This window comes from Carcharodon carcharias, chromosome 28 (genome assembly GCF_017639515.1).
Source record: "Carcharodon carcharias isolate sCarCar2 chromosome 28, sCarCar2.pri, whole genome shotgun sequence".
NCBI classification, from domain to species: domain Eukaryota; kingdom Metazoa; phylum Chordata; class Chondrichthyes; order Lamniformes; family Lamnidae; genus Carcharodon; species Carcharodon carcharias.
In genome coordinates, this window is record NC_054494.1 from 12,390,389 (window position 1) to 12,534,567 (window position 144,179).

At 46.5% G+C, this 144,179-nt stretch overlaps 1 protein-coding gene across 1 annotated transcript; it reads right to left on the minus strand.

Moving 5' to 3' along the window:
* Positions 1 to 43,489: 43,489 nt before the first annotated feature.
* march8 (membrane-associated ring finger (C3HC4) 8) lies at positions 43,490 to 105,034 on the minus strand. Its single transcript, XM_041176411.1, has 7 exons — positions 104,781 to 105,034; positions 72,298 to 72,348; positions 59,605 to 59,684; positions 58,043 to 58,876; positions 52,598 to 52,778; positions 49,936 to 50,083; positions 43,490 to 45,694 (listed from the first exon to the last, which is right to left on the minus strand). The coding sequence occupies exons 1-7, from the start codon at positions 104,808 to 104,810 to the stop codon at positions 45,390 to 45,392; spliced, it is 1,629 nt and encodes a 542-aa protein (XP_041032345.1). The 5' UTR covers positions 104,811 to 105,034; the 3' UTR covers positions 43,490 to 45,389.
* Positions 105,035 to 144,179: the final 39,145 nt, after the last annotated feature.

The window sequence follows — 144,179 nt, forward strand, 5'->3', positions numbered from 1 at the left end:
CTGTTTACATACAAAATTAATACAGTTATCGCAAAATATCCAATCTAGACCCAGATGAAAATGCAGTCATGTAGAACTATGCCCCGAAGTGTAAATTTAATCATCAGTGAAGGTTACAGGCTGCATTTAGGGTTGTTAGCCTTCCCGGATTGTTCAGGAACCTCCTGAAACTAAGAGTTGCTGCTGTCCCAGGATTATCGGCAGGAAAATTCCATTGATATCTGGGCTGGTGGGAAATGCCCAGGAGGGGCAGGGCATATGAATTTAAAGCTGCAAAATTAACCTTGGGCCCTGTCCCTTACCTCCCTCAAGTCAAGTTGCCCTCATAGAGCCCTGACAAGGGGATTGGAGCAGATTGGTCACATGGGGGCAACTGATTGACAGGAAGGCAAATGGTGGTGGTGGGGAGCCTGGTAAACAGCCAAAGGCAAAGAACTGCAGCAGTGATGGATGGAATGTGTGGGGGGGAAAGGGTTTGGAATAGCGGAAGACGTTCTCTCAATAGAGGAAAAACTGGTCAGCGGATTTAAGGAACAGATGGAAGGTGAACTCCAATAGGGAAGAAATCCCATTATAACCACAGGAGTGGGAGAGAGAGAGACAGGATAGAGAGCTCCGCAAATGACAGGTATTGATTTAAAAATTATGTCATAATTCATCTCACTGAAACATTAATGCAAGGCAAACGACACTGTTGTTTTTGTTCCTTGGTGCAACTGACACACTCAAAACTAAAACAGTGGACAACTGTCATGTGATGAAATGTCATATGATCAAACATCACATGAATGATTGTCATGTGATCTAGCCTTGACGAACTCAGTCGGAGTGCTGCACTATCCCGTGTTGTTGAGGTGTAGGGAGTTGCTCTGCGCCCTTTTCCCCATTAGATAGCCACAAGGCTAAAGCTTGTGGGCTTATTCAGGTTGCAGCAGGGTCAATGGGAGCAAGTTCAGTTCACACACATAGGCCAAACCCAGCACTATGAGGTCTGCCAATTTAAACACCAATCCTACATTACAGACAGGACTCCGAGTGCCAACGCTGCAGGAAGGGGATCTCAGGTCTTTTCAGAGAGCAGTTAAGAGTCAGTCAGGTAAGGACCTATTAGGGCACAGCCCCTTTGACATTCTCACACTCAGACTTTATCTTATTTTCAATGCAAAAGGAATGTCCATTTACTCCTAATGCACATCCCCAGTTTTAATCGCCATTGGTTAACTATTGGTGGCTGTGACTTCAGTTACCAAGGCCCTAATGTTCTGGAGTTTCCTTCCTACACCTCTCTGCCTCTCTCATTCCTCCTTTAAGACACTCCTTAAAACGTACCTCTTTGGCCAAACGTGTTGGTCACCCTGCCCTAATAGCTCCTTACCTGGTTGACTCTTAACTGCCCTCTGAAAAGGCTTAGCAATTCAAGGGCAATTAGGGATGAGCAACAAATGCTGGTCTTGCCAGTGATGCCCCCATCCCAGGAAAGAACAAATAAAGAAAAGTTTTGATGTTACCCCCTTGCCTTCATGGCTTCTCCTGCAGGGATGCTCCCTTGTGCAAGCCTTCCCCTGTTTTCAAGAGGTGAGAACGGAACAACCATGAGGTATTCTCCCTTTTCATTCATTCTTCAGGTGTGGGCATCGTTGCATTGGCCAAACTTTGTTGCCCATCCCCAATTGCCCTGGAGAAGGCAGTGGTGAGTCACCTACTTAACAACAAAGTGGCAGTTCAGAGTCAACCACATTGTGAGAGCCTGGAGTCATATACAGGCCACACTGGGTAAGGATGGCAGGTTTCCTTCCCTAAATTAGCACTGTTCCATTTGTGTCCCTTTGGGAAAGAAGAAGAGGAATGGATGGAATATGTGCCATCAGCACACCGCTCGAGAATGTTCGCACCAATGTACACTTGCCACCAGTTTGCCCTTGGCCTGCCAGAACCCTGCCTTCAATATATGTTAAACCAAAGCCCTGCCTGCCCTCTCAGGTGGACATAAATGATCCCACAGCAATATTACAAAGTCAAGCTCCTCATTCAACCAACACATAAATACAGGTTATCTGGTCACTATCTCCTTGTCTGTGGGGCTTTGCTGAGTGCAAATTGGTTGCTGCATTTCCCACATTACAATAGTGATTGCTTGTCAAAAGCACTTCATTGGCTGTAAAGCACTTTGGGGCATCAATGAAATGTGCTATATAAGTGCAAATGTTCCTTCCAGGCAACTTGGCATGGCTCCCTCTGTGCAAACCCTCTGTTCATGGAAATAGGGGCGAGTTCAAGTCCTTGGGCATCGGTTGGGAACCCCCTCAGTGAGAATATGCCCTGCCCTAAGTGTGATAGAGGTAAATCTAGAGCTTTAAACTCCCCATGATGGTTGTGGGTGAAAAGGGTGGAAGGAAACAAGTGATGAAAAACGCAAGAGGAAAGAAATCGGAAACCAATGGAATGCAGATGCGAATACAATGCGAAATGCCAAAAGTAAATCAAATCTTTCGACCACTCCCAACGCAAGTCAACACAGTCTTATAAAAAAAATGACCCTCGACAAGTCTGGAGATACTTCCAAATGTGCCAGGTGCTTAGTTGCCCCAAGCAGTGATGTCACCTCCCTGTCCAGGAGCATCATGGGTCGCAGTCCCATGCCATGGTCATTGTCATTTTGGAAACTTGGGTGATTTGGTATCGAGCTGCTGCCAGGAGGAGGTAAGACAGACTGTCCTGAACCAAATTGAGAGCTCAGCTGAAGGAGAGTGACTTCAGTGGCTGGAGAGTTCTTATTGGAAACATCGTGCAGCTTAGCTCAGCCCCACTCTAACCAACTCCTGCGCTCAGACTCAAGCAGAATTTTCATGGAACAATAGAATTTAAGCCCCGGAGGAGGCCATTCAGCCCTCTAACGTTGGTGCTTTCTTTCATGTAACCTCATTCACCCCAGATCTCTTTATATTACTCCTTTTCAAATACTTATCCTTGTTCTTTTTAAAATAGCAATAGCCATGTGGGGAAGCCTCTCCTGGACTCGTAGCCCTCACTTCAATCATCTTCTTTCTTCCTGTCTATTTGGATTCTTTCCTGTGAGAATCCTTGGTCTCCATTCCCCAGGAATGTTTATCCACAGGAAGGTGACCCAGGTTTCACACATCCCCTTACTGGCTGCTCCTTCCTTGACACAGCCTCCCTCTGACCACCTTGCTGCTGCTATTGCCACCTGCTCTGTTAGCAATGCTGGACCCACACCTTACCCCATTCCCCCTCTTTGACCTACCCTCCCAAACCCTAGTCTGCTGTCTCCCTCTCTCCCCTGGTCCCCTCCTCCGACCCACTGCCCTTTATTCCCCTCTGACCTCTCCACCCCCTGACCCCCATTCTCTAGTCCCCCTCTCTCCCTCCCACGGCCCTCTTTTCCCACTTCCCTCTCTCAGAGCCCCAGCCTCCTGCCTCTTACTCCCTGTTCACTCCGGCCCCACGCATCTCCCACTTCCTCCTGCAGAATCGCAGCAGCCATCCAGTCCTATGATGATGGGAGCCAGCTCCCATACGGCAGCAGCCAGTGATGTCAGGGAGTGGGGAGGTGACCTGGGGGGAAAGGGGATTGGGGAGAGGGGCAATGCCGCTGCAGAAGTTTGGGGAATTTTTAAAATCCAGTGTTCCCCTGAGCTGTGCCCAGGAGACCCCTGACCCGCTCTGAAAGACACCCAGGCACTGGGCAGACTGGCACCTCTCTTGGGCAGCAAAGTAAGGGTCATGAGGCCAAAGCGAAAAGGGGGTAGATGAGGGGCATAAGAAAGCCTCAATTCACTAGAGTGTTTTTGGGAATAGTTGAACCAATGTGGGGGCTGTAGGGCAAAATGGTTTAGTCCCTTTCACCAAACACAGTTTCCCACTGCTTCCCAAACCCTGAGCAAGATTATTAACCGTAGGCACGATGCCAGTGCGGACATGATGGGCTGAATGGTCGCCTTCTGCACCATAACAATTCGGTGATTCTGAGATAAAACCTACCAGCTAAAAACCTGCATCACTTCTCCCCAAATTCTGAGGTAATTGGGTTTTAACACTGGGGTATTTGGCACTAACATGTGAATCTTAAATGCTCTCAGTGGGAAGCAGCATTTCCATTGGGCTCAGTGAAGTGCTGAGACTTCCTGCTCCTGGCATGTGGAGCTAGCGAAATGGGAGATGGTGGTGTAGTGCTAATGTTGCTGGACTAGTAATGCAGGGACCCAGGCTAATGGACATGGGTTCAAATCCCACCATAGCATCTGGTGGGATTTAAACTCAATTAATAACAATCTGGAATTGAAAGCTAATCCAAGAGGAAAGGGAATCTGCTCATATTTACCTGGTCTGGCCTTTCTGTAACCCCAGATCCACAGCAATGAGGGTGACTCTTAACTGCCCTCTGAAATGGCTGATCTGGGCAATGACTGCTGGTTTTGCCAGTGATGCCCACATCCCAGGAGAGAAATACAGGGTAATCTAGGGTAAACTTCAAATCTGCCAGGGAGCTCAGCTCAAAGAGTTGGAATCTGGACAATTGATTCAGTCCAGCAGGATATGAAACTAAAGTAATTGGCAAAAGAGCCAGTTGGGAAATAGGGAGAATGTTTTAAGAGGGCGAGTTGTTGTGATCTGGAACGTGCTGCCTGAGAGGGAAGTAACTTTCAAAGGGGAATTGGATAAGTACTTGGAAAGGAAACTTTTCAGAGCTACAGAGGAAAGAGCAGGGGAGTAGGGTTAATTGGAAAGCTCTTTCAATGAGCCAGTACTGGTGTAACAGGCCAAATGACCTCTTTCTGTGCCACAGGAATCCTTGTTTTCCATGGCTTCACCTCTCCCTAACTGTAATCTCTTCCAGTCCCACAACCCTCTGAGGTATCTGTGCTCCTCTACTTCCGGCCTCTTCAGAATCTCCGATTTTAATCTCTTCACTATTGGAGGTTGTGCCTTCAGCTGTCAAGGCCCTCCCTAAACCTTTCCACCTCTCCATCTCTCTTCTCCCTTTAAACTCCTTAAAACCTAACTCTTTAACCAAGCTTTTGATCATCTGCCTTAATAACTCCTTATGTGGTAAAGCGTCAAATTCTGTTTGATAACAGAATCCTGTGAGGCACCTTGAGCCACTTTATTACATTAAAGACACTATATAAATTCAAGCTGTTGTTGCAGCTTTCACCCACTGAGAGAAATCAACTGTTATATGCTGTTAAGGGACAGCAGCATGACATCACTGGAAGAGAAGTGAGTCATGCAATCCAGTTTATGATTCATTTTTGTCTGTGGGAAGAAGACAGCACAGCTCCAATGTCTTCAACTTTCTATCCATGTATACCAGCTCCCATGTGCCTAAACTAATAATGAACCCACAACATGTTCACCCAGTCCCTTATGAGTGAGTGCTGTCTTTAAAGTTAAGGATGCTGTGTGACTGGATAGGATTACATAGGATACACGGCACAGAAACAGGCCATTCGGCCCTACCAGTCTATGCCAGTGTTCATGTTCCACTCAAGCTTCCTCCCATCTTTCCTCACCTAAATCTACCATCCTAATCATCTCTATCCTCATATGCTTGCTTGGCTTCCCCTTAAGTATATCTATACCATTCACTTCCACCACTCCCTGTGGTTCCACATTCTCACCGCTCTCTGGGTAAAGAAGTTCCTTCTGAATGCCCCATTAGATTTCTTGGTGAATATCTTATATTGACGGCCTCTAGTTATGCTTTTCCCCACAAGAGGAAACCTTCTCTCTGTAATGGCTCTATCTAAACTCCCACTGGCAGGATCTTCTGCTCCCACCGAAGTCAACGGACATCTGAGTGGCCGCATTGGCTGCAGGGGAACTCGCAACCATAGAGTATTGGATGCAGTTCTGGTCACCATTTTGTAAAAAGGATGTAGAGACACGGGAGAGGGTTGCAGAGAGAATTTAAAGGGATGATATCAGACGTGTGGATATACATATCAGGAAAGGATTGACAGGGTTGTGTCTCTTTTCTTCAAAAGGAAAAGGCTGAGGGTCACCTATCAAAGGTCTTTAATAGGATGAAAGGTTTTGATAGAGTGGATACGGAAAGAATGCTTCCTCTTATGGAGAAGAGCAGAACTAGAGGCCGTCAATATAAGATAGTCACCAAGAAATCCAATCGGGAACTCAGGAGGAAATTCTTCACCCAGAGAGCGGTGAGAATGTGGATCTCGCTCCCACAGGGAGTGGTTGAAGCAAATAGTGTAGATGTATTTAAGGGAAAAGCTAGGCACGCACATGAGGATAGAGATGATTATGATGGTAGACTTAGATGATGAACGATGGGAGAAGGCCCGAGTGGAGCATGAACACTGGTGTGTGGAATGTGGCGAATGGCGTGTTTCTGTGCTGTATATCCCATGTAACCCTTCGGAATGCAGTCACACAGCATCTTCCAGTCATTTATCATCGCAGGGTTAAAATCCTCGATCTCCCTCTCTAACAGCACTGTAGGAGTATCTTTCCCACAGAGAGCAAAGTTCCAATGCCACCTTCTCAAGAACAACAAGGGATCGGTAATAAATGCCAGTCTTAAGCAATGCCAACATCCTACAAATAATATTAAAAATATGTGAACTGGGAGCTTGCTTAAGCCTAACACAGTGAGAGGATTTTCAGCAAAGATACTATTCCGTGCCGATGCCAGAAGGATATTCCTCTCCAGTAATCCAGCATTAAGGCACCTTTGAAACAAAGAAGAAAGAACTTGTATTCAGGGTGTGTCTCTAAGGAAGTACCAAAGCTCTTTACAGTCAATGGAGTGCTTTAGAAGCAGAGGGTGGAATCTTCAGCTCTCACTGAAGGCCAGCTTGGAGAAGGAAGGGACATTTAATTAGGTGGAATGGTGCCAACCAGAACCCCGCTGCGTTCCCACCTCAAGCAGAATGAAGTTTTGGGCAGATGGTCCATGGTGAACCTTCCTGCCCCACCATTAATTGAGGCCCTTAAGTGTCCAATTAGTGGCCGTTTAAAGGCTTCACCCTGGCGCGATTGGTATTGATTGTTGTAAAAATTCATCTGCTTCACTAATGCCCTTTAGGGAAGGGAATCTGCCATCCTTACCTGGTCTGGCCTACATGTGACTCCGGACCCACACCAATGTGGTTGACCCTTAACTGCCCCCTAAAATCTCCTAGCAAGCCACTCAGTAGTATCAAAACCGCTAGAAATTCTATGAGGAATGAAATCAGACGGACCACCCAGCATCGGCTTAAGCACTGGAAATGACAATTGTAAACTCAGCCCTGTTGACTCTGCAAAGTCCTCCTTATTAACATGTAGGGGCTTGTGCCAAAATCAGGAGAGCTGCCTCACAGACTAGTCAAGAAACAGCCTGACATAGTCATCCTCATGGAATGATACATTATAGATAATGCCCCAGACTCCACGATCACCATCCCTGGGTGTGCCCTGTCCCACCAGCAGGACAGGGCCAGTATGTTTGGCGGCACAGGGGTATACAGTCAGGAGGGAGTTGCCTTGAGAGTCCTCAACATTAACTCTGGACCCCATGAAGTCTCATGGCATCAGGTCAACCATGGGCAAGGAAACCTCCTGCTGATTACCACGTACCACCCTCCCTCAGCTGATGAATCAGTGCTCCTCCATGTTGAACATCACTTGGAAAAAGCACTGAGGATGGCAAGGGCACAGAATGTATCTGGGCGGGGGACTTCAATGTCCATGACCAAGAGTGGCTCGGTAGCCACTGACCAGTACTGACCGAGCTGGCCGAGTACTAAATGGCATAGCTGCTAGACTGGGTCTGCGGCAGGTGGTGAGGGAACCAACAAGAGGAAAAAACATACTTGACCTCGTCCTCACTAACCTATCTGGGGGCACGGGGGGGTGGGGGTGCCCTTCTGGCAGTAGGCACAGCCTCCTCAATGGCAGTGCTGAGCACAAGAGCCGCCCTCCTTTGATTGGCCGGCAGCTCTAGCTAGGTGGGACTTCCACCCCTGGGGTCTTCATTCCAGCGGAATCATGGGATGGCCCGCCGGTGGCTTTGCCACTGCCTGATTGGTTCGATGGGCCTCTCCGAAAAGAGGCACCATGAGACTATCGCTGACTCTCCAGCCGACAGGCGAGACCCCTGACACCACAACAAGATTCCATGCCAGGACCTGGTGGCATTTGTAACGCAACAAAAACAGATCGAGTATCAGCTTGTAAATCATTCAAACACATGCCAATGACAAGCGGTAAGACCGGGTGAGATTCCCAGTCAGCCATGTGATTGAACAAAACTGGAGGCTTTATCATCACCATCCATAGCTCCAGGCTACAACATGCATGTAAAAGTGCATGTTGCCCCAGCAACCCATCGAGCAGCTGGTTGACTGGATGGCTGGCGTAGATCCAATATGGTGCCTGCTGCACAAGGCTCGATCCCTGTTCTGGCTGGGGTGGATTTGGGACCTGCCTCCTTGCTCTACCCGCGTTGGAGGTCGTGGCGTTGTGGGTGGGACCTGCCTTCGGGTAGAGAACTCAAGAAGAAAACACTCAGGAGACCAAGCAGCACCTGTGGATACAGAGTTCGATGGCTTTTCATCGGAAAGGATGAAGTTTGAGGTGTAACAGGTGGATGCAGGGCGGGCGAGAAGTACAAAAGGGAAGGTCCATGATAGGATGGAAGGCAGGAGAGGTTCAATGATGAAAGGGATGATGGTGCAAGGCAGAAAGAAGATGGTAATGGGATAGGTCAGGAAACATAAGGTGGACTTAAGTGAGATGAAACTCAATGGAAGCTGGAGGAATCATGTCTCTCCTTTCGTTCAGGCACTTTACAATCTTCCCCGTTGAGTTCAATAATTTCAAATCATAACCTCTGCTCCCATATTTTTGGGCAGCAATTGCTGATGATGATTCTACTGCTTCCATTTACACCTCCTCCTCACCTAACTTCTCTTTCTTTACTTGGCCCGTCACCATTTCCATTAGCTTTCATTTGATGTGAAGCACCTTGGGCTGCTTCTCCGATAGGAAAACAGCTACATAAATGCCAGATATTGTTCTTGTTTTTGCAAGTAAAGCTCTTTGCATTCTGATCACTGTCTGTGCCAAAAGATCTCCTGCAGCTTCACCTTTCGTTCTATTGCAGTCTAATCATCAGGCTATGGGGAGTGCAGGGTCAGCTCCGGGCCAGCTGCTATCTCTTCATTTCAGAGCCCCAAAGCTGTAAAAACTTTACAACAGAAGGTTCTGCTCTGAATCAACCACTGGCATGTGAGCCTTTTAACCTGGCTCAGTGGAACTGAATATCTGGATTTCTCTCCCCCCAAAAGGCTGTAAACGCTGTGGCACAATTGGCAAGGCCAGAATCGATAGATGTTTTGTTGGTAAGGGGATCAAAGGTTACGGGGAGAAGGCAGGAGAATGGGGTTGAGAAACTTATCAGCCATGATTGAATGGCGGAGCAGACTCGATGGGCCGAAGGGCCTAATTTCTGCTCCTATGTCTTATGGTCTTATGGATAAGGGGACCAAGGAAATGGGGGAGACAAGCAGGGTCAATGGAGTTGAGCTATAGACGAGGCTTGATCCAATTGAATGGTAGGAGGGGTTCAAGGGGCTGAATGGCCTCCTCCTGCCCCAGTGGTGTAAAATCAGTGATACTAAATTGCAAGATTTCCTGGGGCAGGGTCACAGAAACCTAAATAGGCAGTTGACTAGTCACAAGTAACTTTAAGATGGTTTATTAAGTTTATTAAGGTGCAACAGGTGATTGCACTGGAGGGGGTGCAGAGGAGATTCACCAGGATGTTGCCTGGGATGAAACATTTAAGTTACAAAGAAAGATTGGATAGACTTGCGTTGTTTTTGTTGGAGCAGGGAAGACTGAGGGGTGACCTGATCGAGGTGTACAAGATTATGAGGGACATGGACAGGGTGGATAGGGAGCAGCTGTTCCCCTTAGTTGAAGGGCCAGTCACAAGGGGGCATAAGTTCAAGGTGAGGGGCAGGAGGTTTAGGGGAATGTGAGGAAAAGCTTTTATACCCAGAGGGTGGTGACGGTCTGGAATGCGTTGCCTGGGAGGGTGGAGGAAGCGGGTTGCCTCACATCCTTTAAAAAAAAGTACCTGGATGAGCACTTGGCACCTCATAACATTCAAGGCTATGGGCCAAGTGCTGGTAAATGGGATTAGGTAGGTAGGTCGGATGTTTCTCACGTGTCAGTGCAGACTCGATGGGCCGAAGGGCCTCTTCTGCACTGTGTGTTTCTGTGATTCTGTGAATAGTTTAGATATGATACATCAGCTAATTAGGCAGAAAAAGTATTCGGCCTGTGACAGATGAAAGTAGTTTACTGATCCCAGATGGTGGACAAATGGTTGGCACAGAGTGTATTGATCTCGCCTTCCTCCTCCTCCTCCTCCTCCTCCTCGTCCTCCTCCATTCTAAGGAAGGCAGCTGCCAACGGGCACTGCAACCTCACCACGACCCTTCACCAGAATCTCGCCAGTATATGACCCCACCAGGACCTGGCCCCTGTGCCTGAGCACTTGTTAATATACTCTTTGTCTAGGGGCTGATTGCTTCCCCAGGGTCAATCACCTATCCAAACCCTTCTGTCCAATAAACGCAGGACATGTACCCAAAATGTCAGGGTGGTTACCCCCTGTTCATCACCCTGCTCGAGGTCAGCTTTTTAGTTTACATCTTGCTGAGGGTCAAATCCTGGCTCTTTCTAAATACCTGCATAGAAAAGGGGACACATAAGACGCCATTCTATCTAATTGGGAATGTCAACATGGCAGCCTGAACTAAGTCTGTTTAGAGGTCAGAGTGTTTAGAAATCCTCTTTCCAGAGACAGAATCAATGCTACTTCACTAATCCCATAAAATGCAGAAAATACCTGTTTTAAAGACCCCAATTTCTTACACCATGATGCAGAATTGATGAAAAGGGGGAAGGGCTGTCTCCAGGAACATTCAGCAATCCCCAAACATTCAAACTATTGTTCTCTGGAATTGATCATGAACAAAAAAGTGAAATCAGTTATTGTCTTTCCAGTTCTGATGGAAGGTCACTGACCTGAATCATTAACCCTGTTTATCGCTCTGCAGATGCTGCTGGGCGTGCTGAATAATTCCAGCACTTTCTGCTCTTATTTCAATCCTTTGTCCCTCCACAAATTGAATTGCAAATGACTGGAAAAAAAATTCCGGCATTTTCTGTTTTTATTTCCATCCTTTCTCTCTGTGCAAATTCAAACAGGTAAATAACTGGAAAAATTCACTCAGGCAGAAAATTGCCCATTTCCCTGTTCGGTTTGAGAGGAATTCCGCCCCCTGTTGGTGACTAATGCAGCTGCCCTTTAGCTTGGATCCTTTATATAAAGGTGCTCTCGCCTTGATTGCTGCCTCATTTCTCCATCAGGATTCACACTGTCAAGATGAAGACTCTCCCTCTCCTGTGCTGCGTGGTACTGATTGTTGTCTGCATTTCCATTCTGGGTGAGAGTTCGATTATAAAAAAGAAAGGTGAGCAATATTGCACTTGTATGTCTGGAGTTGTCTTTGAGGGGAGTGACGGGATTAAATTACTGACACTTATACAAGTACAGCACTGAAAGTTACTCAAGTTCAATCTTAGACTGCGCACTTGGGTGTTGGAGAATGTATTTAGATTTCCATACAATAGGTGTTTCCAACTTTTTTAAGACTCCACTTGTATTTAGTGTGCGGCTCTGCCAGGCAGCTCATGTACCTCCTATGGTGGGATTCTTTACCAAATTGATGCCTGCCCTTCACCACATATGTTCGTGACACCGCTGCTAAAGTCCTAAAGGCACTGGCTGAGGCCGGAGAGTTGCCTTTCAGTGAAGAGGGAATGAGTGAGAAATAGTGGGAATCTCCACAGGCAATACTCTCATTTATGGAGTGAGGTTCTGGCTCTTAATGATCCGACTTCCGAGCTATAGCGCCTTTAACACGTGTCTCAAGGTGCTTCACAGGGCGGGGGAGAGAATTCCCTGAGCCAAGAGTGTGCTCTTTAGCTGGGCATAGAGTCACAATGGCACCAGAGGCCATTCAGCCCATCAAGTCCACGCTTGGCTGCCTATAGAGCAATCCAGTCTGTACCATTCCCCCACTCTCTATCCCCTTAGCCCTGCAAGTGTTTCCCTCAAGTCCTCCTGAAATCATTGATCGTCCCCATGTCCTCCACCCTCGTGGGCAGCGAGCTCCAGATCATTTTCATCGCTGCTTAAAAACGTTCTCCCTCACATTCCCCCCTGCATCTCCCCCCAACCCCCAAAAAACTTTAAATCTGCGTCCCCTAGTTCTTGAACCATGAGACAGAGGTAGAGAGGCAGTGAGGGTTAGGGATGGAATTCAAGACCGTCGGGCCTAAGGCAACTGAAGGCACGGCCGCCAATGTTGGAGCTTTTAAAATCGAAAGGCACCAGAGTAAGAGAAACCTTGGTGAGTTATGGGGTGGAGGAGATTACAGATATAAGGAGGGGTGAGGTCAGACGGAGTTGAAACCAAGGATGGGGATTTGAACCCCTCTCCACACAGTTCCGGTGAGTGGAGATCAGAGCACCAGCTTGGAATTTTTGGCTGACTCTCATGGCTTGTGAGAGCCCACTAAACCCTCCCTCTATATCCATCATCAGCTGATTACAATCATGGAAGGTGCCTGTCAGCCTGTTAAACAGTCCCTGAATCCTTCCACTCACTCCAGGGCAGCATTAAGGGAGTGCTGCACTGTGGCAGATGCTGTTTTTAAAGGAAACATTAAACCAGAGCTCTGGCTGGCCTCTCCGATGGATGTAAAAGATCCCTAGGCACTATTTTGAAAAAGAGCAGGGGTTTTCCCTGGAGCCTTGGCCAAAATTTACCCCACAAACAACATCACTAAAAAATAGATTATCTGTTCATTGCTGTTTGTGGGAGCTTGCTGTGTGCAAGTTGGCTGCCAGGTTTCCCACATTACAGCAGAGACTACGCTTCAAAAGTGCGTTCATTGGCTGCCAAATGCTTTGAGATGTCCTGGAGGTTGGGAATGGCGCTATCGAAATGCAAGTTCACTCCAGCAAACCAACACCTTCCCTTTCAAACTTTCTGTTCAAGTACAGAAAAGGTCACAACGTAGCCAGATTTACAAGAATGCAGCCAAAGAAAACATCAACTGCTTTCAGGATTGGACCTTATCTCTTCCCTCTGGTCATGTGCAGGACTCCTGCCCTTGGAGCTCAGTATTGAAGAGGGCGGGGCTGTCAATATCCAGCCACCATTGGAAGCCTAGGCCCCACCACAGTTTGCTCATTAAATCTGGCTGCACCTCAAGGAAACCTGCCCTTGTAGAAACCACAAATAGGAAAGGATGTTTTTGGGTGCAGTTTTCTCTACAAATAATGCATCAACCACAAGGTGCTGTAACTTGTTTCCTTTGTACTAAAATAATATTTATAAATCAATTTGATTTTTAGTGCTTATGGCCATGAGCGAGTTAGTCAGTTAACTATTGTAAGTGGTTACCATAGTGATCAGAAATCAGATCTCTAGGCCAAGCAGATTTGAGGCCTGTCACCATGTCATAGGCCTGTGACCAGTCATAGAATCATAGATTGAGGCAGCACAGAATGAGGCCATTCAGCCCATTTAGAAGTGTAATCCAATTAGCCCCACTCTCCTGCTCAATCGCCATGCTTGTTTTTTTAACTTTTGCTTTACTTAGCCGATTCCCTTTTGAAAGTTACCACTGGATCTGCTTCCACCATCCTTTCAGGCAGCGCATTCCCGATCGTAACAAGCCGCTGGCTTTAAGAAAAATGAAGATTCTCGGGTCTCGTTTGTATTCCCCGAAACTAGCTCCGGCCGGTCGTCATCAGGAGCGAAGTCAATCCCTGTGGAGAATGGCAGGAGGCTATGCTGCTTCTGGCGAGAGGGGTGGGGGGGGTGCAGATTTGAGAGGCCAGGATGGGAGGGTAAAAGGTGTGGTGTAACCTGCCCACCACCTTCCACCTCATGACCTGTCTCCCATTTCATGCAGGGGGGTGGGGGGGGGGGGGGGGGGGCGGGTTAATGCATTGGCCAGCCCACCTGCCCTTGGGTAATTTGAGGCCTTTAAGTAGCCAATTACTAGCCACTTAAGTGCCTCATCCTGTCCCGTTGCTATTTTACCAGGGGAGGTCCACACTAAACGGGCAGCCTGGCTGCTTTTACTGGGCTAGCTGGTGTCAGCCAAGGGGGGAGTGGACACCTCTGTTGGGGGTCCCTCTGCCCATGGAAAGCACCCTACCCCAAGATCATACCCCCCCTACAATACACTGGCCTCTCAAAACCTGCCCAACCACCACCCTCCTCACCCCCCCCCCCCCCCCGGCCCCGCTCTCTGGGGTTTGCCAGCCAGATCCTGTCTATACCCCAGACTTACCTTCACGCCAGCCTCCATAACCTCCTCTCCCTAAGGGATCAGCTGCAGTCCCAGCAGTGACCACCGGCCAGCAGTTCTTTGAGATGGAGCTTCATCCCTGAGCCAAGGAGCACCCTGCTGAGCGTGAAATAGCTGCAGCGTAGCCAGCTTTGTCGTGGGCCTGCTCCCAGCTGACCTTTTAGTCAGCGTGGGAGAAGGGGCCTCTGAAAATCCAGCCCATGGATTCAACGCCCACCACAGTAGCTGGAGGAATTTAACTTCTATCAAATAACCCTGGAATTAAAACACTAGCCTCAGTAATGGTGACCATGAAACTACTGGATTTTATTGTATCACAGAATCTTAAAGGCACAGAACGAAGCCATTCGGCCCATCATGTCTGCACCAGCTCTCCAAATGAGCATTATGACCTAGTGCCATTGCCCTGCCTTTTCCCCGTATCCCTGCACATTGCCTCTATTCAAATAATCATCCAATGCTCTCTTGAATGCCTCGATTGAACCTGCCTCCACCACACTTCCAGGCAGTGCATCCCAGACCCAAACCACTCGTGTGGAAAAGTTTTTTCTCACGTCACACTTGTTTCTTTTGCAAATGGCTTCAAATCTGTGCCCTCTCGTTCTTGATCCTTTTACAGGTGGGAACAGCTTTTCCCTATCTACTCTGTCCAGCACCCTCATGATTTTGAACATCTCTATCAAATCTCCTCTTAGCCTTCTCCTCTCCAAGGAGAACAGTCCCAACCTCTCCAATCTATCCACAGCTGAAGTTTCTCATCCCTGGAAACATTCTTGTAAACCTCTTCTGCACTCTCTCCAATGTGTTCACATTCTTCCTATGATGTGGCACCCAGAACTGTACACAATATTCCAGTTGAGGTCTAACAAGTGTCTTATATAAATTCAGTATAACCTCCCTGCTCTTGTACTCTATGCCCCTGTTAATAAAGCCCAGGGTACAAACACTGCGCTCTCCACCTCTCCTGCCACTTTCAATGATCAATGCACATATACACCCAAATCTTTATGCTCCTGCACACCCTTCAAAATTTCACTCCTTATTTTGTACTGTCTCTCCATATCCTTTCTATCAAAATGCATCACCTCACACTTCTCCACATTGAACTTCATCTGCCACCTATCTGCCCACTCACTCCACCAACTTGTCTCTGTCCTCTTGAAGTTCCACACCATCCTCCTCACAGTCCACAACACTCCCAAGCTTCATATTATCTGCAAACTTTGAAATTGTCCATTACACTCTGTTTCCTATTTTTCAGCCAATTTTGTATCCACGTTGCTATTGTCCCTTTTATTCCATGAACAATAACTTTTCTCACAAGTCTGTTGTATGCCTTTTGAAAGCCAATGTACACCACATCAGCAACATTACTCTCTTCAACCTTTTCTGTTAACTCTTCAAAAAGTTCCAGCAAGTTAGTTAAACACGATTTCCCCTTTAGAAATCTGTGCTGGCTCTTCCTAATCAATCCATAATTTTTCACGTGACTACTAATTCTGTCCCAAATAATTGTTGGAATCTTGCCCATCACTGAAGTTAAACTGACTAATCTGTAATTATCAAGCTTATCTTTATAATCTTGTTTGGCCAAGGGCGTAATGTTTGCAATTATCCAGTCCTCTGGCACCACCCCCAAGTCTAGGGAAGATTATAGCCAGCACCCCTGCAATTTCTATTCTCACTTCCTTCGCTATCCTTGGATGCACCTCGTACGGTCCCGGTGTCAACTTTAAGTAACGACAGTCTATTCAACACTTCCTCCTTATCAATTTTGAACAATTTTGATGGAGTTACTCATCTGTCACCATAGCCTGGGCAGCATCTACCTCCTTGGTAAAGACGGATGCAAAGTATTCACTTAATACCTCAGCCATGGCCCCCTTGCCCATTTGTAAATCCCTTTTAGGCCCCTAATCGGCCCTACTCCCCCTTTTCCCACCTTTTTATGTGTCTATAGAAGACTTTGAGATTCCCTTTTATGTTGGCTGCCTGTCTTTTCTCATAATCCCTCTTCACTTCTCTAATATGCTTTTTCACCTCCCCTCTGAACCTTCTGTATATCTCTTGGTTCTCAATTGTACCTTACACCTATTGTAAGCACACTTTTTCTTCTTTATCTTAACTTCAATCTCCTTTTTCATCCAGGGAGTTCTGGATTTGTTTGCCCTACCTTTCCCTTTCAATGGAATGTACCTTGAGTGTGCACGAACCAATTCTTTTTTGAAGGTAGCCCATTGTTCAGCTACAGTCATTCCTGCCAATCTTGCATTCCAGTCTATCTGGCCCAGCTCCGTTCTTGCCCGATCAAAGTCAGCGCTTGCCCGGTTAATTATTCTTACTCTGGATTGCCTTTCGTCCTTTTCTATCATCATCTTAAAACATACAATACAATGATCACTGTCTCCTAAATATTCCCCCACTGACACTTGACCTACTTGGCCCACCAAGAACCAGGGAGAATGGGGTTGAGAAACTTATCAGCCATGATTGAACGGCGGAGCAGACTCGATGGGCCAAATGGCCTAACTTCTGCTCCTGTGCCTTACGGTCTTATGGTCCAACAGTGCGTCTTTTCTTGTTAGGTTGGATTTGGATTGGATTCATAAAAATCCACCTGCTTCACTAATGCTCCTAAGGGAAGGAAACCTGCTGTCCTGACCTGGTCAGGCCTACATGTGACTCCAGACCCACAACAATGTGGTTGGCTGCTCCTAACAAGGTTGGCTCCCCCATCATCTTCTCAAGGGCAATTAAGGACGGATAAAAAAAATGCTGATCCTGCCCGGTGATGCCCAAATCCCAGTAAACTTTGTGTTACCTGGCACTCTACCAACCAGACTTCTCCACTAGATGGAATTTCTGAGGCTCCCCTAATTCTTCACAAACTGGAAGCAATTCCAAAGTTATCAGGAACCTGTACTTGTGTAATTTAATTTATGTTTCAATGTGCGGTTGAAGATTGGAAGTAAAAATAATGCTGTTCTTTACTCCCTGAGTAATTGCATGTTCGTTCACGCTACAAGTATTGAGCTGCATTCCACTGGTAAACGGAACTCACCGGGAAGAACTTTCAGGTTGGTGAGCGGGGGCGGGGCCTGCCCTCCGAGTGTGTAAAATGACGCGGGGTGATGTCGGGTGGGCATCCCGGTGTCAGCGCCCGTCATGTGGATTTGCAGCTCGGCGGGCACTTAGCCAACTTGCCTGCGCGCCCGCCAAACTGTCAAAGGCCTATTAAAGCCTGTTAAAAACTAATTGAATTAATAAAACGAGCTGCCCATCCAACCTGTAGGTTTGCGGGGTGGGGGGGGGTGAAGGGGGGAGTCCAGGCGGCCTTCGCATTTTTCATGGATCCTCATCTACGGGCGGGATGAGGTTTCACGAAGCGTTGAAAAATTCAATAAAATTTTTTTTTTTTTAATTCATCCGCATGTCCCAACTCACGTGACGCTGTCAGATGAGGGGACATGTTTTAAAAGTTTTTAATTTCTTTATTTCGATGTGGTGGGGGGTTAAAATTCTGCCCACCATTTTTAAAAATTCTATCACAGGATGCGGACATCACTGGCTAGGTAATGATTGCCCTAATTGCCCTTGAGAAGGTGATGGTGGTGAGCCGCATTCTTGAACCGCTGCAGTCCCTGTGGTGTAGGTACGCCCACAGTGCTGGGAGTTCCAGGATTTTGACCCAGCGACAGTGAAGGAACGGTGATATATTTCCAAGTCAGGATGGTCAGCGTCTTGGAGGGGAACTTCCAGGTGGTGGTGTTCCCATGTGTCTGCTGACCTTATCCTTCTAGATGCTAGAGATCATGGGTTTGGAAGGTGCTGTCGAAGGAGCCTTGCTAAGTTGCTGCAGTGCATCTTGTAGATGGTACACACTGCGGCTACTGTGTGTCGGTGGTGGAGGGAGTGGATGTTGAAGGTGTTGGATGGGGTGCCACTCAAGCAGGCTGCTTGGTCTTCATTGACGTCAATCTTCCTGAGTATTGTGGGAGCTGCACTCATCCAGGCAAGAGGGGAATATTCCATCACACTCCTGACTTATGCCTTGTAGATGGTGGACAGGCTTTGGGGAGTCAAGACAGGAGTTACTCATTTCAGAATTCCCAGCCTCTGACCTACTCTTGTAGTCACTGCCTTTATATGGTTGGGCCAGTTCAGTGATTGGTCAATGGTAACCCCCAGGATGTTGACAGTGGGGGATTCAGAGATGGTAATGCCATTGAACGTCAATGTTAACCGGTATTTTTGATTAACCGGCACCACTCATTCCCCGCACATACCGGGTAATAAATATTTTACTGTATTCTTTTTAAATCTGTTTTTGGGAGTTAAGACTCAGCTCATTGTCTGGTAGTTATTAGTTTTGCTCTGTCCTTACAGTCAGATGAAATGGGAGAACTTAATCCCAGCGTTGTGAATTAGATTCGAACTCTCTGGTTGGAAAACCAGCATCATTCACAATCTTGTTTAATTTGAGGGTCATAGGGCTCAGAGTAGAGTACACAGTAAACAGAATTACAACACCAAAGTTAATTCAAGCCTTTAACCTCCTAAACATCCACCTTATCGTCATCAATAAAGCTGTACGTTGATTAAAATCTAGCACGTTCATCGTTAGCAGTGCAGAGGTACAAAGTAACACAGTGCACACGGGATATGCATTTTGAACATTGTTTAATCACCCAGAATAATGAAAGGCTCCGCTTCTACAGCAACAGAACAGTAAACTCACCAATTCAGTTTTAGCTTCTGCTTTTTTTTAATAAAATAGGCTTACTGTGCAAGAAAGGGTGATGAACGCAGATTTAATAGTGACATCAAAACGGGCTTTGACAGAAGAATAGGGACGTTCAATCGTGCCTGAGTTGGCAGCACTCTGACCTCTGAGTCAGAAGGTTCCAGGTTCAAGCCCCACCCTTCTCACTTGAAATCATAACCAGCCTTGGTTGACCATCCAGTGCAGTACTGAGGGAGTGCTGCACTGTGAAAGGTGTTGTCTCTCAGATGAGATTTTTAACAAAGACCCATCACATCCTATTTGGTTGGATGTAAAAAATCCCATGGCATTCCACTGAACAAGAGCAGGGGAGTTAACCCTGGTCCCCTGGCTAACGCTTACCCCTCAATCAACATCGCAACAACAGGTTATCTGGTCATTGCTGTTTGTTGGAGCTTGCTGTGCACAAATTGGCTACTGCATTTCCTACAATACAACATTGATTACACCTTAAAAGTACATCATTGGCTGAACCTGGTTACTGTAGCTGCAGTCCAGTTTACCATAAATTCAGGGTTCTTTAATGCAGCCAAGGCATACAGAATGCAGCTGGCTAACTGAGTGAAGACTTTGAGTTTGGCGAGAGGGGGAGCTCAGTGAAGGTGGGGGGGGGGAAGGAGGTGCCAGTTTCCTTTTCCTATCTTTCTCACCCTATAGGAATTGCTTCTTGCTCTACTACAGGGAAAGTATGTACAGGTGAGTTTCTGGTAAGTGGGTAAGTTCTATTCTATCCCTAAGGTTTAAAATAGTACATAAATTGGTGGTCAAGTTAATAAAATATATAAGAAAGCAACGTAAATAAGTGATTAATATAAGTGAGCAATTATTTCAAACACATTAAGGATGGCAGGACAGGTGATGTGTCGAGGCTGCAGCATGTGGGAGCTCCTGGATAACATTGTGATCCCAGGCAAACCCGTCTGCAGTAAGTGTTTACAGCTTGAGGAACTTCAGCTCAGAGTCATTGAACTGGAGGCTGAGCTGCAGACACTGTGACACATCAGGGAGGGGGAAAGCTATCTGGACACTTTTATCCAGGAGGCAGTCACACCACTTAGGATGGGGTTTTCTGATTTGGTCAGTGGTTAGGGACAGGTGGGTGTGACTGCGAGTGAGGCAGGTAAGGGGACCCAGAGGGCAGGAGTGTGAGCCTCTGCAATTGTCCAATAGCTTTGAAGGTCTCTCAGGTTATTTGGGTGAGAGTGGGGGCTGCAGGGTGGATGAGCAAGCTAACCATGGCGCCGTGGTACAGGAAGCCATCCAAGTGGGGGGAGAAAAAGGAATGTGGTGATTGTAGGGGACAGTATAGTGAGGGGGATTGACACCGTTCTCTTTAGCAAAGAGCAAGAGTCCAGGTGGCTGCGTTGCCTGCCCGGTGCCAGGGACATTGGCTCAGGGCTGGAGAGGAACTTGCAGTGGGAGAGGGAGGACCCAGTGGTCGTGGTCCATGTAGGTACCAACAACATAGGCAGGCTGAGGAAGGAGGCTATGCACAGTCAATATGAGGAGCTAAGCACCAAATTACAAAGCAGAACCTCAAAGGTAATAATCTTTGGATTACTACCCGAGCCACATGCAAAATGACATGACAAATAAGATCGGAGAAATGAATGCATGGCTCAAAGACTGGTGTGGGAGAAGTGGGTTCTGGTTTGTGGGGCACCAGCACCAGTATTGGGCAAAGTGGGATCTGTACTGTTGGGATGGTCTACACCTGAACTGTGCTGGGGCTAGTGTCCTCATGAGCTGCCTAACCAGGGAAGTAAAGAGGGTTTTAAACTGAATAGTGGGGGGAAAGGGATCAAATCTGGGAAAAGGTGATAAACAAAAGAGTAGAGACAAAACAAGAGAGAAAGATATTAATATGGGAAATGATAAACAGACCATGACAGGAAGGGACAGAGAGAACAAATCTAAGAGTAAATCAGCAGGTAAGGCTAGGAACTACAAAAATAATAAAAGGACAAAACTAAAGGCTAATGACAAAACTAATGACTCTGAGCTGAAGTTCCTCAAGCTGTAAACGCTTACTGCAGACGTGTTTGCCCTGGATCACAATGTTATCTAGGAGCTCCCACATGCTGCAGCCTCAACACATCACCTGTCCTGCCATCCTTAATGTGTTTGAAATAATTGCTCACTTATATTAATCACTTACTTATGTTGCTTTCCTATATATTTTATTAACTTGACCACCAATTTATGTACTATTTTAAACCTTAGGGATAGAATAGAACTTACCCACTTACCAGAAACTCACCTTGTATCTAAACGCACGTAGCATTCGAAACAAGGCAGAAATTTATGTACTATTTTAAACCTTAGGGATAGAATAGAACTTACCCACTTACCAGAAACTCACCTGTATCTAAACTCACGTAGCATTCGAAACAAGGCAGAAATAAATAAGTACGATCTGATAGCCATTAGAGAGATATGGCGACAGGATGACATAGATTGGGGCCTGAATATTGAAGGGTATGTGACATTTAGAAAGGACAGGAAGTTAGAAAAAGGTGGAGGGGTGGCCCTGATAACTAATGGTGGTATTAGCACATTAGAGAGGGATGAGCTAAGTTCAGGAAACCAGGATAGAAGCGGTTTGGATTGAGATGAGGAATGATAAAGGCAGGAAGTCATTTGTGGGAGAGGTGTACAGCCCTCCTAACTGTAACTACACAGTCGGACAGAGTATAAAAGAAGAGATAAAGGGAGCTTGTCAGAAAGGTACAGGAATAATCATGGACGATTTTAACCTACATATAGACTGGAAAAATCAGATGGGCAAAGGTAGTACAGATGAGGAGTTCATAGAATGTTTTCAGGATAGTTTCTTAAAACAGCACATTCTGGAGCCAACCAGAGAGCTGGACCTGGTATTGAGCAACAAGATAAGATTAACTGATAACCTCATAGTGAAGGTTGCCCTAGGTAGCAGCAATCATAATATGATTGAACTTTTCATTCATTTTGAGGGAGAAACGAGTGTGTCTAAGACTAATATTTTAAACTTAAATAAGGGCAGTTGTGAGGGCGTGAAAGCAAAGCTAGCTGAAGTGAACTGGCAAATGAGGTTAAGGGATATGTTAACTGAAGTTCAGTGGTGGACATTTAAAGGGATATTTCGGAATACACAGAATATACACATTCCAATGAGAAAGAAAAGTTCCTAATGGAGGGCTGACCATCTGTGGCTAACTAAAAAAGTTAAAGACAGTATCAAACTTAAAGAAAAAGCAAAGACGGGTGGCAGGTCAGAAGATTGGAAAGAATATAAACAACAGCAAAGAATGACAAAAAGATTAATAAGGATGGAAAAATTAGAGTATGAGAGAAAGCTATCCAGTAATATAAAGACAGTTAGTAAGAGTTTCTATGGATATTTAATTAAGAAAAGAGTTAACAAAGTGAGCATTGGTCCTATAGAAAGTGTGTCTGGGGAATTGATAATTTAGCGTAGGGAGATGGCAGATGAATTAAACAGATATTTAGCTTCGGTCTTCACTATAGAGGACACAAGTAACATCCTGGAAATAGCTGTAAATCAGGGAATGGACTGGAGGGAGGGACTCGGGAAAATTACAATCACCAGGAAGTGGTCCTGAACAAATTGTTAGGGCTGTGGGCTGACAAATCCCCAGGTCCGGATGGACTTCACCCTAAAGTTTTGAAAGAAGTGGCTAGTGAGGTAGTTGATGCATTGGTTTTAATTTTCCAAACTTGTCTACATTCAGGGAAAGTTCCATTAGATTTAACAAAATCAATATCAAAATCAAAGTCTTTATTCAAAAAGGGAGGGAGACAGAAAGTAAGAAATTAAAGGCCAACTAGCCTAATATTTGTCATAGGGAAAATGTTAGAAGCTATTATTAAAGATGTTATGGCAGGGCACTTCGAAAAATCCAAGGCAATCAGGCAGAGTCAACATGGTTTTGTGAAAGGGAAATCATATTTAACCAATTTATTGGAGTTCTTTGAAGGATTTACATGTCCTGTGGATAAAGGGGAACCGGTGGATGTACTATACTTAGATTTCCAGAAGGCATTTGATGAAGTGCCACATCAAAGGTTATTGCGGTAAATAAAAGCTCATGGTGTAGGGTGTATTATCTTGGCATGGATAGAAGATTGGCTAGCTAATAGGAAACAGAGAGTAGGCATAAATGGGTCTTTTTCTGGTTGGCAGGATGTGCCCCAGGGATCAGTGCTGGGGTGTCAACTTTTTACAACTCATTCCTTCAGCCCCTTGGATGAAGGTATCAAAGGAATGGTTGCTAAATTTGCTGATGACACAAAGATATATAGGAAAGTAAATTGTGAAGAGGCTATATGGGGGCTACAAAGTGATATAGATAGGTTAAGATCTGGGGAATGGAGTATAAGGGGGCCAATGTGAAATTGATCATTTTGGCCAGAAAAATAAAAAAGAAGCTTATTATCTAAATGGTGAGAGATTGCAGAGCTCTGAGATGCAGAGGGATCTGGGTGTCCTAGTGCATGAATCACAAAAGGCTAGTATGCAGGTACAGCAAGTAATTAGGAGAGCTATTAGATTATAATTTATTGTGAGGGGAATTGATTACAAAAGTCGGGAGGTTACGTTTAAGTTATACAGGGCATTGGTGAGACCACATCTGGAGTACTGTGTACAGTACTGGTCTCCTTATTTAAGGAAAGATGTAAATCTGTTAGAAGCAGCTCAGAGAATGTTTACTAGACTATTAGTAGGAATGGGCGGGTTGTCTTATGATGAAATGTTAGATAGTTTGGGCTTGTATCTGCTGGAGTTTAGAAGAGTAAGAGGCGACTTGATTGAAACCTTTAAGATCCTGAGGGATCTTCACAGGGTGGATGTGGAGAGGATGTTTCCTCTTGTGGGAGAATCTAGAACTAGGGGGTCACTGTTTAAAAATAAGGGGTCGCTCATTTAAGACAGAGATGAGGAGAAAGTTTTTCTCACAGAGGGTGGTGAGTCTTTGGAACTCTCTTCCTCAAAAGGCAGTGGAAGCAGAGCTTGAATATTTTTAAGGCAGAGCTAGATAGTTTTTTGTTTAACAAGGTTATTGGGGGTAGGCAGGAATGTGGGGTCGAGTTTACAATCAGATCTTATTGAATGGTGGAGCAGGCTTGAGGGGCCGAGTGGTCTACTCCTGCTCCTAATTCATATGTTCCTATATATTGGCTGTAAAGTACTTCGAGATGTCTAGCGATTAAGAAAAGGGCTATATAAATGCAAGTTTTTCTTTACTAATTGGACAGTTCTTTCATGATGGGCTGAATGGCCTCATTCCATGCTGTAAATTCCTAAAATTTCATGTGAAAATCAGGGCCTGCTAAATCCAGGATATAATAGGGCGGTGTGTGTTGTACTGGGTGAACAATCCAGAGATTGAGAATTCAAATCATACCAGGATAACTATTGAAGTTGAATTCAATAAATCTGGTCACTTGTGAGCCAATGAAAGGTGCCATATTGTGGTAGTGGACATCACTACCCTCCTTCAGAGGTACCCCCTACCTGGGCTGGTCATATACATGACTGCAGTCTGTGCTCAGTGTTTGGTTGCTAGTTGCGCTCTGCTGAATCGCTCAGTTGTGGGATCAGTCACTGAGGGTGAAGGCTTGCCCGCTTAATGGTCTCCTCATGTTCCTGCATCAACTCTGCACTTGGATCGTTTTATCTATCTTGAAGCTGTGTGAGGATGTGCCTAGCTCACCAGCGCCGGGTCAAGGGAAGGGAAGGGGAGGGGGAGTGGGGTCAGGAAATTCACAGCATAAATTGCAAAGATAGAAATTACACTTTGCAACAGCTGCACAGGAGTAAATCTACTTGAAGATAATAGGGACAAGGGAGACACCAGAAGGTAGAGATAGCCCCATTATAAAATTTATAAACATTGTGGCAGCTCTGCAGACTGTAATGCTTCTTCAGTTACACATCTCATTAAATTCTTCAAATGGAGATCAATATTTAACCACACCTTGAAACTGATGATCCACTCAATGACTCCTTAACCCAATTATAAATTAAACAGCAATTTTTACATTAACAGTAACCATGTAACTCCCATAACAATCAAATTGCCCTTGTATCGAATGAAAGCGCACTGTGATTGGAACACAGGGACGTGAGAACGAATCAGAAATATATTGGGCTGAATTTAGTGTGGGGTTCCCAGCCCCTGGTGTAAAAGTCGGGGTTGAACCCTCCCCCCCACCCCACACCCCCACCCCCGCCCCATTCCCCACTTGGCCAGCTCACCCCCTCAGCCACTTAACAGCCATCTGGTCTTTAATTGACTTGAGGTGAGCCTTCCGAGCCCATCATACATTCTGCCAGCTAATCAAATGGCCGGCAGCTCCCTGGTCCCAGCAGCACCACCAGGAGCTGTGGCCACTGCCAGGACTGCAGCAAGTCCCAGAGGGAAGCAAGCTGCAATGGAGCCAGGTTTGAAGGTAATCCCCGGGTCTCACCAGAGCCGAGCTGACCCGCCCTGGTGAGGGGGCTATGGGGCCGTGGTGAATAGGGGGAAGGGGAAATTCATGGCTGTTGGGGATACCTTGCAGGGGAGGGTGCCCCTGATTGGCGCGGAGGGCCTGAAAAGGAGACACCCGCCCCTTGCCTGACCACTTGGCACCGGCTGCCCCCACTACAGGTAAAACCCCAGGTGTGGTGGAAGAAGACCCTTAAGTGGGCATTAATTAAGGCTCTCAATTGTCCCAACATCTCCCCCGATGCTGGTAAAATTACAGTGGGGGGAACGGCAGGGGCAGTAGGACTGGCAATGGCACCACTGGCCTGGTGCCCAGTTTTACAGAATATCCCCATCTGCCCTCTCACCCATGGGTGTTGGGGTGGGGGGGGGCGGGGGGGGGTGGTGGCCGCAAAATTCCAGCCATAGTAAGGCTTACATTGTCAAGGAGGCCAAATGGCACACATCATGTCCATGCTGGTCAATAAGGAGCATTATTAGCCCATTTTCCAGCTCTTAATTCGTAGCCCTGTAGGTTACAGCACCTCAAGCGCATATCCAAGTATTTTTTAAATGCAACGAGGGTTTCTGCCTCTACTTCAGGCAGGGAGTTCCAGATCCCCACCACCCTCCGGGTGAAAAGATTTCTCCTCAACTCCCCTCTAATCCTTCCAGTGATTACTTTAAATCTCTGTCACCCGGGTATTGACCTCTCCTCTAAGGGAAATAGGTCCTCATCCACACTATCTAGGCGCCTCACAATTTTATATGCCACAATTAAATCTCCCCCCACCACCCCAGCCTCCGCTGTTCCAAATAAACCCACCCCAGCCTCTCCAACCTTTCCTCATCACTAAAAGTCACCAATCCTGCCAACATCCTGTGTAAATCTCTTCTGTACCCTCTCTAGCGTGATCACATCCTTCTTGTAATGCTTTGACCACACCTGTACGCAGTACTCCAGCTGTGCCTGACTCGTATTTTATACAGTTCCAGCATAACCTCCCTGCTCTTATATTCAGTGCCCCAGCATGTAAAGGAAATTATCCACCTTATCAACCTGTCCTGTTACAATCAGGGGTCTGTGGGCATTTACTCCAAGGTCTGTCTGTTCCTCTACACTTCGCAGTATACTTGTTTGGTAGTACAGAACTTGAGTATTGCTGAAAAAAGAGACATGTTGAAGCTTTCCATCTTGCACTCATCAGGTATATTGGTAATTGTTGCGAAGTGTCCTGATGAGTGCCAAGTGAAAAGCTTCAACATGACTCTCCTTTCAGCAATACTTCCCAGTATCCTACCACAGAATGATTCCAGCAAAGTAGGAGGCCATTCAGCCCATTGAGTCTGTGCTGGCTCTCCAAAGGAGCAATTCACCTAGTGCCATTCCCCCTGCCTTGTCCCCATAACCCTGCCCATTCTTCCTTTTCAGAAAATAATCCAACTCCCTCTTAAATGCCAGGATTGAATCTGCCTCCACCACACTCTCAGGCAGCATATTCCCGACCCAAACCACTCACAATTTCTCCTCATGTCGCCGATGCTTCTTTTACCGATTGCTGTAAATCTGTGCCCTCTTGTTCATGATCGTTCCGCCAGTGGGAACAGTTTCTCCCTATACTCTGCCCCGACCCCTGATGGTTTGAAACCTCTCCATCAAACCTGCTCCCAGCCTTCTCTTCTCCAAGGAGAAGTCACTCTGTTCCCTCTGAAGAAGGGTCATACGGACTAGAAACGTTAACTCGGTTTCTCTCCTCACACATGCTGCCAGACCTGCAGAGTTTTTACAGCATTTTCTGTTTCTGTTTGAGAACAGTCACTTATTTTGTGTGCCCTTGCTATGTTTGCCCCTTCCAAATGCATTATCTGAGACTTGTCCAGATGATATCCCATTGGCTACTTTTCTGCTGGGCTGATCAGTCCAATTATACCTTTCTTCAGTCTCCAGCTTCCTTCCCCATTATCAACCACACGGCCAATTTTTGTATCATCTGCAAACTTAAAAATCAGGCCCCTCACGTTTTAGTCTAAATCATTGAGACAAAACATGAAAGCAAAAGACCCGGTACGGAACCTTGTAGAACCCCCCCTGTGAAATGAAGGCAGGCCAACTGACCGATCCCCATGCTGAACAACATTGAGCAGGTGGAATGGGGTGTGTGTGAGGCAGGGATTGTGGGCAAGGGGCAGGAGGGGGCAGCAGGAGGGCATGGAGTGTGGGCCAGGGGCAGGAGGGGGCAGCAGGAGGGCATGGAGTGTGGGCCAGGGGCAGGCTGTGGAGAGGGTGGAAGGTCTGTCCGTCTGTTAATGAATTTACCTCCTTTGGTGTCTGTTGTTTGTTTCAGATGGAAAAATCTTGTGCTGCAGAAAGAAGCATGGTCATTGCCTCCAATGCCCAAGCTCACCGAAGAATGGAGGTAATGGTGAAAACCAATAGGAACCACCTCAGGATAGTGTCCTCGGCCCAACCATCTTCAGCTGCTTCATCAATGACCTTCCTTTCATCGTAAGATCAGAATTGGGGATGTTCATTAATGATTGCACAATGTTCAGCACCATTCGCAACTCTTCAGATACTGAAGGAATCCATGTCCAACTGTAGCAATAGCCAGGCTTGGGCTGACAAGTGGTAAGTATCATTCATGCCGCACAATTGTCAGGCAATGACCGTCTCCAATAAAAAAGAATCCAATCATCACCCCTTGGCATTCAATGGCATTACCATCACTGAATCCCCCACTATCAACACCCTGAGGGTTACCATTGACCAGAAACTGAACGGGACTAGCCATATAAATACTGTGACTACAAGAGCAGGTCAGAGGCTAGGAATCTTGTAGTGAGTAACTCACTTCATGAGTCCCCAAAGCCTGTCACCATCTACAAGGCACAAGTCAGGAGTGTGATGGAATACTCTCCACTTGCCTGGATGAGTGCAGCTCCATCAACACTTGAGAAGCTTGACACCATCCAGGACAAAGCAGCCCACTTGATTGGCACTACATCCACAAACATTCACTCCCCCCACCACCAATGCATAATGCAGCAGTGTGTACCATTTACAAGATGCACTGCAGGAACTCACCAAGGCTCCTAAGACAGCAACTTCCAAACCCACAACCATTACCATCTAGAAGGACAAGGGCAGCAGATACATGGGAACACCACCACCTGGAATTTCCCCTCCAAGCCACTCACCATCCTGACTTGGAAATATATCGCCATTCCTTCACTGTCGCTGGGTCAAAATCCTGGAACTCCCACCCTAGTAACTCTGTGGGTGTACCTACACCACATGGACGGCAGCGGTTCAAGAAGGCAGCTCACCAGCACCTTCTCAAAAGCAATTAGGGATGGGCAATAAATGATGGCCCGGCCAGCAGCACCCTAAGGAGCCTTGATGATTCCTGCAGTGCATCTTGTGGATGGTACATACTGCTGTCACCATGTGTCGGTGGTGGAGGGAGTGAATGTTTGTGGGTATGGTGCCAATCAAGTGGGCTGCTTTGACCTGGACGGTGTCAAGCTTCTTGAGTGTTGTGGGAGCTGTACTCATCCAGGTAAGTGGGGAGTATTCCATCACAGACCTGACTTATGCCTCGTAGATGGTGGACAGGCTTTGGGGAGTCAAGAGATGAGTTACTCACCACAGAATTTCCAGCTTCTGACCTGCTCTTGTAGCCACAGCATTTATATGGCTAGTCCAGTTCAGTTTCTGGTCAATGGTCACCCCATGATGTTGATAATGGGGCATTCAGTGATGGTAATGCCATTGAACATCAAGTGGCAATGGTTAGATTCTCTCTTCTTGGATGTGGTCATTGACTGGCACTTGTATGACGTGTATGTTACTTGCCACTTGTCAGCCCAAGCCTGGATATTGTCCAGGTCTTGCTGCATTTGGACATGGATGGCTTCAGTATCTGAGGAGTCTCAAATGGTGCTGAACATTGTGCAATCATCAGCGAACATCCCCACTTCTGACCTTATGATGGAGGGAAGGTCATTGATGAAGCAGCTGAAGATGGTTGGGCCTAGGACACTACCCTGAGGAACTCCTGCAGTGATGTCTGGATTTACAACCAGCCAACCAAATAGTAAGAGAGAGAGAGAGAGGGAGAGGCTTCACTCCAATGCAGGATGTTAATGAGCCAGTTGAGTAACCTGACTTTTTCAAATTCAAGCCTATCTCTTGCAGAGTTGGGATTCCAACTCCTAATTGTTGAATTACTAACCTGGTGGAGCAGCCACTCCAGAACCTTCAGCACTCACCCCCCCTCTCCACCCCTTCCCCACACCCCACACCCCCCACAACCAACGCCCCCCCCCACAACCCCCCCCCCACCCACCCCCCCCGCCCCCCCCCCCCCCCCTCCCAATCCCTTTAATTGACATCAACTTTCGGACAGGATCTGAGATGCTCTCCAGCCAGCTAACTGACACCACCGCTTTACCCCCTCCCTCCCCCACTCCCTGCCTAGACTCTCATAGGAACAATGGCTGCCTGGGTGAGGGAGTCGAGGGTAGCTGGCACTGAGGGATGTTCCTCAGCTACAGTCAATACCTTCTACAGAGGAGAGAGGAGGAATTAAAGCACCCAGTGTTTCCCTCTTCTGTCTCTGTGAGGCCATCAAATTCCAAAGGTTCAAGTGCATATAGACTCTCCATTCTCTACTCAACATCAGTCCTGTCTGGTTGAAATTCAGACCACCTGGTCTCAAAAGTCATAGAATGATACAGCACAGAAGGAGGCCTTTCAGCCCATCAAGCCAGTGCTGTCTCTTTGAAGAACTATCCAATTAGCCCCACTCCCCTGCTCTTTCCCCATCATCTTCAGTTCCTCTGCTTGAGGGCAGGTCCAACCCACAGCACCACAGACTAGGGCAAGGAGGCAGGTCCTGAGTCCACACCAGCCTTAATAGAGATCAAACCCCACACAGATCTGATCCACAGCAACCATCCAGCCAACAGGCCCCCAAAATGCTGTGGCAACATTCTTTTACATGCATGTTGTAGCCTGTAGCTATGAATAGCTCTAATTTTCTTTCCTCCACATGTCTGAGCAGGAGTCTTTCACACTCTTCCCACCTGCCACTGGCATGTGTTGGAAGGATTTATAAGTCGATACTTAACCTGTTTGGCCACATTATGAACGTACCTTCCATGGCCATCAATACCTGGAGTGGGACTCGAACCCAGCGCTTCTGGCCCAGAGGCAGGGACACTACCCACTGCCCCACAAGACCGTCCTGTCCTTTCCTCCTGACCCTACAGATTTTTCCTTTTGCAGTATTTATCCAATTCCCTTTACAAATTTACCACTGAGCCTGTGGCCTTCCAAGCAGATTATAATAACTGACTGTATAAAAAATTCTCCTCCCAGGGGAAATGTTCATGTTTATTCGATCGAAACCCTACATGATTTCAAAAGCCTCAATTAAATCTCCAGTTAAGGTTGCTGTGTCCTGAGGAGAACAACCCCGGTTTCTCCAGCCTCTCCACATTACTGAAGCCCCTCATCCCTGGTACCACTCGAGTCAATCTCCCCTGTACCCTCCCCAAGGCATTGACGTACATCTTCCCTGAAATGATGTCCAAACTCAACTGGCTGATTCCTGCAGTTTATACCCAAGCCAGTAGATGGACCACTTTGCAAACTCTTCACCCACGAATGCAATCCCCCGATTGAGTCTGATTTTATATGCAGTCATTCATTTAAGTACATGAAGGAGATTAAGCTTTTAAGGATAACAAAGCACTCAGGACATTAGGAGATAAGATGCCACCCACCCTCCCCCCCCCACCCCGCCTCCGTGAATCCTATGTGCTTGTCACTTTGGCTCATTTCCTGGCTCCTAAATAGAATCAAGAATGTTTGCGATGCCACTTGGATCCAGCCTAGTGCCACTGACAAAGACCATTGGCTCCAACTCAACAGCACCACCACCAGCCACTCCTCAGTATTGCGGCCACGTCACCAACATATTAAAAAAAGCAGCCAAGAATGATTTGAAAAGCCTACAATTAAAAAAATCACCAAAGCCTCGGTGTTTTAATAACCGGTGTCTGTTTCCCTCACTTTTAAAATTCGCACTCTCATGATTAAATCCCTCCATAGCTTCGCCACTCCCTTTCTCTGCATATCCCTTTTTCCAGCTTCCAATCCTCTGAGAGCTCTGTGTTTACATATTATATAGGGTTACGTAGGATATATAGCACAGAAACAGACCATTCAGCGCAACCCGTTCATGTCAGTGTTTATGTTCCACTCAAGCCTCCTCCCATCTTTCCTCATCCAGACCTGTCATTGTAACCCTCTATTCCCTCCTCCCTCACTTGCTTGTCTAGCTTTCCCTTAAATGCATCCATACTATTCACTTCAACGACACCCTGCAGTAACAAGTTTTTTATTACGCCTCGGAGATATGCAGAGATGATACACTGGTTTCTCTTTGTGCAGGGATTTTATTCAATGCCTTTCAAAGTCTGCTTGTCATGTTTACAGCTGCTTGCCTCATCTTATTTTCTTTTCCTAAGTGGCCACAACCAGTCTTAAATAATCATGCACAGCGCAAATAAGAGTCAACAGACACACAGAATCAAACACCAAACACTTGAACACTATATTGAGTTATACATTCTCACCACTCTTTGGCTAAAGCAGTTTCTTCTGAATTCCTTGTTGGATTTCTTGAGCATCTTATACTGATGGCCTCTATAGCATCTCTCCAATTTTGGCCATTGTCCATCCCCCAATTTCCTTCACCCCTGATCCCATGCCTTCAGCAGTCTGGACCCTAAGTGCTGGAAATCCATCCCTAAATCTCTCAACCTCATCAATCTCCTTCTTTCATCCCTGTTCCTTGAAAACTAGCTGTATCATAATACCTCCATCTTTAGTTCGGTGTCCACTCATATCTGATAATGCTCCTCTGAAGTGTCCAGGGATGCTTGAATATGTTAAAGGTGATATATAAATGCAAGTTTTTATTCAACAGTCTGTGTTCGAAACATGGACAAAAATACTTCATTGAAACACTGTAAGGAAAATCAATTTGAGTACACTAACACCTGAGTCCTTAAATGAAATGTCGGAAGGCATTTTACACAGATTGAATTGTGTTTGAAGTGCTGTTAAAATGAACAAATACAACAGCTGATATATGTTTGTATATTAGTTAACAGCAGGATGCATAGAGCCACAGAGCTATAGCGAGGCTGTGTCAAATCCAAGTGCTGGCAAGTACAGAATGCACTACAAAACTGTACTAGGCTACAAGCAGGAGATCATAGGTGTCACAATGTTCGAGTCCAGTTAGTTCGGCCACTGACGGGTGGAAGTGGATTTCTACGTCACTGGCATTTTTTTTAACTCTCCACCTTGGAGGTTAGGATGGAGACAAGGTCCATTTGGTGTAGGTACACCCACAGTGCTGTTAGGTTGGAAGCTCCAGGATTTTGATCCAGTGACAGTGAAGGAACGGCGATATATTTCCAAGTCAGGATGGTGAGTGGCTTGGAGAGGAACTTGCAGGTGGTGGTTTTCCCATGTGTCTGCTGCCCTTGTCCTTCTAGGTGGTAGAGCTCACGGGGTTGGAAGGTGCAGTCTAAGGAGGCTTGGTGAGTTTCTGCAGTGCATCTTGCAGATGGTATACGTTGCTGTCGCACTGCACCGGCAGTGGGAGGGAGTGAATGTTTAAGGTGGTGGATGTGGTGTCAATCAAATGGGGCTGCTTTTTTCTGGATTGTGTTGAGCTCCTTGACTTCTTGTCTGAGCTGCACTGGGTGAGGGGGAGCAGGGGTGTGAAATTTTGTTTAAAATGTTACTAGCAGCCCCCAAACAGGGATTGCGACCCTAAGGCAGCCTCATACCCTTTTGAGCGGGGACAGAGTGAGTGGGAGGATGAAGGCAGGTGAATCCACTGCCAGTCAATTTGCAACAAACTTTACAACCATTCTCAAAAAGGGTGTCCTTCCCCCTCCTCCCAATCCTTGCCACTTTCACGCACACCCCAGCAATTTTGGGGCCTATTTTTCAGAGTTAACAATGCAACCAGTGGCAAGAAGTCAAAGACAGCAGACGTGATCATTGCTGCATCACCCATTGGTTTCAATGGTGCGATGGGTGTGTAAGAGTAGCTTTGATTCCAAGCTAAGCCACCCAGTACAGGGAAGGCTCAAGCTTAGGTCCCAGGCCCATTCTACAGCCGATCCAACTTTATGTTTCAGTTGTGTGTAAAATTGGACAGGGTGTAAGAAAGGAGTCCAGGGTAGGTGAAAATCAGGGCTGCTGTGCCAACTGGAGGAAGATCATTGCTGAACCCATATGGCAAGGCTCATATTATGTGGGTCCAAGGTTGAAAAGAGCAGGAGGGAAGCCAAAACAAAGACATGGAGTAAGGACTGGAATTTAAACTCTGGACTGCAGGGGTAGAGCAGACTGAAAGAAATAATAACAGTTCTGAAGCCCTGTTAAATAAGAATTCAAAGGCAACGAATTATTTTATTCTTTATTGTGTTAGATTCTTCAGTCGCCGTCTTGAGTAGAGGAGGACTGCAACATCCCAGGGGGCAAAGTTTCTTTCTTGACCTCTCTCTTGCTTCTCTTGCAGTAAAGTCTCCAAGGTTCAAGAAGTTGTTGCAAAAGTGCAAGCAGTGCTTGAGCAAGCAAGTGCCCTCAAAGCTATGGCCCCCAATGATCCCGCTGCCTGGAATTTAAGGTGGAGAGCACTTGGAAATCAGCAAGAGGAAAGCTCACATATCATTCCAAATAAACCGTGTGTGTGTCACAACCGCTGTCAGCAATATATCTCTATTTTTTTATAACACTGCAAACTTAATCCCTAACTCAACACTATGCTTTGCAAGCAATAACAAGTCTCACTTTAACAGTTTGTGTTTGTTATTCTCAACCCATAGCGTAATTGCCATTGGCTTGGGTGACCTGTCCATTCTGCTTTCCATGTTACATCTGATCATTGGACTGTTTGAACAAATAGGTCACCCTCTTCGCAGCCCGGAAACTGGGCTAAACTCGTTCTAAAGGCTCTGTGTGGACATCTATGCTCCACATGATTCTCCTCCCACCCCTATTTCATCTCACCCCATCCACATACCCTTCCATTCGTTTTTTTTTCCCTCATGAACTTCCTACTTCCCCTGTTTTTTGATTCATCTTCCGACATTACAAGGGACTGCGGGGGGAGGGAACATGAATTCAGAATTGTCCATCGTAACCAATTCAATATTTCACCAGGTTTACTCAAGGGTTAGCTGCTGGGGACATCTGTCCAGCAATGGAGTAAAGGCCTGGAAACTTCAAAAGTGTAAAGAGGGTGGCAAACTTGAGATCGAATTTCCCCACTCACTTTGGACCTCCTGAAATGGAAATGTTAAATTTTTTTAATGAATCTACATTGCCGGCAAAGCAAGAACCAAAACTTAAACCATATTCTTCTACTAGTCTATCTGGATTCTGCTTCACCCTCCCTTGCCAGTTCCCCATTTACATTGGCGGTTGTGGTAGTGAAATGATCGCCTCTCCCAGTCCAGTGGAAGAGCAAGTCTGATCCTGGTAGGAATCTTCCATCGTTCCTTTCATGATCTGCTGGTCAAGCGGCTGCATTCTGCTGACCTTCATTACAGACCAGAGAGGGACCTGTGATGGTCCCAAATGATCTTGGGTTGAAAGCTCTTTGATGGGCTCCCCGTGGCCCTTGGTGTCGGATTCCAGGCCAGGGAGTGTCTCCACAGCCTCGGCATCAATTCCCCATATCAAGCAGAACTGAGGAGCCTCGTGACTGGGCCTGAAATGCTCATCATCCTGAGGGCTTATCACCATAATGCAAGGGCTTAAATATTCAGAACATTAGCTTCATAACTTGTTCATGAACGTAACAAGACACTCTCATTTTCACATCCTCTGGAACACATTCCTATCTGGAGAACAAACTGCACTGGTGATTCCACAAAGCAAGCAGGGGGCATGGGCACAACAACGTAACAATGCCATAGCAACAATATATTTCCATTCTGAATGGCTCTGTTTCTGTAGCTACAGCGTGCATCTGTGATTAATGGCTGTGTATGTGCTTTCAAACTGAGTGTTTGATTCTTTAATTAAATACATTTACCCTTCACATGTTGCCCTTTCTGACAAGTTGCGTCTTTTAAAGGGAAATTGCTCACAACAAAGTGCCTCAGGATTTGAGCGATTCCCTCAGCCTCTTCCAACAGCTTACTCCAGCTCCAATAACCAGGAGGAAACCCACTGTATCAGCCTGCAGTCAAGTTAAATGTCAGGAGTGAAGAAGGGTGGGGGGACACATCATCTAAAGGGCAGCTGAGTTGTGGAGTGGGTTACTAAGGACGATCGTTGAAATAGGAGAATTCAGGTTCAATGGACCTAGCTACTTATGCAAGAAAAGCAAATATTTTTTTTTCTTCATTCATGTCTCTGGCTGGGCCAGCATTCATTGCCCTTGAGAAGGTGATGATGGTGAATTGCCTTCTTGAACTACTACAGTCCATTTGGTATAGGTACACCCAGTGTCTTTTATTCCTTTAATGGTTTGATACAATTGAATGTCTTGCTAGAGTCAACCATATAGATCTGAAGATCATGTGTAGGCCAGACCAGTTAAGGATAGCAGACTCCCTCCCCTAAAGGTCATTATAACAATCAAGAGCAGTATGTATTCCAGATTTATTAATTGAATTTAAACTCCCACAGTGCTGTGGTGAGATTTGAACTCATGGCTTCAGGACATTAGTTCAGGCCTTGTGGGCTATTAACCCAGTAGCATTACCACCATGCCACCATCCCCTACAAGAGATTATAGAATTGACTAGTTTCTTACAAGGGTTAGCTTTTCCTAGACAGTTATATTGACATGAAGGTGGGTGGGAGGTAGGGCCTCAGGAGAAGGGAGTTGCAATGTCCCAGCTAACAGTGTGAGGAATCTTTGATAGAACAGCTGTTTTATATGTTCGCTTATGTATGAGAAGATGTAAAGATCGAGTTGAAACACAACAAACGATGACTTGTTGGGGCTAATAAACTTTCTCTATCAATCCTTCCATGGGGGTCTTGTGGTGCAGTGGGCAGTACTCTCAGCTTCTCAGCTAGAAGCTCCAGCGTCAAGACAACCAAGGCTTGATGAGCACAGAAGGCTTGCTCAAATGTGGCCAAACAGGTTGAGTATCAACCTGAAAATCAAGCCAATGGCAGGCAATAAGATCAGGAGAGATTCAGCTGGTCAGCCATGTGATGGAAAGAAATTTGGAGCATCTACCACCTTCAGGGCTCTGAGTGCAGCCTATGAGACATGTTATTGATTGTGGCCCATATGTGCAGGTTTGCCAGATTCTGCTGGTTTCCATTTGCATAGTTTTTGCCCTACCAGTATTATTAAAGCGTTACGCACACAAAGCAAGGGTACGTGAAGTGAGACGCGTGCTGATTGCACACAACATTGACTGTGAGAGCCGTGCGCTGCCTCTGTGTCCAATCAAAGCACTGCTACGGTTCAATTGACACACCCCACAAGAAAGCTTGTGGAGGACAGATCCAACCAGAAGTCACACTGAGTATGATGTAAGGGAACCGTAAATATTTCTTTGTTTTTACCTATTAATATATGAATGATTAAGCATTTTCTATAACTCCTTATGAAAAATTCAGCATGTATTAAATGTACTTAATCTTATTCATGGGGTCATGGTTAGTGCACATGCCCGATTTCAATCTTGCGGCCCACTGAGGTGAAGGGCTTGGGCCACTCAAGCAGCCGACTCATTAGCCTAAGTTGTCCATCACTGCTTTACCATCACAACCCATAACAGCAGGCTACAAAACGAATGTAAAAGTGCATCATGCACAGCAACGAGGACTTCCTGTGTGGTCTGTAAACACACCATCACCACCACCAATCTCTCTATCATTTTCTTACCCCAACCATGAGGTTTATGCACACAAATAGCCCTTCAACTAAGAGGAAATCCAGGTGAGAAGCTTGGGTTTTATTTGTAAATATGGGAAGACATTGCAGAAAGGACATCTCATTGGCAAATAAATTTCAATGCAAGTGTATGTGAGGTGGCACATTTTGGTAGGCAGGACATACTGCTTAGAGAATGTGTCAAAATAAGGAAAGCGAGATAAAAAAACAGGGATATAGATACACAGATCACTAAAAATAGAAACAGGTTAAGTAGGTCATTTACAAAAGGAAACAAGCCAAGCACTGACGTTAATCCCTAAAATGGATAGCACAGAAAAGCAGAAAAGTTATCAAACTTCTACATGACCTCGGTTAGGCCACAGTTGATGTATTAAGCACAGTTCTGGTCTCCAAGGAGCAACACTGAAGAATCTGCAAACGAGATTCACAAAGATGTTACTAGAGCTAAGAGATTATACTAATCAGGAAAAATTAAACCAGGCGGGGTTTGTTTCCTCCAGAAAAGACAAGGCTGGCGGGCGAGCTGATTGAGACCGAGGTCTTTAAGATTTTGAAAGGATTTGAGGAGATAGACACAGGGAAGATGGGGTGAAATTGGTCTAGGTAGTCCCCGTACTTTGGGTGCTCTGAATGCCCTTAAGATTCCAAAATGGCATCCACAGCCCTGTGTACACTTCCAAAACAAAGCCAGCCAGGCCCATCTTAGCAAAGCGATTACCACAGATGCACTTACCAACCTCCAGAATTACACAGCGCCGGCAGATCATTAAGTTAATCAGCAGCAATCAGCCACAAAACGTACACAAAGGAAATGCATGAGGGCGATTAGTTTCATCTTGTACTCAATGGCCTAGATTTTCGCTCCAGGATTGGGAAAGTACCCGGGAAAGCTGGATCTCGGTTTTCCAGGGTGACAGGCTTCTCTGGGAGTCAGGCCGGCTGCCCCCGGGATGGGTGTAGAGGCTGCCAGGTGCAGAGGCAGGCTGGGTGGAAGACCAGCCTCTGTGCTCCAGCACTGGGTCCAAGATTTGTTAAAAGTAATAAAACAAAAAACAGCCCTCCAGCCCTCAACCCTCTCACTCTCCTGCCCCCACACATTCCCCATTCATGCCAACTCCTGTCCTCTAATCACCCCATGGCCCCCATACCATCTATGCCAATCTATGCCCACCCTCCATTGACCCTCACACCCTCCGTGCCAATCTATGCTCCTTTACTCAACCCCCATGGCCCTCTCTAGCCCCTATGCCAACTTAGTGCCAACTCATCTTCCCCCCGCCCATCACTGTGTGCCCTTACATCTACCATGCCAACTCACCCAGTGTTCACCATGGGAAGACCTCAGGACCCATGCTGAGATTAAAGATAAAGCTTCAAGTGTCTATTGCAGAGTTTATTTTTAAAAAAAACAGATAAAACCCATTCACTATATTTAAATTCCTTCAACTACATTCTTATAAAAACAAACATTGAAATTCATAATCCCACTTTAAAGAGTCTATATTTGCTTGGACCTGTCAATCAAACTGTGAAATGGAAGGCACCGTACTGTGATAAGTGAAGGTTGTGAACTCAGTCCCAACCAAATGGGGCTAATCTTATGTCAGTAGACAGCAGGGAGTTTTTTTAAACACTCCAGACATTTTTTTTTCAAAGATTTAAAGGGCAGGAGTTTAAAATGCCTTGACATCTTTACACTTACCTTTGACAGTTCATTTTGACACCTTTGATGGTACCAATGAGCTTGACAGTTAATGAGGTTATGTACTTTTTATATACATTCATGCCTATTTTCAACAGCCCCAAGGGGCACCTTACCATTCCCAAGGGGCATCTGACTTCTCCCAAGGGCCACCTGACTTCACTCAAAGGGCACCTGACCTCCCCCAAAGTTGTCCTGTGACCATATTCAAAGGGGTGCTTCACCTCTCCAAAAGGACACCACAAAATTCAGGCCTGGTCTGAGCAGATCTAACCTGTGCACTTTATATTTCACACACCTTGGTCACCAGACTTAGACATGAGTGGAGGTTGCTGCTGATCCATAGGGCAGCTGTCACCACAAAACTCTTATTCACCCATCCCAACCCAGGCCCATTCCAGCTCCCTGCAAAAATTTGGGGGTGGGGGGGGGGGGTGGGTGGTGCTGTGTTCGGGGGCGGCACTTCTGATTTCCAACCTCTTCTGCCATTTTTGCGATGATGGAGAGCCTCTATATGGTTGTGAAAATCGAGGCCAATGTTTTAGTTTATAAATTTGGTTGGGAATGTGTGTCTTGTATTGATTTTAATTAATGCACTGTGGCCAATATGATGGTCAGTGACAGAGCGAGGGTAAGATGTGTGGGGCTATTGGGGAATGGGGAATTGGAGTTGAGGTCACTGATATTGCAGCCCTCATATTCAGCCTGAAGGAAAGGGACTGGTTAGGTTCATCTTCCTCCTTCCGCACATACTCCTGCACCTCAGTTTCTCACCTGATAGGTGGTGGCAAGGAGTGTCCCCTCATAGTGGACTGTTTGTGCGGTGTGCATAATAGGACCGGAAACCCTGAGACACGCTTGGCTGTGGCCCCTGTTCCAGCGTAGCCCAGGCAGTGGAAGCGTTGCTTCAAGATGCCAAGACTTGCTCTGTTAGACCTTTTAGTGTACCAGGGTGGTCCTCATTGTCTGCCTGTTGTTTGCCTTGTGCGTAATGAGCCATATCAACAGCAGGTAGCCCTTTAACCACCTTTGCTGTGGTGTCTGAAAAACAGATGAAACAGTGAACTACCACAGGATTAATGCATTCTGATTTCTAGGTTACCAGGCATTGACCCACACGGCCCACTGCCTATAGCCACATAGTTGATGGAGTGGCATCCCTTTTGGTTCCGGTTGACGTGCAGAACTGCCAGAGCAAGTGGACTCTAATTGGTAGGGCCATTCTTCATGGCAATGTCCCTACCAATCAGAGACCGCCTGCCAACCAATCAGCACTCTCTTCTCATACAGTTTACAGTTGTTGCTTTCTCTGACATTGGTACTCTTGCAGTTGTCCTGATGAGTGCAAGACAAAAAGCTTCAACAAAATGTATTTTTTCAGCAATAATCCAGTGGGCCAAGTTAACGTTCTGGGGACAGGGGTTCAAATCCCACCAAAGCCGTTGGTGGAATTTAAATTTAATTAATAAAATCTGGGGTTAAAAGCTAGCCTCAATAATGGTAACAATGGAACCATTGTCGACTGCTGTAAAATCCATCTGGTTTTCCAATGCCCTTTAGGGAAGTAAGGAAATCTGCCATCTATCCTGGTCTGGCCTACATATCCACGCAATGTGGTTGACTCTTAACTGCCCTCTGAAATGGCCTAGCAAGCCACTCAGTTCAAGGGCAGTGAGGGATGGGAAATAAGTGTTGGTCTGGACAGCGATGCTCACATCCCATGAAAGAATAAATTTTTTTTAAATACCAGTAATTTTTGGTGAACTCCTATTTCTAAAACTTTTATTTCATTTCTTTGGTCTGTGTTTTTTTACATTACTCATTCTCAGGGTGTGGGTTTTACTGGAAACCTCAGCATTTCCTTTTAGCGTATCTTCACATACACTTCTTTCCCTCTGGGGAATAGTGGGGAAGGGGGGGTGGGTGTTGGAAGGATTCTAGGGCCAATTATCAGCCCATTGAACCTGGTCACGAACGCTCCTTCCTCAGCCAACAAGTCCTGGTGTGGGACTTGAACCCGGAACTTCTGATCAACTATCACTGATCAACAAGACCTCCTACATCCTGGCTTTTTTTGCCCATATTGCTTTGACAAGGTGATGGTGGCCGCCTTCTTGAACCATTCATAGTGGGTTGTATGACTGAGTGGATTACTGGGCCATTTTAGAGGGCAAATTAAGAGTCACCCACACTGGGTTTGGCCTAGGGTCACCATTTCTGATTGGATCTATTCCAGGAGACACCTGTCCTCATGCCATCCGATCCTGTGACATATATGCCCATATGTCCGACCACCTTGGGCAGGAATTTTATGGCTCCAGGGTGGCAGACTAGGAAGCGGCGGGCCAAGAAAATAGCTGGGAGCCGCGTGGGGACAGCATCCCAGCGCAGTCCCACCACTGGGCAAGTTTCCTAGAGGTGGGTCCTTAATGTCTTTAGCAAAGGCAATCCTGCCAACCATAGCCGATCATGCCTATTATGAATCCTGACCCACACCAACATGCTCTCAGTTACTCTCTGCAATGGCCTAACAAAAACAGGGAGCCTGGGATGGACAATAAATGTCTTGACAGTGACGCCCACATCCTAAAAAAGGGGAGAGGGCACTCGCTTACTCTGGCTGTGTGTAGCATAACATGCACTCCACAATATCCACTCCACAATAGTTCCAGTACCAATACCAAAAGCCCATGTACAAAATGCTAGACCTAACTCCGTTCCCCTTCAGCAAATCGTCAATGACATGGGTGTAAGAGCAGCTCCTTCAAGCCCATCCCCCATGTAAACAAATTACACTCATCCTGACCATAAATGTGGCCAAAGCAATTGGTACAATTCTAATGAGGCTGCAACGAGAGGCCCAAGGATGTACATACACAAATAAACAAGGTGGCAGGACAAGTTGAGAAAACTGAATAAACCCTGTATGGTTTTTATAGCAAAGGTACTAGAGCACAAAGGCAAAGTTGTGTCAAGCCTTAATAAAACACTGGATAGGTTTCAGGTGGCGTGTGTAATTTTTAGCGTTGCGCTCTAGGAGGGGATGTCAAAGCTATGGAGAGGGTGAAGAGGAGATTTACTAGAGGGGTAGCAGGAATGAGGGGGATCGAGTTACGTGGAGAGATTGGGATTATTCTCCTTAGAGCAGATTTGGTAGCGATGTTCAAACTTTTGAACAGTTTTGATAGTCAATAAGGAGCTTCCAGTAGATCAGTAATCACAGAGGACAGATTTAAGGTGATTGGCAAAAGAACCAGAAGCATCATGAGGAAACCTTTTCCCTTAAAAATGTTGCGATCTGGAATGCACTGCCTGAAAGGGTGATGGAAGCAGAGTCAATAATAACTTTCAGAAGAGACTTGGACAAATTCTTGAAAGGGCAATAATTCCGGGGGTAGAGCAGGGTAGTGGGATTAATGAATAGATTTAGCAAAGAGTCAGTACATTTTCTTTTATTCTTTCATGGGATGTGGGTGTCATTTTTATTACACATCCCTAATTGACCTTGAGAAGGTGGTAGTGAGCTGCAGTCCCTGTGGTGTAGGTACACCCACAGTGCTGTTAGGGAAGGAGTTCCAGGGCTTTGGCCCAGCAACTGTGAAGGAACAACGATATAGCTTCAGGATGGTGAGTGACTTGGAGGGGAAATTCGAGGCGGTGGCGTTCCCATGTGTCTGCTACCCTTGTCCTTCTAGATGGTAGCAGTCTTGGTTTGGAAGGTGCTGCCTAAGGAGTCTGCATCCTGGGCCAAATTGCCTCTTTCTGTGCTGTATGATTCTATGATGATCTCTCATCGTCCCATCGGACTGATTAGCGATTGGCCAACCAATGTGGGTACAGGGATAGACCACCTAGTGCGATACAGGTAGAAGCTGGAGCATAGCTGCAGTGTAGCACTATCCTCATGGGCCCTTACACTGGGTGGGGAGGGGGAAGGAACATGGAAGCCAATTTCCAATCACCATCCACTGACTTGTACCAGAAAGTGAGCATATCGATGTCAGGGTGAGCACAGGATGGTGATGCCACTATGCCCCCCAACTATGAAGGCAGCCCCCTCCTTATTCCACACTGATTTCTTCAGCCACCTCGATTCAGATCATCAACTCGAATTCTCCAACCAAGACCTTGGATTAATCACTCACGTACAAAGTCAAAGTTTATTGGGAAACTATGCAACAATGTAGTAGGCTATACATTTAATACTGTACTGTGAAAAAAAACACAATGAAATACAAAACTATACATTTTAAATACAGTATGAGTGACTGTACCAAGAAATTCCTTTTACCCAACTAATTAACTAGGGGGAGTCTCTGATCCCTATATGGCACTGACCACTCCTTGAACAGCCGGGGTGTATCCGCTCACAAGGAGTCTCAAATTTATCTTTTTTGAAAAAAAAAATTAACACAGAATGCCAAGTGCAGGCTAACGCCATTCGTGGTGTTCCCAAAAAGACAAGATTGTCGTTTGGTCTCTGGACAATAGTCACAGTATACTTAAAAACAAAAACGAAACAAAATGTTAAGAATATTTTTTCTTGATGAGTATTTTTTCCATTGTAACAAGAGCGGGTTGTTTTTTTGCGCTGTTAAAAACGTATCGTTTTCTTCTAAAAAGTAAATTTTTTTGTGGTGGTGAGAAAAGGGGTTCGCTAATCCACAAGGCCGCTAATTTACGGGTCGTCAAGGCAAAACCCAATCCCTGGTTTAAAAAAATAATAATAAACCACACCCGGTCATAATTCCAGGAACCCCGGCAACAAAATGGAGTTTGGCTTTCGTCACCAGAGCAAAGTGGGCCTGGCGATAACCTGGCCATTTTGGATGCACGACCTGCCCAACAGGTACTGTGCCTCGAGTTCAAAGGTCAGTGGTAAGTGGCCATACTGTGCCCTCTATTTCAAAGATTGGTAGTGAGCAGGAATACAAATTTAGAAACTTTAGGTCAAAAAAGCTCCTACGTTTGTAAACAAATAGAAATAAATGATATCTTAAAATTTATATTAATAACTTATAGAAGTAGTAATTGTTTCCCTTTCTCTGCTGCTTAAACAATAACTAAATAACAAACCTGCATATAAAAGGAAAGGCTCTGGTCCCAGACTTTCCAAGTGCATCATTTTATACATTTATTTTTCCAATAAATAATTATCCAAAAAACAAAGGAAAGAAAAAAAAAGCTAGTTTCTAAAAACAGAAACATCAGAAAGTTAGGGGGAAAAGAAAACAATTTAACAAAAAACAGGGAATAATTGCACTTCGAGATATAGCCAGTGAGACTATCTTGGTAAAATCTTTGTCAAGGACCCTCTGAAAGAATAACTGAAAATAATAAATCCTGACTGACTTGTGGTTTAATTGTCCCTGGTCCGAAGATATTGCAGCTTTCTTCAAAAACTTTTGTTAAAATTTCTTCAAGTGTGAAATAAAAATAGTGGGACGGCAATTTTCGTATAATCAGATTTACATTTAAAACATATTTTACTGTCACAGAACACATAGCTTCGAAACAAAACAAAAACCCTGTTCAAAGTGCTGATTTGCTACTAAACTTGGTATTTCTGGTGTTGTGGGGGTGGGGGGGTTTTGCGAAGTCACTGGCAAAATGGAGTCTTTGTCTGAGATTTGCAGTGCTGCTATCAAGCAACCACCTCAGTAGTTCATGCTCTCTTGAAGTCTCAATCTAAAGAACGTGTTTACAAATATCAGAAGCCCGTCTCGCCCTGTGCCTCTGGCAGTAACAAGACTTTACGGGGGTCACATAGAAAAAAGAGAGAAAGAGAGACAGAGACAAAGAGAGAGAGAGAGAGAGAGAGAGAGAGAGTGGGGGACAATTTTAACCTAATATGTCAGGAGAGACGCCCCCAAGTACAGATTGGAACTGTGCACTCTGCCCAATATTCTTCTACACTTCCAATGGAGGTTAAAAATCGGGCCCAGGTGTAAAACCAGTGTTGCGCGTGATCTCAGCAGTTTCCTAATGGGCAGGTTTGGTTAAAATTGCCCCCTTGTAGGAGAGTCCGTGTAGTGTAAACTCTAGACATTCAGTATCCCCACACCACGATCCTCAGACTCGGTGCAATGCAGAGAGCTAATCCCCAGCCGCTGAACTGCAGGGGCCTCCTTGTTTTCCAAATTCTGCTCGGTCAGTGGTGGCTTCTCCGCTACGCATTTCCTGCTGGTCTCTGGGCAGTTCTGTACGTAAATGACCCTGTTGTACGCCTTCAGTCTCTTCCACAGTTGCACGTACACTTTGCACTGCACGTACATGAACACAAGTCCCCCAGTGAACCCGATGGCCACAACCACCAGCTTAGTCCAAAACGGCCACTCCAAAATACCTGCAGAGACAGATTAAAAATGCTTTATTAATACCCAGTCATCATTGTGCTTCTTAGAGTTGATAAGCAAATGTGGGGGTTGGGGAAACATCAAATTATTCCTTCTGGTATGCGACATGCTTCTTTAATACCACATTCTTCACCTCAATATCTCAGTCTCTCAGCCCCTGCCTCATTGCCACTGCAGTCAGGAGGCCTTGGCTATGTTGATGGCATCTCCATATCCAATTTCTCAACCCCCATGTTACCCCCTTCGACTCCCACTGGTGCCCCCTACCCTAACCGACACTTTGTCCCACTTACTCGGAGCCAAACCTGGGCAACTAAGGCCATCTCCCTCCTCCCGCTGAGCACCCCCAATCGTGAACTCCTGTAGGTCCTCAGGCCCACCCTACCTGCAGGACCTCCTACTGTCCTCTTCTGAGCCCCTTACTCCTCCACTTCAGGCTTGCTTCTATTCCAATCCACCATCAGTAGTAAGAAGTCCAGCTCTGACGGTCCCCACGCCATTATAACCACTCCCCTGCCTATCAGGCCACCCCTTTTGTCAAATCCCCAGTGTTAAACAGTGACAGACCCAGCCGCACCAGTACTGTACCCCAGTGTTATACAGTGACAATAATGTCCCCACCAGTACTGTACCCCAGTGTTATACAGTGACAATAATGTCCCCACCAGTACTGTACCCCAGTGTTATACAGTGACAATAATGTCCCCACCAGTACTGTACCCCAGTGTTATACAGTGACAATAATGTCCCCACCAGTACTGTACCCCAGTGTTATACAGTGACAGACCCGTCCCCACCAGCACTGTACCCCAGTGTTATACAGTGACATACCCATCCCCACCAGTACTGTACCCCAGTGTTATACAGTGACAGACCCATCCCCACCAGTACTGTACCCCAGTGTTATACAGTGACAGACCCGTCCCCACCAGTACTGTACCCCAGTGTTATACAGTGACAGACCTGTCCCCACCAGTACTGTACACCAGTGTTATACAGTGACAGACCTGTCCCCACCAGTACTGTACCCCAGTGTTATAGAGTGACAGACCTGTCCCCACCAGTACTGTACCCCAGTGTTATACAGTGACAGACCCGTCCCCACCAGTACTGTACCCCAGTGTTATACAGTGACAGAACTGTCCCCACCAGAACTGTACCCCCGTGTTATACAGTGACATGTCCCCACCAGTACTGTACACGTGTTATACAGTGACAGACCTGTCCCCACCAGTACTGTACACCAGTGTTATACAGTGACAGACCTGTCCCCACCAGTACTGTACCCCAGTGTTATAGAGTGACAGACCTGTCCCCACCAGTACTGTACCCCAGTGTTATACAGTGACAGACCCGTCCCCACCAGTACTGTACCCGTGTTATACAGTGACAGAACTGTCCCCACCAGAACTGTACCCCCGTGTTATACAGTGACATGTCCCCACCAGTACTGTACACGTGTTATACAGTGACAGACCTGTCCCCATCAGCACTGTACCCCAGTGTTATACAGTGACAGACCTGTCCCCACCAGTACTGTACCCCAGTGTTATACAGTGACAGACCTGTCCCCATCAGCACTGTACCCCAGTGTTATACAGTGACAGACCAGTCCCCACCAGCTCCGTATCCCAGTGTTATACAGTGACAGACCCGTCCCCACCAGTACTGTACTCCAGTGTTATACAGTGACAGACCTGTCCCCACCAGTACTGTACCGTAATGTTATACAGTGACAGACCCGTCCCCACCAGCACTGTACCCCAGTGTTATACAGTGACAGACCCGTCCCCACCAGTACTGTACCCCAGTGTTATACAGTGACAGACCTGTCCCCACCAGTACTGTACCCCAGTGTTATACAGTGACAGACCAGTCCCCACCAGTACTGTACCCCAGTGTTATACAGACAGACATATCCCCACCAGAACTGTACCCCAGTGTTATACAGTGACATGTCCCCACCAGTACTGTACCCCAGTGTTATACAGTGACAGACCTGTCCCCACCAGTACTGTACCCCAGTGTTATACAGTGACAGACCCGTCCCCACCAGTACTGTACACCAGTGTTATACAGTGACAGACCTGTCCCCACCAGTACTGTACCCCAGTGTTATACAGTGACAGACCTGTCCCCACCAGTACTGTACACCAGTGTTATACAGTGACAGACCTGTCCCCACCAGTACTGTACCCCAGTGTTATACAGTGACAGACCTGTCCCCACCAGTACTGTGCCCCAGTGTTATACACTGACAGACCTGTCCCCACCAGTACTGTACCCCAGTGTTATACAGTGACAGACCTGTCCCCACCAGTACTGTACCCCAGTGTTATACAGTGACAGACCTGTCCCCACCAGTACTGTACCCCAGTGTTATACAGTGACAGACCTGTCCCCACCAGTACTGTACCCGTGTTATACAGTGACAGACCTGTCCCCACCAGTACTGTACCCCAGTGTTATACAGTGACAGACCTGTCCCCACCAGCACTGTACCCCAGTGTTATACAGTGACAGACCTGTCCCCATCAGCACTGTACCCCAGTGATATACAGTGACAGACTCATCCCCACCAGCTCTGTACCCCAGTGTTATACATTGACAGACCCGTCCCCACCACTACTGTACCCCAGTAGTTATACAGTGACAGACCTGTCCCCACCAGTACTGTACCGTAGTGTTATACAGTGACAGACCTGTCCCCATCAGCACTGTACCCCAGTGTTATACAGTGACAGACCCGTCCCCACTAGCACTGTACCCCAGTGTTATACAGTGACAGACCCGTCCCCACCAGTACTGTACCCCAGTGTTATACAGTGACAGACCTGTCCCCACCAGCACTGTACCCCAGTGTTATACAGTGACAGACCCGTCCCCACCAGTACTGTACCCCAGTGTTACACATTGACAGACCCGTCCCCACCAGTACTGTACCCCAGTAGTTATACAGTGACAGACCTGTCCCCACCAGTACTGTACCGTAGTGTTATACAGTGACAGACCCGTCCCCACCAGCACTGTACCCCAGTGTTATACAGTGACAGACCCGTCCCCACCAGTACTGTACCCCAGTGTTATACAGTGACAGACCTGTCCCCACCAGTACTGTACCCCAGTGTTATACAGTGACAGACCTGTCCCCACCAGCACTGTACCCCAGTGTTATACAGTGACAGACCTGTCCCCACCAGTACTGTACCCCAGTGTTATACAGTGACAGACCTGTCCCCACCAGTACTGTACCCCAGTGTTATAGAGTGACAGACCTGTCCCCACCAGTACTGTACCCCAGTGTTATACAGTGACAGACCTGTCCCCACCAGTACTGTACCCCAGTGTTATAGAGTGACAGACCTGTCCCCACCAGTACTGTACCCCAGTGTTATACAGTGACAGACCTGTCCCCACCAGCACTGTACCCCAGTGTTATACAGTGACAGACCTGTCCCCACCAGCACTGTACCCCAGTGTTATACAGTAATCACCCAGGTTTCTTATTTACCCTGGAGTTCCCAATTCTGGCAGTTCAACTGAGAAAGCAGCAAGAAAGCCACCTAGAGCCAGCGGAGTCCTTCCTCACAAGTGCAGCCAACTGCAATTTAACTCAGCAGGTTAGATTTCCACCAGGTGCAGAAAGAAGAGGAAGTGGATCAGGGCCAGAAGCAGCAAAAAAAAAATACATTTTTCAAAAAAAAACATTGCAATTAGGACTTGGAAGAGGAGGAATTCTACAACTGTACCCCTCACGGATCGCTTCAAGACCCTCTCCACTGGTTGAATGCCACACTCGTCTCTTGGTGACTGCCAGACCCAGGCCAGACATCTAGAGCAGCCGATTCTGCCTCCTTCCTGGTCTCAGCAGCTCCCCCACTTCGCCCCGGCCCAGAGTGGGCAAGATGTCCATTGGTTGCCGGGGAGAGGTAGTGGGGAGAGGCGGGTGCTTGGCGGGGGGGGCGGGGGGGTACACATTTAGTTGAGGCGCAGGATTTTAAACAACCTGGGCCACATCTGTGGGGCAGCAGGCGAGGTTCTTCCCCGCACCCCCTCGCTCAGCCACTGGGAACAGGCCCAGAGTTGGAAGTGGCTCTTCTGAGAGGTATTACTTTAAATTCACGCCTGGGGAGAGAGAGGTTTCTGAATGTATAAAAATATAAAAAAAGAAAAGAGACTGTGAGACAATCAGTTGTACAGCACAAGAGGAGGAGGAGAGAGGTGGACGTACCGCTGGTCTGGCCTTGTTTAATCTCCTCAGCTGTCCTATCAATCAGGACGTATAGTGACCACACCACACACGTAATTGCAATGATATGGAATGTCACCGAGCACAGTATCTTTCTCCTCTCGCTCGATGTCATCTGCAACTTCTCCCACTGTGTAAGGAAGGTGACATCCATTAGACTTTTAACACTAACTGGCCCTCAAAGCACACACTCCACCCAACTTCACATTTCTTCCCCTTGATACGGCCAGATGGTGCACACTCCGACACCGACAGGCAGCCTGGCTCAGTCGGTGGCTCGCTCGCCTGCTCCTAGAAGCTCATGGGTTCAAGCCCGGCTCCCGGACTCGAACACAGAACCTAGGCTGACCCTTCAGTGCTGGCCTGGGCGGGGCAGGACCAGTGGGAGTGGGGGGTTCACATCCAGGCCCTACTGATCTGTTCAGGCCGATGCAAAAAGATCCCACCCTACTATTAGAATCCCAGGTGTCTTGGCCAATATTTAACCTTCAACCATCACCACCAAAACAGATTATCTGGCCGTTTGGCTCAGTTGTGTGTGGGATCCTGCTGTGCACAGTCCTGAACAGGCAGCTGACTGCAATTTTAACCAAGCAGGTTACCTTCCTTCTGGGCTGTACAAAGCAGAGGGGGTGCAGCATAAAACAAAGAGGCTCCTGATTAGGACCTGGAAGAGGGGGGGAGTTGTTCTCCATTTGGACCCTACAAGGAATACCTAGGCCTCCCACCAGAGGATGGAGGAAAAGTCGATCCGATCCTTGACCCACTCGGTTCGGGATCCATACTGCGGAAAGTGGGAGGGACTTACAGGTACGTGACGCATGGTTTGCCTGTCCCTGTAGCCAGGACATTCTCCCTGTTCCAAGGGCAGGGATTCCTCCCACACACTGTGCAGGAGAAAACTAAAAGAACAAAAGTGAACCAAGGCAAAAGGAAAGAAGTTACATTTGTGTAGCGCCAACCGCAGCGTCAGGGCTTCCTAAAGGGCTGTACGGCCAATCAGTACTTTTGGAAGGGCAGCCCACTGCTGCGGTGCAAGGGCATGCAGCCAATTTGCACACAGCAAGATCCCACAATGTGATAATGTACGGGGAATCTGTGTCTTAGAGGTGTTGATTGAGGGATGAATATTGGCCTTGCCACAGGGCCAAACTCCCCCTGTTCTTCTTCAAAATAATGCCTGGGGGCCCTTCCCTGCTCAGGACATTACCAGGGCCAACCAAGGCAGAGATTAGGGCAGTGCCCAGTTGCTGTGGGTCGCTACCCTGTTGGTCCTGTGCCAGCCAGAGTGGCCGGTGTTTCTTGTGCCCACACCCTTTCATGGTGGTGCCAGAAAACAGAGGTAAGGCTGGCAGGACAACGCCCCCCCCTAGAATTCCTGAGAGTGCACATTCTGATTCACCCAGCTTCATGCAGACATACATTAATGTGGGAGTTTGGGGAGAGGGGCTGCGGGGAGGGGTGGTGGGGGTGGGGTGGGGGCAGAATTAGGGAGGAAAAGACTCTTTCTTTCTGGAGAAGGCCCATTTTCTTCCCCAACATCCTTCAGCCTCTGACCAGACCTACAGACATCGACTGTCTAACGCTGCTATTTTCACACACCCCTCCCTGATCCAACAGGCCCCTCCCCTGCTCATTACCCCCACCCCAATGTCTTAATGGCTTGAGCACCTACTGAATTTATGGCCTGACCCCCATGAACTCTGATAGGGTCAAGTGCTCGAAGGTTAGCAGAGAAGAAACCCCGCTCCGTGATCAGGCCCCCAGTATGAAGTAGGTTCAGTCCCTATTTAGATAAACACCTTCGACAGCATCTGCCATCTTCAGAGAGGTTTTTCAAATGACAGCCCTTTATTGAGTAAACTTATATTAATCTTCTCTATTTAACATTCTGGGATAAACTTTTGGTTTATAAAGAGATTGCATCAAATTGACAGACACCCTGGGACAGGCCATTGGGCCCAACAGACCCTTGCTCTAAATGAACCTTCTCCCACCCCTCTTCATCTCACCCTATCAGCATCTACTTCTACTCCTTTCTCTCTCACTTATCTAGCTTCCCCTTAATACGTCTATGCTAACTGACTCCACCAATTCGGGGGAGATGGTGGTGTAGTGGTAACATTACAGGACTAGCTATCCAGAGGCCCAGACTAATCCTCTGGGAACAAGTGTTCAAATCCCACCAAGGCAGCTGATGGAATTTAAATTCAGTTCACAAGAAGTCTGGAACGGAAAGCTGCTTTCAGTAATGGTAACCATGAAACTATGGTTAATTGTTGTAAAAACCCATCTTTGTCTTAATTAATGTCCTTCAGAGAAGGAAATCCACCATCCTTACCCAGCCTGGCCTACATGTGACTCCAGACCCTCAGCAATGGGGGTTGACCCTTAACTGCCCTTTAAAATGGCCCACTCAGATCAAAGGACAATTAGGGATGGGCAACAAATGCCAGCGACACTCACGTCCCATGAAGGAGTAAATTTTTAGAAGCATCTTCTGAATTTCCCTATTCAGTTTCTTGTTGACTATCTTATGATAATGGTCCCCATATTTGGACTACAAGTGAAAGATATGGTGGAGATCTAGCTACCTCTGATAGCTCCCCCATTTACTCAGCAATGTGCTTCATTTCATACATACTTTCCTCAGTGGTTTTAATTTGGTTTCCATGATGAACTCATATTTGCAGAGCTCACAACAGCGGGTATCTGAACTCTTGATCCACTGCTGTAGGCAGGTTTGGTGTACATATCGGAGGCTCCCAGTGCAGTGACAGGGCGTAATGAGGGGGCCTTCATCATCTCCTTCACAGTGACATATTCTGAATAAAAATAGAGCCAATTAGTCACAATCTGCAGCAATCCGAAGATGCACCAGAATTAAAATTGGCTTTACTAATTAACCAAAGTAGCAGCTTCTCAGGTCGGCCAGCACTACACATCGATTTCCCTTAAACATAGCTTCATCTATCTCGGCTATAACTGAAGCACAAACTATAACTTGCAGGGCTAGCATAGTGGCAAGTATTGGGGAATCTTTGCCTACAAGAGTTTTTGGGAAAAGTGGTCAATTTTTCAAAATGAATATTCCATAGTCTTGTTACATGGTCTCCAAATTGGTTTCGGACAAGTTTTGGAAATGGACTTAAAGCAAGAGCTGAGCCATTGTTTTTGTGGAACTGAACTCACTGAGGAATATGGTGTAGTTGCAACTACAGTGGAAGAGATTGAGATCGGGAGGGAAGAATAAAGGGAGGGGGGGTGTATGAGAAAGGGGAAGGGGGCTGCCCTCAGAACAAATCAAATGGCCTCACCCAAAAGTGCAGGCCGGGGGGGTTCAAAGCACACAGCCAGCCCTCGACTACCACATGCTACATCACGGTTTTCCTGTCCCACTGTTCCGATTTCCCTAGAGGACTTCCTTTCTGGGCAAAGTTGCATTTAAATCGACAAAATAAAAAGGAGCGTGACTTACAAGGATTCCCAACTGATGCCCATGGCCTTGGCATTTTCCTTCCCAGGTCATCTTGGACACAATTCCCTTGGAAAATGCTGGGATCACTTTAAGTTGGGGCATGATGCCCCATTCCAGCCTGAGTTTTGGGACCTGACGTCAGGAGGTTTCTAAAGTCAACCCATGCCTTGATTTGAAGGCAGTTCAAAAAATTAAGGGCAAAAGTGCACCTCCCGGTCCTCCTAAAACGTACTTCCTGGCTCTCATTTGCCCCTCCCTATTCTTCTGGGCAACAAAACAATCCAATCCATCACCACACGCCTGACTGCACAGGTGGCAAGAGGAGGACGAGGCTTCCCAGGGCCATTCACCCAACTAGCTCAATTCCTGTATCGCCTGGAGGCTTTAGCCGGTTGGAGTCAGTTCGGTTCAAAACTTTCTTCAGGCTCCTCATTGTTTCTACTAATGCTCCTCCTCCCTGTTATAAGGACTGTCTGAAGCAGAACTTGGCGTTTGGACATGTCTCCGTTACTGCACGGAGTGAAACGCTGCCCTGGCACACAATACCCCCCATTCCAGTGATGAGCACCCAATGTTAAGACACACACATACACACAGTGCCTGGGAGGCCTGAAACGGACACTTAACTGTATTAAAAATCTTAAGCTGGTCACTCCTTTTAAATATTTACACTGGACTCCAGCCCAGAAACAAAAATTGTGAATTAAAAATAAACAACAACTTTGGTCAGGATTAGAAACAAACTCAAACATGAGGACGCGTGTGCAATAACAATATTCAAACTTCTGTACCTAACTGTACAGCGTTCTTTTGGAAATTTCAAATCTGCACTATGGGGTAAGAAGAGGCTTTTGGGGTCATCAGCACTGGGAACATCAGTGAGACTATGTGCATAAAACCCATCAAATGGGACAGTGGCATCGGACTACCAGCAGCAGGATGCCAAGTCCTGTCTCTCCCCCCAACTTCTGATGGGACCTCAGGGCCTCACTGCATGTATGTGAAGGCACGGAGTATAGTTAATAAAACCGGGGAGTTACAGGCGCAGGTTGCCTTATGGGATTATGATGTTGGGGCACTAACAGAGGCCTGGCTTAAGGAAGGGCAGATCTGGTTGTTAAATATTCCTGGTTACAGGGTGTTCAGAAAAGGGAAAAAAAAGGAGGGGTGGCATTTTTGGTTAAGGAGACTATCGCAGTACTGGAAAGTGGATGTGTCGAAGGAGTCAAGGACAGAATGTATTTGGCCAGAGCTAAGGAATAAGAAAGGTGCAATTCCATTGCTCAGTGTAATATATAGACCACCAGCTAGTGTGAAAGATATAGAGGAACAAATCTGCAAGGAAGTTACAGACAGGTGTAAACATCATAGTGTAATTAGAATAGGGGACTTCAATTACCTGTATGTAGACTGGGATAGTGGTAGTGTAAGGGGCAGTGAGGGACAAGTGTTCCTAGATTATGTTCAGGAGAATTTCCTACAGCAGTAGGTGTCCAGTCCAACAAGAAAGGAGGCACTGCTAGAGCTGATTCTTGGGAATGAGGTGGGCCAAGTGGATCAAGTAACCGTGGGGAACATTTAGGGGGCAGTGATCATTGTATCATAAGGTTTAGGATGACGGTGGAAAATGACATTGGTCAATCCAGAACAAGAATAAACAACTAGCACGGACCGGACTTCAATGGGGCAAGAACGGAGCTGGGCCAGAACCAAAGGCTAGTGGGAAAAACAGTAGCTGAACAATGGGCTACCTTCAAAACAGGAGATAGTTTGGGCACAGTCAAGGTATATTCCCTCAAAAGGGAAGGGTAGGACAAACAAATCCAGAGCTCTCTGGATGACAAAGGAGATAGAAATTAAGTTAAAGAAGAAAAAGTGTGCTTACAGCAGGCATCAGGTAGGTAATGGCTATTTTTCCAGCTGAAAGGAGGCTTGCAGTGGAGTTCACCAGGTGTCAATATTGGGACATGTGTTTTTCCTGATAAATATATGATATAGACCTTGGTGTGCAGGAGACAATTTCAAAGTTTGCAGATGACACAAAACTTGGGAGAATTGTAAATAGTGAGGAGGACAGTGTAGAACTTCAAAAGGACATTGACGCATTGGAGGAGCAGCAGATAGGTAGCAGATGAAGTTTAATGCAGAGAAGTGTGAGGCAATACACTTTGATACAAAGAAGATACTGGGGAGACAGTATAAAATAAAGGATACTATTCTAAAGAGTGTGCAGGAGCAGAGACACTTGCGTGTGTATGCACATAAGTCATTAAAGGTGGCAGGACAGGTAGAGAGAGTGTTTCTAAAGCATACAGTATTCTAGGCTTCATTAATAGGGGCATAGAGTATAAGAGCAGGGAGGTTATGATGAATTTATAGAAGACATTGGTTAGACCTCAGCTGGAGTATTGTGTACAGTTCTGGGCGCCACACTATAGGAAGGATGTGAACCCATTGGAGTGATTACAGAAAAGGTTTATGAGAATGGTTCCAGGGATGAGACACTTCAGTTATGAGGAAAGATTGGAGCAGTTGGGATTGTTTTCCTTGGAGAGGGGAAAGCTAAGAGGAGACTTGATGGAAGTTTTCAAAATCATGAGGGGTCTGGACAGAGTAATTAGGGAGAAACTGTTCCCACTCGTAAACAAATTGAGAACCAGAGGGCACAGTTTTAAAGTGTTTTGCAAAAGAACCAAATGCGAGGTGAGAAAAAACATTTTCACACAGCGAGTAGTTAGCATTTGGAATGCACTGTCTGGAGGTGTGGTGGAGGCAGGTTCAATCGAGGCATTTAAGAGAGCTTTGGATGATTATTTAAATAGAAACAATGCGCAGGGCTACGGGGAAAAGGCAGGAGTTTGGGACTAAGTTAAAATGCTCAGAGAGCCGGTGCAGACACGATGGGCCGAATGGCCTCTTTCTATACCGTAAAAATCCTGTGATTCCACTGGTGTGGAAGATCCAGACCTAAGACAAGAAGTGTGACCTCTTCAAAACAGGAGGTCGGCAGACACCATGATGATTGTTTGGTTATTACTGCCAATGTCGACTCTATCCAGCAAAGCAAATATGAGTCGAACTATGACCTCACCTTTATCCTCTTTACCTGACTCAGGGCTTTTGCAATCCTGCGTACAACTGCATTGAGTGTACAGCACAGAAACAGGCCATCCCACCTAACAGATCCATTCTGGGTGCTTATGCTCCACAACAGCCTGTCAGCGTATCCTAGTCCCCCCTCCTTCATGTTTCTATCCAAATCACCCTTAAATTCTTCGATGCCACTCAGCTCAACTACTTCTTGTGCTAGCGAGTTCCACATTCCCACCAATCTCTGGGTAAAGAGGTTTCTCCTCTTGACTTCTCTATTGGATTTATCGGTGACTGTCTTAATATTTATGGCCCCTAGTTTTAGCCTCCCCCCAATCTGGCTCTACCTCATCAACTATCAACTAAGAGCTCATTTCAGGTTGGGTACGGTTGCAGCGCAGGCCAAACAAGAGCCATGGGGGGAGGGGATTGATAGACTTTGTGAAGTCTCCATTTTTCTCTCAGCTCTGATGCTAGCAGTGCTGAAAATTTAGTAAACACTTATCCGCCTCATTTGCCCTGTGTGAGTTATTTTCTTCAGGGAGTCATTAGCGCTTTGTCACACTGCTGCTTCTACTGATCAAAGGCTGAACAAACAGGCTCAAACACAGGTGATGAGGTGAATGTTGTCCTCATTGAACAAGGTCTCGGACTTGACCCTGACATTGTGCCAGAGTGAAACAGGCCAGTGATGCAGCTGCCCATTACACATCTCGAAGGCAAAGGAAATAAAAATCCACAGGAGATATAAAGTGGTGGCGTCACTTAACAATCACTTGTTTAACACATTGGCACCATGTTGACATTTCCCATATCCCCCTCCACACCCCACCCCATCACCCTCTCCGAAGCAGAAATAAACAATCTGAAAAGAGCCAAAGAAAAGTAGGTCAAAACTGTTGGATCTTCCAGGCCCCTGAGGTGCAGGAGGGAATAGAAAGAGGGAGGCCTCAACTCACAAACACTGACAGTCAAAGGTCAGAAAACCCTGACCTTCAAATTGGAGTCAGTGATTGTTGCACAAAGGGATAGTCGTATTAAAATGCAAAAATATCTCAATTCATTGAGGCAAAACTCCTGCTACATCTGATCAATTATCTTCATTCTCTTAAGATGCACAGAACCACCAACTAAACCTTTATCACCTTCTGTAGGGACGCGGCAAGGGATATTAACAATGTGCCAGCAGTCTCAAATCACCTGAAGATAGTTCCCTTAAATATTGAGGCATTTACATGTTGGATTCCGGATATGTGCTTAATTTGATTCTCAGGTTTCTTTCTTTCTTTGTAAAATCTAAAACTTTTAAAGATCTAGAAGAGTGTCTTAATTTCAGAAGTAAAGGGGCACCAGTCAGTCAGCACTTGCAAAAGCAAACTTCTACAAAGCAATACGTAACGGTGCAGCCAATCACTGACAGGAACAGGGTAGCACAGGGAGAGACGCAGAGGGTTTACAACTTACGGAGACACTAAGAGAATCAAGGGGGCAATGGGAGGGGCTATTATTTGAAGAACCAACCTGCACACTTCCCAGGATGGTGATAGAGGGGACGAGGGGCACCATTTTAAAGACGTTAAAGAAGGCTGTTCAAGATCACTGTCTCCTTCAAATGAGCAAAGGGGAGCACGTTGGTTTTCATCATTTACTTCCAAGTGAAGAGCTTTGGTTGCAGAATCTTCTTCGAAGACATCATCATCCCCAATGTCCTCGGAACAGAAGGAATCGCTAGATAATTTTGTGACAGGCAATCGAGCACCGCTCTCCTCTGGTTCATGAAGGGTCTTTAGAGTGCAAACACTTGAGGCATGCGATGAAGGGAAGAACAAGCGATACAGGTATGACATCCTACTGCTTTGCTCACCTTCACTCACCGCGACCTCAACAACACAGAGACCATCTCTAGTCCCAGGGCTGTTTGAGGGACCAGAGGAAAAGGGCAGCATCTGCGAACTTAGGCTATATCTCCTCGGCTTGTAATAATGCTCTCGCTTTTTACTGGGCTGCAGTTTCCTTGTTCTGGAGCTCTTCCCTAGGAGCGGCGTTAACTTTCCATCAGAGCACGTCCTGTCAACAAAACTCAGGCCGCTCCCTGACCGGTCAGGCTTCACATGCACGTCGTTGAGGGACTTGGAGTGTTTCACCTCTCCATTGTCTGTGGTGTGCCTCCCAGGCCAAAGGATTTGCGCCAATTCCTCTCCAAATGAGCTCCGCTTCCTTGGTCTTGGTGTCGTGTCTTGACATATGGTGGTGGCCCCGTGAGTCAGCGAGGAGCTGCTTTTGGGGCTATTCAGAAGGACAACTGCAGTCTGCACTGGACTGTGTGCCACACGCCCGCAAGGAATTGCATCTGAACTGCATGCAGGGAAAGCAGGGATCGTGAACAAATAGGAGAGGTAGGAAAAGAAGAAATGAAGATAACTCAGGACATATCACATTTACACTGAAGAGGCTAGCTGTGCCAAAGTCACTGGTGGAACTTTTAATAAACCGTTGGCAACACAAGAATGGGGAAAAGCACCATTATACATTATGCAAAAATAAAACACACACAATTTGAAAGGGATTACCCAAAAAAAAATTGGTACGCCCATCAACTGACTCCCCCCTTCTCACGAGGGTGCCGAGACACGTTATGGTACAGTTCAGGCCATTGGGGCACGAGCGATTGTCATCTTACTTACCGGTGAGCTGGGGCTTTGAGACTATTCAGCTGTTGAAGCACCAGTCAGTGCTGATATCCGCACAGGTATAACTTCTAACACAGGCTGGATTAAAGAGAGAGGAACATTGTTTTCCAGTCACCCATCCCCCATTTCCAATCTGATTGAGTCCCAGTTGGAAAGCCCCTAATGATATCATGACTGAGTTTAATTAGACCCAGGTCAGGTACTGAGTCTGGAATGATTACGACCTACACAGCGTCAGTGTGTACTTCAAACAGTAACTCATCCAGTGGAAGCTCAGATGTGGTGGGGGCCGGGGAGGGGGCAGGAGACGACCCCAGAGTATTAACGGGGTTCCCCTGACGAAGGAAGGAGCAAGTCTCATAGGAAAAGGGTTTTCTCGCGCGCGTGTATTACCTGCAGATGTCCTGATCCGAGGGACTGACCGAGGTCTGGGAGAAGCTGCGAGGAGTCGTCACTGAGGTCGGGCTGCCAACCTGTCATCACACCACACAAATCACATTATCCAAGGGCTAAGGCAGTCGCTCTCATCACTGCAGCACAGTCAAGACGCACAACAGGGCGATCGCCCAGCTCCCCGTTAACAGAGATCATCCAGCTGTACCCAAGCTACCCCGGCGTTCTGGATTAAAACCTGGTTGCCAAGTCTCCACGGACGGATCGCTGATGGTTCGATCACAATCCTCCACCTCCAGCCTACTCGGTCGACCAGCCACTTAACCCACCCAGAAGGGAAAAAGTAACCAGTGAAAACTGGGAATTTAGAATACTGGGCCAAACTGGCTTTTTTGTTACCAGCAGCAACTCCCCCCCCCGCCCCCCACTTTCTGGGCCATCTCCAGTATTCTTATCACGGAAATGTTCGAAGAAAATTTGAATTTAAAAAAAAGCAAGCAAATTTAAAAGTAATTTTCAACGGGGAATTGGACAAATATTTGAAAAGGCCCAACTTGCCGGGTCCATGCAGTGTGGCAGCGGTGGGGAGGTCGAGAATGGGACTAATTGAATAGCTCTGTCAAAGAGCCAGCACGGGCACAATGGGCTGAATGGCCTCTGTGTTGTAAAGATTCTATAAAAACCCCGAGGAAAACAACATTTTTAATACCCCTCCGATTTTCTCTCCTGGGCGCTGCCTGCAGCTGTGTCCTGAAGATTAATCTTTGAAGTCCTGAAACACGATAGCAAGAAGCCTCGCAAATCTTGGTTCAGGAAAATTAAAAATATGAGCTGGGTGGAAAGCAGATGTGAGCAAATGCTGGCAAAAAAAAAATAGGGCCGAATGCTTGTAATCAGAAAACCTCAATTACATTTAATCAGAAATATCTAATACTCTTAATATATAAGCACATAACCATCTCTACAAAATATCATTCCAAATCAGACCAGCTTATATTATACTCACACACATACACACACTCCTTCCTGTTCAACTCTTAACAAGATAGAGATTAAACAATGTGCTTCAAGCAGTGGGGTCAACAGAGAAAATATAGACTCAGGGAGGATTCAGATGCCCTCCTAAGTAATATTTCACCCCTTGTTGGCAGAGGCCCTCAACCCAGTAGCCAGATGCCCTTGGATCAAATGGGCATCACCAAACAATTCCCCAGCACACGACTCCTCTTACTGGCAACCACCTTTCTCAGTTCCAGCAGCTTGGCAGCATCCCTTAAGGTCCAGCCTGCACAGGGCAGAGGGGGCAACTTATGATCCACCAGTTCTTGTAGACTCCGCCCCCCCCACCCAAGTCATCAGAGATCTTGGCACACTCGCACCCCACCAAAATATGAACCACATTTTTTTTAAAAAAACTTCTTACTGTGGCTCTAGTGCTGTAGGAATCACTGCACCACGCACACTGCACAACACCCATTCACCACGCAACTCTCAAGTTTCCATCACACCATCAAATTTATTCATTCTCGGGATACGGGCATCGCTGGCAGGTTAATATTTGTTGCCCTTCCCTATTGTGCCAAGGTGGTGATGGTTGGTCACCTTCTGCTTGGACTGTTGCAGTTTGTTTTTTTTTCAATATATTCATTCATGGGATGTGAGCATTGACTTTGAGAAGGTGGTGGTGAGCTGCCTTCTTGAACCACTGCAGTCCATATGGTGTAGGTACACCCACAGTGCTGTTAGGGAGGGAGTTCCAGGATTTTGACCTGGCGACAGTGAAGGAATGGCCGATATATTTCCAAGTCAGGATGGTGAGTGGCTTGGAGGGGAACTTTCAGGTGGTGGTGACTGGGAGTAGCTCAACTGGGACCAGTTCCAATTCCCACTTAAAACTGGACCTATTGACAACTGATTTTTCCACATGCATCTGCTGCCTTTATTCTTCTAGCTGGTAGAGGTCGTGGGTTTGGAAGGTGCTGTCGAAGGAGCCTTAGTGAGTTGCTGCAGTGCATCTGGTAGACGGTACACACTGCTGCCACCTGGTGTGGGACTGAATGTTTTAAGGTTATGAATGCTGCTTTGTCCTGGATGGTGTCAAGCTTCTCGCGTTCTGTTGGAGCTGCTCTCATCCAGGCAAGTGGAGAGTATTCCTGACTTGTGCCTTGTAGATGGTGGGCAAGCCTTAGGGGTCTGGAGTTGAGTTACTTGCCACAGAATTCTCAGGCTCTGACCTGCTGTTGTAGCCACAGTATTTATATGGCTGGACCAGTTCAGTTTCTGGTCAATGGTAACCCAGGGATGCTGATAGTGGGGTGTTCAGCAATGGTAATGCAGTGCAGCAGTGGGATACATTTGAGTGGTTTGCTTCAACAGGCAATTAAGTCCACATTAGTCTGGGACTGGAGTCACATACAGACCCAGACTAGGTAAGGGCTGCAGCTTTTCTTCTCCGAAGGATATTGGTGAACCAGTTGGATTTTAATGACAGCTTCATGGTCGCTTTTACTGATACTAGCTTTCTATTTCCAGCCTGTACTGTAGAACTGAGTTCAAATTCTCAACAGTCATGAAGAGATCTGAACTCCAATTCTCTGGATTACTAGCCAAGTAACACAGCCATGATACAACGCCCCTTTCTACCACATTGCAATGTTAGTTCAACGTACAAAGTTCTTCTATGGCAACAAGCTGCCTTTTTAAAATTCTAATTATTAACCTAAACAGTTCCACTTTTTAAACAGCACGTTGATTGAGACAGGAACAGGGGAACAGTTCTGGCTGCTTTACACCATTGGGCAGTGAATAACTACAATACCACCTCCTCATATCTCTTGACACCACCCCTCCCCCCCATCCAAAATTCAGCCATATTTACTTTTAACTTTATTTGTTCACGGGATGTGGGTGTCGTTGGTTAGGCCAGTATTTATTGCCCATCCCTAATTGCCTTGGAGAAGGTGGTGGTGAGCTGCCTTCTTGAACCACTGCAGTCCATGCGGTGTAGGTGCTGTTAATGGAAGGAGTTCCAGATTTTGACCAAGCGACAATGAAGGGACGGCGATATATTTCCAAGTCAGGATGGTGAATGACTTAGAGGGGAACTTGAAGGTGGTGATGTTCCCATCTGTCTGAGCCTTAATTATACATAAGCAAAATACTGCAGATGCTGGAAATCTGAAATAGAAGCAGGAAATGCTGGAAATATTCAACACTTCTGGCAGCATTTGTGGAGAGAGAAAACATCGTTCTTCTAGGTGGTAGAGGCTGTGTGTTTGGATGGTGCTGTTGAAGGCGCCTTGAGTTGCTAATGCATCTTGTAGATGGTACACACTGCTGCCACTGTGAGTCGCTGGTGGAGGGAGTGAATGTTGAAGGTGGTGGATAGGGCAACTTATCTGCAACTTGAGGCATACCAGGAGGTTTGGAAAGGGCGGTTTTTTGGGATGATTCTGTCACAACCTCAAGAGCCGTTAGTGTCAGCAACTCGCAATATCAGTATATCAAACACAACACAAACCCAGATTCACCACTGCAGGCTCCTTAAAGGGAGGAGGGACAGAGGGAACATAACAAGGCAGCAGTAAATGATATGGCCCCTCAAACCTGCTCCGCCATTCAATATGATCATGGCTGATTTGGGCTTCAATTCCACTTTTCCCACCCGTGCCCCATATCCTTGGATTCCATGAAAGATCAAAAATCTTTGATGGCATTGAATATATTCAATGCAGCATTCACAACTCTCTCTGGCTAGACCATTCCAAAGATTCACAACCCTCAGAGTGAAGACATTTCCCCTCATCTTAGTCCTAAGTGGTCGACCCCTTCTCCTGAGGCTGTGCCCCCCATATACTCTCAGTGTCTATGCTGAGAGTATTGTGGAGACAGATTCAATCGAGGCCTTCAAGAGAAAAACTTGCAGGGTGATGGGAGAGCGGGATGAGGCGAGTTGCTCTTGCGGCGAGCCGACGGAAACATGACAGGCCAGACAGTCTCCTCCTGTGCTGTAACCATTCTCTCATTCTACCAAGTCCCTTCAGAATCTTGAATGAGATCTCATTCATCTAAACTTGAGAGAGTATAAGCCCAATTTATGCAGCATCTCATCATTAAACAACCCTCTCATCGCAGAGGCCAATCTAGTGATCGTTCTCTTACTGCCTCCAAGGCAGGTATATCCTTCCTTAAATATAGAAAAATATGCAAACCTGCACACAGTGCTCTAGGTGTGGTCTCACCAAATCCCTGTATAACTGTAGCAAGACTTCTTTATTCCCATACTCCAATCCCCTTGCAATAAAGGTCAACGTGCCCCTTGCCCTCCTAATTGCTTGTTGTACCTGCATGCTAACTTGTGTTCCTTGTATGAGTACATTCCAGTTTCTCTGAATATCATTTACAAGTTTTATGTCTTTTTAAAAATATCCTGCTTTGCTATTCTTACGACCAAAGTGAATAACCTCACACTCACCTACATTATACAGCACCTGCTGCCTTGTTCCACACTCACTTAACTTGCCTACATTTCTTTGCAGCCTCTTTGTGTCCTCCTCATACCTAGCTTTGAATCATCAGCAAACTTGGATGCATTACTCTCGGTCTCTTTCTAGGTTGTAAATAGCTGAGGCCCCAGCACTGATCCTTGCAGCACTCCACTAGTCACAGCCTGCCAACTTGGAAATGTCACGTTTATCCCATGCTCTCTGCTTCCCGCTGATTAACCAACCTCTACCCATGCTAATATATTACCGCCAGCTCCATGAGCCCTTACCTTGGATTTCAAGGTTTTGTGTGGGACCTTATAAAATGTCTTCTGGAAATACAAGTGCAATATATCTACTGGTTCCCCTTTATCTATCTGACATGTTACATCCTCAGAAGTCTCTAATACATTTGTCAAGCACTATTTGCCCTTCATAAAACCATGCTTATTTTGTCTGATCTCACACTGCTTTTCTAAATTAAGGCTTCCTTCACAACAGATCCCAGCATTTTCCCACGACAGCTGATGTCAGGCTACCTGGCCTGTAGTTCCCCGTTTTCTCTCTCCCTTCTTGTTACATTTGCCGACCATTCAAGAATCTAGAGAATTTGCGAGATTAAAGCCAGTGCACCCGTTATCACTGGAGCCACCTCTTTTATAATGCTGGGGTGTAAACCATCAGCCCAAGGGGACTGGTTGGCTTTTAGAGTTCAATACTTTTTCTCTGCTGATATTAATTACTTTTAAGTTCCTTACTCTTATTAGTCTCTTGATTACCTAATCTCACCCATTTAGTTTCCTTTTATTCAGTGTCTGCACAGAAAATATTTTTGGAACAGTTGATATTGGAAACATTACTACTGGAATTTCTGCTCCGATTTTGTGCTGAACACATTCCCGGAACATGCATGATTAGGGGAGAACATTGGTGCATTATGAGGTGCTGCCTTGACTTCAAAGTACTGCCCTCGGGTTGAAGTCTATTATGTCGTATAGATCAGAACCCAACTTTCCTTCCAGTAGCTGACGATTGGGCGATGACCCTATCGATGATACTTTGATATTGTATGTGGGAAGGGTGGGGACATTAGAGTTGCTAACCTCCCCCCAGGATTGCCCTGGAGTGTCCAGGAATTGAAAGTTAATCTGCAGAACACCACGGCTAGCTAACCCTGAGAGAAAAATCACAGCGGCATCAATAAACGTCGTGTTTACTTTGAACGTTGTTAATTAGAAATATAAAAATGTTGGACGAGATGGGGAGGGAAGAGGCCATTTTGACTGACAGCAAGAATCATCCAATCAGTTAAGGAAGAGATTGTCCGCATTCCTGCCATTGGCTGCGCGCCACAAAGATCAGCATGATCAGCCAATGGCAGGAGTGGGAGAACAGGGCAGTTGGAGATCACGTGTTGATACCTCCTGAAAAACATTCAACTACAGATGGTAACTCTAGTGCGCACTGGCCTAGTACAGAGGCATCCCACTTACTGACCCAGAGCCCCTATTACTCCAGTCAACACAGCTCCATAAGCTAGTATTTCTTAACGTTCGGTTCATCCTGTTTGAATTTTGGGAGCCTGGAACTGCTCTTAGGAGCGGAATTTTACACAAGTGGGATTTTACAGTCCCGCAAAAGTCAATGGACTGTGCGCCCTGAAGAAGTCATACGGGTTGGAAACATTAACTCTGTCTCTCTCTCCACAAATGCTGTCAGGTCTGCTGAGATTTTCCAGCACTTTCTGTTTTTATTCCAATGGACTTTCGAACAGCTTCCTGCATTTTCAGGCCTCGACCCCACCCCGACAAGGCTGTAAAATTCCGACCTAGTGGAATTTATTCCCACCAGTGGGTAAAAAGAAAATTCTGATGGAGATTTTTTTGTTGTTGCCGTTTCAGTCCCCTTACCCTAGGAAGGATATTATTGTCACAGGAGGAGCGCAACGACATTTCACCAGACTTGTTCCAGGGATGGCAGGACTGTTCTATGAAGAGAGATTGGGGAAACTGGGCCTGTATTCTCTAGAGTTTTGAAGAATGAGAGGAGATCTCATTGAAATCTACAAAATACATAAAGGGATAGACCTGGTAGATGCAGGTAAGATGTTTCCCCTGGTTGGGGAGCCTAGAACCAGGGGACACGTTTCCAAAATCAGGGGAAAGCCACTTAGGACTGAGATGAGGAGAGATTTTTTTTTTTACTCAGAGGATTGTGAATCTTTGGGATTCTCTACCCCAGAGGGCTGTGGAAGCTCAATCATTGAGTATGTTTAAGGTAGGGATCAACAGATTTCTAAATACCATTGACATAAAGGGATAGTTATGGGGGAAAGGCATTGAAGTGGATGATCAGCCCTAATCATACTGAATGGCGGAACAGGCTCGATGGGCTGAATGGCCTACTCCCGCTCCTATGTTCTTAGGACACTAAGAGTTATCAGAAGCAGTGAGTTGAGAGATTATGCAAATTAACAAAGATTTAACTTTGATATAAGTCCTCCCACCTAAATCTCCATAGAAAATCCCCCTGGTCCATGGAGATGAAAGTGTAGATACTCATGGCCTAATGGAGTAATAGGGTAGAGCAGTGTAACGGTCACGTTAATAGGGATATTGTGGTAGTTTAGGGAGTAAGTACTGGTCTAGTAACTCGGAACTGAATGATTCCAGTGAGCAAGAGTTCAAATCCCACCATGCCAGTGAGAGAATTCAAATTCAGTGTTAAATAAATGCAAAAACATTTTAAAGGCCCAGGTAGCGGTAAACCTGTTAGGTCATCATTAAGACCAATCCACCTGATTGCTCGGTCCAGCCAACGTGTGACTCCATTCTCTCATCAATGTGACTGAATCATAGCTACCTCCCCCACAGGGTCCTACTAATCATTCAGGACACAAGCAATGGGTAATAAATGGCACCCTTGACCATGATGCCCACATCCTGAACACGAATGAAAATATTTGAAGCCAGGAAGTCCCAAAGTCTGCCAAACTACAGCAATTGTTAATGTGTTAGGTCAAAGGCCTCAGGATTCAGGGTCAAGCTGTGGAAACAAGGGAGCCATGTTCATGTTATAATTTTACTGGATGAGAAATTCAGTCGTGCAGTGTTATATCTGGTGGATTACAAGGGCCTACATCAGTTTCTTGGGGCAGGCCACGCTGCACGCCTCTTCCTGTGCTACCCACACAGTGCTGCTGGAGGATACCGGCACCCAGAGTCCCTTCCACGTGCTGAAAGACGTCAATTTGCTGCTCTTCTGACATTGCACTGCCCAACTGGCCAATGTGGCGCCAAGATCCCAAATTTGGGCAACGACTGGGCACTGCTCAGTAACAAAAACCAAAGCGTGAATTTGTATCGGGGATTCTGCAGTCGCGTTACTTAAAGGACCAGGCAAATTGAGGGCCTGGCAAGCTACATTTTTGATATTGCAAATTTCTTGGGAGTGCTTCGGAGGAGCTTTGGTGCATTCTGCATTTGCATGGTGAGCATTGCCTCTTCCTCACAGGCATGGCAGAAGACTAGGTAACCAGTGCAAACAAAAGGTGGAAATGGTTGTGGGGGCAGCAGTAGCTGTGCCTCGGTGTTTGCAGCAGAGACTGTAGAGAGGACAAGCTCTGCCCAAAACCTTCTGGAGCCAGATTCTTCCATGCTCCTGGTCAGTGACAGGAGGCTGTCTGATAGGCCAGCCAATACACACAGAATTTCGCTATGTATGCTCATCAGTGCTCTCCTGTATACCACCCGATCAAGATCCTCACCTGAGTCCTCTACAGAACTCATTTGCAGCCTTGCCCTCTGGTGAGCTGGTAAACGGGTAAACCCCGGTCTGGCTGCGGCCGATTCATACCTGGTAATTCACCATGTGCTGATACTAACTGTCCAAGGTAAGAACATTGCTAGTGTCTGAGCTGGTGACTGCGAGGGTCAGGTCGAGTGCAGGGTCTCTTCAGCAGTGCTGTGCTGTCGCTCCCTCCTCACCCGGAGCCTCCAGTGTCTGGACAGGAGACAGCTCCTGGGCGTCTGAAGGCAGGAACTCTGAAGGGGAAGGTTGTTGTGAAGGAAGGTGGATGGGATGGGAAACAAGAGGTCCATGGTCACACCATTGGCAGCTGGCTCATTTTGCCAGATATCAGGATGAGGGTGAGATGGGAGTTGAGAAAGGGCACAAGGCAGGTTCATACCATCATCCTCAATGTTCGTAGTGACCTTGGATGCTGCAGACCCCATCTCAGTTGGTCCCACTATATAGAGAATCATCTCCTCTGTCAGGTTCAGGAGACAGAGACTTCCTTGCCCCTGCTCGTTCTGTTCTGCTTTGCTCCCTTCTATTGCGTGCAGCCTGGTCCTGCAAGAGAGAAAGAGGGCAGAAGGGCAATGGTTGGATAACACTGGGCGATGTGCTGCCATGGCTGAATAACTACAGGCAAGTACAGGCAGCAAGAGGTGAGTGTGAGGCTGGCATCAGTGTATGGGCGAGGTGGAATATCTGGATGTCAAGCATGAGTCCCGAGTGCCAGGGAATGCTGGTGGGTGGGTGATGGGGATGAGGTGCACTGGGCAACTCGAGAGGTTGGTAGTGTTCTTGCCAATAATTGTATGTTGGGGAAGAATGAGTCCGAAGCTCGCCTGCACCTTAAATTAGGTTTATTTCCAAGACAGCAAAGCAAAAGTCACAGACTTTCCCAGATCCTCCTATATACCTAGTGAACTGGTTTATATACTCTTGCAATGATTCCCTAATCATTCCCCAACAGGGGACAGCCGTGCTTAATTACCAACTTAAAGGGGTATTCTATTGCAGCACAATTTCAACATAAACAGATAGAGCAGCGGCTAGGAGATATCACGTCAAGATGCATTCGTTGATATTGACCAGCCTTGTAACATCATTAGAATTCTTGTGGCACAGCTACCAGGTCCTCTGAACCAGGCACCAGAAGTTCATCAACCGCTCCAATTCTCTTGAGAATGTCCTTGAGGATTTTCCTGTTTGGCCCATTGGTGTCTCTCCTCCGGCCCACCTGCAACATCTCAGCAATGCCTCCAGCGGCACATCCCATCACTCTGGATCCTTGTTGTTCAGTTTGCAAAAACTGACATTGCAGCAATCCTTTTGTGCAACTTCCCTTGAAGAGGCAGCCTGCCTTCAAGAGCAGGTAACCTGTACCAGGTGGTCTGCAAACAACACAGCCGGACCTCCTGCTGAACGTGGAGCTCACCAGCAGCATTAAATGGCAGAGGGCAGTGCCAGAGTTGAACCTGCTGGCACCACAATCATTCGGATGAGGCTGGTACACAAATGTTGCACATTGCCCATCTTGATCTGAATGGACACAGACCCCTGCACCAGGGGGGGAAAAAAATTGGGGAAACCCAATTACTGACGTTTAATCATTATTAGCCTACATGTTTAATCGTTAATTCAAATATATTTGTATTGCATGTTTATAATGAAGGAAACTTCCCAAAACACTTCACAGAAATGGGGTCAAGCTGAAGAAGGGAATATTAGCTTTATGCAAAGCTTAATCAAATTGTTTACAAACACACAAATAGCTGGAAAATCTCAGCAGATCTGACAACATCTGCGGAGAGGAACACAGTTAACGTTTCGAATCTGTATGACTCAACATACAAGCCATACGGACTTGAAACCTTAACTGTGTTCCTCTCCGCAGATGCTGTCAGACCTGCTGTGTTTTTCCAGCTATTTGTGTTTTTGTTTCAGATTTCCAGTGTCCGCAGTATTTTGCTTTTAATCAAATTGGTGGTGGGTTTTGAAGGAGGATAGAGTGGATGAAGAGTTGGAGGGGGTTTGAGCAGTGGATTCCACGCCATGGGGGATCTGGGCAGGTGATGACGTGACTGCCAGTGGTGGGGCAAACAAAGTGGGGGATGCACGCAAGAGGCCAGAGTCAGAGGAATGGAGATTTTGGGGTGGGGGGAAGGGTGCAAGGATTGGCAGACTGCAAGGCATCACTTTGAAGACTGTGCAGTCTTTAGATGGGGATTCACAGCGTAAGGAAGAATAGGCACAACACCCTGTGAGAGGAGGAGGAGAGATCTCCACCCCTCTGCCCTTCTCTCTCATGACTGCCGCTTGAAGTCAACAACATGCTAGTGGTGTAACCCAATTGGTTCAAAGTTCACTGCTTCCCTGCAGTTTCCTACCGGGAGAATGAAGCATTGGGATTAAAAAGAAAACACAATGCACTTCAAATACTGCGCATTTCGCTGCAGGGATTTGAACATCTGAGTATGGGAGAAAATCAGAACTAAGGAGCAGGCTTCCACACTGGTCTGACACGAGTTTTAAGAAGCATCTTTAAAAGGAGGAGATAGAGACGGACAGGTTTAGAAAGGGAATATTTTAGGGCCTAGGCAGCTGAGTGCATAGGCAGAGAGTGGGGCAGGGTGTACACTGGGGGATGGGAGTGGGGGTGGCAAATGGTAAAGGAAACCAAACTAAAGGAAAATATCTCTTACAATTGTAAGACTCCTGATTGAACCACGTAGGCACTATTCTGTTCGTGGCCAATCCCATTAGCTACAGGGACTGTGTGACACAGGGCATAAGAGATTCTGAGCAGTCGCTGCTTCAAATCAATCTGAAAGTCGGATCCATTGATGCGCAAGCTCAAGATCCACCTACACAAGGCAGTTAGAGAATAGGCTATGACGTATTTCTCCGTGACATTCAAAACAAAATTCTTTTTAAAGTGATTATGGTTCGAATGTGTGGAGGATACGAGGCCCTTGAGCTGAACAATGCTTGGACTCAATTCATAGATACAAATCTCAAATCCCTAGAGATTTTTCACCAGGTTTCAAGACCTTTTATTAATGAATTATAATAGTCGGTTGGTTCTCTCACTGAATACAATAGTAATATGACCTTTAAAAGGGACGCAGAAGGGACTGCTGAGGCTGCCGGTTTAACTCCCTTAGCTCGTCTGAATCATTTACCCAGCTTCCAGGAAATTCTAGGCAAATAGTTGGTGAGTTTATCTTCAGATATTTAGGGGGCCTGGGAATGTAATGGTTGGGGTTTTTAGGCTGTGAGGGAAGTGGTCAGGACCCCAAGCAAGGCTAGTCTCCAGGATGCAGTCAGGCATCAGGCCTCGATGTGGGTTCCGTGCTGTGCATGGTTAAACTCCACACCACGCACATAAGAAAACCAGCAGTGTACAATAGTGTTGAGGTAATGTCACCATCAGCTGATAAGCATGAGTTCATCAGCTTACGATAAATCTGGAAATTATTTTTAAGGAGCTGGTGTTGACACTGTTGCATAGTTGCGAACCTGATTGGTTCACAAATGGCCTCCAAACTTGCCATCCTTCGCCAGTCTGCCCTATCCACGACTCCACTCTCACACCGACTCTCAACTGTGCCTGAAGTGAACAGTTAGACATGGGCAATAAATGCTGGCCTTGCTGGTGAGACCCAAGTCCCAAGAGCGAATTAAAAAAGTTAATATCAACATCAAATCTGCTTTGCCCCTTAAGGAAAGAAGATCAGAACAGAATGATCAAGTGCGTCAGGACAAGTGAACAAGCAGCTGCGTCTCCACAATGGTTAATACCCACTTTAAACAAGTGGATGATAGGGAGCCCTGAGGAATCAGGGTACTAAATGGATTTCAGAACAAGGCAAGTGAGTGGAGCTCAGATACAGGTCAGGCATGATCGAACTGAATACTGGAACAGGCTCTTTGATATCCCTGTGGAGGTTTTGGAAATAAATCCCAGAATCTGCTTCGCAAGTTAGATTTAAAGTGCTGGATCTGTCAAACCTAAAACTGAGAACTGTAATTTATGCAAATTTCAGAAGTCGTACCTTTTCTGGTGTCACATTTCCACTTGTGACAGCAGTGATTAAATGGCCCTGTCTTAATTGTTTTAAATGCCACGGACAGTATTAATCAGCAATTATCTTTAATCCTTGGGAAGGCTGCTGCAGTCTGTGTGTCATGTCAATTAATCAGTGGAATTTTAACGAATGGCTTCCATGCTGATGAGGATTGAGCCTTTTAATCCAAGGGAATAACAAACAGGAATCCAGCACAAGCGAAGCAGCTCAAGGCTGTACCAGCAACAACGATTTACAATAAAGTGACCTTAACTATCGTCTAGCAGCCAGAAAATTATCATTTCAACAGCAAGTCAAAGACCAGACTTCATCGGAAATTCTGGACATACCTTTGAGATGTTGCTCGAGCGACTGGCAGAATGGCCCAGAGGCTTCTCATTCTGTAAGGGAAATGTGAGCCACATTATTCTTCTTAAAACGCTCGCGAGCTAAAATAACACTGGCAGAAACAGAAACAGACACAGACACTCTCTTCAAGGCAAGATTACCTGAACTTATGAAGGCTTGATGGCCACAGTGAAGCCAATGATCTCCCCGGCTTGTGAAACGAAAGAGAACCCGCATTTGTGTGGTGCCTATCAGAACCTCAGGATGTCCCAAAAACAATTTAATTGCCAAGGGAAGGTCTTTTGAAATGAGGTCACTTGTGATGCAAGAAACGCAGCAGTCAATTTGTGAAAGCAAACAGCAATTTGATAATGATCAGGTAACCTGGTTTAGTGATAAAAGCAACGAACTGCAGATGCTGGAAATCCAAAACAAAAACAGAAACAGAAATACCCAGAAAAACTCAGCAGGTCTGGTGAAAGACCTGCCAGACCTGCTGAGTTTTTCCAGGTATTTCTGTTTCTGTTTTTAACCTGGTTTAGTGATCTTGCTTGAGGCATAACTATTGGCCAGAACACAAAGGGAAACCATCCCCTCCTACCTTTTTTTAAAAAAAATTAGTACCATGTATCCTTTACATCTACTCAGGGGAACATACAAGGTCTCAGTTTAACATCACAGCTGGAAAGGCATCACCTCTGGCAGTGCAGCACCCCCTCAGTACTGGCACTGGGGTAACAGCTTAGGTTCTGTGCTGAGGTGGGACTTGAACCCACGACCTTCTGGCCCAAGAGGTAAGATTCCTATCCGCTGGACTATGGCTGATAAGTCAGGCTAAGCCTGGGAACATTCATCCCCACTAATGGTGAGCCCAGCCCTATGTGACAGGAAGGTTGGGGAGCATGAATCAATCGCGTATTCATCAGAGGATGAAAACTAAAATGAGCCTCAGCTCCACCATCCAGTGGAATCCTATGAAGTTGAGCCATGTAGCAAATCCCCCCCATTCATTCATTGATAGCTGAGGGTGGGTCTGATACTCAGCAGAGCAGATGGCTGGTGTCCAGTGGACTGAGACAAGAGGAGGTGACAATGGATAAACATGGAGGTATTCTGCTTGACAACCCACAGGGAATGAAGAGGACAGTCTAAGAGATGGGATTTATTACTTTTTGGTACTACTCCAAGAACAACCGGAATTTATAATCGCACCTTTAATATATCAAAACATCCTAACCCACTCCCCAGGAGCATTATCCCTCAAAGTTTAACACCGAGCCAAAGGAGGGGACATTAAACATGCCACCAAACTCTCGTCAGAGAAGTGGGGCTGAATTTAATGCCCCACCCCCCCCCCCCACCCCGCTGGCCAGAAAGCCAGTAGCAACCCCACCACTGCCATTTCCGATGGGATTAAATGCCTAATAGGCAGTGAACTGCCTCCCATCGGGGCTTCCGAGCCCTGAAAAGGTGAGTATCCAGCTTCTAAGAGCTGCAGGCCTATCGGAGAGTCGGCACTTCTTCAGTCCCAGCAGCACCGCCAAGGGCAGTGGCCACTGCTGGAACCGCAGCCAGTCTCTGCACCACCAACAATGGAGCCAAGCCTGGAGCACAGGAGTGTGGGGCAGCCTCGCTGAGGTCAGTTCAGCAGGCCCTGGTGAAGGGGGTGGGGGGGCGCCGGGGTGTTGCAGTCAAGTGGAGGACATTGGGGACTCTCACTGCAGGCAGTGCCCTCCAAGGGTTGCCTAATCAGGCGAGGACCCCCATCCTCCCCCCACCCTCCACAACACCAAAGCTGCAGGGAGGCTGCCAGCGTATACCTAGTGGTCGGCCCACAAGGCATGGCACCCCACCCACTAGGGTAAGGCCTTTAAGTGGTCCATAATTGGCCACTGAAAGGTCTCCATATGGGAGGAACCAAATTGGGGGGTGTGGGGGAGAGTCAGGAAGATGACTGGCTGTCCCCACTGTGCCTTCCCATGCCCCTTAGCCCCGCTCCCCAAGGACATTAAATTCCACCCATCGGTTGTAAGTGACCTAAGTATTAGTGAACAGAGCTAGCAAAGTGTAGGGATGGGACTCCAGAGCTTAAGGCATAGACAGCTGATGATGTGGACACCGATGGTGGGGCAAAAGGAGAGTGGGAGGTGAACAACAGAGAGCACGAGAACCCGGGCAGGACTAGGCATGGGGATGTCGTTCAATTCCATGAGTCCCTTCTGTTCCAGTCCTGCACCTAATTCCAGCCAGGGTTGCCAACTTTTGTTGGACATATTCCTGGAAGGCCTGATCACATGATACCTGCGTGCGAATGTTGTTACATTTACCAGGTTTCCCAGTAATCAAGCGCCTTTTTTCACAGTTTTGATCTAGGAGTTCTGAGAAATGGGAAGCAAAGGAAATCCACAGGCACAAAGCTCTACGTTTGCCCTGTGTTGCTGACAGCAATACCTGAATGAGTCATCTCCTACTCCGGAAGGCTCCCAAACATTCTAGGATGTGGCGACCCAATCTGTACCTTCCTCTTGGTTCTTTTCTTTCCCTGAAATTTTCTGTTTTAAATCAGTTGATGTTGCCACATTCCTCAAGTATGATACAGCTCCATATTCAGCGAGTACTAATAGAATACCCTACTCTAACATATTACAAAGGCACCAAGAAAAAACAATTAATTTTTTTTTAAAAATAAAGCTGTTGCTGATTAAAGAGTCAGAATGGGGCAGAATTCTTACCTCGTCGGGTGGGCGTGCAACAGTCTGCCGCCTGCGATCGGGCACCGACTGCGATTTCATACCATCTGGCTAATTAATGGCCAGACAGCGCAAAACGCGCACTGGTAACCTCAGCTCTGCCCGGCTGGGGGGGCGAGAGGGGAGCGAGCGCTGAAGTGTGCGGATGCGCTAGGTGAAAGCTCCCTGGAGGCACGGAGCTGCCACAGGAGCCTAAAGATTTTTAACATTAAAACCAAAGATTTCAATAATAAGGAAAACATGTCCCCTCATGTCCCTGTTCATGTGACAGAGTCACTTGTTAAAAATGAGTTTTTAAAAGATGTATATTTTTTTTTAAAATCACTGTTCGAAACCTCATCCCACCTGTGGATGAGGTTTCGCAAAAAATGCAAAGGCCGCTTGGCCTATTCGCCAAGCGAATTTTCTTGCTGAAAATTTCACTTTCATCAATTTATTAATGGGCTTAACAGACCACTTAATTGTCGGCGGGCGCGCTGCAGACTCCCACACGTGCCCGCTGACCGAAATATCGCGTGAGTGCGCGATGGCGTCGAAACCCTCGCCCGACATCATCGCGCATGTGCCCACACACCGAGCTGAAAATCCTGCCCGTGCTATCGAAGCTTTTCATCTTGCACTCATCAGGATAGCTGGCAAGTTGAACCACTAGTAAAGGGAACAACAATTTATACTGCATGAGAAGATAGTGCTGATTCATAGGCAAATGGACTCTGTATTCTCCATGGCAATGCCTCTACCAATCAGAGTCCACTTGACAACCAATTAGCACTCTCTTTTCATGCACTATAAGTTGTTGATCCCTTTACTGTTTGTTTGTCTTGCTAGCGGAAGACAAAAGCACGTCTTTTTTCTCAACAACACAAGTTCTGTGCACCAAACGAATAAATGTTGTTGCTACAAATTAAGGTTCCACCACCAGGCACATTGCTGTATCCCAGCAAGCTAAAATATAACATGTGGATGTAAAAAAAACATTGATTTTGTGCCCAAATTCAAAATGCTGATGTGTTAAAATTGCAAGTTTTAAAAATTAATTGTGCACCAAAGGCAATTGGAGGCTGTCCCTAGCTTGTCTAATGAATTGAGGAGAGAAAACCTCAGGTGAGGCTGTTGAAAATTTAACTATTGATTTTTCAGGAGGATTCAACTGCCAGTGAATGAAATCACAGGCAGAGGATATGCTAACGGGGCCCATAGTGACCCACATCAGCTATGCTAGCCTCGGCTGATTAGCCTAGTGTTACATCCAGGTTCACAGGGGTAAACTGACTCCTCTCTTTGTCCCGCTCCTCAATTGGTTGTAACAGACTTTGAATTTTACAGGGAGGTGATATTGACAATTTAATATATATTTGGTTCAAGAAATGAGCTAGTTTCCTTAAGTGAACAAGTAAAGAGTTTTATCACTAAAACTCACTCAGCTAAAGATGTAGAATGGATTTAGAATGTACAAATATGTCCAACTATCCACTAATGCAAAAGCAACACACACACAGACACACACATACACACAAAGCATATAAATAATGTAAAACTATGCAGTGTATCAGACTTTAAAAAACTTGGCCAAATAACAAATAAAATCAGAAACAAAATTCATGGATTTCCCAGAGGCTTGTTAACAGCTCCACAGTGGAGCAGTCGGTCTGCAGCTGTGGCTGAGAGATTTGGAATTCTACTTTAAGAACTCTCGGTTTGCAGCAATGAGGTCTTCTGGTGGTTTTCTCAAACCATAAACAACTCAACTTTGACCAGAGGAGTTTCAGAAGAGAGAGGGAGATGGGGTAAGGTTGTTGCCCCTCTGGCAGTCTCATTATTCTAAATCTAGTATTTTTTTTTTACACACCCAAGAGCTAGATCATGTGACAACTCAAGAGCTCTGTAGGCTTTCCATAAAGCAGCTAGTATCCTTCGCAAATGCAACACAGTAGCTGTTGTAGCCAGTGTCCTTTGATTAGGAAAAGTGTTCTTTTCAAAAAATTCAATACATATATATGTCCAACCGACAACACTATAAAGTGATATTTTATATAACACATCTTCATAACACCAGTAACACAGAAGCTAAACCTGACACAATTGCTTCAATCCTCTTACTGTTCCAGCACAAGTAATGTCAATGATGTTGGCAATAACATTTAACATTAACCACCATCTCCTAACCTTAACCCCTGTGCCTAATCATTAACCCCCAACCCTCACCCCTGACCACTAACCCTTATATTATATAATATCAACAGCCATTGTAATATCATCAATGACTAATGACACCACAGGCAACTTGCTTCATGTGTCAGATTACTCAGTGACAACATGCTGAGTGACTGAAGTGAAGACAAATGGAATTAGCATTGGAAATTTTTTTTTGAGTAGAGTTACATTAAGGCCCGAGGTCCAAGTATGGCCAGTGAGTGTTTCACAACCCTTCACTGCTTACTTAGAGATTGACAGCAACTTAGCAACTGGGGGTGAACAAAGCAGTGTGATTTGGGAGGAAGTGGTGACAAGTTGGCAAACTGCAATATCAGCGTCCCACCTGAAAAGGCCATTGGGTGGGTCAGAGGGTCCTAGTGAGATTGAGGATCATAGAGATCTGGTGAGAGGGAGGGGAAGGGTGCAGAGTGTTAGTGGGAACCTCTTGATGGAACTCCATTTATACAACACCTCATTACATCCAAATCTAGGCTAAACACCCCAATGCAGGGCTGAGGCAGTGTGATGTTGTCAGAGGTGTCGTCTTTTTGACCAAGACATTAAATCGAGGCTCTGCAATAGACACAATTTTGAAGAGCAGGAAAGTTCTCCCTGGTGTTCTGGTCAATTTTTATCTCTCCAGCAAAAAAAAATCACTAAAAACTGTCATTATCAGATTGTCAGTTTATGGGATCTTTTTGTGCACAAATTGGATGCTGCGTTCCTTAAATCACAACAGTGACTAAACCTCAAAATGACTTCATTGGCTGAAAGCGGTTTGGGACATCATGAGGCGATTGCAAGTCTTTCTTTGGGGATTAGCAAGCGGCTAGGGAAATCGATACCGAGGTACTCACACAAGGGGTCATTTACACTGACTCTGTATCGCCTCCATTTAAAGTGCAGGCACACGATGCACGACTTTATAACCATGTCTTGCTCTGATTTTCTCATGTGTCCAGGATTCACTTGCTGACGAATACCAATTGCAAGGGAACGTACAACACCGGAAAAGGCCGTTGGTCATTGCTGTATTTGTGCGCTACACAAATCTCCTCTCACCACACTTCAATCCACCTTACCAACATAGCCAATCTCTTTCTCCCTCATACACTTACCATGAAAAGCATCCAATGCTAAATATTGTTGGAGAGCCAAAACTGTGGTTCTACCCTTCTGCTGAAGAAAATATTAATATAGAAAGACTTGCGCCTGACGGCACTTGAGGACTATGGTGTTGAAAGGGAAAAACTGGGAGTAGGATTGCCAATCCTCCAAGACTGGCCTGGAGTCTTCAAGAATTTAAGATCAATCTCCAGGACATTACAGTATGCAGCCCTGGAGAAAATTCATCAGGACATTTAAAAAGATTTTTCTTTTAATTTGCTCTGAACATTTCTCTTTATCAGATATAAAATATTGAAAATGGGAAATAAAGGCCGTTTGGCTGACAGTCAAGCATCAGCCACTTGGGTAATGAGTCTTTTTGTTTTCCATTTGGCGTAGGAAGGCCATGCTTCACAAGGACAGATGTGTTGGCTGACTAATGGCTTGAGTGTGGGGGCAGGTCACGTGACGAAATCTCCAGGAATACATTCAATCACAGTTGGCAACCCTAACTGGGAGTGGATAGTGTGGTCTCAAAGAAAACATATAGTAAAAAAACTAAGTTCTCCTACATTTCAATTGGCAGGAGGGGAGAGTGTGGATAAACAAAATTGACACGAAACTTGGTGGGGTGGTAAATAGTGGGGAGGATAGCCTTAGATTACAGGAGGATATAGATGGGCTGGTCAGATGGGCTGATCAGTGGCAAATGGAATTTAATCCGGATAAGTGTGAAGTGATGCACTGGGGCAGGACAAACAAGGCACGGGAATACACGATGAATGGTAGGACCCTAGGGAGTACCGAGAATCAGAGGGACCTTGGTGTGCAAGTCCACCGGTCCCTTAAGGTAGCGGGACAGGTAGATAAGGTGGTTAGGAAGGCATATGGGATACTCGCCTTTATTAGCCGAGGCATAAAATATAAGAGCAGAGAGGTTATGCCGGAACTGTAGAAAACGCTGGTTAGGCCACAGCTAGAGTATTGCATGCAGTTCTGGAATCCACATTATAGGAAGGATGTAATTGCACTAGAGAGAGTGCAGAAGAGATTTACCAGGATGTTGCCTGGGCTGGGGAGCTTTAGTTATGAAGAGAGATTGGATAGACTGGGGTTATTTTCCCTGGAGCAGTGCAGATGAGGGGAGACACAATTGAGGTGTATAAAATTATGAGGGGCATGGATGGGACTGTTTTACAAAGTAACACTGCTTCAGTACAGACACAACAAAGGACCAAGTATTTATAGAGTCATAGATCATAGTCACAGAGATCTACAGCACAGAAAAAGGCCTTTCGGCCCATTGAGTCTGTGCCAGTCAAACAAGTACCGAACTATTCTAATCCCATTTTCCAGCACCAGGCCCATAGCCTTGTATACCAAGGCATTACCAGTGCTCATCTCATCCAAGGTACTTTTCCCCTTGGTGGAGGGATCAATAACCAGGGGGCTTAGATTTAAAGTAAGGGGCAGGAGGTTTAGAGGGAATGTGAGGAAGAATTTTTTCAACCAGAGGGTGGTGGGAATCTGGAACTCACTGCCTGAAAGGGTGGTAGAGGCAGAAATCCTCATAACATTTAAGAACTATTTGGATGAGCACTTGTGATGCCATGGTATACAAGGCTGTGGGCCTGGTGCTGGAAAATGGGATTAGAATAGTCTGCGACTTGTTTGACTGGCACAGACTCGATGGGCCTTTTTCTGTGCTGTAGACCTCTGTGACTATGATCTATGACTCTATAAATACTTGGTCCTTTGTTGTGTCTGTACTGAAGGAGTGTTGCTTTGTAAAACAGTCCCTTTTCCCAATAAAGAATCATTCAGGAATTGTTTACAAAGCAATGTACTACAGATTCTAGAAATCTGAACAAAACAGAAAATGCTGGAAATAATCAGCAGGTGTGATGAAAGGTCATCGACTTGAAACGCTAACTCAGTTTCTCTCTTCAGAGATTCCACCAGACCTGCCGAACACATCCAACGCTGTTACTGTTTATAAAGGAGTTTGTTCGTGGATCATTGTCAACCCTCCAGGATTGTCCCCGAGTCTCCAGGAACTAAAGATCATCTCCAGGACACAACTGCGAGCAAATCGGGGACAAGTTTAGCAGCATTAAAAAATATTCTGTTTTTTTACAAAAAATTATTTGAACACATTTGATTTTTAATTATGAAAGTACTGAATGCGTAAAATTCTGCTTGACCCAGAGGGATCATCCAATTGGATAACAGCGCACCAAGGGGACGGGTTGTCAGGTGACCAATGGTGGGGGGGAGGGTGCAGGGAGTGGGGTGGTTGTAGGGACAAGGTCACGTGATGACACCTGCAGGAATATGTCCAACCAGAGTTGACAACCCTAACGTGAATAGAAGCGTGTGAGGTGGAAGAGTGAAAATTGCTAAAGACTGCACATAATGTGTGTTAACCTTCTCATTAGCATGAGGGCATCATGACACGAATATAAAATCAGGGAGATGGTAGCGTAGTGGTAATGTCACTGGACTAGTAATCCAGGGGTCCAGGTTAATGCCCAAGGAACATGGATTCAAATCTCAAAGTGGCAGTTGGTGGAATTTAATCAATTAATAAATCTGGAACTGAAAGCTAATGGTGACCATGACAACTATCATCGATTGTTAAAAACCTATCTGGTTCATTATTGCCCCTCTAGGGAAGGAAATCTGCCATCCTTACCTGGTCTGACCTACATGTCTCTCCTGACCCACAGCTATGTACTTGATTCTTAACTACGCTCTGAAATGGCCTACCAAGCCACTCAGTTCAAGGGCAACTAGGGATGGGCAACAAATGCTGGCCTTGCCCATAACACCCACATCCCATGAAAGAATAAAGAAAAACAGGAATCTTCTCCCAAGCTCACAAAGGGAATTATAGAGCCATCCAGAAAAAAAACAAATTTAGAGGCAGCTCCTCCCCTCGTGTCCATTGACTAAGGTTTATTCCTCCATGATTCAACCTTACATAGCATTTACCACAATAACAAGCCCAACAGGTCTCTGCTGGTGTTTATGCTCCACACGAGACTCCTCCCACTCCACTTCATCTCACCTTATTAGCATATCCTTCTATTCCTTTCTTCCTCATGTGTTTATCTAGCTTCCCCTTACAATGCCATTGACCTCAACTACTCCTTGTGGTAGCAAGTTCTGCATTCAGGAAAGCATAGGTTGGTACAGCATAAAAGGAAGTCATTCAGCCCATCACATCTGTGCCAGCCCTTTCGAAGAGCACCAAACTCTGCGTAGAGAAAGAAGTTTCTCCTAAATTCCTTATTGGATTTATTAGTGACTATCTTATATTTATGTCCCCCTAGTTCTGGTCTCACCGACATCATCTCTAAGGTTATGAAGGAGTTTGACGGGGTAGATGTAAAGACCTCTAACAGGGCAGCCCTCAGTCTTCTCTTTTCAAGGGAGGAAAGGCCCGGCCTGTACAATCTTTCCTGCTGAATATAAAGCTTTCAGTTCTGATATGGAGTTTTTTTTTCACCTTATTCAGTGTCTCTGTGTCCTTTCTATAATATGGAGATTAGACTGTCCAGTATTCAAAGTGTGGGCTAACCAAGGTTCTACAAAAAGTCTAACATAACTTCCCTGTTTTCAAGCCTCTCCCTCCAGAAACAAACCCCAGTGCTTTGTTTCTGACATTATTAACCTGCAATACTACTTTAATGATTTATGTACTGGCACCCCCAGATCCTTCTGCTCCCCTACCCATTTAGACCCCATTTTCCAATGATTATGTGGCGTCCCTGATATATCACTTCGCACTCACCTACACTGAAGGTGATTTATCAATCACATGCCCATTCTCCTTATTTGGTCTCGCAGTCCTCCATCGCATTAACCACGCCCCACAATTTGGTGTCATCTGCAAATTTTGAAATTGTAATTCCCGATTCCCAAGTCGGGTAAATGGTCCCAGCACCAATCCTTGAGGATTGGCACTTCCCACTGTTTGCCTTGAAAATCACTCCCGTGTCAAGCACCGTGTGTGAAACCTTCCCTGCGATTTGTGCCAAATTGGTCTTTTAGGTGTTTTAGCCATGCTTCCTGCTTTAAATATTTTTAAAATTTGTCTCTTGCACATCCCAGGTTTTCATCACTCTGCCATTAGCCACTGTGTCTTCAGCTCTGGAATTCCTAGCCTGAACTTCTCTGCCCATCTCTCCACCTTTAAGATGCTCCTTAAAACTAACCTCTTCGGGCAAGTTTTTTAGTCACCAGTCCTAGTATCCCTTTACGTGACTCTGTGTTGTTTAGTAAAGCTCCTTGGAATGTTTAACTATGTTAAAGGCGTTATATAAATGCAAGCTGTTGTCGTTGTTGATTGAATTTGACGCGGTGCTTTAGATAACCATTACCTATACTTGTACACTTAGTCGCTTGAAGCTTGCTGAAATGAGAGACATGTTGCCGAAGCTTGCACTTGCACTCATCAGGACAAACACAAGAATGGCAAATTTCAAACTATCACAACAATTTATACTACAGAAGAAAAATGTGCTGATTGGTTGGCAAGTCGACACTGATTGGCTGAGATTTTGCCATGGAGAAAGCATCGGGGAACTACAGGCTCCTCAAGATCCAGCAATTCAAAAAGGCACGAAGCTTGAACGTATTGCTTTTGTTTGCAGAGAATAGGTCTGTGTATTTGAATATATATAGCAAGCATAAATGAGCCATGTAAGGAGCTCAACTGATTATCTTTAATTAGTTGTTAGTGTAGCTATTAGCACATTCAGGATTGTTCACCTATAGTTTCCCATTGATTTCTCCATGGCAACACCTATAGCATAAAATTGTTGTGGTCGTTTGACATTTGGCATTTTTGCACTTGTGCACTTCCGTTAGGGTCCCTCTCGGTCAAATCCTTCCCGATCTAATAGTTCTGATTTAATGATTCCTCCGAGCTTAGAATCATAGAATAATTACAGCACAGAAGGGGCCATTTGGCCCATCGGGTTTGTGGCAGCAAGAGCGCCACAGCTGGTCCCACTCCCCCACCATGATCCTGCAATTTGTTTTTTTTAAAAAACATCAGATAATTATCCAATTCTCTTTTAAAAGCCACAATTGACTCTGCCTCCACCACACTCTCAGACAGTGCATTCCAGGTCCTAACCACTGTGTTAAAAAAAAAGTTCTCACGCTGCATTTAGTTGTTTTGCCAATCACCTTAAATCGGTGTCCTCTGGTTCTCAACCCTTCTATCAATGGAAATTTTTTTTCCTCATCTACTCTGTCCCGATCCCTCATGGTTCTAAGCACCGCTATCAAAATCTCCTCTCAGCTTTCTCTTGTCTAAGGAGAACAGCCCCAGCTTGGCCAATCTATCCGTGCAACTGAAGTCCCTCAGGCCTGGAACCATTGTTGTAAATCTTTTCTACACCCTTTCCAATGCCTTCAAATCCTCCCTAAAGTGCGGTGCCCAGGATTGGACACAATACTCCAGTTGAGGCTGGACCAGGGTTTTATAAAGGTTCACCATAACCTCCTTGGTTTTGTACTCTATGCCTCTATTTATAAGACCCAGGGCCCTGTACGACTTTACAACCATTTTCTCAGCCTGCCCTGCTGCCTTCAACCATTTTCTTCAAAGGAATTAACAACTTGCTTTCCTTGTCGTGTTTTTGATGCAAACACTACCCCAGGGCACTTAACAAGTAGGAATAAGGGCAACGGACCCCGGAGGTTGAACAGGAGGTGGTGGGGTGAGGGCATGGCTGGTGGAGGGAAGGACTAAGAAACATGGTTGAACAAGTTCAGAAAGGCCAACTTCTAAAAAAGTTAGTTGATGGTTGGCAACTGGCGTGAAATCCACCCCTCAATAATGGGGAAAGGCATTGACTGAAGGCAATATCCTGCCCCAATATCAGGAAGCACAGCATCACATTCAGCAAGTCCTTCCAAAGTTAGCAAATTCACACAAGCCAGAGTCAGCCATCCATATACAGAAAAGCCCATACGTAGAAAAATCTATACAGCTTCCTGTCTCCGTGGGTAGCGCTCTTGCCTTGGAGTCAGTGGGTTGCACGTAAACCAGCCTGACACTTCAGCACATTACTGACAGAGGACGTAATTATGGCTCTGAAGTGGACTTTAAAAATCCATGGCACTACTTTGAAGAGGAGCAGGGGAGATCTCTCCAGAGCTCTAGACAACGTTCACCTCTCACCCAACATTACAAAAGCAGATTACCTGGTTATTGTAATATTACTTTCAGTTGCATGGGTCCGAAGCCCCCTCCCTAAACCCCTTTGTCTCTCTCTGTCCCTCCCTCCATCTCTTTCCCTCTCACTCTCTCTCTCTCTCTCTGTCCCTTCCTGTAAGACACTCAAAGAACCAAAGACACTCATAGAACACTACAGCACAGAAAACAGGCCATTCGGCCCTTCTAGTCTGTGCCGAAATATTATTCCGCTAATCCCATTGACCTGCACCTAATCCATAACCCTCCAGACCTCTCCCATCTATGCATCTATCTAAGAGTGAGCCCGCATTTACCACGTCAGATGGCAGCTCATTCCACACTCTCACCACTCTCTGAGTGAAGAAGTTCCCCCCAATGTTCCCCCTAAACCTTTCCCTTTTCACCCTAAAGCCATGTCCTCTCATGTTTATTTCTCCTAATCTAAGTGGAAAGAGCCTACTCGCATTTACTCTGTCTATACCCCTCATAATTTTGTAAACTTCTATCATTTCTCCCCTCATTCTTCTACGCTCCAAGGAATAAAGTCCTAACCTGTTTAATCTTACCCTGTAACTCAACTCCTTAAGACCCGGCAACATCCTAGTAAATCTTCTCTGCACTCTCTCAATCTTACTGATATCCTTCCTGTAGTTAGGCCACCAGAACTGCACGCAATACTCCAAAGTTGGCCTCACCAATGTCCTATACAACCTCACCATAACATTCCAACTCCTATACTCAATACTTTGATTTATGAAGGCCAGTATGCCAAAAGCTTTCTTTAAAACCTTGTCTACCTGTGACTCCACTTTCAGAGACACATCTCATTGACCAAGCTTTTAGTCACCTGTCTGAATATCTCAAGTGGCTCAGCATCAAATTTTGTTTGATGGCACTCATGTAAAGCATCTTGGGATGTTTATCTGCATTTTTTAAAAAGGTGCTACATAAATGCAAGATGTTGTTGTTGTATTGTTGTTTGTGGGAGCTTGCTGTGCACAACTTGGCTGCTACGCTCTCCACACTACAACAGTGGCTATAATTCAAAAGCTGCTTCATTGAATGTAAAACGTGTTGGGAGAGCCTGAGATCATGAAAAAGGTGCTTATAGAAATGCAAGTTTTTTCTTAGGGTGAGATACACATGGCTCCCTTACTGGGAAGGTATTGCAGGTGGTTATATTTGTGGATATCTACACCCTATAGTGTCTCTAACAGTGCCTAAACCAGGTAGCCCAACATTCCAGGCAAAGACAATGATTTGGCTACTAAGGCTGTACTGTGTACAGCATACAGGCAGATATTTGACATGAAGGAGCTGAGCCCTTAACGTTCAGCATGTTCAATGTGAACACTGGGTTTCTCTAGTTTGGCAATCTGAATCTGGAACAAGTCACAAAGGAAATCACCTGTGCAACAGTTGCTAGGCAACCATACATCCCAGGAGCATGTATGAGTGATCACTGCATACCACAAAGCTGATTACAGGTTTTGAAGTTACCTTTGCAAGTAAAATGAAACCCAAGACTCATTGCGAGCCAACACAAACACCGTTTTTGCCTACAAATCTCTCCCATCTGGCCTCTCGTCAGTTCTGACCTGTACGGGGGAGCTTTCAAGGAGAGTTAGACACCTTCTACACGTGGTCTAATTGCTCAGGCTTTGTGTACGTGCCTAGACAAGCTGTTCGACCATGGGTCACTGCGTAGTTAAGCCACTTCCTTCCTGCCCAACATCCACCAGTTTTAGCTACCAAACTCCATCCCAGTGTAGACAATTTGATACAACAATGACGAGGAACAGAAAGCTGGGATCTTCCTCATTCATACAATTCATTCTCACATCACGTGGAACAGTTGCCCATCGAGCCTCTGCACTTCAGAAAGATTTGCATTTGTACAGCGCCTTTCGTGACCTCAGGGTGGTTCCAAAGCTCTTTACAAGCAACTGAGTACCTTTCAATGATAAAAACAGAAAATGCTGGAAAAACTCAGCTGATCTGTGAAGAAACAGAGTTAGCGTTTTGAGTCCGTATGACTATTCTTCAGAGCTAAAGAGAAGTAGAAATGTGATGAAATTTATACTGTTTAAGGAGGATGGAGCAGGTAATACAGGATAGAAGGTCAGCGAGAGGTGGGGGCTAAGGAGAGTCAAAGAAGTCATGGGCACAAGACAAAGGGAGTGTGAATGGTAGTGGTGAAGACTAAAAAAGATGCTGATGGTGGTATAAAGGCAAGAAAGCAGAATGTGTGAATAGCAGAACAAGGGTCAGCATTCTGTGAAGACCATAAGACATAGGAGCAGAAATTAGGCCCTTCGGCCCATCGAGTCTGCTCCGCCATTCAATCATGGCTGATAAGTTTCTCAACCCCATTCTCCCACCTTCTCCCTGATAAGACCATAAGGAAAGAACAACATAGAACAAGTGACAGATCGCCCTTTGGGGGGGGTGGGGGGAGGATAGAAAAAGGGATAAAATAATGAATAAAAATAAAAATAAACAAATAAAAAAAGAATTTTTTTAAAAAGGTGTAAAAAAAAAAGGGGTGAAGATGAAGAGAGTTCATGGTCTGAAGTTGTTGAACTCAAAGTTAAGTCCTGAAGGCTATAAAGTGCCTGGTCAGAAGATGAGGTGCTGTTCCTCCAGTTTGCGTTGAGCTTCACTGGAACAATGCAGCAGGCCAAGGACGGACATGTGGGCATGAGAGCAGGGTGGTGTGTTGAAATGGCAAGTGGCAGGGAGGTCTGGGTCATGCTTGCAGACAAACCAAAGGTGTTCCACAAAACGATCACCCAGTCTGCGTTTGGTCGCCCCAACGTAGTGATCATCACATTGGGAGTAGCGAATGCAGTAGACCAAATTGAAGGAGATGCAAGTGAAGTGTTTCTTCACCTGGAAGGAGTGTTTGGACCCTTGGACAGTGAGGAGGAAGGAGGTAAAGGGGCAGGTGTTGCACCTTCTGCGATTGCACGTGAAGGTGTTGTGGGGAGCGGATGAGGGGCTGGGGGTGATGGAGTAGTGGTCCAGGGTGTCCCGGAGGGAACAGTCCCTATGGAATGCCGACAGGGTGAGGGGAAGATGTGTTTGGTGCTGGCATCATGCTGGAGTTGGCGGACGATGATCCTTTGAATGCAGAGGCTGGTTCCCCCATGAGGGGAAACATCCTCTCTGCATCTACCCTGTCAAGACCCCTCAGAATTGTATATGTTTAAACAAAATCGTCTCTCATTCTTCTAAACTCCAATGGGTATAGGCCCAGCCTGCTCAACCTTTCCTCATAAGACAAACCCTTCATCCCAGGAAATCAGTCTAGTGAACCTTCTCTGTACTGTCTCCAATGAAAGTATATCCTTTCTTCAATGGGGAGATCAAAACTACTCCAGGTGTAAACACACCAATGCCCAATACAGTTGCAGCAAGACTTCTCTATCCTGCTTGCAATGAAGGCCAACATTCCACTTGCCTTCCTAATTACGTGCAGTACCTGCATGCTAACAAGGTTGATATTTATAGCCCATCCCAATAGTCCTTTGAGAAGATTCTGGTGAGCCACAGCCCATATGGTGAAGGTACAGCTCCAACATAGTTTATGGGAGTTCCAGGATTTTGACCAAGTGACAATGAAAAAAAAAGCAATAGATTTCTATGTGAGGATCGTGTAGAACCTGCAGGCGGTGGTGATCCCAGGCACCTGCAGCCCTTGTCCTTCAAGGTGGTAGAGGATGCAGATTTAGAAAGTACAGTCAAAGAAGCCATGGCTAAATGTTGCAGTGCATCCCTGGGGATAGTACACAGTACAGCCATGGTGTGATGGCGGTGGTGGAGGGAATGGACATTTAAACTGATAGATGGGCTGCTGATCAAGCAGAGAGCTTTTCACTGGATGGCGTTAAACTCCGTGTGTTGTTGCATCTTCACCCTGGCAACACTCTTAACTTGTGCCTTGCAGATGGTGGATAGGTTTTGGGGCTCAATAGGCGAGTTACTCGTTACAGAATTCCCAACCTCTGACCTGCTCTTGTAGCCACAGCATTTATAACGGGTTGGTTTAACTAAGCTTCTGGTCAATGGTAACCCCAGGATGTTGCTGGTAGGGGATTCAGTGATGGTAATGACAGTGAACATAAAAAATAGAGCATGAGTAGATCATTAGTCCCTTCGAACCTGCTCTGCCATTCAATATGGTCATGGCTGACCCTCTATCTCAACGCCTTACTCCCGTTCTCTCCCCCCATACCCCTTGACACCTTTAGATCCAGAAATCTATTTCCTTCTTAAATATATTCAGTGACTTGGCCTCCACATCCTTCTGTGGTAGAGAATTCCACAGTTTCACCATACTGGTTTCTCCTCATCTCAACCTTAAATGGCCGATCCTGTATCCTGAGTTCACGACCCCTTGTTCTAGACCCCCCCAGCCAGAGGAAACATCAGCCCTGCATCCAGTCTGTCCAGCTCTGTCAGAATTTTATATGTGTTAATGAGATCCCCTCTCATTCTTCTAAACTCCAACTCCAGTCAACCCAATCTCTCCTCTTACAACAATCCTGCCACCCCAGGAATGAGTCTGGTGAACCTTTGCTGCACTCCCTCTATGGCAAATATATCCTTTCTTAGGTAAGGAAACCTAAACTGCACGCAAAACTCCAGTTGTGGTCTCACCAAGGCACTGTACAGCTGCAGTAAGACATCATTGCTCCTGTACTCAAATCCTCTTGCAACATAGGCCAACATTTGCCTTCCTGACTGCTTGCTGCACCTGCATGCTTGCTTTCAATGATTGTACAAGGACATCCAGATCCCTTTATGCATCATTTCCCAATCTATCATCATTTAACTAATACTCTGCCATTCTGTTTTTCCTAGGAAATGGATAACTTCACACCTATCCACGTTATACTGCATCTGCCATGTATTTGCCCACTCACTCAACTTGTCTAAATCGCCTTGAAGCCTCTTAATATTCTCCTCACCGCTCACATTCCCACTTAATTTTGTGTCGTCAGCAAACTTGAAAATATTACATTTGGCTTCCTCACCCGAATCATTGATATATATTGTGAATAGCTGGGGCCCAAGCACTGACCCCTGCGGTACCTCAACTAGTCACCACCTGCCACTCCGAAACAGACTCATTTATTCTTACTCAGTTACTGAACTAGGAAACAAATTCTCAATCCATGCCAGTATATTACCCCCAATCCCATGTGCTTTAATTTTGCGCACCAACCTCTTATGTGGGACTTTATCAAAAGCGTTCTGAAAATCCAAATACGCCATATCCACTGGTTCTCCCTCGTCTATTCTACTAGGTCTGTCCTCAAAATTTCCAGGAGGTTTGTCAAACATGATTTCTCCTTCGTAAATCCATGTTGACTTTGCCTAATCCTGTTGATACTTTCTAAGGGCAGAATTTTACAACACCCCCTGGGCAGACGCAAACCCACCCCGAGCGGGCGTAAAATAGCCCATAATGATGTCAGGCGATGTCATCACGCGCTCGCATAATATTTCGGTCGGTGGGCACGTGCAAGAGTTGGCAGCGCGCCCACCGACAATGAAGAGGCCTATTAAGGCCATTAATGTATTAAGAACGAGCGATTTTTTTTGGGCGAATCCCAGGTGGCCTTGGGATTTTTGAGGAAACCTCACCCATGGGTGGGATGAGGTTTCCGAGATTAATTACAAAATAATGTTTGGGCGGAATTTTTATAATGCTTATGTTTAGACGAGTGAGTGCGACATGTGGATATTTACTTCCGCATTTCATATTCTTTATTTTTGATTTTGAAATTCTTCAGCTCCCCGAGGCAGCTCCCAGACCCGCTCACCGCTTCCACCCAATGACCCGAAAATCCTCCCCTGTTTGTCCTGTTCTCTCATCCTTTATAAACAGATTCTAGCATTTGCCCTACTACTGACATTAGGCTAACCGGTCTGTACTTCGTTGTTTTCTCCCTCCTTTTTCAAATATCAGGGTTACACTTGCCACCCTCCAATCTGCCGGGATTGTTCCAGAATCTACAGAATTTTGGAAGATGACAACCAATGCATCCACTATTTCCATGGCCACCTCCTTTAGTACCCTGGGATGCAGATTATCAGGCCCTGGGGATTTATTGGCTTTCAGTCTCACTAATTTCTCCAACATTATTGTTTTAGTAATACTAATTTCCTTCAATTCCTCCTTCTCACTAGACCCTTGGTTCCTTAGCATTTCTGGGAATTTATTTGTGTCTTGCTCTGTGAAGACAGAGCTAAAGTAGTTGTTTAATTGCTCTGCCATTTCCTTGTTCTCTATTATAAATTCTCCTGTTTCAGACTATAAGGGACCTACATTTGTCTTCACCAATTCTTTTTATTTTTACATACTTATAGAAGCTTTTGCAGTCCACTTTTATGTCCCCTGCGAGTTTACTCTCCTACTCTATTTTTAGCCTCTTAATCAATGTCTTGGTCCTCCTTTGCAGAATTCTAAATGTTAAGGAAGGCAGTTAAACTCTTTTTATTTTTTAATTTGTTCTTCAGATGTGATGTCACCAGCAAAGTCAACATTTATTGCCCATCCTTAGGCACAGAAGCCATCTTCTTTAACAGCTGCAGCCCTTGTGGTGTGGGTCTTGTTAGTGATGATGTGCAATTGATCTTTGCTTATTGTATTCAACTCAGATGTCTGCAATATAATGGTGTCTGGTACCTGTCAAAGTAGCACTGTAGATAGATGTCACTGATGAGAAAACAAAGGCTTGGAAAAGTTGCTGGAAGTTATGAACAAAGGGTTTTGTGTGAAAACACATATCCGTTTATCCAAGGTTTGGTGTCCATCAAGTCTGGTTCACAGAGATAAGCAACCACTGTTGAAGCTCCATAAATCCAATGGTGAGATCATTAAGCTGTGGTCTGTTGTGTTGCATTGATGATGGTACCAACGGCCTTGGATACTTCATGAAAGTTACCCTACTGCCATGCCACGTGCCAGGAGCTCCAGGCTCCCTGTTTAACAACAAAGGTTCAAGCACACAATTCTCAGTTGTCTGATCACCACATAATAGGTCTCCTCTGTGACAGGGAATGAAGAGATGGCTCCAAGGTGGTATGTGTGGTGATGGAAGCCTGGAGTGGAGTGTGACCTCTGGGACAGTCTCAGTGAGCTATGGCAGCTAGGTCCGTAGTCGCAGCTCATAAAAGGCTAGTCAACCTGGTTCATTAGTCGGCCTTGGACTGGTAGACTTGTTATGGAGGCGGAGATCTTTCCCACTCAGCTCCTGATAACCACGCAGGCTTGACCATGAGGTGTTAGCCTTTAGTGATCTCGTCTCCAAGCCAGGAGGTCATCAGGCCAACATAGCCTCAAGTCTCACTCCAGAGACTTCAGCACAAAACCTGGGTGTACACTGCCATTGCCAGTACTGAGAGAGTGCTACACAGTCAGAGGCGCTGACTGTTGGATGAAATGTTAAACTGAATGCCCCATCAGCCCTCTCAAGTGGGTGTTGAAAGAGCCCCTGGTACTATTTTGAAGAACAGTGGAAACCTTCCTAGTGCCCTGGCAAACATTTTGCCCTTCAACTGGCACCAAAAACAGGTTATCCAGTCATGATCACATTGCTGTTGGTGGGAGCTTGCTGTGCACAAATTGGTTGCCACCTTTCCTACATTACAATAATGACAACACTCCCCAAAGAACTTCACTGGCTGTAAAGTGCGTTATTCCATTTTGAAGGATGTTATAGAGATGCAAGTCTTTCTTTCTTCAGGGTGATTCTGGCTGGATAAGGTCTAGGACATTCCCAGTTCTCCATCCTGGTAAATGGTGTGCTTTTAGCTGAGGGAGTGGGGATTGTAAATCGGGTGAATAAATACATTCCCTTGGTTACAGTGACAACGCCAAGTCAAGTCATGTTGGTTACAGACTGGCAAATGTAAGTATCAACTCTGGGGAACCACCCATATACATGAAGATGTGAGGTTAGAGGGTATTCCAATCCAAGTTCTGGACAAGCAGCAGTGTCCAATGTCTCATGTAGCACTAGGCACAGGAGACTTCAACTAGCTGACCACCTCTTGTCAAACTGGAACAAGGGGTGCGTTCCTTGGAGCAGGTGGGAGGTAGTATCAGGGCAGGTTGTAGCTCGTAGAAACTTCTCTGAACTTTTGCTTTAGAGACACTTTTAATATGAGTCAACTGGCTACCAAAAAAAGGAAGAGGAAAATAAACAGGCCTCTGTGAAACCAAAACCTACCCTATGTTAGCTTTTTCATTTAGAAAGTTCCTAAAATTGGCTGGTGAGGAGGTCTCTCTCACGAGATTGGAGCATTTCTTGTTGGAGTGGGGTAGACAATGCTTTATTTGGGAGTTAACCCTTCCCTGGGAATGCTTGGTGCAAACCTGGCACCTCTGAAGGGAGATCTGTTCCATTATCTAATGGTGCCCGCCCTCAAATGAATTAGCGCAGAATCACAACTGAAAAAAAAAGACATTCAGGATTACATGTTGAAAGTGATAAACATACAGATAAAGTGACTCCCTTAACTTTAGAAATGCCCCTCACACCACCCTCGAACCCCACCCACTCCAAAGGACCTGGTCCTCATTCTCAAGGGCTTTGGATCCACTTCAACCATTTATGTGGAAACTTCTGCTCCTATTGAGGAGCAGACAAGCTCAACGTACCAGTCAAAGGGGGATGGTGGAGTAGTGGTAATGGCACAGGCCTAGTAGTCTAGAAGCCCAGACTGATACCCTGGGAGACATGGGTTCAAATCCCACCAAGGCATTCAATTAATAAAGTCTAGGATTGAAAGCTGTTCTTAGTAATGGTGACCATTAAACTATTATCGATTGTTGTAAAAACCTAAATCTGGGTCACTAACGTCCTTTAGGGAAGGAAACCTGCTGTCTTTACCTGTGATTTCAGGCCCACAGCAACATGGGTGTCTCTGAACTGCCCTCTGAAATGACCTAACAAACCACTCAGTTAAAGGGCAATTAGGGATGGGCAATAAACACTGACCTTGCCAGCGATGCCCACATCCCACTAAAGAATATAGGGGAAAAAAAATGCTTTAATTTTCACACTCCCTAAGAACTACCAGACCGTACTGTGACACAGATGAGAATCAGGCAGAAAATTTACAAATGCAGGGCGGGGGTGGGGAGGGATTATTTCCAGCATAATCTTAAATGTTATTGTTTAAGATATTAGATTAAAATTCTAAGCCAAAAGTTGTTGTTCCCATTGCTAAGGGGAATTTATGTTCATCAAGTACATTGATAAACTTCCTATGTTTCAGTCAAACTAACCTCTTGCCTGATCACCACTTCCCCACACTGGGACAAACCTTCCCATGCCCACTATGAATGGCAGGAGTGTGAATTCTGCCACTACTGCTATGTCATTCATTCGGTGTCCTGACCAACATTCAGCCCTCAACCAACACCTAAAATAGATCAACTGGTCATTTTCTCACTGGTCATTAGTGGGAGCTTACTGTGCGCAAAATGGCTACCGCATTTCCTGCATTACAACAGAGACTTCAGAAGACTTTGGGGCCACCAGAAGTCGTAAAAGGTGTTTTACAAAGTCAAGTCTGTCTTTCTCTTCTTCATCATTTGTACACTTCACCAGACCAATGACTTGCAATAACTAATGACAATTCGAAAATTTTTTAAATAAGCTCAAACACTGAACGGGTCATTAAAAGATTAAAAGTCCCATTTTTTTTACAAGCCGTCCCCACTGTTTCTCACTCATAGAGAAACGCCATTTTAGCCTCACACAGGTTCAGGCAGGAGGAGGCCATTCGTCCCTCTCCATCCAACCTTGCTCAAAATCACCCGCATGCCTTTCTAAATCTAACAGCCCAGGAACCTGCTGGGAAGGGGATTAGTTTACGAGCCTAGAGGGTCTGGGGCCCCAAGCAGGATACAAAGCCCCCCTCCCTGTAAAACTCATAACACAGAAACAGCACATAAAATTTTGACAACAAAATATTCCAGCCTTTAAAAGTACTGTAAAAAGGGATTGAATCATCGATTGTTTACAATATAAATGCTGACACTTGCCTGGCAGTTCACAGGTTCCATTAAGTTTTGTCATTTGAAGCGCAGTCACTGTACAGTGTAGAAAACACAGCAGCCAATTTGCAGGCAGCAAGCTCCCAGAAGCAGCATGAAGTAAACGACCAGATCACCAGTTTTAAGGTTCCCTTGAAAGGGCATTGACTCGTCACGATAACTTGGGTTTCTCTCTCTGCAGCTGCTGAAAGACCTGCTGAGCATTTCCTGATTTTTCTGTTTTTATTTCAGGTTTCCAGCACCCGCAGTGTTCCACTTTTCCAAAACACTGGGTTTGTTGAGCGGTGATAAAGCTCTGGAGCAAAGGTAATATGAATCTCTGTGATATGGCTTCCTTCATTATTAATGAAGCGTGTAGACATTCCAGAGGCTGACTTCTTTGTGCATTTTAGCCCGAGTCTGTGTTTTACTGGATTGGTGGGTGCAGGGAACCAAATGGTTTAGGGCCAGGACCAAGAACTCCAGGAACTTGTCCAATCTCTGTCTGACCCTCGACTTCGAGCCCCATTCTCCCTCGGGTTGCCAACCCTCCTAGCTGGTCCTGGAGTTTAACTAAAGATTAATCTCTCAAACACTAAACATACTGGCAATGGGAAAACGGCCATTTGGCTGGTAGCCAAGGTTCATCCAACCCGTGACAAAGAGTCTGTTTGGATGACAATGGGGCACCAGGAGGGTGGACACATCTGACGGACAATACCAGAGTGCGGGGACAGAATGGCTAGAGGTCATGTGATGAAACTTCCAGGACTACATCCAATCAAAACTGGCAACCCCAGTTCTACTTCCCCACCCTTGCTGCTCTGCATGTTCCTTAACATTTATTATAAAACCTGCCTGCATTGACCATTTTCTTCTGTTGTCCTCAGTTTGAAGCCACAAGCCTGTCGTTCTTGAACCTGAAATGGTGAAGAAGCTCCCATTGTTTTCATATTTTTAACACTCGAATGGGCCGAGGTTCATTTCAAGCTTCTTGCTCAGCCGACAATCTGTTTTAACACCTGTTTCACTATTTCTCTTTGTCTTTCCCCTCCACTGGCCACTTCCCTTTACACTCTGTTATTGGCAGGGCAATGACACTCCTGAGAAGAGACCTAAAAAAAAGGTCATCTGAACAAAGCCAGGCTCCAGGTGCAAAGTCAAACCACAGGCCCCTTGTAAGTGTTAGGCCTGTGGGAGTACAACTTGACAGAAACCACAGGACCTGAACAATCTTACAGATTGTTGTGCGAATGATTTAAGTTTCTGGGTGTTTGATATATTTTTGGTTTCATGTAATAAGTGGGTACAGGTTAGCTTGCAGATCATCAAAATGGATGATCATGGTCAGGAAAAATGGTTTAACAATTTGCTTAGTTGCTTTTTGTTGTCCTATAATTGGTAGCTTTTCCATTGTTTGCAGTAGTTCTTGTAGTTCCTGAGTAATGCATTGTTTGATGCCATGATTTCTCTCACAGTGTGTGTTTTGGTCCACAGGGGATTGGAACCAAGAATGATATTTTGTCTCAAACTGAATTTATGAGGTGTGACGTCCTTTGAACAAGCATTAGGCACTGACTTAATTATATAGAAGGAAAAGTACCTTAAGTTTTATAACACACACTGAAAATTCTCATCCTGGTGTTCAAATCTCTCCATGGCCTCACCCCCTCCCTATCTCTGCAACCTCCTCCAGTTCTGGCCCCTTTCATCACCCCCTCCAATAACTCCACAAGACCAGGAGCCAATGTAAGGCAACAATCACAAGGATGATGGGTAAATGGGACTTGTGTGATTTAGGATCGCCACTGGTGAAATCAAATTCCCAGGCAGGCCAGAGTGGACAGGGCACTCCTATCATACGCAGCAAGAGATAATAGCCACTAGCATACACACTACATGCAAATGTGCCTACCTTGATGCCCTACTCAATGGCTGTGATCATGCTATCTTTATGGACAAAGCCTTCAATAGTCACACAACAGACACAACAAAATTAAACGGATAAGGTGCCCATGACTGCAGAAGTAAGTAAAGCCATCCAGACAGAAAAGAGCAGTAATGCTCATAGATCCAGGTAGGATCCCTGCAGAGGTTAACAACTGTGGCTCTAGAGTCCTCACTGACAGCCCCACAGACTCTTCAGAACCACGTGGAGACATGGTTTTGACCCACAGCACTTAACACACACAACGGTTTAGAAAGCGCCTTTCCTGACTTCAGGCCTTCCAAAAAGCACTTTACAGCCAAAGAAGTGCTTTTTGATGTGTAGTCACTGTTGTAATGTAAGGAAACACGGCAATCAATTTGCACACGACAAATACCATTGTGAGGAATGACCAAATAAGTTGCTTTTGTGGTGCTGTTTGGGTGGGGACAAACATTAGCGCATGATCTTCTGCGAATGGTGCTGTAGGAGGGGGCAGTGGGGCATCTGTTTAACATTGTATCAGAAAGACGGCACCTCAGACAGTGTAGCACTCCCTCAGTACTGCATTGGAGTGTCAGGCTAGAGCAGAATGTAAACGTGTGACTCAGAGTTGAGACTGCTACCAATTCAGCCATGGTGATGCTGAAAAGCTCAGGAAAGTAACAATTAATCCTGTTGCTGTCATGACTTTAGGCAGCTTGACAAAGTCCATCTCCAACACCCCAGAACCAACGTGCACATCAAGGGACAGCTCAGAATTAGCAACGGAAAAATCTGCAGATTACTGACATCAGCACAAACTCACAATAGCCTAACAGGGTTGGCTGTGGATCAGTGGGGAGCACTCGTGCTTCAGATTCAGATGGCTGTAGGTTCAAACCACACTCCAGGGACTCAAGCAAATAATCCAGGCTGACGCTCCAGTGGAGTGCTAAGGGGAGAGCTGCACTGTCAGAGGTGCCATCTCTTGGATGAGACGTTAAACTGAAGCCCGGTCTGGTCTCTGAGGTGGATATATAAAAAAAATCCCAAGGATCTTTTCTGGAAGACCTCCCCCTGCTCTCTTTTTGTACCCTGGCCAACACTTATCCCTCGTGCAATACCTTAGAACAGATGCTGAAAGCGGAAAATGCTAGAAACACTCAGCAGGTCTGGCACCATTTGCAGAGAGAGAAACAGAATTAATGTTTCAGGTCGATGACCTTTCAGCAGAACTTTAAAAACAGATTCTCTGGTCATTTATTTCATGCTGTTTTGGCAGCTTGCTGTGCGCAAATTATCAGCCATATTACATTACAACCTCAAGACATCCCAAAGTGCTTCGCAGCCAAGAAAGCCTAATCACTGTTGTAATGTAGGAAATGGCGCAGCTAAGTTTTGCACAGCAAGCACCCACAAACAGCCACTTGATAATGAGCCAATAATCTGTTTTCTGTGATGTTGATTGATATTGGCCAGGATACCAGAGAGAATACCCTGCTCCTCTCCAAAATAATGCCATGGGATCTTTTAATCAGAGTGGGCAGATGGGGCCTCAGTTTAACATCGTGCTCGAGAGACAGCACCTCCAACAGTGCAGCACTCCCTCCATGCTGCACTGCACCACCTGCAAGTCCTGGAATGGGATTTGAACCCAGAACATTGTAACTCAGAGGCAAGGCTGCTACTGACTGAGCCACAGCTGACACACATACCAACATACGAAATAGGAGCAGGAGTAGGCCACTCGGCCCCTCGAGCCTGCTCCACCATTCAATAAGATCATGGCTGATCTGTGTGTGTCAAGTTCCACATTCCCATCTACCCCCCCCCCCGATGACCTTTGATTCCCTTGCCTAACTAGAATCTATCTACCTCTGCCTTAAAAATATTCAGTGACCCCCACCTCCACCGCCTTCTGAGGCAGAGAGTTCCAAAGTCGCACAGCCCTCTGAGAAAACATTTCTCCTCATCTCTGTCCTAAAAGGGTGACCCCTAATTTTAAAACAGTGCCCCCTGGTTCTGGACTCACTCACCAGAGGAAACATTCTTTCCACGTCCAATTTGTCGAGACCATTCAGGATCTTGTATACTTCAATCAGGTCACCCCTCACTCTTCTAAACTCCAGTGGAAACAAGCCCAGTCTGTTTAACCTTTCCTCATTCCAGATATCAATCTTCTGAACCGCCTCCAACATATAGATGTACATACCAATCACCAGTATACAACTAAGCTTGTGCTGTTACTGCCCTTCATCCCTCCTACGGTTTGAACTCCTGTTGTTAAGCTGTGCCACAGGTCCCTGCTTACTTAAACCTGCCTCCTCTTCATTAAGACAATAGACCCTTACATTTGCCAGAAAACAGAAAAAAAAAATAACCATTTTGGAGACTGAACTCAGAGACCTCACCAAAGCAGGTTACCAGCATAGAAATGCAATTACAATTAATGAAGGCCCATGAGTAACTATAGTACCCATTAGTTACCGGGGGGGGGGGGGGGGGGGGGGGGGGGTGGAGGGGGGCGGGGGGGTGGGGGGGTTTAGTAACTACATTATAGGTTAGCTAGTCTTGTACAAGTAGAATCATATAGAATGGTCTACATCTGTGTTGTAACCATTTGGCCCACTGCACCCATGTTGGCTCTTTCAGAGCAATGTAACTAATCCCATTCCCATCCTTTCCCTGTAGCCTTGCCATTTTTTTTCCTTCAGGTGCTTACCCAATTCCCTATTGATTGAAGATTCAATTGGGCAGATTGAGTCTGCGTCCACCACCCTCTCAGGCAGTGCCTTCAGCAGCCTAGCCACTCACTGCATAAAAAGGTTTATCCTCACGTCACCTTTGGTTCTTTAGACAATCACCACAAACGTGCATCCTCTGGTTCTCCACCCTGTCAATGGCAACTCTTTCTCTCTCTCTCAGGCCTGTCCAGACCCCTCATGATTTTGAACGCCTCTAATACCTCCCCTCAACCTTCCCATGTCCAAGGGGAACGGCCCCAACCTCTCCAATCTATTCACATAACTGAAGTTCCTCATGCCTGACACCAATCTTTTCTGCACCCTCCCAAAAGCTATCACATACTTCCTAAAGTGCGGTGCCTGAAATCAGACACAATACTCCAGCTGAGGCTGATCCAGTGTTTTATGAAGATTCATCGTAACTTCCCTGCTTTCTGTGAGATGAACATACGAATCTGGAGCAGGAGTAGGCCACTCGGTCCCTTCACAGAATCACAGAGCAGAAGAGGCCCTTCGGCCCATCGAGTCTGCACCAACACCCTTGAACCTGCTCTGCCACTCATCAGACCATGGCTGATCTGATTATGGCCTCTACTCCACATTCCCACCTACACCCGATAAACTGACTTCCTTGTTAGTCAAGAACCTGTCTAACTCTGGACTTAAAATATTCAATGACCCTGCCTCCACTGCTCTCTGGGAAAGAGTTCCACAGTCACAAACCTCAGAAAAAATTTCACCTCATTTCTGTCTTAATTGGGAGACCCTTTATTTTTAAACTGTGCCTGTCCTGCAAGGGGAAATATCCTTTCAGCATCCAGCCTGTCAAGTCCCCTCAGGATCTTATATGTTTCAATAAGATCACCTCTCAATCTTCCAAACTCCAATGGGTACAAACCTGTCCAACTTTTCCTCATAAGATAACACGCCCCCCCCCCCCCACCCCCGCCTCCCCACCCACACCCCACCCCCCCCACCCCCCCAACCCCCCACCCCACAACCCCCCCCCACCCACCCCACCCCCCCACCCCACCACCCCCAACCCCCACCCACCCCACCACCCCCCCAACCCCCACCCACCCCCCCCACCCCCACCCACCCCACCCACACCCCACCCCCCCCAAACCACCCACACCCCACCCCCCCCACCCACCCCCCCCAACCACCCACACCCCACCCCCCCAACCACCCACACCCCACCCCCCCCACCCACCCCCCCCAACCACCCACACCCCCCCCCCCCCACCCACCCCCCCAACCACCCACACCCCACCCCCCCCCAACCACACACACCCCACCCCCCCCAACCCCCACCCACCCCAACACCCCCCCAACCCCCACCCACCCCACCACCCCCCCACCACCCCCACCCACCCACCCCCCCAACACCCACCCACCCCACCACCCCCCCACCACCCCCCCAACCCCCCCCACCCACCCACCCCACCAACCCCCACAACCCCCCCAACCCCCCACACCACCCCCACAACCCCCCCCACCCCCCCACACCACCCCCCCACCCCCCCCACCCCCCACCCCCCCCACTGCCCCCCACCCCCCCCACCGCCCCCCCACCTGCCCCCCCAACCCCCCCACCGCCCCCCCAACCCACCCCACCCCACCCCCCCCCCCCCCCCCCGCCATCCCAGGTATCAGTCACGTGAACCTTCTCTGAATTGCTTCAAACACATTTGTATCCTTTCTTAACTAAGACCAAAACTGTACACAGTCTCACCAATGTCCTATAAAACTGTAGCAAAACAGCCCTACTTTTATATTTCATTCTCCTTGCAATAAATGACTACATTCCATTTGTCTTCCTAATCACTTGCTGACCTTGCAGACTGATTTTTTTGTGATTCATGTACCAGGACACCCAGGTCCCTCTATACCTCAGAGTTCTGCAATCTCTCTCTATTTAGATAATTTGCTGCTTTTCTATTCTTCCTGCCAAAGTGGACAAGTTCACATTTTCCCACGTTATACACCATCAGCCAAATTTCTGCCCACTCACTCAATCTATGTCCCTTTGCAGACTCCTTACATGCTTTTCCAAACTTACTTTTCCACCTGTCTTTGTATCATCAGCAAATTTAGCAACCATTCCTTCGGTCCCTTCTTCCAAGTCATTGATATAAATTATAAAACAGTTGAGGCCTCAACACAGATCCCTGTGACACTCCACTAGTCACCTCTTGCCAACTTGAAAATGACCCATTTATGCCTACTCTCCATGTCTTGTTAGCTAATTAATCCTCTATCCATGTTAATGTGTGTTACCCCCTACAATGTGAGCTCTTATTTTTGCATAGTAACCTTCGATGTGGCACCAGGTCAAATGCCTTCTGGAAACCCACATCCACAGGTTCCCCTTTATCCACACCTATGCCTCTATTTATAAAGCCCAAGATCCTGAGTGTTTTTTAACTGCTTTCTCAATCTGCCCTGCCACCTTCAAAGATTTGTGTACATATACCCCCAGGTATCTCTATTCCTGCAGCCCTTTCCAAATTAAAGCTGTGCAATGATTAGTTAATGCTCTACCGGACACTATAATACAGTCACTGGTACAGCACTACATAACCTATGTTATGAATTAGCTCAAAGTAACAATTGTACAGATTAGGTTCATGCTGTACAAGTACAGTTTAGTTAATGCTGCACTAGTAACTGTACTCCAGGTTAGTTATTGCATTACCTGCAAACAGTTAAGCTCCACTCTCTATTTTGAAGCATATTAGAGAATAAACAGTTCCCATTAGGCCCCAGCTAGTTCCAAAGGATATCTACAGTCATGAATTTAATATATATTTTCAATTTTATAACTGTAATTCCTAAACTTTTACAACAACTCTGGTTAGAAATATCTAGGGAAGGTTCTCTTTATTTCCCCCTCTCTCTCGGCTAGCTAGTTAAGGCTTAGCTGGTAACAGTGCAATGATTGGTAAGGTTACCAAGAATAAACAAGAGTGCAGATTAAACACTGACATCACATAAAACACCAGCTGCCTGACTCCACATCCCTGTTAGGTTTTGACAGCTCTGGAGTGTAACCTTGCTGAGATGAGGAAGCATCCCAGGGTCCAGATTTAAGCAGTTAGAAAGATGGAGGTGATTTTGTGGTGCGGGTCTGTCCAATCTACCCCAGCTGCACAGTGGCAATAACCCAGAAAGCGAGTGCTTTAAAGTTGGCATTGGAGGGTGGAAGAGGGAGGGAGGGGGTCCGAACAAGTAGGCCTTCATGGGTAGGCTCAGCCTAAGTCCAGGTGGCAAAACTGATTCAAGTGCTGCTCGTGGCAACAATAACTTGAATTTATATAGTGCCTTTAACATCATAAACTGTTGCGCAGCACTTAACTGGAGCATTATGAAATAAAATTGGATACCAAGCCATATAAGGCACTGGTAGACAAAAGCTTAATTAAAGAGCTTAGGTTTAAGGAGCGTCTTAAAAGGGGGAAAAAGGCTTAGAAAGGAAATTCCAGAGCTTAGGGCCTGGGCAGCTGATGGCGTGGCCACCAATGGTGAAGCGATTAAAATCAGGGATGCTCAAGAAGCCAGGGTCAGATGAGAACAGAAAGCACTGGAAAAACTCAGCAGGTCTGGCAGCATCTCCAGAGAGAAAGACAGAGTTAACATTTCAAATCCAAAATGACTTCTTCAGAACAGAGTCCTGTTCGACTCAAACCATTAACTCTTTCCCTCTCCACAGATGCTGCTAGGCCTGAGTTTTTCCAGCCCTTTCTGTTTTTATTTCAGATCTCCAGCATCCGCAGCGTTTGGCTTTGCGAATTGGATGAGCACGGATACCTCGGGGGGAGGGGGGTGGGGGGGGGGGCATTGAGGGACCGAAGGGGATCACAAGAGTCGGGGAGGGCCGAGGCTGGGGAGGGATTGGAATTGCCTGACCTGGAGGCAATGTAGGTCAGCAAGCACATGGGGTGTGAAGGGAAGGGCACTTGGTGCGAGTAAGGACACAGGCGGCAGAGCTTTGGATGAGCTGAAGATTATGTGGGCCCTATCCCGCAGGCAAACCTAAGGGAATCCCTGGAGGACTAGCTCAGAGCTCTTCCTGCTGTCCCATACCCTGTCAGGAGTAGCCAAAGTAAATCACTAATTATCCACTCATTATCTCCGCTGCTTGTGGGAGCTTGTCATGCAACGTTTTGACAGCTGCATTGGAAAAGTGGCTGGCTGTAGGCGCTATATAAATGCAAGTATTTCCATTTATCCTTCTCCATCCTGTATTGGATTTCACTGCTGGGGATGGGGTGGGTGGGGGGGGGTAAGAGTAAAGAGGCTGTTCGACCTGAAGGAAGATTTACAACCCACTTCCAGAAAAGAAAGCAGAACTCCAGATCCTAAAATGGTCTCATTAAATGCTGAGTTTGTGGCAAACACCTCGGAAATTCGCCTGAAATTGTTGTGCCTTGAATTACCCTCTTGGTAGCACAACCATGAATAATGGAGGAGTGGAGGTTTCACCTCTCTCTCTCTCTCTCTCTCTCTCTCCCACGCCACTGTCAGTAGCCTAGGTTTCAATGGGTTACAGACAGAAGGTGTCTTGTACATTGAAACCCAGGGTCGCTCATCTGCTGAAGAACCCAGTCACAAAGCGTAGGAGCTCCACACAGCCTCTGTTGAAGCCAAATATGCAGCATTCAAAACAAAAAAAGGCTTTTGAGGGAAAGAAAAAACACACACACACACACAACAGCTAAACCAGGCTCAAGGTCAGGATTTCCCCTGAAGATTCACTCAGCCAAGATTCAAATGACAGATCAGCGCCCACGTCCATGTTGAAGGAACTGGAAGCAGCCTCAAGTCTAAACCTTCAACACCCCCCACACCCCCACCAATAGCCCCAGCATCCAGGTTTGATTAAGGCTCGGGAATCCCTCCCCTCTTCGGATGAAACCCTGGGGAGTGTGGGGTAATACAGCTCCCACCCCACCCAGGTGCAAGCCACAGTAGCTGCATTTTTCAGAGAGAGAGAGAGAGAGAGGGGGGGAGAGAGAAAGGAGAGGGGGTGGTGGTTGTGGGGGTGAAAAACGCCAAACGAATGAATTGCGTTCAAGGGAGAGCTCAGCATCTGACACACCGCAAACTCGGGCTTTAAAAATAAGATTAGGACTGCGTGTGATAATACAGGCAGCAGATTAATAATGCATTCGACTCATAGTTCAGTTAAAAAAAAAAACAAGCACATCTGAAAAGCCCAGCCAGAATAGAACCGAAGCAAGATCAGACTAGGTCAGTAACAGGAAGAAGAGGCTGGAACTTCATCAAAGCAAAATTACACACACACAAAACACTAAATTATAAAGATGCGAAGCTTGCACGTCAGTCTCTCTCTTTGTGCGGCGACAGGGATTGACAGGGTAATTCTACAGCACCGCACTGTAAGGGGCTGTTTTCCCCTCCCCTCGGCTACCCCGCTTTGTGGCTAGCCGGGGCCATGAATATTGTACACGAGGAACTCCCACAGACAAAGAGAAATTGCATTACCTGCAGTTTCATTTTCCAACAAGGCTGCATCTGCGTCCTGATGTTGAGGGAGACTCGATAGTTGTTTCTCTCCCCCCACCCCCTACCTTTCAGTAATCACATGCTTCAATGATGTGTTAGTGGGGGGGGGGAGAGGCAGAGACACTACCGACTACTCTACATTTGTCTGCAGCCGGGCTGTCGAGGGGAGAAGCTGCCTGAACATGTTTCACAAAGCCATGGCCAGCCTTGTCATCACCACACAGGACACATCTACTTCCTCCAGCTGATTGCCAGACGAGTGTCGTGAATTATTCATGAGCCTCCAACGCCTTCCCTCCCTCCCTCTCTCTCTCTCTCTCTCCCTCCCTCTCCTCCTCCTGCCCCTGACAAACCCAGGACTTGTCCTGTTGTCTCTCCACTTGGAGAACAGATTTTAATTTAAAAAAAAACAACTTCCAGTCTCTCAACAGAGGAAAGTCAGCACTGTTAACAAGCAACAACACCCAGTTCTCCTCTCTCTCTCCCTTCCAGCCTGCTACAGATTGAGCTGGATGCAGGCCAGATTTTAACCCTGACCGACTGATTAGCGGTTGCCAGCTCTCCAGGATTGGCCTGGAGTCTCCAGGAATTGACAATTCCTTTCCAGCGGTCTGCTGCAAGCAACAGTCCCAGGAGAAAAACACCATGGAGGGGCAAAGAAAACTGTTTTTCCTTTTTTTGAACACTGTGGATTATTAATTATAAAAGTATTCCCACACAGGGTATAAAGGACTGAAAGCCAAGCAGGTTACTAAGATACAAATTGGCTTTCCAATTGGCAGGCCACCGCAAAGATGGACGTGTCAGGTGGCCAATGGCAAGAGGATGTGGGAAGTCATGTGATCAAATCTGCAGGATTTCATCCCACCATAGTTGGTAACCCTATGCCCAATGGAAATTCAGGCAAGATCGGTCACTCAACTGATTCCCGTCTGCTGCCTGTAGCTTCCCTGTGGGTTGTGACTTTAATCCCTTCAGTGAGTGAGTGAGGTCGATGTAATCTGTAGTTAAATATTATTTAATCTTTCACGGGATGTGGGTGCCGCTGGCAAGGTCAACATTTGTTGCCCATCCCTAATTGCCCTTGGACTGAGTGGTTTGCTAGGCCATTTCACAGGGCAGTTAAGAGTCAACTGCATTGCTTTGGGTCTGTAGGTCAGACCAGGTAAGGACAGCAGATTTCCTTCCTTAAAGGGCATTAGTGGATGGATGGGTTTTGACAACAATCGATGATAGTTTCATTCCTGAGGCCGGTTTTATATTCCAGATTTAATAATTGAATTTAAATTCCACCAGCTGCTGTGGTTGGATTTGAACCCCTGTCCCCAGAGCTTCCAGATTACGAGGCCAATGACATTACCACGACCACACCAATAAGCATATCAGGTTCTAAGGACATGAGGAGTTGCGACCAGAAAGGTAGGGTAATTTTCTCCCCCCCACCCCCCCAGTTGCTGTGCCCCTTGAGTCCAGACCGTCTTCCCAAATCCCTCCCCTCTCGATCATTTACCTGAATGCACAACACCACAAAATCTTGCTCCCACCCAACCAGCCAGATAGCAGAGGTTAGAACAGGAGAGCGACAGGGCCTACGCAGATCAAGCCCAAGGGTTAAAGTGTCTCAGGCTCTGCACTGAGGATAGCCAGAGTTCGACATCTCCCTTGGCTGCCCCGCTGACTGAACTCACACCATAGGGTTAAAATCAGGATACGGTGACTGTACCTACAGGAAAGGACCAGGTCCCTTGAGATGACTTTTCACTTCTGGGGGGCAGGAAACAAGAATCGGGTCTGCTTCCTGGCCTCAAATCAGCCTCCGGAGGGGAAAAAGACACTATTATTTGTAGTATTATTTGAAAACAGTTAGGAACTATATTGTTATGCGCATATATGCATAAATATCCAGGATGCCACATCAGTCACGACTGAGAGCCACATGGCATAACATGGTGACAGCAGGTGTTTGTCAGTAAAACCCAAGCATTATAAAGCAAATAAATGTTGAATTAGATTGAGAAATGTTAAGCTGAATTAGTGCCAGAGAAAAAATGGGGTGAATGGTGTGAAAACAAAATGGCCACCCAACAGCAATCAATGCGCAGCTCCAGCTCAGGATGAGTTGGGAGGCCGATCATGTGGTAGAGGCATTTGAGAAGTTTAAACAAAAGTGCAGACTGACATTCAATAGCTTTTTAAAAGACATTCCAGTGAAAAGAAAAGAGTCAGTTACATCCTTTTGTGGGTAGGAGAGGCGGGTTTAGACTTCCAATAGCTGGAAAATGAGTGAGGATGATTCATTTGTAAAATCCCAGTCAAAGCTTTTGAGAAATTCAGCATACATCACCAACCAGAGTCAAACCACCTGATCCACCGATATGAATTTCAAAGTCTGAGGCAGGAACCATGTAAGCCTGTTGACAGTTTCTTAATAAGATTGACAATGGTAGCCAACAAAATATACATTCAAAGAAATAGATGAAAGGGTGGTAGATCAGCTCATTTGGGGCTCTGCACAGTCTGATGTACGGAAAAGCTCTGATTGGACAGGATAAGTTCACAATATCACAAGCTGTGGTCACTGCCAGGGCACATGAAGCCACAAGTAGACAGATGAAGATGCTGACCACCCAAACGGCTAACTTTCACTTAAATCAATGGAAACGCAGTCAGGTTGATGCAGTGAAACTGCAACAAAAGAATGCAGGCCAGACAGAGGGAAAGATGTGCAAGAGCTTTGGGTGACCACATGAGTTCACAGACAGAAGGAAATGGCCCATTTATGGTTCAAACTGCAGAGCTTGTCCCAAGCCCAATCACTGGGAGAAGGTGTGCAGAACCAAGAAAGAAGATAGTAAAGGAGTTACCAGATGTCGAGCAGAAGGGCGAATGAGAAAGAAAAGAAACCAAAGCATCCACACCCTGGAACATGATGATGAGTTTGACAACACAATAGGCACAGGAACCATACAACCTCATGAAATGTCTGGGTGCAACATTTCCCCAAAATTCACACAACCATTGAGATCAGGAAGAGAGTGAGAAATTAAGCCCACAACTATAAACCTGAAGCTTGATACCGGAGCACAGAGTAACATCATCCCACTCAGTGTATACCAGAAGGTCTTTCCTGAAAATTTGAAAAAAAAAATGGAAGAGAGATGTAAGCAAGGTGATGCTAGGGGCATGTGGTGGAACTGAGATTTGACACCCAGGAGTGACCCAAATCAGAGGGACACACAAAGGAAAAAACATTAACTGCATGTTCATGTCACTGAGACAGATGGTCCTGCTACCCATGGGTTGAGCAGTTAGAAAGAGCTTGAGGAAGGCATTTGCGTAGTGGTATTGTCACTTGACTAGTAATCCAGCAACCCAGCATAATGCTCTGGGGAACCTGGGTCCAAAACCCACTATGAATTTGAATTCAATAAAAATCTGGAACTAAAAAGTCTAATGGTGACCATGAAACCATTGTCAATTGTTGTAAAAACCCATCTGGTTCACTGATGTCCTTCAGGGAAGGAAATTTTCTGGCCTACATGTGACTCCAGACCCACAACAATTTGGTTCACTCTTACCTGCCCTCTGAAATGACCTAGCAAGCCACTCAGTTGTGTCAAACTGCTACAGAAAACTGGATAAGGAATGAAACCAGAGGGACCACCCAGCATCGACCTAGGCACCAAAAACGACAACAGCAATCTCAGCCCTGGTGACCCTGCAAAGTCCTCCTTACTGAAATCTGGGTGCTTGTGCCAAAATTGGGGGAACTGTCTCACAGACTAGTCAAGAACAGCCTGACATTGTCATACTCACGGAATCATACCTTACAGATAATGTCCCAAACATCACCATCGCCATCCCTGGGTATGTCCTGTCCCACCGACAGGACAGGCCCAGCAGAGGTGGTGGCACAGTGGTATACGGTCGGGAGGGAGTTGCCCTGGGGGGTCCTCAACATCAATTCTGGACCCCATGAGGTCTCATAGCATCAGGTCAAACATGGGCAAGGAAACCTCCTGCTGATTACCAGCCCTCTGATTACCTCCCTCAGCTGATGAATCAGTGCTCCTCCATGTTGAACACCACTTGGAGGAAGCACTGAGGGCGGCAAGGGCACAGAATATACTCTGGGTGGGGGTCTTCAATGTCCATCACCAAGAGTGACTAGGTAGCACAACAACTGACCAAGCTGGCTGAGTCCTAAAGGACACAGCTGCTCAACTGGGTCTGCGGCAGGTGGTGAGGGAACCAACAAGAGGGAAAAACTTGACCTCATCCTCACCAACCTGCCTGCCGCAGATGCATCTGTCCATGACAGTATTGGTAGGAGTGACCACCGCACAATGATTGTAGAAACAAAATCCCATCTTCACATTGAGGATACCCTCCATCGCGTTGTGTGGCACTACCACTGTGCTAAATTGGATTGATTTCAAACAGATCTCAAGTTGAGCCTGAGCATCCATGAGGTGCTGTGGGCCATCGGCAGCAGCAGAATTGTACTTGAACACAATCTGTAACCTCATGGCCTGGCCTATCCCCCACACTACCATTCCACCAAGCCAGGGGATCAACCCTGGTTCTATGAAGAGTGCAGAAGGGCATGCCAGGAGCAGCACTAGTGATACCTAAAAATGAAGTGTCAACCTGGTGAAGCTATAACACAGGACTACTTGCATGCCACATGGCATAAGCAGCAAGTGATAGACAGAGCTAAGTAATTCCACAACCAATGGATCATATCTAAGCTCTGCTCTCCTGCCACATCCAGTTGTGAATGGTGGTGGACAATTAAACAACTCACTGGAGGAGGAAGCTCCACAAATATCCCCATCCTCAATGGTGGGGGAGACCAGCACATCAGTGCAAAAGTTAAGGCTGAAGCATTTGCAACAATCTTCACCCAGAAGTGCAGAGTCGATGATCCATCTTGGCCTCCTCCGGAGGTCCCCAGCATCACAGATGCCAGTCTTCAGCATTTCAGCCAATTCGACTCAGTCCACGTAATATAAAGAAACAGCTGAAGGCACTGGATACTGCAAAGGTTATGGGCCATGACAATATTCTGGTAATAGTACCCAATAATACCCTAGCCAATCTGTTCCAGTACAGCTATAATCCTAGCATCTATCCAGCATTGTGGAAAATTGCCCAGGTATGTCCTGTACACAAAAATCAGGACAAATCCAACCTGGCCGATTACTGCCCCATCAGTCTATTCTCGATCATCAGTAAAGTGATGGAAGGAGACATCTACAGGGCTAACAAGCAGCACTTGCTTAGCAATAACCTGCTCACTGATGCTCAGTTTGGGTTCCGCCAGGGTCACACAGCTCCTGACCTCGTTACAGCCTTGGTTCAAACATGGACAAAAGAGCTGCACTCCTGAGGTGAGGTGAGAGTGACTGCCCTTGACACCAAGGCAGCATTTGACCAAGTGTGGCATCAAGGAGCCCTGGCAAAACTGGAGTCAATGGGAATCAGGGGGAGAACTCTCAGCTGGTTGGAGTCATACCTAGCACAAAGGAAGATGGTTGTGGTTGTTGAAGGTCAGTCATCTCAGCTCCAGGACATCACTGCAGGAGTTCTTCAGGGTAGTGTCCTTGACCCAACCACCTTCAGCTGCTTCATTATGACCTTCCTTCTATCATAAGGTCAGAAGTGGGGATGTTCACTGATGATTGCACAATGTTCAGCACCATTCCGAACTCCTCAGACACTGAAGCAGTCCATGTCCAAATGCAGCAAGACCTGGACAATATCCAGGCTTGCGCTGACAAGTGGCGAGTAACATTTGCGCCACACAAGCGCCAGGCAATGACCATCTCCAACAAGAGAGAATCTAACCATCGCCCTTTGACATTCAGCGGCATTACCATCGCTGAATCTCGCACTATCAACATCCTGGGGGTTACCAAGATTTTGAGTGTTAAATCACTGTTGATCCAGTGAGGAAACCAGTGATCTATCCCTCACATAAAGTGCCAATACACCTAAAAGTAAAAGCTTGAAAAAGAGCTCCAATGGATGGCAGGAAAGAAAGTGATCACCTGAGTCATAGAGCCTACAGATTGTGCAATTCCATTGTGGGTGAGAGAGAAGCCAATTGGACAGCTACTAATTTGCCTGAATCCCAAAGATCTTATTCAAGCAATGAAGAGGGATCACTACCCCATTCCAACACCGGAAGAAATCATGTCAGCACTGGCAGGGGCAAAAGTTTTCAGCCAGAAATGGCTATTGGGACATGAAGCTTGATGAGGAATCTTCGCTAGTGACAACACTCAACAATCACTTTGGATGGTACAAATTCCTGTGTCTACCTTTTGGCCAGGATATGTTCCAGCAGAAAGTAGATGAGATATACAGCAGATGCAAAGGAGCTGATGATATCCAGATCTATGGTGTAGATGATTTTTTTAAACCATCTTCTACATGAAGCAACGGAGGGAACCAGGAAAGTTGGGATCAAGCTAAATATGGACCAATAGATTGTGAAGGTGATAGAATGCCACTTCTTCGGAATGGTGTACACCCTTGACGGAGTCAAGCCAAGTCCTGAAATTCTCACAGCTATCCAAGAGACAAGAAAGAGTTGAGAAGTTTCCTTGGCTTAGTCCAGTACATGAGTTCTTTCATACCTCACATGTACAAACATACAGCAAACCTACCAGGTCCAATGAGAGAAGATATTGAGTGCCAGTAATCAGAGTCACATGAAAGGAGTTTCAACAAACTCAAAGAAATAGTAAGCAAGGAGATAAGTCTTGTCATACAGAGAGAAACCTGTCATTTGACAGGTGGATGCTTCTACAAAAGGACAGAGAGTGATGAATACCAAATCAACAAGACAGAGGTACAACACCCTACCAACTAAGCAATTACCATGAATAATGTTTTTGAGAAAGGGAAATACGCAAAGAAAGACTCTTAAAGAGTTCAGTTTAATTCTAAAAGTTGTTGTTAATCTTCTTTAAACATAATATTTTAAAGAAGTTAATGATTGGGACGCTGGGATGGTTATATTGTTATATAGAGACCCTATATTTTTTTAAAAGCAAGAGGCATGTAATATTGTTACATTATTCAAAAAGAGTTAGGAACTATATTATTTTGCATATATATATCATAATTATCCAGGATGCTGCATCACTCAGTACTCAACTACAGTCAGTGTACCAAAGCAACAATATATTGTTTCACCTCGCATAGTGAGATGTGAGAAACGTGTTTGATGAAAGCGCCAGTGTTTGTGGAAAAAGTGTGCTTACATCTCAGACTTCAAAGAACAAGACATAACATTGATCTGGGATTTGATCAGGGCGCGAGCTTAACCAGCATGGAGACAGTTTCCCTGTCTGATTGGAGGGGATGGGCAGGTGGGTGCTTGAAGCTGGGAGCCAATCGGAGGTCTCCCAGCTGCAGAGAAGCAGCCAGTTTCAGGAAAGGGTAAGTAACTGGGAGGGGGTGCCTTCAACATGAAGATGCCCCCTCAGCAACTTCTTAAAAAATTCAGATTAGGATTAGAAAAAGCAGACAGGCCGCATCTGTGGGGAGTGGGGTGTGGAATTTCTCAACAGAAGTTCCCCACACCCAGGCAGGGGGGGCTTGTAGGCCTGTCTGGAGTGTTGACACCCTGGCCTGCCGCTGAGTGGCCGCTTCCTGGCAGTTAAATTGCCGCCGTTATGTCAGGAAACTTGAGGCCAACTGAAAACCCCCAGTCAGTCTCCTATAACTGCCTTTAACAGGAGTCTTAATGAGCCTCAACTTATGCCGGGGGAGGGACCTTGCCAGGCCCCAACCCACCTCAGCCAAACTGACTGTTGCCAAGAACAGAGTCGGGGACATGCCAGGTGGCGCCAGGTGGTATTTTTGATCCTGGTTTGCCTCCGCTCCTCACCCTCGGCTGGGCCATAAAATCCTGGTCCCTACAAGTCAAATCCGGAAAGTTCAGGACGGGAATTCCTTTAGGCCCAGTTTGGGCCTGCAAGGAACACTGTAGGCCTGAGGACCAGCAGGTGGAGCGGCCTTAGCCTTTTGCAACCACATGTACGGCTCAGATTGGAATGTCTGAGGGCACGTGACCCCCCCCCCCCCCCACCCCCCCCCCAACCCCCGTCCATCTGATGGGCAACTAAGGAATCCATGTCGACTGCCAGAGTCCCACCTGCAAACAGCTCTGACCATAGCAATAAGGTAGCTGCACAGGCACTGCACCACGTAGGCCTCTGGCTCCTTCCGAGCCACTTCAGGGAACTCCAGTCAACCCTGCGGCGCACATGCATATCCATCACCAGGGCAAGCACCTGCATCAAACAGCAGAACCTTGAGTGGGCAGGGTAAGTTTATACAATATAACTACCCCCACTCCCACCCCCGCCCCGGGCCCATGGCGTTATGTACGGCATCAGTGAGTGGGTAAGAACATGATAGATGGAATATAAGGTGGAAAATATGAGATTATCCACTTTGGTATGAGGAACAGATGTGCAGGGTATTTCCTAAATGGTGAGAGATTAGAAAGTGTAGATGTACAAAAGGACCTGGGTGTCCTCGTCAATAAGTCACTGAAAGCTAACATACAGGTGCAGCAAGCAGTTAGGAAGGCTAATGGTACGTTAGCCTTTATCATAAGATGATTTGAGTACAGGAGTAGCAAAGTCTTGCTTCATTTGTATAGAACCTTGGTTAGGCCGCACCTGGAGTACTGTGTGCACTTTTGGTCCCCCTACCTTAGGAAGGATATTATTGCCATAGAGGGAGTGCAGCAAAGGTTCAACAGACTTGTTCCCGGGACGGTGGGACTGTCCTATGAAGAGAGATTGGGGAAACAGGCCCTGTATTCTCTAGAGTTTTGAAGAATGAGAGGTGATCTTATTGAAACCTGCAAAATACTTAAAGGGATAGACCAGGACAGATGCAAGTAGGATGTTTCCCCTGGTTGGGGAGTCTAGGGCCAGGGGATATAATTTCAAACTGGGGGTAAGCCGCTTAGGACCGAGATGAGGAGAGATTTTTTTTTACTCAGAGGGTTGTGAATCTTTGGGATTGTCTACCCCAGAGGGCCATGGAAGCTCAATCATTGAGTATGTTTATAGCAGAGATCAACAGATTTCTAAATGGCAATGACATAAAGGGATATGGGGATAGTGTGGGGGAAAGGCATTGAAGCGGATGCTCAGCCCTAATCATACTGAATGATGGAGCAGGCTTGATGGGCTGAATGGCCTACTCCTACTCCTATGTCTCTATAGGTTTTTCCTCTGACGGCTGATGGTTCTTTTGCCAATCTGTGCCCTCTGTTTCTCAACCCTTCCGCCAAAGGGAACAGTTTCTCTCTATTTACTCTGTCTGGACCCCTCATGATTTTGAACCCCTCTGTCAAATGTCTACTCAACCTTGTCTCAAAAGGGAACAGCCCCAACTTCTCCAACCTATGCGCCTAACTGAAGTCTCTCATCCCAGGAACCATATCAAAAATCTATTCCACGCCCTCTCGAAAGCTTTCAAATCCTTCCCAAAGTGCGGTGCCCAGAATTGGACGCAATACTCCAGATGAGGACTAACCGCTGTTTTATAAATGCTTGTCATAATTTCCTTCCTTTGGTGCTCGGTGGGTCCTTCAGACCTCCTTTCTCAATATGGCCGTTAACTTCAACGTTTTGCGTTCATATACTCCCAGATTTCGCTGTTCCTGCACCCCCTTTGGATTTGTGCCCATTAGATCATATTGTTCTTATTGCGTTTATTTAGTTTATTGCTTTGCTTGGATGTCCCTGTGTCAGGCTCAATACAATCCACTGCACCACAGACTGATGGGAAACCAGTGACCCCCCCCCCAAGAGAATACGTGTTTGCATTTATAATGCACTTCAGAGACTTTTACGACATTAAGGGCACTATATAAATACAAATTATTGCTGTTTCCAACCGCGGCTCGGCTGGGAGTTGCTCATTGGAGAGCAGTCAGATCCTTCCCTGGTTCTGTTAACTGGCTGCGTGTGACAGAGATATCCCTCACTCCTGGCAGTATTCCGCTGTCTTATCCCATCGCATAGTATGAGCCAAGGCCCAGGCTCTGAGTCATGAGGGGATGAAAGGAAGGGGCGATGGGCTGCAAGTGGTTCCCCAGCCTCACGTTGAATACTGTCGAGCTATCAGACTCTGGGATATAATTGAACTGAGAGCTGCAGCTTCAGTCTTCCTCTAAATTAATTTTCCTTGCTCCAAATCAGTTGGGAACAGATTCTGGAGTACTCTGTGCTAACAGGGGAAAAGGCAGATTAATACCGATGATTTTCTGTGGGCTGCATGTTACTGTGGGATGTGAGTTAATGATACATTTCTACTCACATCCCGACGGTTTGGATTCTGGCCAATTTTGTCATCCTGAGCAGACATTCCATACATTTGAGTTCTGAAAATTTTTGTAAATGAATAATTGACGTACAAGAAACTATAAATATTTAATATCGGCCAGACAGAGGTCTGTGTGAAGTTCTATGGAGTGTCCTCACTGCACGTCATCATCATCCTCCTGCAATCGAGCGACTATTAGGGCCTCCGATGCGTCTCCATGACAGGAGCATTCTCACAGAGGGTATGTGCGCAGCCATAAGCCAGACTGGAGTCAAACATTCATAGGTGCAATGTGAGCATCTTATGGTGTCTCCTCACTACATGTCGTCACCAACCTCCACAAATCTAGCAGCTGTGAGGGCCTCCCAAGCGCATCTGCCTCATCTGGCCAGTACGAGGGCCTCATCGCTGTCATAGTCGCCCTTGAGGACCTCCTCACCCTCATCTCCATTGATATCCTCCTCATCGGAGGAGACCTCCAGCTCCTGCATCTTCTCCTCAGCCAGCTCCTCTCCCCGCTGCAGCGCCAGGTTGTAAAGGATGCAGCAGGCGATGACAATGTGTGACACCCTCTGCGGACTGTATTGCAGGGCTCCACCAGCCTGGCCCAGGCACCGGAACCTCATCTTCAGCATCCAGATGGTTTGCTCCACCAAGTTGCGAGTTGCAGCAGGAGCCTCGTTATACCGTCATTCTGCTTCAGTCTGAGGCCGTCACACAGGTATCATCACCCACGGCCTCTGTGGGTAATCCTTGTCCCCAGGAGCCAACCCTGCAGCCTCTGTGGACCCTGGAAGACTGCAGGGATCTGTGACCGACTGAGAATGTAGGAGTCATGGAAATTCCCTGGAAACCATGCACAGACCTGCAGGATGTGTTTCTGGTGGTCACACACCAGCTGCACGTCCAGCGAATGGAAACCCTTGCAGGTGACACAGTTGACCACGTGTTCCGACGGAGATCAGAGCGCTAAATGAGTGCAGTCAGTTGTACCCTGCACCTGTGGGATACCTAAGATCTGGGCAAATCCAATCGTTCCTGCTTCCTGGCTCTCCTGGTCCTGGGCGAAAGTTGTGTTACCCTCACAAAGATGGCATCCGTGACCTCACGGATGCATTTGTGGGTGGAGGCTTGTGATATCTCGCAGAAGACACCTGTGGAGCCCTGAAAGGAACCACTGCCGTCGAAATTGAGCACCGCTGTCACTTTCACGGCCACTGGCAGTGGATGCCCTCCATGTCCCAGTGGCACCAAATCCTGCAGTCGCAGGCAGACATGACCAACCAGTTCCCTAGACATGCGCAGTCTTCGGCTGCACTGGGTCTCAGTCATTTGCAGGTTTGCTGTCTCCCTTCGGTGGTGTGTGCGGGAGTCCCAGCCACCTCTTCTTCCTGAGGGTGCTGCTTCTCCCTCTGTGTAGCCAGGCACCCCAGTCGCACTCTTCTCCATCGTCTTCACTCTCTGTACACCACGAGGCATACAGCTAGCTCACCACACTCCGTGATCCTGATGTACTCCTGCAGGGTGAAATATAGAGATGTGTGGGTTAGCAAGGGGTGTACTAGGAACCTCTCCTGGTTAAGTGTGAACGCACCCTGGAAAGTGCTGGCCATCACTTGGATGGTCAGAGTTTAGTGCGCTGCTTGGCTGCCCGAAACCCCACCCACCTCCGCCCCCTCTCCACCTGACCGATTGGCAGCAGCTTTGCCCATTGGACTGCAGGCTGTGCTCTCAGCTCAGACACAGACATTCTCCTAACCCCCACTGCAAGGCTGCCCTGTTAGCTTGAACCATGGGAGAGACTGGTCCAAACCAGGATGCTGACATTACAAGGGGCTGTGAGTGTCTCCACCAGTGACTGCTCCATGGCCAGCTTTATCAAGGAGATTGTACAACGTACCCAGTCGTCCAACTGTTTTGCAGTCCACTAAAATGCTCATTAGTTTGCAGTCTGTGCCCGAGGGGTGAAAAGCTCACTTGCTGGCATTTTTATGCCTCTGCATTACTTGAGTGGGCTAGAGTCCTGACTCCAATCAACGTGGCTGCGCCTGAACTGTCTCAGCTGCAGAGGAATGGTCACTTTATACAAGGTGACCCTACTGCATGGCCGCTTCTCTCACCCATCCCCCTACCCTGCACGTGCTTGTGCGCTACCTTCAATGCAGGGCAGCCTTTGCCCCCTGCCGCCCCCACCCCCCCATCCCCCTCCCCCCCACAACGTGTCTCAACCTTGAAGTCCCAACAGGCGACCCGGGCGAGCACTCCACAACGTTACTGTGCACCCACCTCCGAGTTCCTCTCAGACAGTGCATGCCTTATACATGCTGTTGTGAAACACATCGGCGTGCGGTCCAGCGCGAGGGGACGATTCCAGCAGATGTATCGCAACAAGGTTCCCAACGTCTAGAAGCGGGAAACGTGGCCTGCCATCGATGGGCTGAGCGGCCAATCGCAAACTGGTTTCACAACGCAGCAAGACCGATGTTGGGCCCTCTCGCCACATTGTCCGCTCACGGCTCCGAACATGCCCAATGCCAGCGGGCACAGAAAATCCCACCATCAATTTGGTAACGCTTCTGAATTTAAAGTTCATGCAGCTTTGGTGATTCTTCCCAATCACCATCGGCAGCTATTGCACTGCCAGAGGAAGCATACAAAATTCTCACGGGGTGAGACAGGGTGGATGCAGGGTGAATGTTTCCCCCTGGCCAAGGGGTTGGGGTCCAGGACCAGGGGGCACACAGTCTCAGAATAAGGGGCAGGCCATTTAGGACTGAGATGAGGGGGAATTTCTTCACTCAGAGGCTGGTGAATCTTTGGAATCCTCTACCTCAGAGGTCTGTGGAAGCTCAGTCATTGAGTGTGTTCAAGACTGAAATGGATAGTTCTCTAGATATTAAAGGTATCAAGGGATATGGGGATAGTGCGTGAAAATGGTTGAATTGCGGAGTAGGCTTGAGGGGCTGAATGGCCTTCTGTTCCTCTTTCCTACGTACTAGGCCCGTTAGTGGGAAATGGATTAGACCAACCAATTTATGGCTTGAGCAGCCAAAAGAGTTTCAAGTAACTTGTTTGAGCTTCACCTGAGTTGAAGTGAGGGGGGGTGAGGCACAACCTAGAATGAAAGTGGGAGGGGGCCAATAAGTTTAGAAAAGAGGTAAGTTCGTTTCCCCATCAAATTGGGTAGGAATTAGAGGACAGAAACGGCCCAGTTTGTCTGTCCTAGGCCCGGATTTTTACCAAGTCGAGGCAACCTTTAAAAATGGTGGGTGGGACCCGATTCCAGGATTTCCACCCCCATTCCCGTATCCGGCAATCTTCCCCAGTGTGCGATAAGGGTGAAGGCAGCTCGCCCACAGCATTCCCCACCCTTGCTGGCTCCGTTGCTGGGATGGGCAGCTTAAAACCCAATAACTTGTGGGGAGATGGTGGTGTATTGGTATTGTCACTGGACTAGTAATCCAAAGGCCCAGGCGAATACTCTGTGGTCATGGGTTCAAATCCCACCATGACAGCTGGTGGCATTTAAGTTCAATTAATAAAACCTGGAATTGAAGGCTAGTCTCAGTAATGGTGACCATGAAGTGATTATTGATTGTTGTAAAAACCCATCTGGTTCATTAACGTCCTTTAGGGAAGGAAATCTGCCATCCTTACCTGGTCTGACCTACATGTGACTCCAGACCCACAGCAATGTGGTTGACTCTTAACTGCCCTCTGAGATGGCCGAGCAAGCCATTCAGTTCAAGGGCAACTAGAGATGGGCAACAAATGCTTGTCTTGCCAGCGATGCCCACATCTCAGGAACAAATATTTTAAAAATTAGCGGAGATGGATCACTTTAGTCGGTAGACATGCTTCGCAGTTTCTTATAGGAGATAATGTGGGGTGGGCGGGAGTGAAAAGGCAGGGGGGTGGTGGTGAGGGTTTGAGGGCCTGAAATTCATCATTAAAAACGATGTCCCAGTGAACAGATTTGGGCATTCCAGCCTGCCGGCCTTGTCATCCACCATTGCTGCCTTGGGCCTACCTCCAGAGTTCACAGAATCACAGTGCAGAAGAGGCCCTTTGGCCCATCAAGTCTACACCGACACATGAGAAACACCTGTCCTACCTGCCTAACCCCATTTACCAGCACTTGGCCCATAGCCTTGAATGTTATGATGTGCCAGGTGCTCATCCAGGTACTTTTTAAAGGATGTGAGGCAACCCGCCTCCACCACCCTCCCAGGCAGCGCATTCCAGACCGTCACCACCCTCTGGGTAGAAAAGTTCTTCCTCACATGCCCCCTAAACCACCTGCCCCTCACCTTGAACTTATGTCCCCTTGTGATTGACTTTTCAACTAAGGGGAACAGCTGCTCCCTATCCACCCTGTCCATGCCCCTCATAATCTTGTACACCTCGATCAGGTCGCCCCTCAGTCTTCTCTGCTCCAACAAAAACAACCCAAGTCTATCTAGGCCGGACTCTATCTCACCCTTGCCTCCCCAGCACAAAAATATGGGAGATAGGGGCCTTTTTAAAAGAAACAGGTCAGAAAGTTTTCCAACTCAACCTTCCCAATAAAATCCCGGCCCCTGGAATATCCTTAGCATGGACTATCCTTAATTGGGATAGATCATGCACCTCATGGGCTTCCTTTCCTTGAAGCCTAAAAGCTGGTCCCTCTTTTGCCAAGTCCAGCAGTAACACCTTAACTGAGAAGGCCTCAACATCCTGAAGAAATGGTACATTGAGGCAAATGGATACATACACAAAATCACCACTCAGTTGTATCAAAACTCTGCTCAGAGGTCAAGAAGAAGGCCAGCCACCAGCTTTTCAGGGAAAGTAGTTGGGGGAGCAGGTTGGACAGTACATTTGCAAAACCCTATCTCTGGGAGAGGGGAATAAAAGGGGAAAATTAGTTGACTGCTCAGAGAGAGCTAAGATTGTAGGCACAGATGAGAATGGTCAGCTTGGATCAGGTAGATAATTAAAGGGAAACAGCCCCGTAATCTTAGTGTCTGAGGGGACATTTAACTGAGGTGTATAAAGCTATGAGACACCTATAGGAAGGGCTAATTCCCTTAGCAGAGAGGTCAATAACCAGGGGGCAGAGATTTAAAGTAATGGGCAGAATGATTAGAGACGAGTTGAGGAGTCATTTCTTCATCCAGAGGGTGGTAGAGATCTGGAACTCAGTGCCTGAAAGGGTGATAGATGCAGAAACCCTCATCGCCCTTAAAACCACCTGAATATGCACTTGAAGTTCTGTAACCTACAGAGCTATGGACCAAGAGCTGGGAAAGGGGATCAGTTGAGAGAGCTCTTTTTTGACCAGTGCAGATATGACAGGCTGAATGAGCTCCTGCTGTACCATAAATTTTCTGTTTCTGAGCGGCCCTAGGAGAGGTGGGGTGGGGGGGGGCGGGGGTGGGAATCAGCGAGGATATGGAGTCATTGTTGGAGTTAGACAGGAATCAAAGCTTTACAGGGGGCCAAGAGGAAATGTTGGTGCATGAGGTGTATGTCAGGAGGGGAATTCCCCATTTGTCATTCTAGGGCTCCGATTCCAGAGGCGAAAGCTAAGGAGAAGGAACAGCCAGCATCAGAATTGGCTCTAGCACTTGCAGAACTTGCCAACAGACTCAGAAGATGGCAGTGGGAATGGTGCAAGGATATATTCCACAAAAGGGATGCCCAGTCAAACCTCTTCCCCCAAACAAAGCATATAGACAAAAGCACAACTCATTCATTACTAATCATATGTAGTTATGCTTCACTTTCAAGTTGCAACTTACAATATTTAACCCAAAACAGCCCCATATAAACTGTCCTTATGCAAGCCAACTGCATGATGCATGTACAGGGATCCAGAATATGCACCGCGAGAGTTCCTTAATAATATGACAGGGTAGGGGTATACAATCTTATTTTGTTGTTTTATTCATCATCAAGCAATTGAAAAGAGCCTCAAATTTAATGTAAAATTGGTGCCGTTAAAGTAAAGAGCTGTATCCCTGCGACTTTGACCATGTGTACACATGTGGCTTGCTTTTCACACCCAATCAAATATTAAATCTGAAATTGATAGATTTTCATTTTCTTTTATTCTTTCATGGGATGTGGGTGTCGTTGGCAGGGCCAGCATTTGTTGCCCATCCCTAATTACCCTTGAACTGAGTGGCTTGCTAGGGCCATTTCAAAGGGCAGTTATGAGGTGACCACATTGCTGTGGATCTGGAGTCACAGAGGCCAGACCAAGAATGGATGGCAGATTTCCTTCCCTGAAGGACATTATTAAAACAAAATGGAGTTTTTTTTTTTACAACAATCAATCATGGTCACCATTACTGAGGCTATCTTCGTATTCCAGCTTTTATTAATTGAGTTTAAATTCCACCAGCTGCTGCTGAACCCATGTCCCCAAAGCCTTATAAAAACAGAAATGCCGGGAAAACTCAGCAGGTTTAGCAGCATCTGTGGAGAGAGAAACAGAGTTAACGTTTTGAGTCAGACTCTTCTTCAGAGCTAAAGAGAAGTAGAAATGTGATGATATTTATACTGTTTAAGAGGTGGGGGGGTGGTGGAGCAGGTAGAGCTGGAAAGAAGATGTCAGCGATAGGTGGGGCTAAGGAGAGATTGACAAAGATGTCATAAACACAAGACAAAGGGAGTGTTAATGGTAGTGGTGAAGACTAAAGAAGGTGCTGATAGTGGCAGAAAGGTAAGAAAGCAGAATGTGTGAATAGCAGAACAAGGGTCAGCGCTCTGTGAAAGAGCAACAGAGAACATGTAACAGATGGCCCTATTGTTTGGGGGCTGGATTTGGAGATAAAGGGTAAAAAAAAAGGATTAAAAAAGAGGATGGAATAAAGCAATGAATAAATGAATAAAAATGAAAATAAGTAAATAAAAAATAAATTTTAAAAAGGGTTTTAAAAAGTGGTGAGGATGGACGAGAGAGTTAATGGTCTGCAGTTGTTGAACCCAATGTTAAGTCCAGAAGGCTATAAAGTGTCTAATCAGAAGATAAGGTGTTGTTCCTCCAGTTTGCGTTTGGCTTCATCTCTGTTGTTCTTTCATAAGAGTGCTGAAGAAGAATCTTACGGACTCGAAACGTTAACTCCGTTTCCCTCTGCACAGATGCTGTCAAACCTGCTGAGATTTTTCTAGCATTTTCTGATTTTTTATTTCAGATTTCCAGCATCCGCAGCATTTTGTTTTTATCCCCAAAGGTCCCTAGATTACTAGTCCAGTGATATCACCGCTACTTAAGGGGCTATGATCACAGATCAGCCATGATCTCATTGAATGGCAGGATAGGCTCAAGGGGCCAAATGGCCTCCTCCTGATCCTGTGTGTGTGTGTGTGTGTGTGTGTGTGTGTGTGTGTGGCCTGACCCTGAAACTCAGAAAATAGGGCTCAGTGTTACTACCCTTCACTTAAATGGGCACTGGAGTCACCGTGAAGTCTTTGCTGCAACTGCTAGCAGGAATTGAGAACTGAATATTCATTGGAGTGCTCAGAACAACGACCCAGCAAGGTCACCACATGCATAAAGTTCCAAACTGGGAGAACTGTTCTTGTGTCCAGGATTTCTACCGTTGCGTTACGGCGAGAGGCTGGTGAAAACTTCAGATAATGTAAAAAGATGGCTTTGTCCAACTTATGCAACTAGTTATTTCCGTAGGCAGTGAAGGAACTGTCAGTTTGTCAATAGTTTGCACATCCTGTACCACGTGGTGAAAGTAGCTGAGACTGTGTTCGCTAAAGACACAAACAGGTGGGCCCCTTGATTTAAACGCAAAATCCAGACTGACCCAACTTTACTTCAGAGAGTTTAACAGTTAGCTCACCCAGGAGGAAAAAACAGTAAAAACTGGGAAATAAGTGTGCTAAAGTAATACTTTGTCCTTGTATATAAAAGTGCTTATTTGGGGGGAGAAAACGATTACTGGTCCAAACTGTTTTTTTTCCTTCTGGGCACATGGTAGATACTGGACTTCCTGGAGCCAGCAAGCTAATGGCAAAATATAAACACTCTTAACCCTGGATAAGTGTGTAGCATTTTTAATCTGAGTCAGCGGTTCCCTCTCCAGAGACATGAGCGTACAATCTCGCCCAGTGGTGCCAGTGCTCAGGAAATGCTGCACAATCGGAAGTGCCGGAGCCCAGTCTGCCCTCTCAGGTCATTGCAAAAGACCCAAAAGGCACTGTTGTTGAAGAAGAACGAGGGAGTTCTCCCTGGTGTCCTGGCCAATATCTACCCCTTGATCAGCATGAGGAAAAACGGTGCCATTTGTGAGATCTTCCTGTGCAAAACAAATCGCCCTACCGTGTTTGCTACACAACAGCAGTGACTGCACTTCAGGGGTTGGTCGTGAAATGGGTGGGACATCCTGAGATTGTGAGAGGTGTTATATAAATGCACGTCTTTCCTTTTTATTCCACAAGTCTGGATTGCAGCTGCAGATTCTTACTAAGCAGCTTAACTCAGGGTTACCTTCAGGTCTATTTTGATACGCCAGTGCTTAATTTCCTTACCTATTATGAGCATGTTCCCTTTAAAGTTTAACCGTTGTGCTCGGCTGGTGTTGTCAGTGTGCATTGCCTTTACCTTCTTTTCATAGTACATGCATGATTTATCACACTGGGGCTGTACCTTCCAGGCTGCTGCACCCACACAGTTCAACATGAACATTCATTATCACAGCTTAGTCCCTCATAATTTCTTATCCTCCTGTTGACGATGACCTGTGTCGGCCTAGAGTTCCACAGGCCGCAGTCACCCTCGGCGCCTCACCCCATTGGTCACTGTTGACTTACCAACAGTTAGGCAGGCTGTTCGGCTGCGGATGGCTTCATTACTGATCCCAAGGCAGTTTCAGTCCACGGGCACTCCCTTTCACCAGTCGCTGGTGGATCGTGATGGGGACCACTGACATGTAGGCCCGTTGCAACCCCCCTGAACCTCCACCATACCACTCCCACCCACCCAAACCCCCAACCCCACCCTCTCCTCCCCACTCCCCCACTACCCTCCTCACTGTTGCCCAAGGCCAGGCAATTGAGCACCAAAAGCATATTGAATCTGTAACCTTCCACTCATCACAGTAATTTTAGCAGATCTTCCAGTACTGCCAGTCTTAATGACACTTGGAACTTCTGAATTTAGCCTGTATTGGGATTATTCCCTCCTCATCCTTTCAACCTTAAGCATTCACTCCCTCCACCACCGACCCACAGTAGCAGCAGTATGTACCATCTACAAGATGCACTGCAGCAACTGACCCAGGCTCCTTCGGCAGCACCTTCCAAACCCACAAACTCTACCATCTAGAAGGACAAGGGCAGCAGATACATGGAAACACCACCACCTGGAAGTTCCCCTCCAAGTCACTCACCATCCTGACTTGGAAATATATCACCATTCCTTCACTGTCGCTGGGTCAAAATCCTGGAACTCCCTCCCTAACAGCACTGTGGGTTTACCTACATCGCATGGACTGCAGCGGTTCAAGAAGGCAGCTCACCACCACCTTCTCAAGGGCAATTAGGGATGGGCAATAAATGCTGGCCCAGCCAGCGAAACTCAGGGCCCAGGAACAAATAGAAATAATAACAGATATATAAACTTAGAGGCAGTAATATGTCTGAGAATTAAATTCATCTGCTCCAAAACATTCATTGTTTAATATTTCATACAGAATATTCCATCTGTGAGGGGAACTCCGAGGAGTTACACTTGAATCTTGTTTATCTAAGTCTATTCATATACTTGGCCTTGAAGGTTGAATAAGCAACGTTCTGACTGAGCCAAATGTTGAATTCCTCTTTCCTAACATTCTCTATGTCCTCCGGGATGCAGTCCTATTGGGGCATTCTATGACCCGCCCATCTACCCCCTCCCCGCCAAACACCACCCCTCCCCCAGTTGTTTTAACACATCTCCAGATCAGGACAAAGGGTCTCTCATTACTTTATGACGTACAGTTACTCCCTTTCACTGCTTTTCACAAGCTTTATTGTACAAAACCTCTGATGTACGCTCTGTAGCAACCCTATTGCCATTTAATTACCTTTTAATCTTGCATTCGAGTGATCAAAGGCCTGTGCTTTAATAATCTATGGGGGTTATTTTGGTGAAAGGACGGAAACAGGTGTTAAGTGGGTGCTGTGCTAATAAGGCACGTCTGTTTGAAATTCTGATTTTAGCACAATTTTAGTGCTAATTGCTGATTACTATAATTTGAACTTGCCTGGAGGTGTGAAAACAGAGTCTTCCAGGGTCAGCTCTTAAGCGCTGATTAGTTTCAATTTTGGTACAACTGCATATGTGGGCACGATGTACCCACGTCCACTAAAGGTATTGAGTACGCTCAGGGACCGAAGGGAGAGAGAGCGCATGGGTTCTCAGACGCTGCATTGGAGAGTTTGATGGAGCAGGTCCAGTGGAGGAGGGATGTCCTGGACCCGCAGATAGACAAGGGGTCCACTCCGGCCCTCCTGTCAATCTATCCTGCAGCAGTTGGTGCTGCTCTGCCTGCATATGTCCTCCCCCAAGAGCAAGGCAGCCCCCAGCAACAACCCCATGACCCCTGCACTCCTGGGGTCTTGCATAAGGCAGAGTGACAGCAACCTTTCCTCTTTTTAGGTGAAATCCTCAGAGAATTTGCAGAATAAAGGCCAAGAGAACGTTGGTCAAGTGTTGACAAACTGACCCAAAAAGTATCCCGATGCATTTGCAGAAGTCCTCTTTGAACTTCCAGCGGTAAGCGAATAGTGAAAGGCGAAGTATTGCTCAAAATCTTTACTCCCAATCAAGTTGGTCGCTGATACGAGAGGACCTGAACCGAAGCACTACCAAGCCGTGCAAGCCTCGATAGTGAGCAGAAGCGGGCAGCCACGCCTGAACAACTATCAGGGTGGCCATTCCCAGCATGCATCAGCTTCTTTACCAAGATGTCACCTTGCACTAAACACGGCCTAAACCGACCCTCCAGCTCCAGGGTGCCATTTTGAGCACCTCGGAGGCTCTTTAGCGCCTCAAGGATACTCAAATATCACCCCCCCCGCACCACAAACCCCCGAAGTATTTTAATGCAAACAACACTTTGAGCTCAATATTATCCCATTAGCTTATTTATTTTATTTATTTAATCGTCCCTAAGTGCCTATTCGTGCAGCCGCATGTCACCGTGGCTACACTTCCTTTGCTGTAAAGTGCTTTGGGATGTCCTGTGAAAGGTGCTAAATAAATGCAAGTCTTTCTTCATATTGTCAGTCCAATGAATTTGCCCCTGAAATCCATTCCGTCTCTATTCAGTGGTCACTGAGGGGGAAAATACAGCATTTGCAAGGACCAATTCTGTCTGCAGTGTTTTGCTGTATTAGAACAATATAAAAACATATCTAGACTCTTACAGTGTGTATCCAGGGACACAGCGATCCAATTTTAGCCACAGCAACTATGACTAGATGAAAGCAACTGGAAGCTAAGGGACTTACAGGCAGCACAAGACTGTGCAGTTGTCATGTTTTATTCATTTTAACACAGAGATAATGGGCGTCCCTGGGGCCTAGTTTGGAGTGCAGCTCTGTTGGATGGAAAGGGGCCATGCCCCCTTTTTTGTAGCCCTAGCTGCTGACAACCAGGTGAGTTAAAGGTCCAGCCAAGTTTAAAGGTCCCTGGCAGGTCAGGGAGAAGGTAAGTGTATAAGGGGAGTGGGTACGATTTGAGATTTTGGGGGTGTGGGGTGGGGGGGGCGTTGTGTGGGGTTCAGGTTGGGCCAGGTCTTAGGGTGGTGGAGGGGGGTGGGGGTGATGTTGGGATGGCTCGAGCCTTTGAAGGGGGGTGGATCAGGTCAAGCAAACAAGCTCCAGGTGGTTGTTTTGGGGTAGGTACCCCAAAGGTGTACAAAAGAAACCTCCCCCCTCCCTGCCCAACTAAAGTTCCCAATTAACATTTGTACAGCAACTGCCCAGATGTGCAAACTTTCCCTGGGCAATTGCCCTGTACTGGAAACCATCCGAAAATGTAATTCAATTCGTAACTTTCAGGTGGTTCCGACTGGGTTAAAAACTCTTCGAACTTCTGGGGAACTATTGTACGGACCCTCCACCCCCAAGGATCAACCCCGAGGGACTACAACCCCTCCCCCGATGGCAACTCCCCAACTCACAAGGTTCCCCCCCCCCCCCACCACCATTGGACTCTTCATACCCTCCCCCCCCGCCCCCACTCCCCACTCTCCACCCAGGCCCGACTCTCACCCCCACACTCCCAAGGCCCAAACTGACCCGACAAACCCCCACCCCAGGGCCTGACCCAACCCGACACCACCCACCACCCACCCCCCCATCCCGGCCGCCCCCGCAAAGCCCAAACAGACCAGATTCATTCCCCCCCACCAAGAGTCAAGACCCCCACAAGGCCCGACCTTATCCAACCCCCTCAAAGGCCCGACACGACCCCGCACCCGAGACCAGACCCCCCCCCTCCTGCCAAGTCCTGATGAGCCTTCCCCCCAAGGCCCAACCCGATCCACCCACGCCGCTTGACACCTGACTCGACCCCTCCCCTCCCTAAGGCCCAATACCCTTCCCCCCAAGGCCCGGACCTGATCCACCACCCTTCAAGGCTCGAGCCGTCCCAACACCACCCCCGCACCCCAAGACCTGGCCCGACCTGAACCTCACACAACCCCCCACCCCACACCCCCAAAACCTCAAATCCTACCGACTCCCCTTATACACTTACCTTCTCCCTGGCCTGTCAGGGACCTTTATACTTGGCTGGACCTTTAACTCACCTGGTTGACAGCAGCTAGGGCTACAAAAAAGGGGGCATGGCCCCTTTCCATCCGACAGAGCTGCACTCAACACTAGGCCCCAGGGACGCACTGCACTGCCCGGATCTTGCCCAGCCTGAGTCGGAAGGTCAGGCGAGACAGGATGGAATAAAAGTTTAAGCTAAAAAAACAATATTGGAGTGGAGTGGCAATCTGACTCTGGCTGCCACTCCGAGGATGGTCAGGCCCATTTCCAGTGCAGTACCGAGGCAGTGTTGGACATGCCATCTTTTGGTCAAGGTGTTAAATCGGGGCTATATCTGCCCATTCAGACAGATGTAAACGATTTCACGACGCAATTTTCACAGTAGAGCAAGGACGTTCTCCCCAATATCCTGCCCAATATTTATCCCTCAGCCAGCAGCATTTCAAAACAGGGATTATCTGATCATTTTCACATTGCTGTGCACAAATTGTATCTCACAATTGTTCCTTACATTGCAGCAGTGACCACACTTCACCTTATCGGCTGTCCTAAGATTGTGTAAGGTGCCTAATTAATGCAAAGCTCTTTTCTTTGCCTTGTGTATGTTGAAACCCTTCGCTAACTTGGACAAGTGCCAATTACTCAAGCATGAGACCAGACCATGGGCGGATTTACTGTGAGATGTGCTCGAGAAAGATATCACATCCCAGCCTAACCTTGTGGCTCACCCAATGTCTACCAACATGCACATCATTCCAACAGAAGCCATGAAGACTGCCAGTCAGGACTAGGAACTTGGCATATTTTTATTGATCAAGTCCAGCTCGAAGCACTGAGGCTATTGATATGGTTCTACGTACTACCCCATCTGTGAGCTGCTATTGTAGCACTAACCTGGGATCCTACTGTCCTCACTGACTCAGTGCTGCACTGGTCTGTCCATTTATTACCAACTGAGGCATTAACAGCAGCTGTTAAGAACTCTTCCCTTATCTCCCACCTCCTCATTTCCCACCAAGGCACTCATTTTAAAGGCAAACGTTTCATTTTATGTTTGGAAAGTGTCACAGAAGCTCAGGCCTATCCCAGTCAATCCCACATCCTCCCTGCCTGATTCCATACCGCATCCTGTTGGGGAGGTTTCCTTGTCCATCTGGCTATGGCGTTGCCCGGGTAACCGAGCCAGCCTGGAACAAGCTGGTGATGAAGCTTGGTGATCTGTTCATTGGATGGGGGCGGAGTCAGTGGCTATCTCGTTCAATGCCAGTCAGCAAGAGAAGGAAGGCTGTGTTTGGGGAGGTAAAGAGTGATTTTTCTTTTAACACACACGAGCTAACGATGTTCAGTTACCAGATGCAACAGGATTCTTTTTGCTTTCTGTGACCCTCCCAGTGACTGACTGTTAGAACGATTGCATATTATTCACATCAGGCCCCAAACATCAAACTAGTTCCGGCTACAGACCAGGCATTTCCTCTTTCCACACACACACACAGCCACAATCTACCCACAAGACACAGAACCCAGTCCCCAGTCTTCTGCCATGGATGTGGTTTCACAGTAGAAGTTCCAAATTCACCCTCCCTCTGTTTATGCTGGATTCAATGAACTGGTACAAGTATGAATGGAATGTGACTACACATGCAGTGTGGAGTAACCAGCTTATCGTCCCACACAGTAGTCGGCAGCACTCCAGGAATGGCCTGGAGTCTCCAGGGATTGAAGATTAAGCCCTTAGAAGCGGTTGCCAGCAACACCCAAGAGAAAAATCACTGGGCCCTGAAAGGAATTGTGTGTCTTTTTCAAATTGACAGTGGCTGTCCACCTGACAATAAGTATCATCCAATGGTGAGAGCTGCCAATGTCCACCTCATACCCACTGGGGTAAGTGCTGCCTCTGAAGGAAGGCTCTGGGGTTTCAATGGGAAACCCTGTCCTCAGAAATATCTGCTCTTCTCCAATTCCAGCCTCATCAGCAACCTCAATTTTTATTAACTCGATCATTGGCAGCCACGCCTTCAGCTGCCCTAAGCTCTGGAATTCCTTCTCTAAAACTCTCTCCAAATCTCTACCTCTATCGTCTTTAAGACGCTTGTTAAAACTTAACTCTTTGTCCATCAGCTTTTGGACACCTGTCCCAAAATCACCTTATGTGGCTCAGTGTCATAGTTGATAACCATCGTAAGAGGCGCCTTGGAGCGCTTTACTACCATGAAGGTGCTATACAATACGATAAATATAAATACATACTGTAAATATAAATAAATACTATATTATAAACACCATATAAATACTAAATGTCACTGCCACCACAATCCACATCATTCACATTGCACCCACAACTCCCATTTCACCTGACAACATAATAGATTTACTGGGCTCCCCAAGGAGTGGGTCAGTAATTAAAGGGGGTCCCAGGTGTGGGTCAGCATTTACAGGGGGTCTGTGGGAGTGTGTCAGAATTTACAAAGGGTCCTCAGAGTGTGTGACATTATTTACATGGGGGTCTCTGGCAGTGTGTCAGCATTTACAGGGGGTCCCTGGGGAGTGTGTCAATATTTACAGGGGATCACCAGGGAGTGTATCAGTATTTACAGGGGGTCTCGGCGAGAGTGTCAGTATTTACAGAGTGTCCCCGGGGAGTGTGTCAGTATTTCCAGGGGGTTCCCAGGGGAGTGTGTCAATATTTACAGGGGGGACCCCAGGGAGTGTGTCAGTATTTAGAGGGGTTCCCCGGGTGTGTGTCAGTATTTAAAGGGGGGTCCCCGGGGAGTATGTCAGTATTTACAGGGGGTCCCCGGGGAGTGTGTCAGTATTGACTGGTAGTCCCAGGGGAGTGCATCAGTATTTACAGGGGGTCCCCAGGGAGTGTGTCAGTTTTACAGGAGGTCCCCGGGGAGTGTGTCAGTATTTAGAGGGGGTCCCCAGGGAGTGTGTCAGCATTTACAGGAGGTCCCCGGGGAGTGTGTCAGTATTTACAGGGGGTCCCCAGGGAGTGTGTCAGCATTTACAGGGGGTCCCCAGGGAGTGTGTCAGCATTTACAGGGGGTCCTCAGGGAGTGTGTCAGTTTTACAGGAGGTCCCCGGGCAGTGTGTCAGTATTTACAGGGGGTCCCCGGGGAGTGTGTCAGTATTTACAGGGGATCACCAGGGAGTGTGTCAGTATTTACAGGGGGTCCCCAGGGAGTGTGTCAGTATTTACAAGGGGTCCCCGGGGAGCGTGTCAGTATTTACAGGGGTCCCCAGGAATTGTGTCAGTATTTACAGGAGTCCCCAGGAATTGTGTCAGTATTTACAGGGAGTCCCCAGGGAGTGTGTCAGTATTTACAGGCAGGTCCCAGGGAGTGTGTCAGTATTTACAGGCAGGCCCCAGGGTGTGTGTCAGTATTTACAGGCAGGCCCCAGGGTGTGTGTCAGTATTTACAGGGAGGCCCCAGGGAGTGTGTCAGTATCTACAGGGAGTCCCCGGGGAGTGTGTCAGTATTTACAGGGGGTCCCCGGGGAGTGTGTCAGTATTTACAGGGAGTGCCCGGGGAGTGTGTCAGTATTTACAGGGGGTCCCCGGGGAGTGTGTCAGTATTTACAGGGAGTCCCCGGGGAGTGTGTCAGTACTTACGGGGGGTCCCCAGGGAGCGTGTCAGTATTTACAGGGGGTCCCCGGGGACTGTGTCAGTATTTACAGGGGGTCTCTGGGGAGTGTGTCAGTATTTACAGGGAGGCCCCAGGGTGTGTGTCAGTATTTACAGGGAGGCCCCAGGGAGTATGTCAGTATTTACAGGGGCGTCCCCGGGGAGAGTGTGTCAGTATTTACAGGGAGGCCCTAGTGAGTGTGTCAGTATTTACAGGGAGGCCCTAGTGAGTGTGTCAGTATTTACAGGGGGACCGCAGGATGTGTGTCAGTATTTACAGGGGGGTCCCCAGGGTGTGTGTCAGTATTTACAGGGAGGCCCCAGGGTGTGTGTCAGTATTTACAGGGGGTCCCCGGGGAGTGTGTCAGTATTTACAGGGGGTCCCGAGGTGTGTGTCAGTATTTACAGTGGGGTCCCCGGGGAGTGTCTCAGTATTTACATGGGGTCCCCGGGGAGTGTGTCAGTAGTTACAGGGGGGTCCCCATGGTGTGTGTCAGTATTTACAGGAGGTCCCCAGGGATTGTGTCAGTATTTACAGGGAGGCGCCAGGGAGTGTGTCAGTATTTACAGGAGGTCCCCAGGGATTGTGTCAGTATTTACAGGGGGTCCCGAGGTGTGTGTCAGTATCTACAGTGGGGTCCCCGGGGAGTGTCTCAGTATTTACATGGGGTCCCCGGGGAGTGTGTCAGTATTTACATGGGGTCCCCGGGGAGTGTGTCAGTAGTTACAGGGTGTCCTCGGGGAGTGTGTCAGTATATATAGGGAGGCCCCAGGGAGTGTGTCAGTGTTTACAAAGTGGTCCCTGGGGAGTGTGTCAGTATTTATAGGGTGTCCCCAGGGAGTGTGTCAGTATTTACATGGGGTCCCCGGGGAGTGTGTCAGTATTTACAGGGGGGGGTCCCTGGGGAGTGTGTCAGTATTTATAGGGTGTCCCCAGGGAGTGTGTCAGTATTTATAGGGTATCCCCGGGGAGTGTGTCAGTATTTACAGGTGTCCTCAGGGAGTGTGTTAGTATTTACAGGGGGTCCCTGGGAGTGTGTCAGTATTTACAGGGGTCCCAGGGAGTGTATCAGTATTTACAGGGGTCCCAAGGAGTGTGTCAGTATTTACATGGGGTCCCCAGGGAGTGTGTCAGTATTTACAGGGGTCCCAGGGAGTGTGTCAGTATTTACATGGGGTCCCCAGGGAGTGTGTCAGTATATACAGGGGGTCCCTGGGAGTGTGTCAGTACTTACAGGGGTCCCAGGGAGTGTGTCAGTATTTACATGGGGTCCCCAGGGAGTGTGTCAGTATATACAGGGGTCCCAGGGAGTGTGTCAGGATGAACACGAGAACACACACAGTAGTTTGTCAAAGGCAGAGTCTCTGATGATAGGAGTCTGCTGTAGAATTCAGTCAGCAGTGTGCAAATCTGAGCCATTGCAATCACTGCCATGCTGGATTACTGGTTCCTCACTGATTGGCTCCTCCCCCACTCCATCTGCCCACAAGATCATCCCTTCAGTAGCTACTTCACATCAGTGACGATCTTAAGCTCCATCTGCCAAGTGTAAATCCCCGAGCCTTGATGATCAGACACACTCTGTCTCTGCCTTAACCATCCCAATCAGTTCAATCCGTCACTCTTTATGACAAGTGTAAGCACATCCTGATTCAGCATGAAGAGGTACAGTTTAAGCCGGTGCATCCAGCCCAGCACTCAATGACGCAGCCTAGGTACTGTGTTTAATGCAGTGCTATGAACCAGCGCGCTTAAAAAATTAGTCACATCACAAGCTCAGTGAACAATGCACCATCTCACATGCACACCATCCCATACACAGACTCACGTTTTGCTTTATTCTTTCATGGGATGTGGGTGTCGCTGGCAAGGCCAGCATTTGTTGCCCATCCCTAATTGCCCTTGAACTAAGTGGCTTGCTTGGCCATTTCAGAGGGCAGTTAAAAGTCAACCGCACTTTGTGGGTCTGGAGTCATATGTAGGCCAGACCAGGTAAGGGTGGCAGATTCCCTTCCCTAAAGGACATTAGTGAACCAGATAGGCTTTCACAAAAATCAGTGGTAGTTGTCATGGTCACCATTACTGAGACTAGCTTTACGTTCCAGATTTATTAACTGAATGCAAATTCCACCAGCTGCCATGGTGGGATTTGAACCCATGTCCTAGGCATTAGCCTAGACTTAAGAATATAGGACTTAGGAGCAGAAATGGGCCATGTGACCTTTCGAGCCTGTTCCACCATTCAATAAGATCATGGCTGAACTGACTGGGGTCTCAGCTCCACTTTCCTGTCTGCCCTCCATAACCCTTGACCCCCTTGTCTACCAAAAATCTGTCTAACTCAGCCTCGAATAAATTCAGTGACTCAGCCTCCACTTCTCTGTGGGAGGAGAGTTCCACAAACTAACCACCCTCTGAGAGAAACAATTTCTTCCTCATCTCCATCTTAAAAGGAAGACCTCTTATTCTTAATGTTCCCTGGTTCTAGTCTCCCTGACAAGGGGAAACGTCCTCCCAGTAACTATCCTGGCAAGTCCCCGCTGGATCCTTTATGTTTCAATAAAATCACCCCTCGTTCTTCTAAATTCCACAGGGTACAGGCCCAAACTGTTCAACCTTTCTTCATAAGATAAGCCCCTCATCCCAGGAATGAGTCGAGTGAACTGCTCTCTTTTTCTTAAAAATAGCTTGTAAAGTATGAGATCGATACTGGTGTAAAAAAAATTAATTACAATAAAGTGTAAAGAGTGGGGGATTCTTCAAGTGTAAAGAGCAGGGATACTAGAGTAATTAATTAACAAATTAAATTAAATACGATAGTGATGGCAAGATGGGATCTTGTCCTCTGAGATCATTTATTAAATCTAATAAATATTGCTGCTGCACCATGTAGGGGCTGTTGAACACCAAGGTGATCCAGAGCGAACACATCTGTGGTAAGTGTTTGCAGCTGGAGGAACTTCCGATCTGAGTTGAGGAGCTGGAGACCAAACTGAAGGCATTGCACCACATCTGGGAGGGGGAAAGTTACCTGGCCGCTTTGGCCACACCCCTCAGATTAGGTCATTCAAATTTAGTCATGTGACCAGGGACAGGAGGGTGTGACTGCAGGCGAGGCAGGTTTGGGGAACCAGGGGATAGTGTTCGAGGAGCCTTGGCCTCTACAATTGTCCAACAGTTACAAAGTGCTTGCAAGCTGTGTGGACAAGAATGGGGACTGCAGGGAGGATGAGCAAACTGACCAGTGCACCGTGGTACAGGGAGACATTCAAGTGGGGGGAGGAAATAGGAACGTAGTAGTGGTCGGAGACGGTATATTTAGGGGAGGATAGATACTGTTCTCTGCAGCCGTGAGTGTGAGTCCCTAATGCTGTGTTGCCTGCCCAGTGCCAAGGTTAAGGACATCTCTTCAGGGCTGGAGAGGAACTTGGAGTGGGAGGGGAGGGATCCAGTTGTCCATAAGACCTAAGGCATAGGAGCAGAAGTAGGCCATTTGGCCCATTGAGTCTGCTCTGCCATTTAATGAGATCATGGCTGATCTGATAATCCTCAACTCCACTTTCCTGCCTTGATTCCCTTACTGATTAAAAATCTCTCTCAGCCTTGAATATACTTAATGACCCAGCCTCTACAGCCCTCTGCGGTAAAGAATTCCACAGATTGACTACCCTCTGAGAGAAGAAATTCCTCCTCATCTCTGTCTTAAATGAGTGACCCCTAACTCTGAGATTAAGGCTTCTGGTCCTAGACTCTCCCACAAGGGGAAACAACCTCTCAGCATCTACCCTGTCAAGCCCCCTAAGAATCTTATATGTTTCAATAAGGTCGCCTCTCATTCTTCTAAACTCCAATGAGTACAGGCCCAACCTACTCAACCTCTCCTGATAAGAAAATTCAAAAGGACAGACAGGAAGGAAAGGTGGGGTAACTTTGTTGGTGCAAGATTGAAAAAATATGATAGCAAGAAAGGATCTTGGATCGGAAGATGTAGAATCCATATGGACGGAGGTAAGAAATAACAAGGGGAAGATGACACTGGTGGGAGGAGTCTATAGGCCCACTAACAGTAGCTATACTGTAGGACAGAGAATAAATCAAGAGATAATGAGAGCATGTAAAAAATTAAGTACATTAATCATGTGACTTTAACCTTCATGTAGACTGGGAAAATGAAACTGGCAGGTAGCCACAAGCAAGAATTCATAGAGTGTATTCGGAACAGTTTCCTAGAACCATATGTTGTGGATCCAACCAGTGATCAGGCTATTTGGATCTGGCAATGTGTAATGAGGCAGGTTTCATAATCTCCTGTTTCCTATTTCCTCCCCCCACTTGAATGTACCACGGTGCCCTGCTCAGTTCATTCATCCTCCCTGCAGTCGCCACTCTCGCCCACGCAGCTTGCAAGCACCTCGTAACTGTTGGACAATTGCAGGGGCCAAGGGTCCTTGAGCACTATCCTCTGGGCCCCCATACCTGCTTCACCCGCAGTCACACCCTCCTGTCCCTGATCATAGATCAAATTTGAATGACCTAATCTGAGGGGTGTGACCACCTCTTGGAGCAACATGTCCAGGTAACTTTCCCCCTCTCTGATGTGGCACAATGTCTGCAGCTCAGTCTCCAGCTCCTCAACTTATATCTGAAGCTCCTCAAGCTGCAAAGACTTGCTACATATGCGTTCACTCTGGATCACCTTGGTGTCCAGCAGCCCCTACATGCTGCAGCAGCAACATTTATTAGATTTAATAAATGATCTCAGAGTAAAAGATCCCCCTAGGAAACAGTGACCATAACATGGCAGAATTTAGCATTCAGTTTGAGAGTGAGAAACTTGGGTCAGAAACAACTGTACTAAACTTACATAAGGGTAATTATAAAGGAATGAGGGCAGAGTCGGCTGGATTGGACTGGGGAAGGAGTTTAGCAGAAAAGACGGTTGATGAACAATGGCAAACATTTAAGAAAATAATTCATGACTCACAACAAAGATACATCCCAGTGAGAAAGGAGGATTCTAGGGAGGGGATAAACCAACCATGGTTAACCAAGGAAGTTGGGGATGTAGCAAATCGAAAGAAAATACATACCATGTGGCAAAGATTAGTGGTAAACCAGAGGACTGGGAAATTTTTTTAAAATAACAAAACAAAGAGGGAGAAAATAAACTTTGAGGGTAAACTAGCAGATAATATAAAAATGGAGATTAAGAGTTTCTTTAGATATATAACAAGGAAGAGAGAGGTCAAAGTGAACATAGGCCCCTTAGAGAATGAGGCTGGGAAAATAATAATGTGGAACCAGGAAATGGCAGAGGAGTTGAATAATTACTTTACATCAGTGTTCACGGTAGAAGACACTAATATTAATAGTATTCCAAAAATACTAAATAATCAAGGGGCAAAAGGCAGGGAGGAAATAAATACAATAACTATCACTAGAGAAAAAGTACTAGGGAAACTAATGGGGCTAAAGGCCGATAAGTCCTCTGGACCTGATGGGTTGCATCCTGGGATATTAAAGGAAATAGCTACAGAGATAGTGGATGCACTGGTAGTAATCTTCCAAGAATCCTCAGATTCTGGAAAAGTCCCAGAGGATTAGAAAACTGACAATGTAACACCCTTATTCAAAAAGGGAGGGAGACAAAAAACAGATAACTATAGGCCAGTTAGCTTAACATCTGTCATTGGGAAAATGTTAGAGTCTATTATAAAGGATGTAATAAGCAGAGCATTTAGAAATGCATAATATAATCAAGCAGAGTCAGCATGGCTTCATGAAGGGGACATTATGCCTGACAAATTTAGAATTCTTTGAGGAATCGGTGGACTAATGGAATTTAAGGGAACTTCCAATAATGAGAACATCCCAGGTATCAATGTGCGCCGCTGATGGAGCATTGAACGCACCACCTTCACCCTCCCTCTTGGAATTTCATCAGAAAGACGGCACTTCTGACAGTGCAGCACTGCCTCAGTCCTGCACGAGGGAGGTTTTTTAAATTGTGTGGGTGTCGCTGGCTGGGCCAGCATTTATTGCCCATCCCTAATTGCCCTTGAGAAGGTGGTGCTAAGCCGTGTTCTTGAACCGCTGCATGTATGGAGATACAAGTGCGAATGTTCATAAGTGTAGATTCAGACTAGTGCATCCCGCTCTCCAGCAGAGTATTTGTGTTTAGTTTCTGACAACGGATAAGCGCATAAGCGATTGGTCATTCAGTCCTTCAGAGTACAGCTCCATTCGCATTTCCTGATGCATCTATTGTGACATACGTTTCCACATGTGGATTGAGATGCACAAGCACTGGCGGAGATGGTATCTTCACTTTTAACATGTCAAATACTGTTTGCTATGCGACTGTCCAGTCCCATTGTGCATCATTGTGCAGTAGCTTTTCAAGTGGGCCCATGATCTCTGTGTACATAGGAACGGGTGTGATAGACGTTGGTAATATTGAGGAGCGACACCAATTTTCACATTAGACAGGGTCAAAAGTGCATGAATAGCTTTGATGTTGCCACGTGTAGGCTCTGCTCCAGCTGCTGTCACTCTGCATCCTAGAAAGTCAATCTCAGATTCCACAAAATGTGCATTTGTCCTTGTTGGTTATTAAATTGTGTTGTGTGAGTTGAGTGAGCATCTCTGATAATCATTGATTGTGGATCGTGTTCTGCTTTGGCCCTCCCAGGGACAACAATGTTGACAAGTAGGTTAAATATCTGCTCAACTTCTAGCAAGACTGAAGAAATGATCCTCTGGAAGGCACTATAGGTGCTAAATGTAGTCCGTGGGGTATTCTGCGGCACTGAAACATAACTTTGTGGGTAATAAAAGCTATAAGGTATCAGCTTTGCTCCACTAATGGTATCTGAAGATACCTTCATCACGTGTCGAGTTTCGTGGAGTCATGGGTTGAGGCCAATAGTTCTTGGAGCATAGGAAATGGATACTTACCTGGAACTATAGCTATGTTGACCACCTTAAGGTCAGTAAATAGCCTAAATTCACCATTTTTATGTGGTGCAATGACTAGGTTTGATATGCATGGTGCCGAGTCAATTTGCTCAATCATTCCTTCTGCTTCAAGACATCTCAGGTTTTGTGATTCTTCACCACAGGTCACAAAGGGCAACCATCTCAAATTCCACAAAACTGGCAGAATTGTTGCGTCAATGCAAGAAGCATGATAGTATCTCTTAAACTCCCCGAATCCAGTACTTAAGGAAGGATACCATTGTGTGTAGTCTGCGTCATTGATCACATCAGTGTTTGCTCTGGCAGGGTCTTCAATTTTGAAGCCAAGCTTATCAAACAGGTTAGGTTTACCCCTGACCAGTCTTCGGCCTTTGGCTATGTAGAACGTGAACCTGGCTATGGTGACATTTTTGTGAAACTGCGGTCGTTCCCAAAATCGGAATGATGGGGCCTTCATTAAAAGTGTCTGACATTGGAGTGAGAGGAAGTTGCGAGAAATGGTGGTAGAGTTTGCCGCTCAATATAGATCTTTTGTACCAACATCTATGAGAAGCAACACAGGAGTGCTCACAATCTTGACTGATCCTTCCTTAAAATAACCTGGTGCTTTACCATCCACGATGGTGCACACATGCCACATCTCACTCTCACGGATGGATCCCTGCCCCTGTCAAACCGATGAAATTCCTCGTCTTTGACAACCTGCATACCTTTGCAAAGTTAATCCGCTTTAAGCACGAGTTACATTTTTCCCTCGAGCTGCACATGGCATTCTCCATTGGTGAATACTTCCACAATTTGGGGATATTTTTGAGGATATCTGACCAGGATGGGCTCTCTGGCAGAATGTACATCGCTCAATCATTGCACTTTACTTTGGCCTGAAGTATTTTTCGAGCTCATAATGTCGCATCAAACATAGATGCTCAAAGATTCACTGGTCTTCTGCTCCAAGACAATGTATGAGTACTGCCTTCTTGTGAGTCACTGCTACATCTGGATTGTCTGTCCCCATAGCGAGCATGTGGGTCTTGAACCCCAAAATCCATCAATCCCACAGCATGCTTGTCTGTCCTTGACAAGGAAAGGTGCAGGAGCCTATAAATTTAAACTATTCTCCATCTTGCCACCAACTGTTGTGTTTTATGCTTTAAAGATATGCAGAGATGACACACCAGTTTCTATGCGTGCATGAGCTTTATTTACAAGTGTTTATAAAATGTCTGCTCTCTCATGCCTACACTTCTTGCTTTCAGTTTGATTTCTGTTTCTCAGTCACCACAGCCAGGCTTGACTAACAGCACACAGAACAAAGAAGAGGCAACAGACATACATAATCAAACACTGAACATTTGAGCAATTGATTACTACATGGGCATAATCTCAGCTCACCAGCCCCCACACATATGAGCATACATACACATGCACACACACTCATTTGCATATCATGCACACATGCACACCTCTTTCTCACACCACCTCTTTGTGAACCTCTGCTGTCACACACTAAATAAGAGCACCCAGAATAGACACCTGACTCTTATACACACTAGGAAACAGTTCCCAGTTCAGTTAACTCCATGGTTGATACAAATAACCAGAGTTGGAGCTCTGAGCACCAGGGTGGCAGTGGAGACAAGCACACTCCAACCTGAAAGTCCAGGTCTGTCAGCACATTCATTTACCAAACCAAATTCTAATGAAGTGACATTGTCTCATTCGGGATTACACGGCTGTAAAGCACAGATCACATTTTAATTTGCTTATGATGCCCGAGTGACATGATTCATTCAGAACACCTGTTGGTCTCATCTTCTGCCAACTGGAGAATTTTGAGTAGAGCCTACTCACTCCAGTGCTCCTCACATAGAAATGAATCTGCATCCAGTCTGAAACAGCGCTTTCTGTCTGTGCTGTGGTTAGGCTGATTCACAGCAGACATGATAAATGAATTTCAGTTGCCTCAATTAACCATCCACTGTCTCCATTGGATCCCCACCATCAGCTGTTGCATGCTTAACCCTTGACCGTCTGTATTAACCCTTGATTGTCTGCATTACTTCTCATTTGTCCACATTATCTTTTGGTTGTTTGTATTAACCCTTGATTATCTGAATTAACCCGCGGCTGTCTGTGTTAACCCACGATTGTGTGTCTTAACCCACGGTTGCCTGCATTAATCCTCGATTGTTTATGTTAACCCTCAGTTGTCTGTGTTAACCCTCGACTGCCTGTGTTAACCCTCAATTGCCTGCATTAACCCTCGGTCGTCTGCATTAACCCTCCATCGTCTGTATTAACCTTCGATTGTCTGTGTTAACCTTCAGTTGTTGGCATTAATCCTCAATTGTCTGCATTAACCCGCAATTCTTGTATTAACCTTTGGTTGTCTGCGTTACTTTTCGATTGTCTGTGTTAACCCTCGATTGTCTGTATTAACCTTCGATTGTCTGTGTTAACCTTCAGTTGTTGGCATTAACCCTCGATTGTCTGTATTAACCCGCAATTCTTGTATTAACCCTTGGTTGTCTGCGTTAATTTTCGATTGTCTGTGTTAACCCTCGATTGTCTGTATTAAACTTCGATTGCATGCGTTAACCCTCAGTTGCCTGTGTTAACCCTCGATTGTCTGCATTAATTCTCAATTGTCTGCATTAACCCTCGATTGTCTGCATTAACCCGCGATTGTCTATATTAACCCTCAGTTATCTGCATTCACCGTCAATTGTATTTACCCTCGGTTGTCTGTATTAACCCTCAATTGTCTACATTATCCCATGATTGTTTACGTTAACCCTCGATTTTCTGCATTAACCCTCGATTGTTTGTACTTACCCTCGGTTGTCTGTACTTACCCTCGATTGTCTGTATTTACCCTCGATTGTCTGCATTAACCTAAATTGTCTGCATTAACCTAAATTGTCTGTACTAACCCTTGATTGTCAGTATTAATCACCTATCCTGATTTTATTGCCAATGACTAACTATTACAAAGTGGTATTGTTTCATCTTGTGTTGAGTCATTTTGTTGTTCACTAACAACCCACACTCCCCAAATCCCTATCCCCACACTTTCTCACATCCTTCTCCCCACATCCCTCTCCGCACACTCCCCCACGCCTCTCTCCCCACACTCCCCCACATCCCTGCCTTCCTGTCACCCCACTGAAAAAGCTGACTCAACAGGGAGGGCTAACAGCTCTCACAAAGAGGCAGTTCTTCACCTGTTAACTTAAGCAATGAACACTGGCAAACTATTCCACATCATAGCTGTTCTCCTCGGACATCCAAGGATGGACGGTGATCCAAAGCAGGAAACCCAGCTGAGTTTCTAACCTGAGTTCCCCAGTAACAGAAGCTCCAACTCGGCTTGTACCAGGCGACACAAGCCCAGACTGCTTGGTTTAGGAGCACTTTGAGCCACTGAGGCACTGCTATCTTGGAATGACCTGACAATGCAGGTATCATCAGCTAGACCGTGCTCACAAACCAAGATGTCGCTGCGGTTAAGGCCAAAAAACCCTCAGGATCCACAGAGGCCCAGATCTGGGATATCAAGTCAGCAAAAGGATCAGTCGGTAGTGGAACTCTCCTAAGGCATTAGCTTCAGATAGTGGCAACCAGCTTGAATACTGCTTGCACTAACCTTCCAAATGCCATATAGGTTAACTCTCCGAGTGCCACACAAGTTAACTTTCCAAGTGTCACTCATGTTATCCCACCGAATGTCACTCAAATGCCTATTGGATAAGTTGAGTCAGTAGAAGAGTGGGGTGCATTTTCTGCTGTGTTAATAACACATGCAAACTTTAACTGCTGACTTGAACTGCTACTTCTGCCAACTGGAGGCGATGGCATAGTGGTACTGTCACTGGACTAGTATTCCAGAGACCCAGGGTAATGCTCTGGGGGCCTGGGTTTGAATTTTACTAGATTGTGGAATTTGAATTCAATAAAGATCTGGAATTAAAAGTCTGACGATGATCTTGAAACCATTGTCGATTGTTGTAAAAACCCATTCGGTTCAGTAATGTCCTTTAGGCATTTCCTACATGTAACACTGAAATGACCAAGCAAGGCACAAAGTGTCAAAAAAGGAACGAAACTGGACTGACCACCCGGCATCAACCTAGGCACCGGAAATGACAATAGAAACTCAGCCCTGTCAACCCTGCAAAGTCCTCCTTATTAACATCTTGGGACGAGTACCAAAATTGGGAGAGCTGTCTCACTAGTCTCACAGACTAGTCAAGCAACAGCCTGCCATAACCATCCTCATAGAATCATATCTTTAAGATACCAGACACCACTATCACCAGCAGGACAGGCCCAACAGAGGTGGTGGCACAGCGGTGTACAGTCAGGAGGGAGTTGCCCTGGGAGTCCTCAACATCGACTCTGGATCCCATGAAGTCTTATTGCATCAGGTCAAACATGGGCAAGGAAGCCTCCTGCTGAATACCACTTACCGCCCTCCCTCAGTTGATGAATCAGTGCCCCTCAATGTTGAACACCACTTGGAGGAAGCAATGAGGGTGGCAAGGTCGTGGGTGGGGGTCTTCAATGTTCATCACCAAGAGTAGCTTGGTAGCACCACTACTGACCGAGCTGGCCGAGTCCTAAATGACATAGCTGCTAGACTGGATCTGCGGCAGGTGGTGAGGGAACCAACAAGAGGGAAAAACATACTTGACCTCATCTTCACCAACCTGCCTGCCACAGATGCATCTGCCCATGACAGTATCGGTAGGAGTGACCACCGCACAGTCATTGTGGAGATGAAGTCCCGCCTTCACATTGAGGATTCCCTCCATCGTGTTGTGTGGCACTACCACTGTGCTAAATAGGATAGATTTCAAACAGATCTATGAACTCAAGACTGGGCATCCATGAGGCACTGTGGGCCATCAGCAGCAGCAGAATTACACTCAAACACAATCTGCAACCTCATGGCCCAGCATATCCCCCACTCTACCAGTACTATCAAGCCAGGGGATCAACCCTGGTTCAATGAAGAGTGCAGGAGGGAATGCCAGAGACAGCACCAGGCATACCTAAAAATGAGGTGTCAACCTGGTGATGCTATAACACAGGACTACTTGTGTGCCAAAGAGCATAAGCAGCAAGTGATAGACAGAGCTAAGCAATCCCACAACCAACAGATCAGATCTAAGCTCTGCAGCCCGGTCACACCCAGTTGTGAATGGTGGTGGACAATTAAACAAATCATTGGAGGAGGAGGGTCCACTAATATTCCCATCCTCAGTAATGGGGGAGCCCAGCACATCAGTGCAAAAGATAAGGCTGAAGCATTTGCTACAATCTTCAGCCAGAAGTGCCGAGTGGATGATCCATCTCGGCCTCCTCCAGAGGTCCCCAGCATCACAGCTGCCAGTCTTCAGTCAATTCAATTCACTGCACATGATATCAAGAAACAGCTGAAGGCACTGGATAGTGCAAAGGCTATGGGCCCTGACAATATTCCAGCAATAGTACTGAAGACTTGTGCTCCAGAACTTGCCACGCCCCTAGCCAAGCTGTTCCAGTACAGCTACAACTCTGGCATCTACCCATCTATGTAGAAAATTGCCCAAGTATTTCCTGTACACAAAAAGCAGGATAAATCCAACCTGGCCAATTGCC

Bases quoted from the DNA above. Each gene is read 5' to 3' on its own strand.
- march8 (XM_041176411.1), bottom strand. From the start codon at position 104,810: ATGCAGCCTTGTTGGAAAATGAAACTGCAG. The intron at 58,877-59,604 runs GTAATACACGCG...CCCTGCATGCAG, and splicing joins TCGGATCAGGACATCTGCAG to TTCAGATGCAATTCCTTGCG. The intron at 52,779-58,042 runs GTTGGTTCTTCA...ATTTTTATTCAG, and splicing joins CCATCCTGGGAAGTGTGCAG to AATATGTCACTGTGAAGGAG.